This window comes from Somniosus microcephalus, chromosome 13 (genome assembly GCF_052327205.1).
Source record: "Somniosus microcephalus isolate GS21.2 chromosome 13, FLI_Smic_1.0, whole genome shotgun sequence".
NCBI classification, from domain to species: Eukaryota; Metazoa; Chordata; class Chondrichthyes; order Squaliformes; family Somniosidae; genus Somniosus; species Somniosus microcephalus.
Window position 1 is genome coordinate 138,938,689 of NC_140999.1, and position 144,179 is coordinate 139,082,867.

Here is a 144,179-nt window from a genome sequence, read left to right on the forward strand (position 1 = left end):
TGTCATTTATTACATTGATACAACTTTCACCTCCAACATACAGCAACTGTAGTTAGTTCCCATGACTATGTCATAGTTTATTTCAGTTTTAAAAATAATTTTTATGTCTTAATTTGCAGGATTACACTTAGCAAGTAACTGTAAGGATAAGTATGTTCAGTTTCATTTGGATAGATATAAATATGATGCACCACATTCTGCAAATGATTGTAATTTTTAAAATTAATTTTGGGATGTGGGTGCTGCCCATCCCTAATTGCCCTTGAGAAGGTGGTGGTGAGCTGCCTTCTTGAACCGCTGCAGTCCGTGCGGTGAAGGTACTCCCACGGTCCTGTTAGGGAGGGAGTTCCAGGATTTTGACCCAGCGACAATGTGGGAACAGCGATATATTTCCAAATCAGGATGGTTTCTGACTTGGAGGGGAACGTGGAGGTGGCGGTGTTCCCATGTGCCTGCTGCCCATGTCCTTCTAGGTGGTAGGGGTTGTGGGTTTGGGAGGTGCTGTCAAAACAAATCTATGTATTGATAAGTCTTGCGTATAAGCTTTTATGTGACACATTAAATGTATCTGTAGTATGAAAAAAAGTCAAACTTTTTTGATTAGCTTTAAACCTACTGGCCTAGAAATTGAGTTTTGGCTTAGCCAGGGCTTTAGCGCCGGAAGTTAGTGCCGGCGCTAAGTCCCCCTGCGCGCGCCAAAAATTCAGCAGGGCCACGCCCAAACGGCTGCCGGCGCTACTGAAGGGTCTTTGCGGCGGTAAATCGGCGCTAAGGGCACTCAATTTCTAGGCCACTATCTGTTGTTATAAATGCTGATTCGCTCGAATATAGATATATAAAGTTACCACTCCGAAATAAAGAACCTACACAAAACCAACCAATTTAATTACTCGATTTTGTTTCAAAATGGTTCAATCTGGTAGCAGAAGCTATAATACAACAAAAAATCACATTGCTCAATTTATTTTTTTCAAACTGGTTTCAACCAGATTTCTGATGCAGCTGAATAGATAGTTGTATAAATAACATTTATTACATGATAAATAAGCCAGGAAATAATTCTGAAAGAAATTTTAAGGTCAAGAATTTATAGTTGCGCAGTCCTAGCTTCTCTTCAGAGCTGGAGCTTGAGCTCCACTGCATTCACAGATTGCATTGTGTACCTTGGCATTCCCTGAAAGAAGAGGGCCAATCAAATAGCAGACTCCCAGAAAGCATGTTACTCTGGTGGACCACATCTCCCAGAATTTAGCTTAAATTTACAACTCCTTTTGAGGCTAATATTGAACAGGAACTGTGGGACTTACAGACAGGACAAGCTTCAGGACTAGAGCACATAGTATACCTGTTGCAGTGGTATTCGCAGAAGTTAAAGATCTCATTCAATGAAGAAGAGAGCTTTTGCGGTGTTCTAGTCAATATTCTTCCCTCCACCAACATCACAAAAGCATCTCATTTGTTGTTTGTGGGACTTTGCTGTATGCAAATTTGGTACCATGTCTGTCTACATAAAAGCAGTAATTGTAATTGATTGGTTGTGGATTTCTTTAGAATGTCCTGAGGATATGATAAGAAATAATATGAATCTTAACATTTCCATTTAGCTCAGAACATTGAAGTGACAAGGAATCTGTTCAGCAGGCTATTAATTGATGGGGATACATTACAGACAAGCCATAACATCCATACATGCATACTTTCTAGCAAGGCCATTGAATAGTGATCAGAACCAGAAACCATTACTGATTTTGCTCCTCTCTAGTTCAGGGGTACTGAGACCAACTGTAGTGCTCCTACAACTGCCAGGGATGTGATCAGTTAACATCATGTATACAAAATTAAACTAATCACACTTGTGCAATCCCTTCGTGCCTGTCTTCCTTGTACCTTTGCCTGTCCTAGTGCTCCTATGAGGTGCTTCCCCAGTGGCTGCAGCATGGGTGGTGGAAGGCTGCTGACCTTCAATTGAGGAGACTGCAGATGGCCTTGGAGGGTGACCTCGAGCAGCTCTGCCCTAGAGGGCCCGGCTTCAGACTGCACCATCTCAGCCTGGGCTGCAGCAGTCTGGGCTGGCTGACTGACAGGCAACAGCAAGGGCACTAAGGATGGGATCACAAATGATGTCATCCTGAGAGAGGACAGAAGGCTTGTGTTTCGTGGAGCCACTGTCACTCTCCTGGGGGCGGCGCCTCAGCAATCCTACTGATCTGTTGGAGAACAGATTGATGGACTACTGTGAACCCATGGAAGCCCCTTTAGACAATGGTTTCCAGAGCCACAATTGCAGCAGTCTGAGATTGTAAAGCAGTAGTCTGAGCTTCCCTTGCAGCACTCAGACCTTTGATGGAAGCTGTTTGTGCTACAGTGGAAGTTGTGACATTGGCCATCAGAAGCTGCATCATGGTGGACTCCACAGGTATGCTGATGGAGGTGGCCACCCGTTCCATGTTGGAAAGGATGGGCTCCAAGCTCTGCACAAAGCTCTGTACCAAGTTGGTGCTGGACTCCTCCATGCTCCTTAACATTGAGCACAGACTTTCTGGCAGGCTTTCCAGTGCACCAAGTGTACACCCATCAGCCTTCTTCTGTAGCCTGGTCCATCTAAATCGTCATCTGAGTCCTCTGCCGCAGAACTAGTGTGTGACCCCGCTCTCTGGTGAGCTGGCACCTGCGCTATACTTGCCCCCTGCCCTGGCTCCAGCGCACGTGAGCCCGGTTTCTCACCATGTGCAGATTCCTCTTCTATCCTAGCCGCTAAAATACACACAGTGTCAGTCTCTGAGCTGATGGCTGCGAGTGTAAGATCACATGACGGTGTCTCTTCATCTTCATTGTCTTCTTCCTCTTTCTCCTCTTACTGGAAAGGTTCCAGTTCTTGGGTATCTGAAATGAAAAAGGGACAAGGGTTGGGTTATGGTGAGGGGAGAGGCGGAATTAAGAATGCGTGCTTACACCATCTGCAGCTTGTGAGTCAGAAGAGATTGAGGGATGAGGGAGAAGTGGGATGAAAGAAAGAGGATTAGATATGCAGATACCCTCATCATTGATCCCTCCAGCCCTGCCAGTGGCCACAGCCTCATTGATGCCCCTCCCCCTGATGGCCAGCACTGTCTCCTCCATGGGGGGTTAAAACATGCAGACGCGCTTGTCCTCCTCCAGTTCTCTCCTGCTGCCACCTGTTATGCGCAAACTTCTCCTGCAAGAAAGAGGGTATTGTGTTAGTGAGTGTCCATGTTAGGGTGATGTTTGGGTCATGGTTGAATAGCTGCCCATGTGTGCGAGCTGTGAATTGTGGGAGCGAGGTTTGTAACAGTGCTAAGTGTGTGAGGGTGAGGTAAAGCCTATGAATTGAAGGGTTGAGTACGGATTGATAGAGATTATTGGTAGGTGGATGATGGGGGTGTAGTGAATTGAGCAGTGGATGAGGCTAGTGGTGCAGTTGGTAGGATATGCCATTTGAAGATTGAACACAGTCACCTTGACAACTCGTGTCAGATCGTTAAACTTCTTCCTGGACTGCATCCATGTTCTTGGAGTTACATTGCTGACATTGACTTCTGCTGTTATTTCTTCCCATTGCCTCCTGAGCATGTGTATGGAGGACCTCCTGCTCCTCTGTGGATACAGGGTGTCTCTCCTTCTCTCCACGTCTTGCACCAAGACCTCCAGTGCATTGTCTGAAAACCTTGGTGCTCACTCTCTCTTGCATGTTCAGACATTCCTCAAAGTATCACAGCAGATTCACTTTTCAAAGAACTTCCGCCACTTCTTGTAGCCACAATGCACCTTCCTTTTAAGAGGAGCTAACTGCCTTTAAGTAGCACTAGCCACTTGCGATATTGGGCCATCTGCTGATGCGTGCAGTCAATGAACAGCGCGGGTAGCGCTGGCTGCACAAAGCAATCATTCAAAACAGCAGGCAGCACAAATTTAACGTGCTGCCTGCATTGCAATGAACAGAGGTGGGTTAATCACATTTCGTGCTCCCCACACCCATTTACGGAGGTTATCCAATTTAAACCCCAATTTGGTTTAATTACACTTAATTAAAAAATCCCTAGAGTATACCTTGATTTGTAAAGTCGTTAATTCAGTGGCATATATTTACTAAATGAAAACAAAAATCTATATGACAGTTGTGTGCTTTCATCCTTTACCTGTGGCAAGTGGATTAACAGGTTTAGGAGACGTTCAATCAGGTCAAAATAGAGTCACCGAGTTCTTTCCAGTAAATTATACTATCAGAAAATCTCTTTGCCAAGAGAAGTTTGTGAAATTATTACCAGCGTCATTACCAAAGACATAATGAACCAGATTGCCCTCCACAGCCTAGACTTGTTTTATTTACTCACCAAATGCAATCAGCAGAATCTGATCTCTAGATTTGATCTACTGCCAGTGAGTTATAAATTCCTGACCTTAGTGCATTCACACACACACACACACAAGAGTTTCTGGGTCCACTGAGGATTATACCTGGTGAACTGGACTTGTACTTTATTCCTCTCTTCAGTGCAGTGGCACAAATATGATAAAGAATTGAAAGACTTGCGATATGGCAATGTATAAGATACATTCATTAAGGAAGATGATTCAATGGCCTCATTTAGTTTATGCAAATCACCCCACAAGGAAATGCCTACCAGTAACACAAGAATTACTAGGAAACTACAAGATACCTATAATGAACGCATAATTGCCCACAAAACTTACCCAACATTGATATAATGCTTTTTCATAATGGAATATTCCAAGGCATTATACAGGAGGGACAGCAAGTGTTTTAGAAGTTAGAGGAGCTGCCTGAAAATGTGTTCAAAGAGGTAAATTTTGAGGAAGATTTTGAAAGTTGAGACAGAGGTTGCAAGACAAAGAGGCTTAGGAAGAAAATTCCAGACTGCAGGTGGCTGAAATGTCTTTCACCAATGGTGGCGTGAAGGAAGGGGAAAGATGTAGTTATCCAGATTTGAAAGAGCAGAGTGGTGGGATGTCGGGCTAGAGAATTTTGCAGTATTAGGCTGGAGTCAGCCCATGCAGGGATTTGAAAAAAAGGAGAAAGATTTTGAAGTTGACACAATAGGGTACAAGAACTCAGTGTAGGCTAACGAGAATGGTGTGCTGCAGGACTTTGTACTGGATAGGATGAAATCTTAAGGTACTCAATAGGTCGTCGTCATACGTGTCTTTACACTGTTCCCTTTGGGGAACTGTATGAAGTGGTGGAAGGATTTCTGTCCGCGATTAACGCTCCTTCCGTGACCATAACCATCTTCGTACCAGCCATTAGGGTGGTTAGTCCTATGGCGGGAGAGTTTTACGGGCTCCACAACCCATACGAGGGGGGGGGGCCACCTGCACCCACGGACGCAAGTATCCCGCTGGATGTCAACCCAGAATTTAGAGCCGGAGCTCCGACTCCACTTGCCGGGACTGTCTGGAGCGGGGTTCGAAACCCTATGCCTTCTGGCCCAGCAGCGGGGATGCTACCTCTACGCCAAAGGCCCACTCCACTCAATAGGTGACCATGTGGTTTAAACAGGAAATTGTGAGAGAGGTGAACCCACCCTTGATCCCTCCATTCTCATACTACCACCCCACATCAAACCTCCCATTCCTCTCCAAGATCCTTGAACACATTGTCACCACCCAGCTCTGTGGTCACTTCTCCCACAATTACCCATTTGAATCCCTCCAGACCAGTTTCTGCCCTCCTTAAAGGACGGAGATTATCCTGGTCAAAGTTGCCAACTGTGACAGTAACCATGGACATTATCCATACTTGACCTCTCTGCAAATGATGATCATTCTATCCTTCTCCACTACCTCTCCTTCATGGTCCACCTTGGTGGGACTACCCATGCCTGGTTGCACTGATATCTATCCCAACATAGCTAGTAAATCTCCAGCAATGTCTACTCTTCCCATCTCCACATGGTCACGTCTGGAGTACACAAAAGTTCTATCTTGGCCCTACCTTCTCTTCATTTAAATTTCCTCTTAGCAATATTACTTATAGGCATGGATCCGTTTCCACACCAGCTCTACCTCTTCACCATCACCCAGAACTTCTTCCAACTGAACATTGGGAAGATGAAAACTATCCTTATTCAGCTCCTGCCAAAAACTCTGCACCCTTGCCCTAATACCATCTGCCTCCTCATTTGCTCACTCAGTTGAATCAGGCTTTTGTAACCTTGGTTCTATTTAACCCAGAGCTGAACTTCAAAGCCCACAACTGATCTTTCACCAAACAGGCCTACTTTCACCATCACAGCATTGACTGCCTCTTCCCTTACCCCATCCCACTGCCACTCAGCCCTTTATCCACTCTTTTGTTACCTCCAGACTCAAATTCTTTAAACTCCAATTGGTCCAAAACTCTATTGCCCACATTTTATCCTCCTCTTGCCCATATTCCAATGATTGCTGACCTCCATCGGCTACCTGTACCTGAATGCACCAAATCTAAATCTTCATCCTCATTTATAAGTGTATCCATGGTCTTGCCCCCTACATATCTCTTCAACCTGTTCCAGTCCTATGTCCCAGTCCATTCACTTCGGTACTCCAACTTTGGCCTCCACCCAATTCTCACTGTGCAGAGCCTATAGCCACCTCAGTTCCACTTTTTGCAACTTTCTTCCCCAATTGCCTCTGCCTTGCTACTTCTCTTTCTGCCTTAAAAGCCTCCTCAAAGCTTACTTTGTTAACCATTAATCCTAAGTCTTTTATTTTTGCTCAACATCCATTCCTCCCCTGTGAAATGCAATGAAGCATTTTCCAATATCAAACATAACATGTTTCGTAAAAGTAATTTGTTGAGACCTTGTTAAGGGATTCAAAAGAGTTCCATTATATTTCAGGGAGCAAAAATATGGCGATTTGGCATTAGGACTCACAACCTTAAAAAATGTGGAAGTAGCAAACTCTTTTTAATAACATTTTTCTGACATACATTTCTGGTCATAAACCAGATGGTCTGGCACGTTTCCTGCACTACAAAAGTGACTACACTTCAAAAGTACTTCATTGGCTGTAAAGCGCTGTGGGGCGTCCTGAGGTTGTGAAAGGCACTATATAAATGCAAGTCTTTTTCTTTTAAAAACTAAATGGATAACAACAACAACAACTTGTATTTATATAGCGCTTTTAATGTTGTAAAATATCCCAAGGTGCTTCACAGGAGTATTGTAAGACAAAAAATTTGACACCGAGCCACATAAGCAGAAATTAGGGCAGGTGACCAAAAGCTTGGCCAAGAGGTAGGTTTTAAGGAGCATCTTAAAGGAGGAGAGAGAGGTAGAGAGACGGAGAGGTTTAGACAGGGAATTCCAGAGCTTAGGACCTAGGCAACAGAAGGCACAGCCACCAATGGTTGAGCGATTATAATCAGGGATGATCAAGAGGGCAGAATTAGAGGAGCACAGATATCTCAGGGGGTTGTGGGGCTGAAGGAGATTACAGAGGTGGGAGGGGCGAGGCCATGGAGGGATTTGCAAACAAGGATGAGAATTTTGAAATCGAGGTGTTGCTTAACCGGGAGCCAATGAAGGTCAGCGAGCACAGGAGTGATGGATGAACGAGACTTGGTGCGAGTCAGGACATGGGCAGCTGAGTTTTGGATAACCTCAGGTATACGTAGGGTAGAAAGTGGGAGGCCAGCCAGGAGTGTGTTGGAATAGTCAAGTCTAGAGGTAACAAAGGCATGGATGAGGGTTTCAGCAGCGGATGAGCTGAGGCAAGGATGGAGACGGGTGATGTTACAGAGGTGGAAATAGGCGGTCTTAGTTATGCTGCGGATATGTGGTCAGAAGCTCATTTCAGGGTCAAATATGACACCAAGTTTGCCAACAGTGTGGCTCAGCCTCAGACAGATGTTAGGGAGGGGGATGGAGTCAGTGGCTAGAGAATGGAGTTTGTGACCGGCACCTAAAACAATTGCTTCAGTTTCCCAATATTTAATTGGAGAAAATTTCTACTCATCCAGAACTGGATATCGGACAGGCAGTCTGACAATTTAGAGACCGTGGAGGGGTCGAGAGAAGTGGTAGTGAGGTAGAGCTGGGTGTCATCGGCGTACATGTGGAAACTGACACTGTGTTTTCGAATGATGTCGCCAAGGGGCAGCATGTAGATGAGAAATAGGAGGGGGCCAAGGAAAGATCCTTGGGGGACATCAGAGGTAATGATGCAGGAGCGGGAAGAGAAGCCATTGCAGGTGACTCTCTGGCTACGATTAGATAGATAAGAATGGAACCAGGTGAGAGCAGTTCCACCCAGCTGGACGACGGTGGAGAGGTATTGGAGAAGGATGGAGCGGTCAACATTGTCAAAGGCTGCAGACAAGTCAAGAAGGATGAGGAGGGATAGTTTACCTTTGTCACAGTCACATGAGAGCCGTTTTGGTACTGTGGCAAGGGCGGAAACCTGATTGGAGGGATTCAAACATGGAATTGTGGGAAAGATGGGCACAGATTTGGGAGGTGACAACACGCTCAAGGACTTTGGAGAGGAAAGGGGGGTTGGAGATGGGACAGTAGTTTGCAAGGACGGAGGGGTCTAGGGTTGTTTTTTTGAGGAGAGGGGTGATGACGGCAGATTTGAGGGAGAGGGGGACAGTACCTGAGGAGAAAGAACTGTTAACAATGTCAGCTAACATGGGAGCCAGAAAAAGAAGTTGGGCGGTCTGCAGTTTGGTGGGAATAGAGTCAAGGGAGCAGGAAGTGGGTCTCATGGACAAGATGAGCGTGGAGAGGTCATGAGGGGAGATTGGAGAGAAACTGCAGAAAGATGTGAGTCCAAAGCTAGGGCCTGGGGGAACCTTAGAGGAAGTTTGGCCCAGTGGGTTGGGAAAGGAAGGGAAGTGGCAGAGGCAGCTGAATGGATGGTCTCAATCTTAGAGACAAAGAAGTCCATGAGCTTGTTGTCAGAGGTGAGGGTGGAGGAGACAGGGGAGAGGGATTTAAGAAGACGGTTAGCAGTGGAGAATAGAAGCCAGGGTTTATCTTTGCATTCCAGAATGATTCTGTAATAGTGAGCAATTTTTACAGACGCGAGCAGGACCCAATACTGCTTTATGTGGTCCAGCCAGATCTGGCGGTGAATGGCTAAACCAGTTGTCCGCCATATCCATTCAAGTCTGCATCCCTTGGACTTAAGGGAGTGAAGATGAGGGCCGTACCAGGGGGATCGGCCAGGGTGAGAGAGAGTAATTGTTTTAATAAGGTCGAGAGCATCAAAGGTGGTGGTAAGGGTGTGGTTGAGCAGATCGGTAGCTGCAAAATTGTCATGGTAAATGGAGGACCAAAGGCTGGACAGTTGGGATTTCATAAGTGCAGTTGTAAGAGAGTTGGGAGAGAGTTTTTTCTGGGGTGGACACAGAAGGAAGTAGGGTTGGCGGGGGCGGGGGTGCGGGTGGGGAGCGGTGGCGGGAGGTGGGTGTAAGGGGGGTGTGGGTGGAGAGCGATATGAGGAAGTGGTCAGAGATGGCCTTATCTGCAATTGACATGATGGGAGTAGCGAGGCCACGAGAGATGGCAAGGTCGAGGGGGTGGCCATGAATATGGGTTGGGGAGTTTACATGGAGGGAGAGATTAAGAGAGGATAGGAGGCTAGTGAACTCAGAGGAGAGACGTGATGAATTGAGATGCAGGTTGAAATCACCGAGGATGAGAAGTTGTTCGGTGCAGAGGCTGAGGGAGGAAAGCAGTAAAGATATCTCATAAGAACATAAGAAATAGGAGCAGGAGTAGGCCATTCGGCCCCTTGAGCCTGCCACGCCATTCAATAAGATCACGGCTGATCTGATCTTGGCCTCAACGCCACTTTCCCGCCCGCTACCCATAACCCTTGACTCCCCTGTAGCTCAAATATATGTCTATCTCGGCCTTGAATATATTCAATGACTCCGCCTCCACAGCTCTCTGGGGTAGAGAATTCCAAGGATTCGCGACCCTCTGAGAGAAGAAATTCATCCTCATCTCCATTTTAAATGGGCAACCCCTTATCCTGAAACTATGCCCCCTAGTTCTAGGTTCCCCCACGAGGGGCAACATCCTCCCTGCATCTACCTTGCCAAGCCTCCTCAGAATCTTATATGTTTCAATAAGATCACCTCTCATTCTCCTAAACAATGAGTATAGGCCCAACCATCTCAACCTTTCTTCATAAGACAACCCCTTCATCTCAGGAATTAACCTAGTGAACCTTCTCTGAACTGCCTCCAATGCAAGTATATCCCTCCTTAAATAAGGAGACCAAAACTCCACGCACTACTCCAGGTGTGGTCTCACCAGTGCCCTGTACAATTGTAGCAAGACTTCCCTGTGATAATAATAATAACTTCCGGGAAGTTATGTCATCACTTCCTGTGAACTGTGAACTATGAACTGTGTACATACCTCACTTCCTGTCATATGTCACTTCCTGTTGGACTGGTATAAATACTGGACTGTTAAGTATTGTAAGAGGCTTCTACCAGAGGCATGGTAAAGACCTCTCTTGTATATAGTGTGTTTGTAAGTTGCTTAAAGCTTACCTTAAAGTTACTTGATGTGTAAGACTCCTTTTCTTACATCAATTTAAGCAACTTAATATTTACACTCACAAATACTAGACCTTCGGACAAACTCAGAGTTAAGGATCCAGGGAACCACCCATTCATGGAGAGAATTCTTAGACCTATTCATCTGAACTTGGACCCGAATACACCAGCAGCTGGCAGGGTATGGAAGCATTGGTACCGTACTTTTGAGAATTTTCTGGATGAATGTGAAGCGGATGCTCCTACTAGATTGAGGATACTTATCAACTATGTGACCCCAAAAGTGTTCGAATATGTTGATGAATGGGATAATTACGATGAGGTGATTCGGGCACTTAAGAAACTGTATGCCAAGACTCCAAATGAGGTCTATGCTAGACATCTACTGGCCACAGCCCAACAAGGGCCAGGGGAATCGATTAACGAATTCCTGCAAGAACTTCGCAGGCTCAGCATAGATTGTAACTTTCAGGCAGCCTCAGCTGAGCTGTACCGCGAAGAAATGATTCGTGATGCTTTCATCTGCGGGATTGCCTCTCCATTTATACGCCAGCGTCTACTAGAAAGTAAAACACTTGAGCTACAAAAAGCTTTTGACCTAGCTTGTTCTCTGGATTTGGCAAAGAGAAATGCAGACCTCTATCAGCTGCCCAGATCTCGATCTGCTGCTGTAACTGCAACCAAACAATTCAAGCGGTCTCAGGTGAACCCTATCATGGGGGAATCTAATTCTGATAATTCTGATGAAGAAGAGGAGGATGACCCCACTTTAGCAGCCTCTTGGCAATCTAGGAGGGAATGCTTCTTTTGTGGAGATGCTTTTCACCCTAGGAAAACCTGCCCTGCTCGCAATGCAATCTGCAGTTATTGCAAAAAAAAAGGACACTTTGCTAAAGTTTGCCTATCAAGGGCCTCTACGAGGGCCAATCCAGCTAAGGCCTACTGAACTGCCCCAATTAGGGCCTATCAGGATGCTCCAGCTAGGACCTATCAAGCTTCCTCTCGAGCTCTCTCCCGAAGAAGCACACCGAGAGTTTTAGCCACTCTCTGTGCAACGACACCAATTACAGCTGCTTGCCCACAGAACCTGTCTCATGCAGCTACAAAAGTTTCAATTAAAGGGCATACCTTAGATGCCTTAATTGACTCAGGAAGTACTGATAGTTTCATTAAGGAACAGATTGTTGCGAAATTGAAACTACATGTCTTCCCATCGGACCAGGCAATTGCGATGGCTCAGTCATCACTGAATACCAGAATCTCCGGCTTTTGTATTGTTGATATGACACTTAATGGTCGCATGTATCCCTCCACCCGACTTTCGGTACTCAAGGACTTATGTAGTGATCTCCTCTTAGGGCTGGATTTCCAGAAACAGCATGAGAAACTCACTATTGAGTTCGGCGGATCCAAACCTGGTCTTACTATTTCTAATATACCGTCTAAATTACCGTTTTGTGCATTATCAGCAGCTTCACTGGATGAACCCTCATTATTTGCCAGTATTCCGCCTCGATGCAAACCAATAATAACGAAATCACGGCGCTTTAATCAGGAAGACCAATCTTTTATTGAGGCTGAAATCTCTCGACTTCTAGCAGAGGATATCATCGAACCATGTTCATCGCCCTGGCGGGCTCAAGTCGTCATTGTCAAGAACCCTCTAAAACCTCACAAACAGCGACTATGCATTGATTATTCGCAAACCATCAATCAATATACCGACTTGGACGCCTACCCATTGCCACGCATTGATGATATGGTTAATAAACTGGCCGAATACAAAGTGTTCTCAACTTACGACTTAAAAAGTGCCTATCATCAGGTACCCTTGAAGGTCTCAGATAAGCAGTACACGGCCTTTGAGGCTAATGGACGGCTGTACCAATTTCGTCGCCTCCCATTCGGGGTTACTAATGGAGTGGCTGCCTTCCAACGGGCAATGGATGGCCTGGTTAAACAGGAAAACCTAAGGGATACTTTTCCCTATCTTGATAACATTACCATTGCAGGTCACGATCAACAGGAACACGACGCCAACCTCCAAAAATTTCGGGATGCCCTCCATCGCCGTAATTTAACCCTGAATGAATCCAAATCTGTTGAGTCGCAACCGACCATCAACATCCTTGGCTACTGCGTAGGCAATGGTATCATTAAGCCAGACCCAGAAAGACTTCGCCCGCTCCAAGAGCTCCCGTCACCTATGAATTCGGCTTCTTTAAGTCGGGCTCTCGGTCTGTTTGCATACTACGCTAAATGGATTCCTCATTTTTCGGACAAAATCCAACCCTTGCTGCATGCTAGATCATTTCCACTGGGAACAGCAGCTGTTGCAGCCTTTAACCTTCTCAAAAAACAGTTGGAGAAAGCGGCTCTTCACTCCATCAATGAGAATCTCCCTTTCGTGGTTGAATGTGATGCCTCGGAGGTGGCGATCTCGGCTACTCTGAATCAGGAAGGTCGTCCTGTAGCATTTATGTCCAGGACCTTACAAGGTGCCGAGCTACATTATCCTCCGGTTGAGAAGGAAGCCACAGCCATCATAGAGGCAGTACGGAAGTGGAACCATTTTCTAGCTCGCCAGCACTTTACATTAATCATGGACCAACGATCAGTCGCCTTCATGCTCGATAATCGAAAACGAACCAAAATTAAGAATAATAAAATACAACTTTGGAGGATGGAACTAGCCTCTTTTGGTTATACCATTCTCTATCGGCCAGGCAAGGAGAATGTGGCCCCGGACACCCTCACACGGGCATTCTGCTCCACTATGTCGTCCTCGACTCTCATGGATGTCCACAATGGATTGTGTCATCCTGGCGTTACGCGCATGCTACATTTCGTACGATCACGGAATCTCCCTTTTTCCACTGGAGATGTAAAGAAAATATGCTCAGAATGCCGGCTTTGTGCGGAATTAAAACCTCAGTTCTTCTGCCCCTCAGATGGTATACTCATACATGCAACCCAACCGATGCAACGACTTAGCATCGATTTTAAGGGCCCAGTGCCCTCTTCAACTCGGAACACATATTTGCTCACCATGATCGACGAATATTCACGTTTTCCGTTTGCCTTCCCCTGCTCCAATATGTTGGCGTCCACAGTAATCTGCTGCCTTGAGCAGGTGTTTTCTCTCTGTGGCATGCCGGCTTATATTCACTCAGATCGGGGTCCATCCTTTATGTCAAGGGAACTCAAGGACTACCTCTCAGAACGGGGAATTGCTACAAGCAAAACAACACCATACCATCCCATCGGAAATGGGCAGGTAGAGAGGTATAACGGTATCATCTGGAATTCCATACGTCTCGCTTTAAGATCTCGGGGCCTACCAGACCAGCAATGGGAAACAGTGCTTCCGGATGCATTGCACTCTATACGGTCCCTGCTTTCTACAGCCACAAATACTACACCTCATGAGCGGTTCTTTGGATTCCAGCGTCGCTCATCTCATGGGACATCACTCCCGTCATGGCTAACTACTCCTGGACCTGTATTACTCCGAAGATACGTTCGGACGTCTAAAAATGACCCTCTCGTAGACGAGGTCGAACTAACCGATGCCAACCCCACCTATGCAAACATACGATATTCCGACGGCCGAGAATCTACCGTATCATTACGGGATCTGGCTCCCTGCCCACCAGGACCTAGTGGGACATCAGGTGATGGCATTTCACCAGGAAACTCTTGGGACCTATCGGGTACCCCTCTCCAGGATCCTGATCGGACACCAACTAGCTTGGTGCCGGTAGAACCCCGTACTCAAAGTTGCGACCCTCCCAGTACCGCGCATGAAAGTACTGATCCGCCACAGACCAGCTCTGCACCTCCCTCTGAACAGAGGCAGTCCGACTTTGAACCTATTGGGGCTCGTACACGGAGCCATGATCTCCCCGACCCTTCACAGGGTAATCCAGGCCACACAGACTCTGACCAATGGCCAACCGCATGTAAGCGGACCAGCGACCCTCTACGACGGGAACCCAAACGGGTGCGACTCTTCCTCGTTCGGCGGCTGCAGAACAAAAGGTAGACCACAGCCTCCTAATCCTGCAGGAGGGAAGAATGTGATAATAATAATAACTTCCGGGAAGTTATGTCATCACTTCCTGTGAACTGTGAACTATGAACTGTGTACATACCTCACTTCCTGTCATATGTCACTTCCTGTTGGACTGGTATAAATACTGGACTGTTCAGTATTGTAAGAGGCTTCTACCAGAGGCATGGTAAAGACCTCTCTTGTATATAGTGTGTTTGTAAGTTGCTTAAAGCTTACCTTAAAGTTACTTGATGTGTAAGACTCCTTTTCTTACATCATTCCCTACTTTTATACTCCATCCCCCTTGCAATAAAGGCCAACATTCCACTTGCCTTCCTAATTACTTGCTGTACCTGCATGCTAACTTTTTGTGTTTCATGTACGAGGACCCCCAGATCCCTCTGTATCACAGTATTATGTAGTCTTTCTCCATTTAAATAATAATTTGCTTTTTTATTTTTCCTGCCAAAGTGGATAACCTCACATTTTCCCACGTTATACTCCATCTGCCAAATTTTTGCCCACTCACTTAACCTATCTATATCCCTTTGCAGACTCTTTGTGTACTCCGCATAACTTGCTAACCCGCCTATCTTTGTATCATCAGCAAATTTGGCAACAGTACACACGGTTCCTTCATCCAGTCATTAATATAGATTGTAAATAGTTGAGGCCACAGCACTGATCCCTGTGGCACCCCACTAGTTACAGTTTGCCAACCTGAAAATGACCCATTAATTCCGACTCTGTTTTCTGTTAGTTAGTCAATCCTCTATCCAATCTAATATATAACCCGAACACTGTGAGCTCTTATCTTGTGTAGTAACCTTTTATGCGGCACCTTATCGAATGCCTTCTGGAAATCCAAATACACTACATCTACTGGTTCCCCTTTATCCACCCTGCTTGTTACATCCTCAAAGAACTCTAAAAGATTTGTCAAACACGATTTCCCTTTCATAAAACCATGTTGACTCTGCTTGATTGTATTATGATTTTCTAAATGTCCTGCTATTACTTCCTGAATAATGGATTCCAGCATTTTCCCAATGACAGATGTTAGGCTAACTAGCCTATAGTTTCCTGCTTTATGTCTCCCTCCTTTCTTGAGTAGGGGCATTACATTTGCGGTTTTATAATCCGCTGGGACCTCTCCAGAATCCAGGGAATTTTGGTAGATTACAACCAATGCATCCACTATCTCTGCAGCCACTTCTTTTAAAATCCTAGGATGAAAATCCTAGGATGCATGCCATCAGGTCCAGGGGACTTGTCAGCCTTTAGTCCCATTAGTTTGCCTAGTACTTTTTCTCTAGTCATTGTTTTAAGTTCCTCCCTCCCTATAGCCCCTTGATTATCAATTATTATTGGGATGCTTTTAGTGTCTTCTACCGTGAAGACCGATACAAAATATTTGTTCAAAGTCTCTGCCATTTCCCTGTTTCCCATTATTAATTCCCCAGTCTCATCCCCTAAGGGACCAATGTTTACTTTAGCTACTCTCTTCCTTGTTTTATGCCTGTAGAAGCTCTTACTGCCTGTTTTTATATTTTTTGCTAGTTTACTCTCATAATCTATCTTCTCCCTCTTTGTTTTTTCTTTAGTCATCCTTTGCTAGTTTCTAAAAATTTCCCAATGCTCTGGCCTACCACTAACCTCTGCAAAATTGTATGCCTTTTCCTTCAATTTGATGCCATCCTTAACTTCATTAGTTAGCCACGGATGGTTCCTCCTTCTCATAGAGTCTTTCTTTCTCACTGGAATAAACCTTTGCTGAGAGTTATGAAATATTTCCTTAAATGTCTGCCAGTTTATCTACTGTCTCGGCAATAAAAATTTTATGGTACTTGGGTGGGCGGTAGAGAACGAGAATTTTAACTGAGAGATGAGTGAGGTGGAATAAGGTGAGTTGCTCAAAGGAGGAGAAAGTGCCAGAGGAGTAGGGGGACAGAACAAGGTGTGATTTGGTGATGAGAGCCACACCACCACCATGGTGGTCTGAGCGGGGCAAGTGGTGGAACATATAGCCAGGCGAGGAGGCTTCATTTTAAGGGTCATGTGTGATAGCCTCAATGTTAGGAGCAGTCTGGATTGTGGAAATTTGAGAGCTCACGTTTGTTTTTACATTTACATCTGCATGCTGGGCAAATTGCAAATAATATAGTTCAAAGGATTACAATTGAGATATTTATGCAAGAAATGCATTAAAATATATTTTGGAGATGAATTTAACATAGGAATTGGGATAAAACCCAACAGAAGTAAAAGTTGTGGTGGCAGGGAAAATAGTCAAAGAACATGATGTCCCCATAATTTCTCAAGGGTTGAACAGAATGCCACCACTCTGCCCCTGGACTTTCTCAGCCTACACATTGGGGCTCAAGCTTCAAGCACAGGCCAGGCGGAAGTGCTGCGCAGCCGCTTCCGCCGCGCTGAGGTGGCGGCCCGGTCTCGTTATCAGCCGTTTGATTGTAAATAATATTTGTTTTTTGGGGGGAGGGGGTGTTGGGGTTGGGAGAGAGAGAGAGAGAGAGTAGCCGGGCCTCTGGCCCCGCCATGAACGTGGGCGGACAGAGCGACAGCTTCGCCCCGGTGCCGTGTGAGTATTCCGCTGTATAGTCTTTATGCAGGGGTCGGGGCGGCCGCAGCCGGTCCTGGAGGGCCTGGGGCCGAGAGCGGCGCTGCGGCATAAGCCGGCGGGGCAGCCCCGGAACCTGGGTAGGGAGCACCCGGGAAGCTGGCTATCCAGAAGGCGGGGAGACTCACTACTCAGGTTCCAGGGCTTGCCAGTGCGTTATGTGATATACAAAGTCAGGGGCTCCTCAGGATTCACCATGTGAATTGAGTAAGGAAAGGCTTTCCAGGTTTGTAAAATACAAGTTGCAGTTAAAAGTGAAGCCCTGGAATTAATGGTAACCTGTTAGTAATTTGCAGCTAATACACTGGAAGCACTTAAAATGTGAGGCATTAAAGTCTTCAGATTAAAGGGCACACATTTGGTATCACAATAATGCCACCTGCTCTTCAGACCAAATTTGTCCTGTTTGTCAATGTAAAATTAAGAATGTATGTATGTTGGAAAACAATAGGTTGTCAATTTACTTTAGCAGGTGACAATTCAGGGAAATCTTTAGAGCAGTTTTTTGGATGTTACATGATGAACTGTCATATGACAATGTACTCGTCATATTCAAAGAAACATTACTGCCCAGTGGGCAGGGTAGGTCAGTAATTTATAATCTCACAACAAGTGAACTAACCAATCTGACAGCTCAGAAAGAAGCTGTACTGCTGAGTGTGCTACTGCACCAACTGGGAAGGTCCCAGGTCCAATCCTATAGTCTCTGTTGAGTTGGCTGATAGTTTGAGCATTAGAATTAGCCCCAATGTCTTCAAACTTTGGATGGGAAACTTTAGCTTGGATTTTTCTCCTGCAAGAAGAAGAAAGAAAGACTTGCATTTATTTATGCAGCGCTGTTCATGATATCGGGATGTCCCAAAGCGCTTTACAGCCATATAAGTACTTTTGAGGTGCAGTCACTACTGTAATGTAAGAACTGAGGTAGCCAATTTGCACACAACAAGGTCCCACAAACAGCAATTAAATAAATGACCAGATAATATGTTTTCAGTGTTGGTTGAGGGGTAAATTATGGCTGGGACACCAGGAGTGCTCCCTTCAAATAGTGCTGTGGAAGCTTATACATCCACCTGAGAAGGCAGACGGGACCTTGGTTTAACGTCTCATCCGAAAGACGGCACCTCCGACAGTGCAGCACACTCTTGGTACTACACTGAAGTGTCAGCCTGGATTATGTGATCATGTCTCTGGAGTGGGACTTGAACCCATGACCTCCTGACTCAGAGTTAGAATGCCCCCCCCCCCCGAGCCAAGGCTAATCACTATCCAATATCTTGTTATAACATATTTACCATGTCTCAGAAAACGACAGTAAATCACCTCCCAAAAGTTCATGGTTAAATTGCTGAATTCTGCATTGTGTATTAAAGCTAGATGAACTGAAACAGTGAGGGTCAGTTGTCTCATCCCAAGCCCATTAAGCCAGGGTAGCCTCTGTTCATTTTGAGAATAGCAGGAGATGTGTTACTTATGTGCGCACTCCTGAATGTAAGATGCTTGGACCACTTATGGGAGTGAGCTGCACTGCTGTACCCAAGAGAATGTATTCAAAAAACTTGTAACACTTGCCCCCCACAAAACGGGAACGTTGCATAGTGGTTATGCTACTGGACTAGTAATCCAAAGGCCTGGACTAATGACCTGGAGACGTGAGTTCAAATCCCACCATGGCAGCTGGGGAATTTAAATTCAGTTAATTAAATAAATCTGGAATATAAAGCTAGTATCAGTAATGGTGACTATAAAACTACCGGATTGTCGTAAAAACCTATCTGGTTCACTAATGTCCTTTAGGGTAGGAAATCTGCCATCCTTACCTGGTCTGACCTATATATGACTCCAGACCCACAGCAACGTTGTTGACTCTTAACTGCCCTCTGAAATGGCCTAGCAAGCCACACAGTTATATCAAAACCGCTACAAAGAACTCATGGACTGCAGCAGTTCAAGAAGGTGGCTCACCACCACCTTCTCCAGGGCAATCAGGGATGAGCAATAGTTGCCGGCCTTGCCAGCGACGCCCACATCCTGTGAACGAATTTAAAAAAAATCATTAAGTAAGACATTGTCACCACCTTGAAATTTAAACCCTAATTCTGCAGTTCAGTATTTGAGATTAGTTTTGGTTTCAACTGATCTGTCAGATGCACATTGCATGAGATGTCCCATTGACTTTTGACTCTAAGATATGCGGCTGTGAAAGTGGTCCCATAAAGCCAGCTCTCAAGAACATCAGCTGTGGGGATTGTGTCTACTGCCCAAGCTTTCATTGGTTTCACTGGTTGTAATAATATCTGGCTTACTGGGTAGGTGAGCAGAAGAGAGTAATTGAGGTAAAATGTAATTCTCCATTTTTTGATAAACAATGACATTATTTCCACATTGATTGATTATTTTTAAAAGGACCATTTTAAGTGAGCAGAGATTCAAGCTATGCAATTACATAGTATTGAGAGTTGGGGTAGAGGTTAAACAAAATATTTATATTGGCTACGAACGTCTGTATTTCGTCTTGGGGCTAGACAACTCAGCTACTGCCTTCCTGCTGGTATATTCCTTTATTTTTGGCATAGAAACACCACCAAAACAATAATTATGTATGTAAAGAAAGGGACTTAACACCAGTAGTAGAAAATACCCACAACTGCTAATTTAACTATTTTTTGCCTTTGTTAAACTCTTCTTGCTCAATGGAAAATATCTTTAGCAGTTCACATATTGTACTTTTTCAATTAGCTGTCTTTTGTTTTAAATCTATAGCACAGAAATGACTAATGTGCTCCAGATATGCAAGTGGGCATAACTATGGCAGATTAAATTCAATTCAGGTAAGTACAAAGTGTCACACATTGGCAGACAAATGGGGAGACACGCTTGCTCAGTGAATGGTGTCGAACTAGTTGGGGAAAGGATGAGAGAGGTCTGGAAGTGTCATAGAAATAGAGAGTTCATGGGGTTCGTAGGAGATTAGAGGTAGGGAGGGTGAGTCCATGAAAGGATTTCATCCTGAGGGTGAGAATTTTAAATTTTAGGCACACCAGTAGAGCGTAAGTGTAAGGCAGTTATGCTGAAGCTATGTAGTGCTCTGGTCGGGCAACAGCTTGAGTACTGCGTTTGGGTCTGGTGGTCAAGACACGAGCAAAACATCCAAGACACAGACAGGCCATTAGGCTGATTGCTATTGTCTGAGGACCGAGTTATAAGGAAAAGTTAGAAAACTGCAGACTCTAAAGCTTTGAAAGGAGGCAAATGAGAGAAAACCTTTTAAAAGTAAACAAGATACGAAGTGAAATAGAAAAGGTGAATCTGAGAACTGTTTTAAGTTGACTGCAAGAGAAAGGGACATGAGTACAAACTGACAAAAACAAGTTTAGGATTCAAGTCAGGAAGTCAGCTCCAAAGTTTGAAGACATTGGGGCCAATTCTAATGCCCAAGGTATCAGCTAACTCAACATAGACCATAGGATTGGACCTGGGACCTTCCCAGTTGGTGCAGTAGCACATTCAGTTAGCTTCTCACTGAGCTATCAGGAGATTGGTTGTTGTGAGCTCATTATAATTACTGCCCTGCCCTGCCCACTGGGCAGTAATGTTTCTTTGAATATGATGAGTACATTGTCATATGACAGTTCCTCATGTAACATCCAAGAAACTGCTCTAAAGATTTCTCTGAATTGTTGACTTGTCGCCTGCCGAAGTAAACGGACAACCTATTGTTTTTAACATAAATTCTTAACTTTTCATTGAAAAACAAGACAAATTTGGTCTGAAGAGCAGGTGGCATTATTGTAACACCAACTGTGTACCTTTTAATTTGACATCTTTAAACTAACAAAAACAAGTTTAGAATGCAAGTCAGGAAGTCACTTCTTCACAAAAATAAGCTATTAATACATTGAATGGCCCACTGGATTGGATTGTGGAGTAAATTTTCTGGAATCGTTTAAGAGACACTTTGATGGTATGATGGGGCAACTGGAGGTTTTGATGGAAAGTCGAGTGAGATGGGTTAAATGGCCTCTCTTTCACCGGTACTTTGTGCTGATGAATTGCACTGATGGTATTGCATACCACATATAAACCACTTGGGCCACCATGCCTTTTGTCTTCCAAAAGACCATGTACAAATTGGGCTAGTATGGGCTGTTCTCAATATATCATCTCGTTAATCAGGTAAATCTACCTATCCAGCAAATAAATTCATCCTCAAAAAGAACACAAAATTAAAAATCCACCAAATCACTGGTAAAAGGAACAGTGAAAACATCAGACTATAGGAATCTCTGAGGTAGATTTTCAACTTGCCTCACATAAAACCGGCGTTGCAGATTGGCCACTCGTTATAGAAACTGCCTGACTTTCATTTCCAGTTCTATGCCTAGGCAGCAAATTGAAAATCTACCTCAGAGATTCCTATAGTCTGACGTATTCACTGTCCCTTTTTCCGGTGATTTAGTAGATGTGTAATTTTATGTTCTTTTGAGGATGAATTTATTTGCTGGATAGCACATTTTACTGTTTTTATAGGTAGATTTTCTGGCAGCATGTTTGAAATACACTGTAGATTGATCAGCATCTAAAAGAAAAAAAAGATGGGTTAAAGTCCTGCTAGAAAATAAAACTCATGCCTTCAGTGCTCACATCCTCCTTTTAGTCATTTCTAAATCCACCGCTGCTACAAATGCACATGTACATACTTCAGCTCGCGTGTCTAGAGATAAAAGTGATTAAATGGGTGTATATACTTGAAGCTAAAGTTATGCCAGTCCTGTGTCCTGTTGCATGAGCCTTCATGTCTCATAAGATCTACATTCAGTGCAATATTTGAGCTGTTAACTTTTGAAAAAAATGTTCATCCACATTTGCTAGTTTTCTGGGTTGGGATATATACAGTTGAGATGTTAAGCTGAGGTCCCATCTGCTGTGCTGGTGGTTTAGGTGTACATTAAAGACCCTGTGACATGCTTTAAATCAGAGCCACAATTTCTTTCGGTGGCCTTCCCCAAATTCTTCCCTTAATCAATACCACCAAAAAACAGGTCACTTGTCTCATAGCTGTTTATGGACTTCTTGGCATAGTATTTGTCCACATATAACTGCATTTAAGGGAAGTAATTTGTGTATGAAGAGTTTTGCAGTGCAGTACTTTGATATGAAAGAGCTCCAAATCCCTCTGTATTTTTCTTCACACATCCACACAATTGATCTTTCAATTCAGAAAGGGATGCCAGCACTCCGACTCTTAGAACCACGCTTGCAGCCCATGTTGCATGGAGATGTCTGAGGAAGATTAATGACTCCCTCTGGTGTTCAAACAGGTACTTGCACAATAATGGTGTGATGCCAGTGAAAAACCCATAGATAAATACAAGATGCCACATTTGATGCAGGGTGGAGTCCATTTCACATTTGCTGTGATAGCAAAGTGTCAGTTAGTGAATATATATTTTTTATTATTTTAGATCTCCACTAGTAACATGGTCACAGTAAAAAGTGCTTAAAGGATGAGAAATTGTCTGGACAGTGTGTAAGTTTAAAAAAAAATATTGTTCTTCCCTCCCTTCCTGAAGGCAGTGAAGTTTTTAGGGAAACGGCTCCACTGTGGCTGCCAGCCTTTCAGTACCTTAACCAAGTGGCCATTCTTCATGCCTGGGCCGAGACAGTGAGCATCAGCAGAGTATTTGACTGAGCAGCTGAGCACGATCTTGTTCATTCACTTTGCCTCCAATTTCCACCCTTCCCTCACCTTCACATGGTCCATCTCCGACTCTTCCCTTCCCTTCCTCGACTTCTCCGTCTCCATCTCTGGGGATAGGTTATTGACCAACATTCACTACAAGCCCACTGACTCCCACAGCTACCTGGACTACACTTCCTCCCATTCCGCCTCCTGTAAGGACTCTATTCCATTCTCCCAGTTTCTCCATCTCCGCCGCATCTGCTCCGACGATGCCACCTTCCACACCAGTGCTTCCGACATGTCTTCCTTTTTCCTCAACCGAGGATTCCCCTCGACCGTGTGTTGTGTATGTACCTTTAAGGGAATAACTGGTCTCAGACTGCAGTACCGGCAGTGACCACCCCTGTATAAAAGGCCCTAGCAGGCTTCTGTAGTTTCAGTTGCCAGGTTGTCTCCATTCAGTAAAGACTTGTTATAATCAACTCCTGCAGTCCGTGTCTCAATTATACACGGACATAATACTGGCGACGAGTAAGAAACGAACTTACCTGCAACTCGGCAGCACCTCAGACGACGTTATTGAAGGTCGAAGCCAGAAGAAAGAAAAAAAAAATAATCCAAAGAAACTCGAGAAACGGGCGTCGACCGTGGGCAACCGCCCTCCAAATCATCGAATTGAAAAGTGCAGGAGAGACTGTTGAGAGCCAGGCTTGGTTCTCCAGTCTGTGGTTTCCCAGCTAATCGGGCTGGTGGCAGGTAGTGCACTGATCCTTCCTGGGCTGCGGCGGGCTAGAGCTCGATCGGGTAGCTCTGCAACGGGGCCGGGCAGCGAGTCGGGAAGCAAAGAGAGAGAGAGAGAGGGTGGAGTACACAGGGCGCGGCCGGTGCTTCGATGCCGGGCAGCGTTCGGACCCAAGAAGAGGGAGGGAAGCGTCCCAGAGGGTCCGCTCCACGACGGGAACGGTTCTTCAATTAACGGAGCAAATATTGAAGCGCGATAGAAAAATAAAAATACCGCGGAGAGCGGCGTTGACAGCAGCGATCGGGGAGGCGCGAAGACCATAGGGCGTCGCCATTACAGGATAGTAAAATAAATATAATCGCTGGCAGCGGCGGGAAAGCGCGGGAGGCGCCATCTTAACTCGGCGGGGTAGAAGGAAAAGCGCGGGAGGCGCCATTTTGATCCATCGGGACGAAGGCAAAGCGCGGGAGGCGCCATTTTAGATTTTCAAGATGCCAAAGACTGGCGACATCACTGCCTTCGATAATGCAATAGAAGACTGGACCACGTATGTGGAAAGAGTCGAGGTATATTGCGAGGCAAACGAAATAGCCGATGAGAAAAAGGCATCAGTATTGCTAAATTTAATGGGTGCAAGAACGTACGGCCTATTGCGGGACCTGATTACTCCAGCCAAACCGAAGGCGAAGAGCTTTAACGAAATTGTTGCTATCCTACAGGAACACCTAAATCCTACACCGCTGCTGATAGCAGAAAGGTTTAAATTCCACAGGAGAAATCAGCATAAAAATGAGAGCAATGCTGTTTACCTTATGGAACTACGCAAGCTATCAAAGCACTGCCAGTTCGGAGCAGGACTGGCAGATACCTTACGGGACAAATTTGTCTGTGGACTCCTGAGTGATGGAACCCAGAAGAGGTTACTCTCAGAGAAAGAGCTGACGCTAGATAAGGCTTTCAGCGTGGCAGTATCGTACGAAGCAGCAGCAAGGGGAGCTGTGGAAATACAACAAAAGCCACAGGAATACGGCACCCACGAAATGACACGGGGATTTGCAAAATGTTATCGCTGCGGCAGAACAAACCATGACCAGAAGGACTGCTGGTCCAAGGACAAAATATGCAGGCAATGCGGAAAGATGGGACACATTGCTCAAGTTTGCAGGTCTGGGAAGAAGACCAACGACAACCAAAAGGCTACTAAGGTACCGTACCGGAAAGTACAAAAGATGACGGACAGTAGTTCCGAAGACCAGATGAGCGATAGTGAATCTGGGAACAAGAGACTAAGCTGTCTCAAACTTCACAATGTAATCGCAAAAGAGGATCACCGAACCATTTGGGTCACCCTCACGATAGCAGGGTCCCAAGTCAAAATGGAATTGGATACAGGATCAGCTCTAACCGTCATGAATCGACGAGACTACGAGCGGCTATTCTCACACATACCCTTGAGAGAGACATCCATTGTCTTGACGTATACGGGGCAAAAAGTATACCCCAGAGGAAAAAATAAGGGTGCCTGTCGAATACAACGGCAAGAAAATATGGAAATTGTATCTCTACATTCTGCAAGATGGTGGACCACCGTTATTGGGATGTGAATGGATCAGAAAGATAAGTTTAGACTGGCACTCCATTCAGGCACTGACGGTGGCTGGTAAAAAGGATGACAACGTCACCCCTGGACGATTGTCAACAATCTTAGCTGACGCCAAAGAGGTATTTCAACAAGAACTGGGCACTCTTAAAGGCGTAACCGCCTCAATAAAAATAGAGGAGAATGCAATTCCCAAGTTTTTCAAAGCAAGACTGGTACCATATGCAATTCGCCCAGCCGTCGAGGCAGAGCTGGAGAATCTGGAGAATGCAGGCGTGTTATCTAAGATAGACTGGAGCGAATGGGCGACACCCATCGTTCCTGTCATGAAGAAAACGTTAAACAATAAGTCTGAGGAGCCAAGGAAGGTTTGCATCTGTGGGGACTTCAAGGTGACGGTGAACCCAGTCCTTCACACAGTACAATATCCTCTTCCAAGGATAGAAGATATCTTCGCCTCACTATCTAGAGGGAAGCGTTTTACAAAAATTGACCTAGCACAAGCATATTTGCAGATGGAGGTTGAAGAATCCTCTAGGAAGTATCTCACGATAAACACTCACAAAGGTCTTTACCAGTATAATCGACTGGTATTCGGAGTAGCATCAGCTCCGGCGATATGGCAAAGAGCGATGGAACAAGTCCTGCAAGGGATTCCGGGGACTCAGTGTTACTTGGACGACATCCTAGTGACAGGTGAAGATGACAGTGAACACCTTGCCAACCTAGAGCAGGTACTCACTAGACTACGTGAACATGGGCTACGAGCCAATCGCCCCAAGTGCGAGTTTTTTAAGAAACAGATATCGTATTGTGGCCACGTGATTGATGAAGAGGGGTTGCATAAGTCCCCTGACAAAATTGAAGCGGTGGTTAAGGCTCCAGCGCCTGAAAATGTGTCGCAACTGAGGTCATTCCTCGGATTGGTGAATTACTAGCATAAGTTTTTGCCGAATTTGTCCACAATTCTCCATCCACTGAATGCCCTACTATGAACGGGAGTAGCTTGGAAATGGAGCGATGAATGTAAGCGGGCCTTTCAGAAGAGTAAGGACCTAATCACTTCAAGAGAAGTATTGGCTCACTACAACCCATCACTACCGATAAGACTGGCGTGTGATGCGTCTCCCTACGGCATTGGGGCGGTACTGTCACATAAATTCCTTGATGGTTCAGAGAGGCCGATAACTTTTGCGCCACGCTCGTTAACTTCAACCGAGCGTAACTACGCCCAGATTGACAGAGAGGCCCTCAGCCTGGTGTGGGGGGTGAAGAAGTTGAATCACTACCTGCACGGTCAGAAATTTACTCTACTAACTGATCATCAACCTCTCGTCTCCATTTGGTCCCTTTTCCTAGGGGCACACCAATATGACATCGAGTACAAAGGAACTAAACAGCATGGGAATGCTGATGGATTGTCGCGCCTACCGTTGCCGACAGTGGAAGAAGAACTGGCAGTGGATCCAGTGGAGTTATTCCACTCGACTATAGTCGAATGTCTCCCTGTGACGAATGCAAACATAGAAAAGGAAACACGAAATGACCCGACACACTCCTGGGTCTATGATTTAACGGTGAAGGGATGGCCAGCACATGGCGAACCACTGCTGCCAGCATTCTCGCCGAGAAGAGAACAGCTGTCAGTGTGCAGAGGAACCTTGATGTGTGGATCCAGAGTAGTAATTCCACCCAAATTGAAGGATAGAGTGCTCAATGAGCTTCATGAGGGTCATCTGGGAGGGGTAAAAATGAAGAACTTAGCCAGAGCGTTTGTGTGGTGGCCGGGAATCGATAGAGAAATCGAAGAGATGACCAAGAGCTGTACAGGATGCCAGAAGGTCCAAAACGCCCCACCACAAGCCCCTCTACATCCATGGGAGTGGCCCTCATCTCCATGACAAAGGGTGCACATTGATTTTGCTGGTCCCTTTATGGACTCGATGTTTTTAATTGCGGTGGATGCACATTCAAAGTGGCCAGAGGTAATAAAAATGTCCTCAACCACCACAGAAAAAACTATCACAGTCTTACGAACCATATTCGCCAGGAATGGGCTGCCTGAACAGATTTGCTCTGACAATGGACCACAGTTTGTGTCTGAAGAGTTCCGGAGGTTCTTAAAGAACAATGGTGTTAAGCATTACACATCCGCCCCATATCATCCAGCCACTAATGGATTGGCCGAGAGGTTTGTTCAAACATTCAAGAAGGCTATCAAGGCAATGTGTAATGAAGATATACCCCTACAACACAAGGTGGATAACTTCTTGTTTGCCTACCGAATGCGACACATGCGGTTACCAACCAAACTCCAGCCATGATGTTTTTCAATCGAAGAGTACGATGCCGCTTGGATTTGGTTAAGCCAAACGTCAGAAGAGATGTGGAGAACAGGCAGTTTCAGAATATGAATGAAAGGCCGACCAGGAGTTTTAAGATAGGTCGACCAGTTTTGGCCCGGGACTACCGCACAGAGAAATGGCAGCCAGGAACGATCTGTACACGGCAAGGACCTCTAATGTATACCGTGGACGTTGGAGAGAGCATTGTAAGACGCCATGCTGACCAGATTCTAGAGTCACTGGAAAACGGCAACTCCACACCACGATCTGATGCACCTGGCGATGAAACCGAAGTACCAATTGCATCTACCGCAGAATCGGTGATATTGGAAGCAGACGAACCAAACAACGACATTGATCCCGACTCAACCTTGCCAGAAGAACCTGATATCCCAAAGAGGCGTTATCCAGACAGAATCAGGAAGCCTCCTCAAAGACTGAACTTATAATTGCTTAACTTCAACCAATGTATCTAGCAACCGTAATTGTAATTGTAATTAGTTATTATTTAGTTGTTAAATGAATGTTATGTACTGTTTATCTAAAAGGGGAGGAATTGTTGTGTATGTACCTTTAAGGGAATAACTGGTCTCAGACTGCAGTACCGGCAGTGACCACCCCTGTATAAAATGCCCTAGCAGGCTTCTGTAGTTTCAGTTTCCAGGTTGTCTCCATTCAGTAAAGACTTGTTATAATCAACTCCTGTAGTCCGTGTCTCAATTATACACGGACATAATACTGTGGTTGACACAGCCCTCGACTGGGTCCGTTCTATCTCCCGCACTTCAGCCCTCACCCCTGCCCCTCCCTCCCGGAACCACGATAGGGTTCCCCTTGTCCTCGCCTTTCACCCTACCAGCCTCCACATTCAACGGATCATCTTCCGCCACCTCCGACGTGATCCCACCACCAAATGCATCTTCCCCTCCCCTTTCAGCATTCCGTAGGGACCGCTCCCTCCGCGACACCCTAGTCCACTCCTCTATCACCCCCCAGCACCCCCTCCCCTTTGCCCGGCACCTTCCCATGCAAGCGCAGGAGATGCAACACCTGCCCATATACCTCCCCCCTTCCCACTGTCCAGGGCCCTTCCAGGTGAAACAGTGATTTACTTGTACTTCTTGCAACCTAGTATACTGTATTCGCTGCTCACGATGTGGTCTCCTCTACATTGGGGAGACCAAACGCAGATTGGGTGACCGCTTTGCGGAACAGCTCCGTTCAGTCCGTAAGGGTGACCCCGAGCTTCCGGTCGCCTGTCATTTCAATTCACCGTTCCATTCCCACTCAGACCTCACCGTCTGCGGCCTCTTGCATTGTTCCACGGAAGCTCACCGTAAACTCGAGGAACAGCACCTCATCTTCCGATTAGGCACTTTACAGCCTTCCAGACTCGATATTGAGTTCAACAACTTCAGATTATAACCTCGGCCCCTATTATATTTTTATATTTTTTATCCACACTTTTGGTTTGTGACTTTTCCTTTTTTCTCTCTCTCTGTCCCACATGGCAGCTGTCTCTCACTCTGCCAGCGCATTTCACACTTCATCTAGAGCCATTGTCTGTTTCTTTACCTGTCCTATTACTATCTCGTCTCACCTTGAATATCTCTTAATGTCTCTTCTTTCATTCCCTCCCCCATTTCCCAGCCCCCCAAACTGCCTTTTGTTTCATTTCCTGCCTTTTCTCTCAGTTCTGTAGAAGGGTTTCGACCCGAAACATTGACTCTATTTCTCTCTCCATGGATGTTGCCTGGCCTGCTGAGTTTTTCCAGCATTTTCTGTTGTTATTACGATCTTGTTCTTCCCCAAAGTCCACCAACCCAGAAGGGTTGACCAGATAGCGATCAAGACCGGGAACCTTGGGTCATATCTCCCACCCCCCACTGCAGGAGTCCAGAGGCACTGAGCCCACTGAGTTGAGTCAGGATGGACTGCGAATCAAACTTGTGACTTCTGGCCTGTTTGGTTTAGTGCTGCACTGGGTAATAGCTACAAGGAGTTTTGTGTGCATACTTACTGTGAAACATTAGAGTTGTCTTGCTTCTGTATTATTGTTATATAAACTACACAACAAATGACAGAGCGGTGAAGCAATGACAAAATCAGCAATTTAAACACAATGGCTATTAATCATTACCATATTTTCTGAGAATATATGTGAGAATAGTGGTGAGAATGTCACAACTCATTCTTTTTCGATTTATTTTCAAATATAATTTTGCTACGTTCTACTGCATGGGTATCTAAACTGTGACATTTGGACCAAAAGCCACCCTGCACCCTGACAATCTAACCCTTGAAGCTCAAACAACTCAATCCTATTGTGGTTATACTTCTTATTTGAATATACTTGAATTTTGTGGAGCTGGAGGTTTGGAAAGGCTGTTAGAGCCTCACTGATGGACAAATCGTAACTCAGAACACTAAGATCTGTCAGTTTAACATCATCCTGGACTTATGAGAGGGGTCTTTTCTAACTAATTTACTTGGACCCATTCAAAGAAATAATGGACTGTGTTGACAGTGGGAATCCTGTGGATGTGATGTATTTGGATTTCAGCAAGACTTTTGATACTGAACCATTGTAGCATAATGGTTATGTTACTGGACTAATAATCTAGAGGCCTGGAATAATGAACTGGAGACATGAGTTCAAATCCCACCACGGCAGCTGGGGAATTTAAATTCAGTTAATTAAATAAATCTGGAATAAAAAGCTAGTATCAGTATTGGTGACCATGTAAACTGTCGGATTGCTGTAAAAACCCATCTGGTTCACTAATGTTCTTTTAGGGAAGGAAATCTGCCGTCCTTACCTGGTCTGGACTATATGTGACTCCAGACTCACAGCAATGTGGTTGACTCTTAATTGCCCTCTGAAATAGCCCAGCAAGCCACTCGGTTATACCAAACCGCTACAAAGAAGAATGGACTGCAGCAGTTCAAGGCGGCGGCTCACCACCACCTTCTCAAGGGCAATTAGGGATGGGCAATAAATGCTGACCATGCCAGTGTCACCCACTTACCATGAATGAATTTTAAAAAAACAAGCAATTAGTCCACAGGTGGAAAGGCATGAACAGGAGGCAAGCTTCTGAGATAGATTGATAATTGGCCAAACAGAAGAAAACGAAAGGGTGGTTATGAACGGAGCTGCGTCAATATGCTAGGGCCATTGTTGTTTACAGTGGATATCAATGTTTCCCACATTACGACAGTGACTACACTTCAAAAAAGCACTTAATTGGCTCACTGAAACCAACAGCGCAGTGTGCAGCTGCAGTAAGGAAAGCTAACTATAACTTGGGATGTATAGCCAGAGGTATAGAGCATAAATCCCAGAAGGGTAATAACAAATCCACACAAGGCACTGGTCTGGCCACACCTTCAGTACTGCATACATTTCTGATTGCCGTAAAGATATCCAGGCATTGGAGGCGGTGCAGAATATGTATAGTACTTGCATATTGTTAATTGAACACTAGGTGGTCCTCTGATGGGAGTAACCACATTGTAGCAAGTACAATCCACAGTCTGTCTTGTATTTCCTTTGTTATTTTTTAATGGAATATTATTACCACAACAATTTGAGTGTTTATTCGGACATAGCACAGAGAGGAGTAACCGAAGTGATACCTATCTTGGGGCGGTCTGAGCTATGAGGAGAGATTGAATGCTCTGGGATTGTTTACTGTAAAGAAGAGGAGGCTCAGGGGAGATATTATTCTATTGTACTCAAATGTTCAGGATCCTTAAGGGAATGTATAAATTGAATCCCAATAAGATGTCTGAGATTGCTGGGGACACAGGCTGAGGCTGAAGAGAGAAGTTGCACTTGCACAGACTATTCAGATTGAATTGCTTTACACAGAGTCTGAATTAACACTCAAGTTGGTGAATATAGGAGATGGACTGCCTGTGGAGACAGTTAGTGTGGAAGCATGACTGGGAGAACTGGATAAATATTTGAAGAAGTGGGTGTTAGGAAAGTATTTGTTTTCGGCACCAGCCAGATGGGCTACAGTTTATTCGGGTCCTGTGCTTGCCTACGTTCCCATGTAACTTGAGAGATATGCAAATTAATGGGATAATTGACTTAAATTTTTTACGTGGTCCCAAGTTTCCATGGTACGTACATATGCGATTCACAAAGAGGGCAAAAGTCTGGACACTACTTCCTCAGGGTTCAGATCGGGTGTATTTGGAGGAAGATTGGGGAGCTGAGGCTGTTCAGTAGCTCTTGAGTATCACAGACAGAAGATGGAGGGAAAAGGAGAAATACTGAAAGCCGTTATATCTGTACATTAAACTGAAGTTCAAGTGCAATATGCATACACGCAAGAGAGTTTGCTTGTGAAAAAATGGAAATAAAACGGTTGTGTTTTTTACGTGGAACTTAACTCCTATGTGAGAGAATTTCACTAGCATCTCTCAGGATGTTGCTCACCCTGAGTTGGAAGATACGGTTTTATAACAATGGGGGTGTTATCACAAAGTGTTGTGGAAAAAGTGTTACAAGAAGTAAGTTTGACACTTAAAAGAAGTACGCATCATACGTAAGATTTTTAATATATTAACAGTTTTAATCCTAAGGATTTAATTTAATTCTCGCAAATTGATTTTCAATGTTTTGCCAGTTCAAGGTTGAGAAAATTTGTTGGATTGAAATGTTGAAGCAACCTGCAGCTCTGATTTTAATTTCAATGGATCAATCACTGAAATAGCCAATACTTGGTATACTTGAGATCCTGCCTAAAATGATATATAGGCACTGGAGAAGGTGCAAAAAAGATTCACAGGGTGATACCAGAACTGAGAGGATATATTTATCAGGAAAGGGAGTACAGGCTGGGGCTCTTTTCTCTAGAAAAGCGAAGACTGAGGGGTGACCTGATGGAGGTCTTCAAGATTATGAAAGGACTTGATAGGGTAGACGTGGAGAAAATGTTTCCACTTGTGGGGAGTCCAAAACTAGAGGTCTTAAATATAAGATAGTCACTAATAAATCCAATAGGGAATTCAGGAAAAACTTCTTTACCCAGAGAGTGGTAAGAATGTGAAACTCGCTACCACAAGGAGTAGTTGAGGCGAATAGCATGGATGCATTTAAGGGGAAGCTAGATAAGCACTTGAGTGAGAAAGGAATAGAAGGATATGCTGATAGGGTTAGATAAAGAGGGGTGGGAGGAGGCTTGTGTGGAGCATAAAGGGTGGCAAATAACAGTTGGGTCGAATAGCCTGTTTCTGTGCTGTAGACTCTGGGGAAGGGGGAATTTTAACCCCAAAGACGGGTGGGCTGGGGTCGGATGTTTTCCAGGTTTAAACCTGGCCAGCCGAGTTTCCCAGGCCTCTGGAAACCAGGCGGCTGAAGGGAGGATAGGGCAACGTTGGGGAGAAGGTAAGTGCCCTTACAGCACTGCTAGTGGGCCAGGAGGAGCAGGAGTGCTTCCCCCACCCCCCCACCCCCTCCCCCGGCCCCCCAATCTTACCTTCTTTCCTTGGATTGAACCTCTCCCCGGGGTTGACCACCTCCCCCTCACCGGCACGGGATTGGGGCTTCGGCCCCCCACACTCCCAGTAGCAGCTGCAGGCTCCTCACCTGGGGCTGCGGCTTGTTCTGGAGTGCTCCTCGCGTGACTGGAAGCCAAGCTTGTCAATCAGGCTGACAGGGATCCTGTCGTTTAAAAAAAACCGTACGCTTTGGAGTTAAAACTCCACAGCATGCGGGGAAACCCGTCTGAAATTCTGCCTCCCCCCCCCCCCCCCCCAGGTACATCGGGGCCCATGCAACTCAATGTAATGTAACCCAGCGCTCTAATATGTGCAAGCTGCAGTTCCAAAATAATATACAAAACACTCCACTGAGCAGCTTTTTCCCTTTGAACTTCCTGTGATACGTTTGTAGCGGTAGTCCAGAAGTTTAAATCTATTTGACCTTAATGAGTTAGCACATTTTTTGTAAATTGCTGGGGACATCATTTTATCAAGTGTTTGTAGAGATGTACTATAACATGACTGCTGATGCAATGAAATAATTGTAATAATGAAAAAAGGACATTCTGAAGATTTATTTTAAAAGTTGATGCCTGAACTCACTCAATATACTAAATAAATGCACTACTCGGTTTGTACTTATTTATACAGCATGAAGATTCTAGGGTTAATCCCTGGTCTGTACTGATTGAGCTGGAGAGCCCAAAGCCATTGTCTTTGGTCACTGCTACAAATTCAGTACCCTCGCCACTGGCTTCACCCCCTTCCGTTGTTGCTGCCTGGAGCTGAACAAGAATGCTCGTAACCGTGGCATCCTGTTCAACCCCAGGCTGAGCTTCCATCCCCAAATTATCTGCATCACATAGATCCACCGCTAATGGCTCTGGTCTCTGCCTCTACCTTATTCCATCTGCCACTGAAACCCTCTTCCATACCTTTGTCACCTCCAGACCCAGTGGGGTGAATTTTAACCCCCCCCCCCCCCCCCCCCCCCAAGGACAGGTGGGTTCGGGGTGAGTGGGATGGTAATAATGTTTTAAAATTTCAAATCTGACTCCAACTCGCCCACTTCCGGTTTTAATGGAGGCAGGTCAGCGGGGTGGGTGACCAATCTGTTCTGAGGAGGCGGGTCGGTCACAGATCTTTTAAGGAGAAACATAGAAGATAGGAGCAGGAGTAGGCCATTTGGTCCCTCGAGCCTGCTCCACCATCCAAAGAGATCATGGCCGATCATCCAAATTCAGTACCCTGTCCCTGCCTTCTCCCCATATCCCTTGATCCCTTTAGCCTTAAGAAATATATCTAACTCCTTCTTGAATATATATAATGAATTGGCCTCAACTGCCTTCTGTGGTAAAGAATTCCATAGGTTCACCACTCTGGGTGAAGAAATTCCTCCTCATCTCTGTCCGAAATGGCTTACCCCTTATCTTTAGACTGTGACCCCTGGTTCTGGACTCCCCCGCCATCGGGAACATCCTTCCTGCATCTAGCCTGTCTAGTCCTGTTAGAATTTTATAAGTTTCAATGAGATCCCCTCTCATTCTTCTAAACTCCAGCGAATATAAGCCCAATCAATCCAATCTCTCTTCATACGTCATTCCTGCCATCCCAGGTATCAGTCTGGTGAATCTTCGCTGCACTCCCTCCATGGCAAGAACATCCTTCCTCAGATAAGGCGACCAAAACTGCACACAATACTCAAGGTGTGGTCTCACCAAGGCCCTGTACAACTGCAGCAAGACATCTTTGTTCCTGTACTCGAATCCTCTCGCTATGAAGGCCAACATACCATTTGCCTTAACCGCCTGCTGCACCTGCATGCTTACCTTCAGCGACTTGTGCACAAGGACACCCAGGTCTCGTTGCACTTCCCTTTCTCCCAATCTATTGCTGTTCAGATAATAATCTGCCTTCCTGTTTTTTCCACCAAAGTGGATAACCTCACATTTATCCACATTATATTGCATCTGCCATACATCTGCCCAATCACCCAACCTGTCCAAATCATACTGGAGTTTCTCCGCATCCTCCTCACAGCACACACGCCCACCCAGCTTTGTGTCGTCTGCAAACTTGGAGATATTACATCTAGTTCCCTCGTCTATATCATTTATATATATTGTGAATAGCTGGGATCCTAGCACCGATCCCTGCGGTACCCCACTAGTCACTGCCTGCCACTCGGAAAAAGACCCGTTTATTCCAACTCTTTGCTTCCTGTCTGCCAACCAGTTCTCTATCCAAGTAAGTACCTTGTCCCCAATCCCTTATGCTTTAACTTTACATGCTAATCTCTTATGCAGGACCTTACCGAAAGCCTTCTGAAAGTCCAAATACACGACATCCACTGGTTCTCCCTTATCTATTCTACCAGTTACATCCTCAAAAAATTCCAGTAGATTAGACAAGCACGATTTACCTTTTGTAAAACCATGTTGACTGTCCGATCCTGTCACTGTTTTCCAAGTGCTCTGGACTCTAGCATTTCCCCCACTACCGATGTCAGGCTTACTGGTCTATAATTCCCTGTTTTCTCTACCGCCTTTTTTGAATAGTGGGGTAACATCAGCTACCCTCCAATCCATGGGAACTGTTCCAGAGTCTATAGAATTTTGGAAGATGACCAACAATGCATCTACTATTTCTAGGGCCACTTCCTTAATTACCCTAGGATGTAGGTTATCAGGCCCTGGGGATTTATCGGCCTTCAACCCCGTTAATTTCCCTAACACCATTTCCCTACAAATACTGATTTCATTCAGTTCCTCCCTCTCATTAGACCCTATGGGCTGGATTTTCATTCAGCAGTCGGGAAGGAGGCGGGACTACAACTTTCGGGTTTTAGTCCCGTCTCCATCGACATCCGGCCAATCCACGTGAGTTTCCCTTGATTGACCTTGTTGAGCCCGCCCAGCGGGCTCAGCAGGCCAATTAAGAGCCACCCGGCAACAGGTGACGTCACAGATGGAAATTTCATCTGTCAAGAGGTGCTGACAGATGAAATATCAGTGTTTCACAGCTGTTTGAAGCTGTCAAACACTGACAGTCTGACTTCTAACCTGAGTCCTTCTACGCAGACTCAGTTAGAACTCTCATCGGCACTGAAAGCTGAAGGCTGTCACTTTTGACAGTTCGCGGCCATTCAGCTTTCAGTGCCGGCTGAGTGATGGACTCCCGACGCCTAGAGGAAGAAAGGCTGTTAAGGTAAGTACAGGTAATTTAAACTTCTTTACACACTTTAGACACACCAAGCACACTTCAAATCAAATCAACTTTTATTGTCATTGTTAGTGCACAAGTGCAGTACAACAAAATGTAGGCTTGCGGCTCCCGAGAGTGTACATTTAGATTAAGACATTTAAATATTCAACATACATTTGGCTTGTAATACATTAACATAAACATAACCATAATAAAGTGCATTGGCAGATGTGCAGGCTTTAGAGTTTATTTGTGGAGTTCAGTAGGATGACAGCCCTGGGAAAGAAGCTGTTCCGAAATCTGGTCGTACAGGTGCGAATGCATCTGTAGCGTCTCCCAGATGGCAGGAGGGCGAACAGACTGTGGCTGGGGTGGGTAGGGTCTTTGATGATGGACCGTGACCTCCGTAAACAGCGTTTCTGGTATATGTGCTCTATGGTCGGTAGCCATTGCACTCATGCACCCATCACTCACCTGAACACCGACATTATAAATTCCCCTGATTCTGACTGCAAGGGACCTACGCTTGACTTCACCAATCTTTTTCTCTTCACATATCTATAGAAGCTTTTACAGTCAGTTTTTATGTTCCCTGAAAGTTTACTCTCATACTCTATTTCCCCCCTCTTAATTAATCCCTTTGTCCTCCATTGCTGAATCCTAAACTGCTCCCAATCCTCAGGTTTGCTGCTTTTTCTGGCCAATTTATACTTCCTCTCCTTGGATCTTATGCTATCCCTAATTTCCCTTGTTAGCCATGGTTGAGTTACCTTTTTGTTTTATTTTTATGCCAAACAGGGATGAACAAATTCTGTAGTTCATCCATGCAATCTTTAAATGTTTGCCATTGCGTATCCACCGTCAACCCTTTAAGTAATGTTCCCCAATCCATCCTACCCAACTCGTGCCTCATACCATCGTAGTTGCCTTTATTTAAATTCAGGACCCTAGTCTCCGAGTCAAATACTTCACTCTCCATCTTAATGAAGAATTCGATCATATTATGATCGCTCCACCCCAAGGGGCCTCGCACAACAAGATTGCTAATTACTCCTTTCTCATTACATAATACCCAATCTAAGATGGCCTGATCTCTAGTTAGTTCCTCGACATATTGGTCCAGGAAACCATCCCGTATACACTCTAGGAATTCCTCCTCCACAGTATTGTTACTAATTTGGTTAGCCCAATCTATATGTAGATTAAAGTCACCCATGATAACTGCTGTGCCCTTATTGCACGCGTCTCTAATTTCCCGTTTAATGCTATCCCCAACCTTAGCATTACTGTTTGGGGGTCTGTATGCAACTCCCACCAACATTTTCTGCCCCTTGGTATTTCTCAGCTCCGCCCATACAGATTCCACATCATTAGAGCTAATATCCTTCCTTACTATTGTGTTAATCTCCTCTTTAACCAGCAATGCTACCCCACCTCCTTTTCCTTTTTGCCTGTCTTTCCTGAATATTGAATACCCCTGGATGTTGAGTTCCCAGCCTTGGTCACCCTGGAGCCATGTTTCCGTAATCCCAATCATATCATATCCGTTTACATCTATTTGCGAGGCTAATTCATCCACCTTATTACAAATGCTCCTCGCATTAAGACACAAAGCCTTCAGGCTTGTTTTTTTTAACACTCTTAGGCCTAGAAATTCGTTTGGTAGCGCCAGCGATTAGCGCCTAAAGAGCCAGAGAACTGGGGCGTTACCCAATTTTCGGGCAGGCGCAGTGAATATAGCGCCACCTCCCATATTGAGTATCCTTTTAGCGCCGGCGCTAACTCTTTGCGCGCGCCCGCGGGCGCAGGCTGATCATGACGTCATTTGAGTGCGCAACGCCTTTTTGGCGCCCGGACCGGATATTTGGTGGCGCCCGCAACCTTTCCGCCTGGCGCTATTAGTGACAGTTGGATGGAGCGTTCCCAGGCCCTTCTCGGACTCGGGGGGGCGCTATTTAAAGGGGACAGCACTAGTATAAAAGCTGCAACCATTTGGGCTGGCCATTCTGATCGTTGCTGGAGGGAGCTGCTGACCTTCTGTTGCACAGTACTTTTCTCATTGAGTCTTTGGAGGCACTGGCACTGGCAGCTTGAGGACCCGGCTCCCGAGCTGGTGATGCAGCATCTGAAAGCAGGGAGGTGGAAGAGTGGCTTTAGCAAAAGGATAGCTTGCCAGCAAGGGATGCCAGATTGCGGCAAGGCTATGACATGGGTCCACAGTGAGAAAGCATGCTGGCGGGGGGAACAAGTGGAAGGAGACAGTTGTAAAAGGTGAGAACCTTACCATCGCTGTCGACAATGTGGTCGGCAGCTGCAGTGGTTACAGGACCACTTAGACGTCCTCCAAGAATCTGGTGGACTCTCTCCTCGAGATCCGTGAGAGTGACCACTTGTGGAGGTCCTCCACCGGTGCGAAGCTGGTCTTTGCCAATCCTCGCCAGCTTGGACTGCAGGGGAAAGGAGGGGAAGTTATGTTACCTGATGCCCTGAGTGATCATCTCATGCCCCCCATGGTGCAAGAGCCCTTACATGACGCCTTGAGTCAAATGTGCATGTGTGTGCCCAGAAAGGGCCATGGGTGCTTGCTGGCAGATGGCCAATGGGGCACAGGCCACCCTGTAGCCATAAAGTCAGGTGCAAATGAAGGGATGCAGAAGTTTGCAGAAACAACACCCACCCTCACGACCCGAGTGAGGTCGTTGAATTTCTTTCTGCATTGGACAGGGCTCCTGGTCACCATGCTGCTGGAGTTGACCCTCTGGCATACATCCCTCCAAGCTCGTCGGTAGTCCTTATGATTCGGCCTCCTGCCATTGTCTGGGTAGAGAACATCTCGCCGGCGCTCCACTGCGGCCACCAATTGCTCCAGAGCCTCATTGGTGAAGCGCTCTGCTCTCTGTCTCACCTTCTCCATCTGGTCCAAGTTTTTAGCACCAGAGAAGGGCCTGCGCCGATTCTGAGGCCTGCAAGGCGCAGAGTGTGGATGCTGAAGCTGACTGACCCACCCCTTTAAGAGCTGGCCGGCGCCTGGAAGTCTCGAGGTCATCGGTAATTGAGAGCACCTGCGCTGCGCCCGTCCGCTCCGATATTGGGTTGCGCCGGAAGTTTAGCGCCTTAGGAGTCCCATGTAACGCCTGAATTCGCGTCTCAATCACCTTTAGGGGCGATGCAACCCAATATCGCGCCAGGTGGCGATAAGTTGCGTCTGGCTATAAACTTTGCGCTGCGCCAATTCTAACGCCCCAAGCGGGGCTATACCCAATTTCTAGGCCTTAGACCTTTAGCTGCGTGCCTCCATTTTAACAAGATTTTTATTTTGAGCTTGTGGAGGCCGAAACTCCCAGGCCTCCAGAATCCCAGCAGGTAAAAGGCTGCGATATCCGCCCCCCGCCCCACGATGTCTAACTTCTGTGTTGTGCCGTTCTCTAATATCTAATTTTTGTGTAGTTTCTCCAGGGGCCACGGTGTTGGTAGAAGTAAGTGCAGATATCCACATCTGCGGCATCTGCAAGCAACAGTACAACACTCTCGACACTTTTGTCGCCCACAAGCAAAATGGCTGCCACCTTGGGACAACTGCAGGCACCAGTTCTGTTCAGTTTGTGGCAGAAGCAGCGACTTCGGCTACCCAGACTCCGACTGCTACAAGTACCATTACCACACAGACACAGACAATCTCAGGTATGGGAGAGACTGGCAGACCTTTTAGTACATTTGTTTGATTTACAAGAAGAAATGTGATAGTATGGTGATTGTTACTAAAACAATATTAGCAGTGCTTGTCTGAAGTACAGTCATGGCTGTATGCTGAACTGGAATAACATAGCTGTGTGAACCTAAGAAGGGAATTAGTTAAGCTAATAAAGGTCAGCTTTTCATGTAAATTAAAATAAGGGTACAAGGTTAATACAGTATCTAGATTGTTTATTAATTGCTTAATCAACCTGTAAAATTGCTTAGTTACTTGACCTGGAAAATTTGGGAGATACAATTAATTCCTGAAAGGGAGGTTTTGGAAAGGAAAAATAAATTTTGAAATCCAAGATTTTCCCCAGAATATCTGGAATGACATCTAAAATATCTCCGCTCTGGAATTACTGTGTAACAAGAATTCTGATTTTACTGTTTCTAATGGTGTTTTTATTTTCTGATATATAATATAAAGCAGTTAATATTTGTTGCTTTAAGTTACTGCTCTGTAAAGTGACCGGGAGGTGCAGTTCCAGTGGTGGGCAAGAAGACCAGCACAGTTTCATGTTTTAGCAGCAATGATAGATTTTGCGTGCAACCTACAAGTATTTTGATGTGGCTCCGGTTGTTAAACACCATGTAATGAGGTGACAGGAAAGCGATATGTGATATGCCCCCTAAATCAATTGTGCAAGTTCCTGTTAAACAACAGATATAGAACAATAGATGTCTGGCTGTGAGTTTCAAAACAATAATTAATGTAAATGCTTTGATGTCCTAAACCACAGAGCAAAGCAGCACCCTGAGGCAACGTTACTACAGTCAACTCACTGGAAGCAGTTTGTTCTTCTCTATATATTATATTTCACTTTGTTACCCTAATAGGGAGAGAACGGTGATCATCAAAATAGTGATGTGATGTAGGTGAAAAAGTAAAGAAGGTTCTCTGATAACTTAGTGATTAAATGTACTGCATTATGGGTTACTAAAGCATATAGCCAAGAAGGTTTAATACCGACTCTTGGCTAATGTAGCAGTAGGGCTGCTATAATTGGCCTCCGCACTCCTAGGTTAGTGAGATTAAAAATTCAGCCAGGACTCCCATTCCTGATCAGTAGCCCCTGATGGAGTATGTGTTGATGCAGACAGGATTAACTCGGTAACTCACTGGACAGTGCATTTGCCTAGTCAGCCATTCTTCTTCTTAGGCAGTCCCTCAGAACCGAGGATGACTTGCTTCCACATTAAAAATGAGTCCAATGCGGGACCTACAGTCTCTGTCACAGGTGGGGCAGACGGTGGTTGAAGGGGCGGGTGGGTGGGGTGCTTGGGTTGACCTGTGCTACTTGCGCTTGGCTTCCACTTGCTCCTGGCGAAGAGACTCAAGGTGTTCGGCGCCTTCCCGGATGCTTCTCCTCCACTTAGTGCGGTCTTGGGCCAGGGATTCCCAGGTGTCAGTGGGGATGTTGCACTTTTTCAAGGAGGCTTTGAGGGTTTCCTTGAAGCGTTTCCTCTGCCCACCTGGAGCTCTCTTGCCGTGTCGGAGCTTAAGTAGAGACATGTTTCAGAACAAATACAAGATAAAGCACTCTGCCCTCTTAACATGCCTCTCTTAGAAGAGCACCCCACTCCACCAATGAGAATTTTTCAATCTCCCTCACCAATCATTGTTGTGCGCTCTGAGTGAGGGTACCAGTCATCAAACATCTTGTGTTCATTTTCTCAACGAGGGTTGCTGCTGATAGCTATCTCTGCAGAAGATTGGTATGTGGTCACTGTATCAGTAGCATTATGGAGAGGAGTGATCTGGGGCCAAGATATAAGCTTAAAGTACCACAGTTCCGGGTGACCTTTAACTTGAATAGTCACAGTACTGAGTTTTCACCAAATTATTAGAAAACAACAGACAATGAAACTTTATTACATAATATTAAATAATAGACATTTGAGACTATTTTAAAAACAGTAATCTAATCCAGGGAGTTAGATGATGTCAAAGTATAAGTGACAGTTGAGTGGTTGGAACCATCATTTTGCTGGTTTAGATTACAGCCTTGAAATCCCTTCCTGGTATCTGTTACCAACTATCATAGTTACTGTTCTCATTTTATGTGGAGGATTTATTATGCCTTTGCCCATTTTTTGTGCATTTAAACACCAAGTAAGTGGGTCTTGGTGGAATTTGCTTACAGTATCATTTCTATTGTTGCACATTTCATTTTACAAGTTTGACTATTGTCCCTACCTGTAATTTAAAATCAAGCAAAATGAAGACCTCATTCATATTCATTCATTTTATTCATCTTCTTCAGTTAAGATTTCTGCCACGTTACCTGACTCAAAATATAATTGTTTGCAGCAGAAATAAAATGCTGCCTAGGTGCTTAAGAGTGTATTTTCAATATTATGCATTGCTTGTTTGGCATCACTGCATAGCGAGGTGTTCCTTTGGGAGGCAGTATTGTACCACATTGTGCAATTTGCCCATACAACGACCCTGCATGTAATCAGTCAATTCATTTTAACTGAAAGTGATTAATTTATTATTATAAGCTGGAACTACTGCAATTGCCACTCTAAAATATGTAAATATACACTTAAACATAAAGACTAGATTTGATTGAATTAACATTGTTCCTAAATAGCATTAATGGCACAGTCCACAATACTAATGCAATGAAAGCCATATGCTGTGCATCCCTTCCCCCTCTACCATGGCAAGGATGGGGTTAATGAGGTGCCAGAGCTACAGCCAAAGTGGAGGCCCTTTTTTATACTGCGGTATTGGCACCAGGTTCCCCAATTGCAGGTTTTGTACAGCCAAATGTAAAACCACTGGGACTCACTAAGACCAACAGCTCAGAGGACCCACTGAAAACAGCTCTTTCTGGCAGCCAGTGTTAGTGAGTCCTAACAGTTGTACATTGGGCTTACTATTTGCAGCTCCCATCATAACGCTTTGCACATGGGAATCCCCCTCATGTTCATGTTAATTGGAGCAAAAAGAGAAAGATGAGCGAACATTTAAAGGTCGGAGGGGGGGGGGCAAGGCTACATTGCAGGAGGAAGGGTCCCCATAAGCCAGCAGAATTGTTTCATCCTGTTAGGACAGCAGCACATGCACCGTTTCAGATTCACCTGCTGCTGCCGCAGAGATGCCTCCAGCTTGCTGATATCACAAACCAAACCAGAGCCCAAAACGATAGAGAGAGATGGAGCCTGTTAAAAGTGGCATTGACTGGGGAACCTGACCGTACCTTGTGCAGTGCAGGGGGATTCTGGCTGTAGTTAGAGGGTGAATAGCAATGGGTTATAGGATCACTACTAGTTACAGGTAGGATATTGTGGCATTACACCTATTGCTACCAGTTACATATCTGCTATCAGTGAATTATGTATTACTGTTGGTTATGAGGAGTCATAGAGTCATAGAGTTTTACAGCACAGAAAGAGGCCCTTCGGCCCATCGTGTCTGCGCCGCCCATCCATCCCTGTCCAGTCTAATCCCATTTTCCAGCATTTGGTCCATAGCCTTGTATGCAATGGCATTTCAAGTGCTCATCCAAACGCTTCTTGAATGTTGTGAGGGTTCCTGCCTCCACCACCCTTTCAGGCATTGAGTTCCACATTCCAACCACCCTCTGGGTGAAAAAGTTCCTCCTCAAATCCCCTCTAAATCTCCTGCCCCTTACTCTGAATCTATACCCCCTTGTTATTGACCCCCCCACTAAGGGGAAAAGTTCCTCTTTATCTACCCTATCTATGCCCCTCATTATTTTGTACACCTCAATCAGGTCCCCCCTCAGCCTTCTCTGCTCCAAGGAAAACAACTCCAGCCTGTCCAGCCTCTCTTCATAGCTGAGGCGCTCCATCCCAGGTAACATCCTGGTGAATCTTCTCTGCACCCTCTCCAAAGCAATCACATCCTTCCTATAGTGAGGCGACCAGAACTGCACACAGTACTCCAGCTGTGGCCTCACCAGCGTTTTGTACAGCTCCATCATAACCTCCCTGCTCTTATATTCTATGCCTCGGCTAATGAAGGCAAGTATCCCATATGCCTTTTTAACCACCTTATCTACCTGCTCCGCTGCCTTCAGGGATCTATGTACATGTACACCAAGGTCCCTCTGACCCTCTGTACTTCCTAGGGTCCTACCACTCATTGTGTATTCCCTTGCCTTATTTGTCCGTCCAAAATGCATCACCTCGCACTTTTCAGGGTTAAATTCCATTTGCCACTTTTCCGCCCATCTGACCAACCCGTTTATATCGTCCTGTAGCCGGAGGCTTTCCTCCTCGCAATTTACCACCCCACCAATTTTCGTGTCATCTGCGAACTTACTGATCATACCTTTTACATTCTCATCCAAATCATTTATGTAGATCACAAACAATAAGGGACCCAGCACCGATCCCTGAGGTACCCCACTGGACACAGGCTTCCAGTCACAAAAGCAACCTTCGACCATCACCCTCTGCCTCCTGCCACTCAGCCAGTTTAGGATCCAACGCGCCAAGGCACCCTGGATCCCATGGGCTCTTACCTTCTTGACCAGTCTCCTATGCGGGACTTTGTCAAAAGCTTTACTGAAGTCCATGTACACCACATCCACAGCATTTCCCTCATCCACCCCACTAGTCACCCCCTCGAAAAATTCGATCAGATTTGTTAGACATGATTTACCCTTGACAAAGCCATGCTGACTATCCCCGATTAATCCTTGCCTCTCCAAGTGGAGATTAATTTTGTCCCTCAGAATTTTTTCCAATAATTTCCCCACCACAGATGTTAGACTCACTGGCCTGTAATTCCCTGGTTTATCCCTGCTACCCTTCTTGAATAATGGTACTACGTTAGCTGTTCTCCAGTCCTCTGGTACATCCCCTGTGGCCAGAGAGGTTCTGAAAATTAGTGTCAGAGCCCCTGCAATCTCCTCCCTTGCCTCCCACAGCAGCCTGGGATACATCTCGTCCGGGCCTGGGGATTTATCCACTTTTTGGCCCGCTAAAACCGCTACCACCTCCTCCCTCTCGATGCTAATATGTTCAAGTATGTCACAGTCCCCTTGCCCGATTTCTATGTCTGCATCGTCTTTCTCCATAGTGAACACAGATGCAAAAAATTCATTTAAAACCCCGCCTACATCCTCTGGCTCTACACACAGATTGCCACTTTGGTCCCTAATGGGCCCTACCCTTTCCCTGGTTATCCTCTTGCCCTTAATATACTTATAAAACATCTTAGGATTTTCCTTTATTTTGCTCGCCAGTGTTATTTCATGGCCCCTCCTCGCCCTCCTAATTTCTTTTTTAAGTATGCCCCTGCACTTTTTATACTCCTCTAGGGCTTCTTCTGTCTTTAGTCTTTTGTAACTGCCAAAAGCCCCCCTTTTATTTCTAATGCATTTTTGTATATCCCTTGTCATCCAAGGTTCCCTTTGCTTGCTGGTCCCACCCTTGACCTTTACAGGAACATGTTGGCGTTGTACTCTCTCTATTTCCCTTCTGAAAGTCTCCCACTGTTTTGATGTGGATTTTCCTATAAGCAGCTGCTCCCAGTCCACTTTGGCCAGATCCTGCCTTATCATATTAAAATCGGCCTTCCCCCAATTTAGAACCCTTATTTCCGGGCCGTCTTTGTCTTTTTCCATGACCACCTTAAATCTCACCGAATTATGGTCACTGTCGCCAAAATGCTCTCCTACTGACACTTCCACCACTTGCCCGGCTACATTCCCCAGAATTAGGTCCAGTACCGCCCCCTCTCTTGTAGGACTTTCTACATGTTGGCTCAAAAAGCTCTCCTGGATGCACTTTAAGAATTCTGCACCCTCTAAGCCTTTCACACTCTGACTGTCCCAATTTATATTGGGGAAGTTGAAATCCCCCACTATTATTACCCTATTATTTTCGCACTTCTCGGAGATTTGCCTACATATCTGTTCCTCTATCTCCCCCTGACTGTTTGGGGGCCTATAGTACAGTGTCTGAGTGTTACCAGTATTACTATTAGTTATTGGTGCAATTTCAGTGAGTTCTTATTAGTTACTAGTGGAATCAAAGCTCCCCTCACCTCTGGTTTCCCCCCAGTGAATCCCTCCCCCTCCCTCGATTTCCTTTTTTTGGCTTTGCTAGTTGGTGGCTTACTGGTTCTCTGATCTTCTCGCACAACAGCTGCTGGCGTAAAACCATGAGCAAAGATATTCACCTGAAGGGGACACAACCTTTATAAGATAAATGCAATAACATTTGCAGATGTCGTGTGATCAGACGTCATGTGATCCAACCTCCAGGAATACCTCAAACCAGAGTTGGCAACCCTAAGGGAAACATGGCAGCCAATTTGCATTTAGTAAGGTCTCACCGACTGGAATTAACTAAATGACTAGATAATCTGTTTTGGTGGTGTTGGTACCGGGCTAACTGTTAGCCAGGACACCAGGAGAACTTGCATGCACTTTGTCAAATAGTGCTGTGGCATCTTTTACACTCACCTGAGAGTGAGCTGGGGCCTTGGTTTAACGTCTCCTCTGAAAGTGCAGCACTCCCTCAATATGGCATTGAGGTATTCTCTTAAAACTGATCTTATGTGAGCTTCTCAGTGTTTCATTTTAGTGCCTTAATGTCTCAATTTTGCAATGTGATAGCATAACCAGGCTTATTAGATAATTGGTCATTAAAATTGTAATTGCAGTCAGCATAAGCCTGCATAGCTACAAAGCTATTTGAGCAACTGGAAGACATTTGAGACTTCAGATAGTGATAATGCCATGACAGCTCGTTTTCCACAGAGCTAGTTGCTTCCTTATCCAGTGCTTCACGTACATAACAGTTCCAGGTTACTCTGACCTCTTTTCAACCACAAAACATACTGAGACAATTATTGTAACTACAATGAGAAATTGGATAAAGACTGATATAATTCATTTCCGTTTTTTTCTAAATGATTCCCCCTCCGTGATTTTTCATTATTTTCTCCCCCTCTCTTTCACATATCGGGTTAAATTTTGTGAGGCTCCTCTCGTAGTATGGAGCCGCTCTGGCCGAGAATATGCATCATAAAATCAGATGTGAAAGAACATAACATAAGAAATAGGAGCAGGAATAGGCCATACGGCCCATCGACCCTGCTCCGCCGTTCAATAAGATCATGGTTGAACTTTTACATCAACTTCACTTTCCCGCTCTGTCCCCATATCCCTCGATTCCCTTAGTGCCAAAAAATCTGTCGATCTCAGCCTTGAATATACTCATCGACTGAGCATCCACAGCCCTCTGGGGTAGAAAATTCCAAAGATTCACAACCCTCTGAGTGAAGATATTTCTCCTCAACTCAGTCCTAAATGGCTGACCCCTTATCCTGAGACTACGACCCCTAGTTCTAGACTCTCCAGCCAGGGGAAACAGCCTCTCAGCATCTACCCTGTAAAGCCCTCTAAGAATTTTATACACTTCAATGGGATCACCTCTCATTCTTCTAAACTCCAGAGAATATAGGCCCATTTTGCTTACTCAATCTCTCTTCATAGGTCAGCCCTCTTATCCCAGAAATCAAACTGGTGAACCCTCTTTGCACCCCCTTTAGGGCAAGTATATCCTTCCTTTGGTACAGAGACCAAAACTGTACACTATACTCCAGGTGTGGTCTCACCAAAGCCCTATATAATTGCAGCAAGACTTCCTTACTCTTATACTCTAACCCCCTTGCAATAAAGACTAACATACCATTTGCCTTCCTAATTGTTTGCTGTACCTGCATGTTAACTTTCCATGATTCATAAGAACATAAGAAGTAGGAGCAGGAGTGGGCCATACGGCCCCTCGGGCCTGCTCCGCCATTCAATAGGATCATGGCTGATCTGAATCTAGACTCACGTCCACTTCCCCGCCCTCTCCCCGTAACCCCTAATTCCCTTATCTGCTAGGAAACTGTCTACATTTTAAATTTATTTAATGTTGCAGCTTCCGCAGCTCTCTGGGGTAGCAAATTCCATAGATTTACTACCCTCTGAGTGAAGAAGTTTCTCCTCATCTCAGTTTTGAAAGGGCAGCCCCTTATTCTTAGATTATGCCCCCTAGTTCTAGTCTCACCCATCAGTGGAAACATCCTCACCGCGTCCACCCGATCAAGCCCCCTCACAATCTTATATGTTTCGATAAGATCGCCTCTCATTCTTCTGAACTCCAATGAGTAGAGTCCCAACCTACTCAACCTTTCTTCATACGTCAACCCCCTCATCTCCAGAATCAACCGAGTGAACCTTCTCTGAACCGCTTCGAGAGCAAGTATATCTTTTCTTAAATATGGAAACCAAAACTGCACGCAGTATTCCAGGTGTGGCCTCACCAATACCCTGTATAACTGCAGCAAGACTTCCCTGTTTTTATACTCCATCCCCCTTGCAATAAAAGCCAAGATTCCATTGGCCTTACTGATCACCTGCTGCACCTGCATACTAACGTTTTGTGTTTCATGCACCAGGACCCCCAGATCCCTTTGTACTGTAGCACTTTGCAGTTTCTCTCCATTTAGATAATAACTTGCTCTTTGATTTTTTTCTGCCAAAGTGCATAACCTCACACTTTCCAACATTATATTGCATCTGCCAAATCTCTGCCCACTCACTTAGCCTGTCTATGTCCTTTTGCAGGTTTTTTATGTCCTCCTCACACTGCTTTCCCTCCCATCTTTGTATCGTCGGCAAACTTGGATATGTTGCACTCGGTCCCTTCCTCCAAATCGTTAATATAGATTGTAAAGAGTTGGGGTCCCAGCACTGACCCCTGCGGAACACCACTAGTTACTGATTGCCAGCCTGAGAACAAACCATTTATCCCAACTCTTTGTTTTCTGTTAGATAGCCAATCTTCCACCCATGCCAGTATATTACCCCCAATCCCGTGATTTCTTATCTTGAACGGTAATCTTTTGTGTGGAACCTTGTCAAATGCCTTTTGGAAGTCCAAATACACTACATCCACTGGTCCCCTTTATCCACCCTGTATGTTACATCCTCAAAGAATTCGAGCAAATTTGTCAAACATGACTTCCCCTTCATAAAACCATGCTGACTCTGTCCTATTAAATTATGTTTATCCAAATGCTCTGTTACTGTTTCCTTAATAATGGACTCCAACATTTTGCCAGCCACAGATGTTAGGCTAACTGGTCTATAGTTTCCAGCTTTTTGTTTACTTCCCTTCTTAAATAAGGGTGTTACATTAGCAGTTTTCCAATCTGCTGGGACCTTTCCTGAGTCCAGGGAGTTCTGGAAAATAATCACCAATGCATCCACAATCCCTACCGCCACTTCTCTCAAGACCCTAGGATGTAGGCCATCAAGTCCGGGGGATTTATCTGCCTTAAGTCCCATTATTTTACTGAGTACCATCTCCTTGGAGATTTTAATCGTGTTTAGCTCCTCCCCCCCCCCCCATTGCCCCCTGTTTGTCCAGTGTTGGGATATTTTTAGTGTCCTCTACTGTAAAGACTGATACAAAATATTTGTTCAGCGTCTTTGCCATCTCCATGTTCCCCACCACTAGTTTCCCGGTCCCATTCTCTAAGGGACCAACGTTCACTTTAGCCACCCTTTTTCTTTTTATATAGCTGTAGAAACTCTTGCTATCTGTTTTTATATTTTTTGCTAGTTTACTTTCATAATCTATCTTCCCTTTCTTAATTAATCTTTTAGTTATTGTTTGCTGGCTTTTAAATGCTTCCCAATCTTCTATCCTCCCACTAGATTTGGCTACTTTATATGCCCTTGTTTTCAGTCGGATACTATCCTTCATTACTTTACTAAGCCACGGATGGCTGTCTTTTCTTTTATTCCACTTTTTCCTCAGTGGAATATATTTATCTTGAAAGATGTGAAATATCTCCTTGAATGTAGACCACTGCTCTTGTACCGTCTTACACTTTAATCTGTTTTCCCAGTCCACTTTAGTCAATTCTACTCTCATACCTTCATAGTCTCCTTTATTTAAGCTCAGTACGCTGGTTTGAGATCCAACTTTCTCATCCTCAAACTGAATTTGGAATTCAACCATATTATGGTCACTCATTCCAAGGGGATCCTTTACTAGGATATTTTTTATTAATCCTGTCTCATTACACAGGACCAGATCTAAGATTGCCTGCCCCCTGGTTGGTTCAGTTACATACTGCTCAAGGAACCCATCCCTAATACACTCTATGAACTCTTCCTCAAGGCTGCCATGCCCAATTTGATTAGTCCAGTCAATATGAAAGTTAAAATCCCCCATGATTATAGCTGTTCCCTTATTACAAGCCCCAACTATTTCCTGATTTATACTCCGACCAACAGAGTTGCAACTGTTAGGAGGCCTATAGACTACGCCCACTAGTGACTTTTTCCCCTTATTATTCCTTATCTCCACCCAAACTATTTCACTATCCTGATCCTTTGACCCAATATCATTTCTGACTATTGCAGTGATTCCATCCTTGATTAACATAGCAACCCCACCTCCTTTTCCTTCCTGTCTGTCCTTCCTAATTGTCAAATACCCTTGTATGTTTAGTTCCCAGTCATGATTATCTTGCAGCCATTTTTCCATAATGGCCACCAGATCATACTCATGTGTAGTTATTTGTACCGTCAACTCGTCAATTTTGTTACGAATGCTGCGTGCATTCAGATAAAGAACTTTCAAATATGTTTTCTGACAATTTATTCCTGCTTTTACCCCTTTTACTACTTTACCTTTATCATTATACATTCTGTCCCTTCCTGACACGCTCTGGTTTTTAATTCCCCCACTGCTACCTTGCTCTATTGCCTTCTCCGCTGTCATTTTTATTTTTCGCTCTCTTAAAACCTCCCCCCCACTAATTAGTTTAAAGCCTTCTCTACAGCCCTAGTTATTCGATTCGCCAGGACTCTAGTCCCAGCACTGGCCAAGAGAAGTCCGTCCCAACGGAACAGCTCTCTCCTGTCCCAGTACTGATGCCAGTGTCCCAGGAAGCAAAACCCATTTCTCCCACACCAGTCTTTGAGCCACGCATTTAACTCTCTAATTTTATTTACCCTAGCCAAATTTGCACGTGGCTCGGGTAGTAATCCAGAGATTATTACCCTTGTGGTTCTGCTTTTTAATTTGGCCCCTAGCTGCTCAAACTCCCTCAGCAGAACCTGCTTCCTTGTCCTATCTATGTCGTTGGTACCAACATGGACCACGACAACTGGGTCCTCCCCCTCCCACTCCAAGTTTCTCTCCAGCCCAGAGGAGATGTCCTTAACCCTGGCACCGGGCAGGCAACACAGCTTTCGGGACTCTCGCTCTCGGCTGCAAAGAACTCTATCTATCCCCCTAATGATACTATCCCCTACCACTACAACATTTCTTTTATCTCCCCCCACTTGAATGGCCCCCCGCTCCACGGTGCTGTGGCCGGGTTGCTCATCCTCCCCGCAGTCCCCGTTCCCATCCTCACAGGGAGTAAGAGCCTCAAACCTGTTGGACAAGAGCAAGGGCTGCGGCTCCTCCAACACTACCTCCTGGATCCCCGTACCTGCTTCACTTCTAGTCACACCATCCTGACCCTGGCCACGGACTACATCTGAATTAATTAATCTAATTGGTGTGACTACCTCCTGATACACAGAGTCCAGGTAACTCTCCCCCTCCCTGATGTGTCTCAGTGTTTGAAGCTCGGACTCCAGCTCTTCAACACGGAGCCATAATTCCTCGAGCAGCCAACACTTACTGCAAATGTGATCACTGTGAGCATCAATGGTGTCCACCAGCTCCCACATATTGCAGCAGCAACACATCACCTGATCTCCCATTCTAATTAATTAAATTTATTAATATTATTCTTAAATACCCTCTGCCCCGATTCTAGATGATGAATATTGCACCTTAGAAACTATAAACCACAAGAGTTTAAGCTTAAAAAAGAGAGAAATACTCACCAACCAATCACTTACCCGCTTTCTGGTGACGTCACACTTGGATTACTTTTTACCTCTCTCCTTCCCTCTGAGGTCCGAGACTGGAGATTGGTACGCCTTACCTGGGCTCTGGAGCCTTTATACAGCCGCTCAGCCCGCGATTCCCGCCGATTCTCGCACTGAGGCCTTACCTGGGTCTCTGGAGCCTTTATACAGCCGCTCAGCCCGCGATTCCCGCCGATTCTCGCACTGAGGCCTTACCTGGGTCTCTGGAGCCTTTGTACAGCCGCTCAGCCCGCGATTCCCGCCGATTCTCGCACTGAGGCCTTACCTGGGTCTCGGGAACCTTTATACAGCCGCTCAGCCCGCGATTCCCGCCGATTCTCGTGTACAAGGACCCCCAAATCCCTCTGAATCCAACATTAACTAGTCTCTCACCTTATTAAAAAATATTCTGCTTTTCTCTTCTTCCTACCAAAGTGGATAATTTCCCACTTTCCCACATTATTCTCCATCTGCCCCCTTCTTGCCCAATCACTTAACCGGTCTACATCCCTTTGCAGCCTCTTTGTGTCCTCTTCACAGCTTGCTTTCCCATCCACCTTGTATCGTCAACAAACATAGATACATTACACTCGATCCTCTCATCTAATAGATTGTAAATAGCTGCGGCCCAAGCACTGATCCTTGTGGCATTCCACTAGTTACACCCTGCCATCCTGAAAATGACCCGTTTATTCCTACTCTCTGTTTTCTGCCCGTTAACCAATCCTCAATCCATGCTAATATATTACCTCCAATTCCACGAGCCCATATCTTGTGTAACAACCTCTTGTGTGGCACCTTATCGAATGCCTTCTGAAAATCCAAATATACTACATCCACTGATTTCCCCCCCCCCCCCTTATCTGCCCTGCGAGTTACACTCTCAAAAAACTCTAATAGATTTGTCAAACACGATTTCCCTTTCATAAAACCGTGTTGACGCTGCCTAATCGTATTGTGATTTTCTAAGTGCCCTGTTACCACATCCTTAAAATAGAAAGCCCATTTTTTATGGCTGTGCTAATGACCCAGTGTGAGGATCACTGTATCTTTGAAAATTATGATAATGATACATATGCTGGACCTAATGTTTTCCTTGCCTTCCCCCGCCCCACCCACCCCCTCCCCCCTCCCCCCCCCCCCCCCCCCCCCCAAGCAAAGTTCGCCCATGTAAAATGAGCATATCAGTGTTTTACTTGCATGGCCTGGCGAAGTAGGCCTTTTTAATCTGTGTTGCAATCTTCAGTGTTAGTTATAAAGTTTTTTTTTACTTACTACTGTAGTTGGTTTCATTTGCAATTTCCTTTGTGCACTCATTTCTGTTGCTGTATACACCACATTTATTTTTACATTATAAGACTAACTTACCACCCATTCTTCTGCAACAATCTTGTTTGCAGCTGCAATGGCAGTGCTCCACAATCTTCGATAACCCATGCAAGGCATTCTGTGCATTCTCAAACACCTAATAAAGGGCTTTTGCTCATCCACCAACTCCTGTCTGCAGGCAGGCCCAGTACCTATTCCTGGCCCTTGCCTATGGTCAGCTGCTTCCTGTTCCTCAACTGCCACCTCCACTTGCTCTTCCTCTCTTGTACTGTGTGCTTTACCTGGTGTGTCCTCATCAAACTCTCTCTCTAAATGCTCAGGGTGCTCATATCTTTCATGTTGACTGTGCCAGGTGGCGTGCATGATGAGCACCCTGTGAAGTGCTAAGTTTGTTGGAGCAATTGAAGCTGCCATCTCATCTTTGGAAGCCGTTATAGAAGGAGAACAGTGAAAGTACACTTCTGTTTTACTGCATATGAATTTAGGCCTTTTTTAAAATTTGTTTTTATGGGATGTGGGCGTCGCTGGCAAGGTCAGCATTTATTGCCCATCCCTAATTGCCCTTGAGAAAGTAGTGGTGAGCCGCCTTCCTGAACCGCTGCAGTCCGTGTGGTGAAGGTACTCCCACAGTGCTGTTAGGTAGGGAGTTCCAGGATTTTGACCCAGCAATGATGAAGGATCAGCAATACTCTTCTAAGTCAGGATGGTGTGTGACGGAGGGGAACTTGGAGGTGGTGGTGTTCCCATGTGCCTGCTGCCCTTGTCCTAGGTGGAAGAGGTCGTGGGTTTGGGAGGTGCTGCTGAAGAAGCCTTGGTGAGTTGCTGTAGTGCATCTTGTAGATGGTACACACTGCAGCCACGGTACGCCACTGGTGGAGGGAGTGAATGTTTAAGGTGGTGGATGGGGTGCCAATCAAGCGGGCTGCTTTGTCCTGTATGGCGTCGAGCTTCTTGAGTGTTGTTGGAGCTGTACTCATCCAGGCAAGTGGAGAGAATTCCATCACACTCCTTACTTGTGCCTTGTAGATGGTAGAAAGGTTTTGAAGAGTCAGGAGGTGAGACACTTGCCGCAGAATATCTAGCCTCTGACCCTGCTCTTGTTGCCACAGATATCTTCCCAGGTTCAATGACGTCAGTCGCTCCCTTAAGTGGTCTGAGTGTCTTACTTTTATGGGAGTTGACTTGCACTGCCCTTTATCCACGTTACAATAGCATAACCAAAGGATGTAACAATAACATCTTTTGTGATCTGGACTTGTGTCTTTTGTGCATTTATTTCTTCAGTTTCTTCAAAGGTGGACTAAACGAACACTTGGTGAGATGAGAGTTGCTATGAATCACTAAGTTGCTTTATTTCCCATTAGACAAACAACAGTTACAATTGGATTGACCTATTTCCATCACTACAAATAGTTTTTGTGTAATATAAAAATAGTGAAGATACTACACTACCCCATTTCAGTGGGTCATCTTGCTTGACTTAAAGATCATTTTCTAACTTCCTTTCCCCTGCATTCCATCCTTCTTGCAACTTTTTGTTGCCTGACTGCCTGCAAAGCACCCCGTTTCCCCCCAGAAGCCAGCCTAGATTTGTTGGTGTCTTTGTGTCTCTTTATTTCAGGCAAGACACAGCCAGAAAAGACACTGTTATACCAAGCCACAAGGAGCAAGGACCCCAAGTTTGATTTGGTTGCTTTGCGCCTCCCGTTAGTGCCCTAAGAGTGCGCTAATGGGGCGCAAAGCAACTAGCGCCCGGGCGCGGCGATGTTTGCGCCGCTCGCAAAATTGACCAGACGTAGATCGTGACGTCAGTCGAGCATGCAGCACCCCGGACCAGATATTGAGTGGCGCCCCCTGCCTTTCCGCCTGCCACTAGCAACGGCCGGTTGAGGGGAACGTTTTACAGTCGGGAAGGGACTGGGTGAGCACTATTTAAAGACGACCGCTTCCTGCCTTTTTTTGTCGGCATCATTTTTGCACCACGCATTCTGAGAGAGACTTCTAGAGCGATTCAACGCTGTGTGAAGGAGTTTTGGGTACTGAGCAGCACTTTGCAGGTTCATTTTGATTTGACCTTGCATCGATTTAGAAGAGACTATAGGGGCTGTACTCTGAGCTCTTTCCCTGGGCCTTTCCAGCAGAATTGATGTACAGGTCTCTCCAGGCCGAGATTCAAGGCTGCAATGAGCAGGGTGTGGATGGAGAGCGAGATCGACCCTCCCCTTTAAGAACTGGCCGGCGCCAGTCTGTCTGTGTTCCATTGCTGACTGACATCACCTGAGCTTCGCCAGCGCTCTGAGGTAGCGCCTCGCTCCTCGGCGTTAGTGCCTTTAAGAGAGGTGTGTAGCGGCTGATTTAGCGCTCCAATCACCTCCAGGAGCTACAGAAGCCAAGTTTGCAGTCAGAGGTGATAATTAGCGGCAAGCGCTAAACTTTGCGCCCGGCCGACAATTGTGCCCCAAATGGGGCGATACCGAATTTCTCCCCCTTAGTCTATGCTGAGTTAGCTGGTCTCAACAGTATCAGCAGTTTGGGTGCTATATTTGGCCTCATCTCCCTGGGGCTAGGCAAGAGGAAAATGTCAGCCATGCTTCCAACTCTGAATTATTACTCAGTGACTCCTGCCAGGCAGTGCGGGTGTGTGGGCATTGGGTGAGAACCAGAATCAAATTGGGCTCAACTGTGATATCCCCCACAAACAAGTAGCCTGCTATTATCTTTAGGCATTATTAGGTACTCATTATCTATTCTCACACATGAAGAATGGCCACTTGAGTGAGTTATCTTTGGAACTGTACCCGTGTAAGAATTAATTGCTTTCAGGAGAAACCAGGAGAAAACTGAACTCCAACGCCTCTCCACCGTTGTCCAGCTGGGTGGGAGTGCACTCGCCTGGTTCCATTCTTATCTCTCCAGTCATAGCCAGAGAATCACCTGCAATGGCTTCTCTTCCCACTCTCGCACCGTTACCTCTGGAGTCCCCCAAGGATCTAACTTAGGCCCCCTCCGATTTCTCAGCTACATGCTGCCCCTTGGTGACATCATCCGAAAACACAGTGTCAGTTTCCACATGTATGCTGACGGCACTCAGCTGAACCTCATCACCACCCCTCTCTCGATTCCCCCACTGTCTCTAAATTGTCACACTGCTTGTCCAACATCCAGTACTGGATGAGCAGAAATTTCCTCCAACTAAATATTGGGAAGCCATTGTCTTTGGTCCCCGCCGGGAACTCTCTTCCCTCGTCACCGGCTCCATCCCTCTCCCTGGCAGCTATCTGAGGCCGAACTAGACTGTTCACATATTGGTGTCGTATTTGACCCCAAGATGAGCTTCTAACCACATATCCGCAACATAACTAAGACCATCTATTTCCACCTCTAACATCGCCCGACTCCGCCCCGCCTCACCTCATCCGCTGCTGAAACCCTCATCCTGTATTTGTTACCTCTAGACTTGACTATTCAAATGCATTCCTGGCTGGCCTCCCACTTTCTACCCTCCGTAAGCTTGAGGTCACCCAAAACTCTGCTGCCCATGTCGTAACTTGCACCAAGTCCTGTTCGCCCATCACCCCTGTGCTCGCTGACCTACATTTGCTCCCGGTTAAGCAATGCCTCGTTTTTAAAATTCCTATCCTTGTTTTCAAATCCCTCCAATGCCTTGCTCCTCCCGCCCTACAATCCTCTGAGATATCTGCACTCCTCCATTTCTGGCCTCTTGAGCATCCCCAATTTTAATCGCTTCACCATTGGTGGCCATGCCTACAGCTGCCAAGGCCCTAAGCTTTGGCATTCTCTCCATAAACCTCTCCACCTGTCTACCTCTCTTTTCTCCTTTAAGATACTCCTTAAAACCTACCTCTTTGACCATATCTGCTCTAATAGCTCCTTATGTGACTCGGTGTCAAATTATGTTTGGTAACACTCCAGTGAAGCACCTTGGGACATTTTACTACGTTAAAGTGATAAAACAACAGGGGAAAGTCTAACCATAACAATTGTGATATCATCATGCAAGAGTATAAAATAAAGCGACTCTTAACATTGACAATGTCTTGCATTTCTGTAGCAGTCCTTGTTCAGCTTTACAGGGCAGGAGGTAAAAGAGTGGAGACCAAGCAGTTCGAAGAAGTGGAAAAAGATGTGATGCACTGAAAGCATGCTCAAAGAGAATGCTTTTGGAGCCAGGGAGTGAGGTGGGAGGCAGAGAATACTTAGGAGGGAGTTCTAGAGCAGAAAGGCATAGTGCCGAAGGAGTGACTATGGATGGTGGAATGGGCAAGGATGTTTAATAAAGCAGTTCTGTTCCATTCTTTAACCAAAAGAGGTGACTGTGCTCTCAGTCTCGGATTTGGTTCCTTGTTTGCTGGCTGAATTATTACTATTGCAGTACATTCTAATCCTGGTATTGATCTTTATTTTTGTTGTCAGTGATCCAAAACAAGATAGTTTCTTTTTTGCTGGCAAATTTATTGCTTGTTTCCTGGTTTTAATGTTTACAAAAACAGTTCATATTAATCACAAAGTTAACATTGGGGTTCAGAAGAACTTTCCTTCCATTGGTGTTAGTACCTGCATATGACATTCAACAGACAATAGTGGGATAGTGAATTTACCTCAGGAGTGACTTCATCCTTCATGAGTTTTGACTAACCTTATCCTTCTTCTGTCATAACTTTATGCCAAAAATTGGGGAAATATTGTGAAAACTACTGTAGAGTTCTACTCCATCTTTTGTGATCATACATTCTAATCACTTTCCTCTTTTAAAATTATATTACTTCTGATAGTTTTGTGATATTTGATTAAATGTGCATTTACATTTTATACATACATGATTCTTAATTGTATATCAAAATGAAATGCTGTGATAATGAAATAAATGAAGGGGTTATGAGCGACAATTTTACAAACTAAAACATGGTACACCATTTCAGTAAAACACTTTCTTCCTATCACATGAGTGGACCACTGATTTATTTTCACAGTTAACCTCAGTATCCCTCCAGGGAGGGGACAAACCAGCCAGGGTTCCTGCTCCTGGTCAGGAAGCAGGAACTATCCAGCAAGGCTGTTAATGGTATTTGAGGATAGGATCAGGCTTAACTGTGAGGTGACACTCACAGCCTAGGCCCACATATAAGGAATGGCCTTCTAGGTGAGGGCTGCTGGCACCTAAAGAACAATAACCTAATGTGAGTTATCACTTTCAGGAGCGGAGGGAAAAAAATAAAGGTTGTGGGGGTGGGAACCACTTAAATAGGAAGGATCGGATTTAAGAGGACAAAATATATATATATATAGGAACTGACTAAGTATGTTCAAGGGATAACAACAGAAAATGCTGGAAAAACTCAGCAGGCCAGGCAACATCCGTGGAGAGAGAAATAGAGTCAACGTTTCAGGCCGAAACCCTTCTTCAGAATTGAAACATTAACTCTGTTTCTCTCTCCACGGATATTGCCTGGCCTGCTGAGTTTTTTCAGCATTTTCTGTTGCTATTTCGGATTTCCAGCATCCGCAGTATTTTGCTATCGTATGTTCAAGGGTTCAGTGTACTTTGAGGATTTGTATAATTTGTACAAATGATTGATTTCAATCTCCTAGCCTTCCAAATTCCCCTTTTGACACATTTTCAGCCACCTACAAATGCAATTTCTCTCTGTAGTGACTAGATTTGTCCTGGAAAACACATAAGAGAAAGGCTTCTGTTCTAGTCTCCTTGAATGCTGTACTCAGTATGGTACTCAGCCATTTAACCTAGAAGGTCTGTGCAAAGTTATCCGATCTTAAGTTAGTCAGGGCAGCACTTGGGATGCTACAGTTGTGCGCCTGAACAAGAGAGGGGAAATATCAGTCAAGCTTCCATCTCCTGATTGTTGTCCAGTGATCACTGCTGGAAAATATGTGCACTTTTGTGTGTGGGTCTGCACATCAACTGAGGACAGGATTGGGTGTGATCACCCATCAGGATTAAATAGCTTGTTCATGCTCACTGTCTAGGCTAATACATCACAAATGACCATTTGGGTGAGGTTATCATCATCTGTCGCACCAAACCCAAGCATGTTTCATAGTTTTTGGGAAGGGAGAGAAAGTTAAAAGAAAAGTGGGGAGCGGGGGGGGAGAAAAAGTATCACTTGATGACACGTCGCGTACCTGCGAGAGGAGAAGTGGGAGAGGCTGATTTAAACCGAGCTCCGAGAGCGGGAGATGCAGACCTGCGAGAGGAGAGAGAGAAGTAAAAAGTAATCGAAGTGTGACATCACCAGAAAGCAGGTAAGTGATTGGTTGGTGAGTATTTCTCTCTTTCTCGCTTTTTTCCAAACTTAAATTTTGTGGTTTATAGCTTCTAAGGTCTCTGTTGTGTAGCGGGGACTGCTGGTAAACAAGGGCCCTTGAGTATATCATTTAATTATAGTGTAATTGGTGGGATTGATTTGATTTAATTTAATTTGAATTAACTAAAGGGTAAGTCATGGCAGTACAGCTCGGTGCCGTGGTATGCTCCTCCTGCACTATGTGGGAAATCAGGGACACTTCCTGTGTCCTTGACGACCATGTGTGCGGGAAGTGTATCCAACTGCAGCTCCTGGCAGACCACATTGTGGTGCTGGAGCTGCGAATGGATACCTACTGGAGCATTCGCGATGCTGAGGACATCGTTAAAAGCACGTTTAATGAGTTGGTCACACCGCAGGTAAAGGCTGCACAGGCAGGAAGGGAATGGGTGACCGCCAGGCAGAGTAGAAGGCGCAGGCAGGTAGTGCAGGGGTACCCTGTGACCATCCCCCTCTCAAACAGATATACCGCTTTGGATATTGTTGGGGAGGATGGCTTATCGGGGGAAGGCAGCAGCAGCTAACTTCCTGGCACCATGGGTGGTTCTGCTGCACAGGACGGGAGTAAAAAGAGGGGTAGAGCTATAGTAATAGGGGATTCTATTGTAAGGGGAATAGATAGGCGTTTCTGCGGCCGCAAACGAGACTCCAGGATGGTATGTTGCCTCCCTGGTGCAAGGGTCAAGGATGTCTCAGAGCGGCTGCAGAGCATTTTGGAAGGGGAGGGTGAACAGCCAGTTGTCATGGTGTGTATATAGGTACCAACGATATAGGTAAAAAACAGGATGAGGTCCTAAAAGCTGAATATAGGGAGTTAGGAGGTAAATTTAAAAATAGGACCTCAAAGGTAGTAATCTCAGGATTGCTACCAGTGCCACGTGCTAGTCAGAGTAGAAATAGAAGGATATTTCAGATGAATATGTGGCTAGAGGAATGGTGCAAGGGGGAGGGATTCAAATTCCTGGGACATTGGAACCGGTTCTGGGGGAAGTGGGACCAGTACAAACTGGACGGTTTGCACCTGGGCAGGACTGGGACCGATGTCCTAGGGGGAGTGTTTGCTAGTGCTCTGGGGGAGGGTTTAAACTAAAATGGCAGGGGGTTGGGAACCTGAGCAGGGAGACAGAGGAAAGGGAAACAAGGATAGAAGCAAAAGACAGGAAGGAGAAAAGCAAAGGTGGCAGTCAGAGAAATCAACGGTTTAAATCAAACATGGCCACAGTAAATAATAATTCTAAAAGGTCTAAGAGTGTTAAAAAAACAAGCCTGAAGGCTTTGTGTCTTAATGCGAGGAGCATTCGTAATAAGGTGGATGAATTAGGTGCGCAAATAGAGGTAAACGGATATGATATGATTGGGATTATGGAAACATGGCTCCAGGGTGACCAAGGCTTGGAACTCAACATCCAGGGGTATTCAATATTCAGGAAAGACAGGCAAAAAGGAAAAGGAGGTGGGGTAGCATTGCTGGTTAAAGAGGGGATTAACACAATTGTAAGGAAGGATATTAGCTTTGATGATGTGGAATCTGTATGGGTAGAACTAAGAAATACCAAGGGGCAGAAAACGTTAGTGGGAGTGGTATACAGACCCCCAAACAGTAATGCGGAGGTTGGGGATGGCATTAAACGGGAAATTAGAGACGCGTGCAATAAGGGCACAGCAGTTATCATGGGTGACTTTAATCTACATATAGATTGGGCTAACCAAATTAGTAACAATACTGTGGAGCAGGAATTCCTGGAGTGTATACGGGATGGTTTCCTGGACCAATATGTCGAGGAACCAACTGGAGACCGGGCCATCTTAGACTGGGTATTATGTAATGAGAAAGGATTAATTAGCAATCTTGTTGTGCGAGGCCCCTTGGGGCGGAGTGATCATAATATGATCGAATTCTTCATTAAGATGGAGAGTGAAGTATTTGACTCAGAGACTAGGGTCCTGAATTTAAATAAAGGAAACTACGATGGTATGAGGCGCGAGTTGGGTAGGATTGATTGGGGAATGTTACTCAAAGGGTTGACGGTGGACAGGCAATGGCAAACATTCAAAGACCGCATGGATGAACTACAGAATTTGTTCATCCCTGTTTGGCATAAAAATAAAACAACAAAGGTGACTCAACCGTGGCTAACTAGGGAAATTAGGGATAGCATAAGATCCAAGGAGAGGACATATAAATTGGCCAGAAAAAGCAGGAAACCTGAGGATTGGGAGCTGTTTAGCATTCAGCAAAGGAGGACAAAGGGATTAATTAAGAAGGGGAAAATAGAATATAAGAGTAAGCTTACAGGGAACATAAAAACTGACTGTAAAAGCTTTTATAGATATGTGAAGAGAAAAAGATTGGGGAAGTCAAGCGTAGGTCCCTTGCAGTCAGAATCAGGGGAATTTATAATGGGGAGCAAAGAAATGGCAGACCAATTGAATACATACTTTGGTTCTGTCTTCACAAAGGAGGACACAAATAACCTCCCAGAGATGTCGGGAACATAGGGTCTAATGAGAGGGAGGAACTGAATGAAATCAGTATTTGTAGGGAAATGGTGTTAGGGAAATTGACGGGATTGAAGGCCAATAAATCCCCAGGGCCTGATAATCTACATCTTAGGGTACTTAAGGAAGTGGCCCTAGAAATAGTAGATGCATTGCTGGTCATCTTCCAAAATTCTATAGACTCTGGAACAGTTCCCATGGATTGGAGGGTAGCTAATGTTACCCCACTGTTCAAAATGGTGGTAGAGAGAAAACTGGGAATTATAGACCGGTAAGCCTGACATCGGTAGTGGGGAAAATGCTAGAGTCCATTATAAAAGATGTAATAGCAGAGCACTTGGAAAACAGTGACAGGATCGGACAAAGTCAACATGGATTTACAAAAGGTAAATCGTGCTTGTCTAATCGACTGGAATTTTTTGAGGATGTAACTGGTAGAATAGATAAGGGAGAACCAGTGGATGTGGCGTATTTGGACTTTCAGAAGGCTTTCGATAAGGTCCCGCATAAGAGATTAGCGTGTAAAGTTAAGGCACATGGGATTGGGGGCAAGGTACTGACTTGGATAGAGAACTGGTTGGCAGACAGGAAGCAAAGAGTTGGAATAAACGGGTCTTTTTCCAAGTGGCAGGCAGTGACTAGTGGGGGTACCGCAGGGATCGGTCCTAGGACCCCAGCTATTCGCAATATATATTAATGATCTGGACGAGGGAACTAGATGTAATATCTCCAAGTTTGCAGACGACACAAAGCTGGGTGGGCGTGTGTGCTGTGAGGAGGATGCCGAGAAACTCCAGTATGATTTGGACAGGTTGGGTGATTGGGCAGATGCATGGCAGATGCAGTATAATGTGGATAAATGTGAGGTTATCCACTTTGGTGGCAAAAACAGGAAGGCAGATTATTATCTGAACAGCAATAGATTGGGAGAAGGGGAAGTGCAACGACACCTGGTTGTCCTTGTGCACCAGTCGCTGAAGGTAAGCATGCAGGTGCAGCAGGCGGTTAAGAAGGCAAATGGTATGTTGGCAATCGTAGCGAGAGGATTCGAGTACAGGAACAAGGATGTCTTGCTGCAGTTGTGCAGGGCCTTGGTGAGACCACATCTTGAGTATTGTGTGCAGCTTTGGTCGCCTTATCTGAGGAAGGATGTTTTGCCATGGAGGGAGTGCAGCGAAGATTCACCAGACTGATACCTGGGATGGCAGGAATGACGTATGAGGAGAGATTGGGTCAATTGGGCTTATTCTCGCTGGAGTTTAGAAGAATGAGAGGGGATCTCATTGAAACTTATAAAATTCTAACAGGACTAGACAGACTAGATGCAGGAAGGATGTTCCCGATGGCGGGGGAGTCCAGAACCAGGGGTCACAGTCTAAAGATAAGGGGTAAGCCATTTAGGACAGAGATGAGGAGGAATTTCTTCACCCAGAGAGTGGTGAACCTGTGGAATTCTCTACTACAGAAGGCAGTGGAGGCCAATTCATTAAATATATTCAAGAAGGAGTTAGATATATTTCTTAAGGCTAAAGAGATTAAGGGATATGGGGAGAAGGCAGGGACAGGGTACTGAGTTGGATGATCAGCCATGATCTCATTGAATGGCGGAGCAGGCTCGAGGCGCCGAATGGCCTACTCCTGCTCCTGTCTTCTATGTTTCTATGTACAGCTTTGTCGTTGATAACAATACACTTGCATTGAGTTCATATTTTAGATAATCTTATCCAGGTCTATTATACGAATAATTAATTACACAATGGTGTGTGTTTGATGAAAGATTCCTCTATAAATTAATGTTTTGATTGGAGAAAATCTAGAGAGCCCTTGATGAACCTGCCATTTGTTCCTTTAATTGTAAACCACAAATAACTGCCTCTTGACGTCATTCAGTTTGATTTTACTTGGGAGGGACTGTGTAAACAAGGTAAGGTATTGATATTCTCCATCTGATAGCTTTGTATTTAATAATGTACTACGCTCCATTATCATGCTAATCAACGAAAATAGATCTGAGGTTTAGAAACAGGCCCATTGTCTAAAACATTATTCTAACCAGAGTTCAGTTACATTCTGATAAGAATGCCTTTGTTTTGCAGAATATACGGTTGATCTTGAGAGATCTGATCTCAGCAGAGATATGAGGGTTGTCAGCAGAATCTAGGGGCTGCTTCAACTGGCAGCAACAAGACAGTACCAGGAGTCTGGACACAGCTGCTTGCTAAAATTATATACTATAGGATGTGTTGTGTTTTGGTACTGCTGGAAAAGAAATCAGTTGTAATTTATGGTGCACATTATGTATAGACAATTTGTATTTTTTAGCATTTGTAAATGGCGTTTTAGCCTGCATGTGCTCTTGGGAATGAGGGGGGGCAAAGGAGATGTGAGTTTGAGCACTCTGTCCAGTTTGTACCGTCTGGAATGCTCTATATTCAGGTGACTTTTTTTGTCAAATGATCGTAAAATTCAATTTTAAAGAGAATCCTTGCAACAACCCCTAGAGCGTAGACAGCGTGTAATCTTCAGTGCAGATAAACGCATGGTATTGCACACAGTCCAACACCGCATTCAGTGTGCCAGTGCAGCCTTCGGTCGCCTGAGGAAGAAAGTGTTTGAAGACCAGGACCTCAAACCCGCCACTAATCTCATGGTCTACAGAGCAGCAGTGATACCCACCCTGCTGTATGCCTCAGAGACATGGACCATGTACAGCAGGCACCTCAAAGCATCGGAGAGGTACCACCAACGCTGCCTCCACAAGTCCTGCAAATCCATTGGCAGGATAGGCGCACCAACGTCCGTGTTCTTGCTCAGGTCAACATCCCCAGCATCGAAGCTTTGACCACGCTCGATCAGCTCCGATGGACGGGTCACATTGTCCGCATGCCCGATACGAGACTCCCAAAACAAGCGCTCTACTCGGAGCTCCGACACGGCAAGAGAGCCCCAGGTGGGCAGAGGAAATGCTTCAAGGACACCCTCAAAGCCTCCTTGAAAAAGTGTCACATCCCCACCGACACCTGGGAATCCCTGGCCCAAGACCGCACAAAGTGGAGGAGAAGCATCCGGGAAGGCGCCGAACACCTCGAGTCTCTTCGCCAGGAGCAAGCGGAAGCCAAGCGCAGGCGGCGGAAGGAGTGCATGTCAACCCAAGCACCCCACCCACCGTCTGCCCCACTTGTGACAGAGACTGTAGGTCCCGCATTGGACTCCTCAGTCACCTGAGAACTCATTTTTAATGTGGAAGCAAGTCATCCTCGGTTCCGAGGGACTGCCTAAGAACTGCACATTGATAGGAAAAATAAATGTCATAATATACTATGGATGGCTAACGACGGATTTGGGTGTGATAGTAGATTTGATGCTTAATGGAATGGGTAATGGGGTCCCAGCACTTGGTATCTGATGCATTGAAAGTGCCAAAGGGTTTGGGGGCTCAAATGTTGGGTGCTGGCTGCCCAAAAGGTGCTGTCCTTTTTATTCCCTGAAAGAAATAGTTGGACACAGACACCTCTTTTAAAGTTTTGGTCGCTGGAGACCAAGGGCATAAGCGTGGGTGGCCCTATTGCAAGGGGAGGGTCATACAAGATGAAAATGTACATTTTTATATATAGGCTTCCTATCACCGTAAATTGCCGCTGAGCATCTGCAGTGGTACTCCTGACGAGGACGCCTCATTTAAAAAAACTGTCCTCAACAAGTCTTGTGCAATGTTAGCGCGCAGGCTGCTTGCACACTTGGCATTTTCTGGCTGCTTTGCAGTAAACTAAGAGTACCTGGTACAGACTAGGCTTCAGGCTTCCATTCTTGATAATATGGGGCCCAGGCACAGTGAACTTCGAATGCCTGATATTGCATTATCACCCCCACGATGCTAAATGACTATGGATCAGCAATAAACAAAGTGAATATAATGCTTAATTATATTGTAAGCTCAGTCAAGTGTAAGTCAGGAAATGTCATACTGAAACTGTATGGTGCCCTGGTCAAATTTCACCTTGAGTACTGTTTTCAGTTAAGGTCACTAAGATATAAAGGAAACATTCAAGCCATTAAGGTGATGCAGAGGGGAGCCACATGGTTGATTACTGGCATCAAAGGATTGAGTTAGAGGAAAGACTGGAGTAACTGAGCCTATTTAGTCTTGAAGGAGGCAACTGAGAGGGGATCATATAGAAGTGTAGATAACAAGTGTAGATAAGGTTAATCCAAAATCCTATTTCATGATCTGTTAGGATACTGGAACAACGGTTAAAACTGGTGAAAGGAAAGTTTAGGATGGATGTTGGCAAGAACTTCGCACAAAGCGTGATCAGTCCTTCAAATGGTCTTCTGGTTAGGATATTGAAAGCTAAGGTTTTGTACTCATTCAGAAGATAGTTAAAGGAAGAAGAAAAACTTGCATTGATATAGTGCCTTTTCTGACCTCTGGGCATCCCAAAGCACTGTACAGCCAATGAAGTACTTTTTTGAAATGTAGTCACTGTTGTAATGTTGAAAAATGTGGCGGCCAATTTCACACAGCAAAAACCCACAACCAGCAATGAGATAACTGACCAGATAATAGAAAGTGACTTTGTTGTCCTTGACAATTCTGATCTTTGACAATCGTTACTCAATGATCTCACCCCTCACTATCTCTGTAACCTCTCCAGCTCTGCAAATTACCCCTTCACATACACTGCATTTCCACTGTTTCACCCCATCACAGGCAGCCAAGCCTTCAACTGCCAAGATGCCACTTAGGAATTCCCCCTTAAACACCTCCATTGTCTAATGTGCTCTCCTCCTTTAAGAACTTGCAAAAGCCCCACTTCTTTCAACAAACTCTTGGTCATCCCTCCTACACTCTCCTTTGACTTAGATATATGTTTTCTTCATGCCTTTGTGAAGCATATTGAGAAGTTTTTCTCCATTAAAGGTTATTTAAAAGCAAGTTGTTGTTGTTTATCCAATGAGTAGGTGACGCTCAGCCCTGTAAGAACCCAGCTTCTTTTCTTGGATTGTGCTGACTTAGTTAATCTCAGCCAGGACATTACAATTAGCATCTATAGCCCTGAGTTGTGGAGGGGAAAAGTAGCCACGGCTCTTGCTACACCTCACTATCTGGTGGAACTGGTTGCAATGGACGTCGAAGCAGTCTCATTTGTGACGCCCTTATACAATATTGTCGACGCTCATGTGTGAATTAATAATGGTTGCTTGGGTGAGTGAGGTAGTGGAGTTTAGCCAGTGTCTGTGAAACTGTATCCTAGCAAGCACTCGAGCAAGGAGAGGAGGCAGGGAGGGGAAAAGAATTTCTGAGGAAACCAGAAAGAGAAAATCTTTCAACTTCAACTCCAGCAGCTGTTTTCCTTTCATCTATGTGCTGCAGGAGATTTTGCTCCCAACAAATGTTCCCTTAGCAACCAGACTACCAACAATAAAGATATAACTTGAAATTAAAGCAGTCCCACAGTTACATCCATGACAACAGATAGAAAAGGAATATCTTTTTGCTGCTTTGAGGTAGTCATGCTTCTTAATATGTCATTAAGAGTCACGTCATTGTAATCAGTAATTTTGTCTCGCCTTTTGAATGTTTTCTGACTCTATAAGCTACTAATTTAGAAAGTGTAAGCATGGCTCAGCTGGTCGCACTTTCGCCTTTGAGAGGAAGTGCTGCATTGCTGGAGGTGCTGTCCTTCAGATCAGATATTAAACCGCGGTCTCATATACCTCATAGAGATCCCGTAGCACTATTCAAAGACGAACAGGGAGTTCTTCATGTGTCCTGGCCAACATTCCTCCCTCAACTAACACCACAAAAATAAATTAGTCATTGATTTGCTATTTGTGTAATCTTGCTGTGCACAAATTGGCTGTTGCATTTGCCAACATAATGGCCCAGATTTTGCTGCACTAATCATGGTGAGGCTGTCAGCGCTTGCCGTTATTACTGGGTAAAACTGACAGCAACTTCTGGCGTCCGCATATGTGCAGTTAAATGCGGAAATCGGAAGTTTCTACCAGTGATGCCCTGCTCCTCCACAGGCTGTGCTATTGCAGTCTTCGCCGATGGAATCTGCACAGAGATCACTGTCATGGCATGAACTTGGACTGAGTTTTTAACTGCGTAGTAAGTGATAATTACTGCTGAACAACCTCTCTGGCCCTGAAAAATTAATTTAACAAGTGTGGAGTCTCATTCCTTCAGAAGAAATTAATGTTGCAGATTTAAAAACTTTTTTTATATATATAGGCCTAGAAATTCAGTGCCCTTAGCGCCGATTTTGCGGCGCTAGAGGGCCTAGCGCTGCAATTGGCGCCGGCGCCTAAATTGCCTGGGGCCCTTCCGCCGCGGTAGACCGGTAGCGCTGCGCCGGCACCGATGACGTCATCGGTGTGCGCAGCGTCCCGGTTGCCATGCCGACGGGCCCCAGCGCCGAAATTCAGTTGCGGCCGCCTCGCCCGTGGCAGCCGCAACTAAGACTCTGGCAACAGAGTCCAACATGTTTTTGCGCCGGCGCATTAAAGGCCCCGCGGCGGCCGGCCGCCTGGCCGCAGCTCCCTCCCCGGACTTCCCCCCCCCCCCCCCCCCCGGAACAGAAGCAAGCCCGGCACTTGTCCGAGGTGCCGGGCTCATTTTTAAAAAGATTTTCGCGGGCCGCGGCCAGGTGCAGGCAGCTCCTCCTTAAGGGAAGGAGGAGGCCTGCACTTCCCGAACCTGCCGCACCGCAGCGGGCGCCGCAGCGCCGGAATAGCGCCGAAATTCAGCGCGTTGCGCCAGTTTTCAGGCGCAAACAGCTCTCAGCAGCGCCGGCAGCCGTTTGGCCGCAGAACTATTGAATTTTGGGCCCGACCAGCGCGACTTAGCTCCGGCACTAACTTCCGGCGCTAAAGCCCTGGCTGCGCCAGAACTCAATTTCTAGGCCATAGTTTTCCTGTTTTGCACTTTTATGTATTTCTCTTAATCCCATGTGCATGTCCCAATCTTTATTTTGCTTCTTGTGCAATGATTTAAATGTACTTTATATTTCCTGTTTTTTACTTCCTGCTTTGCTGTCGGCGTGTCTCAGTGAGGATTCTTCAATCTGATTGGTAGAACAGTTTCCTGCTGCTTGCCCTGCTGCCAAATGTCACAGATCCCCTGTGGAGCGCGCCGAATTCAAACTGACGCCGGAAGAGAGGAAGTCTCCGTTGAAAAGTCCGCTAAAGTCTGTGGGCAATTGTACGCAAGCTGAACAGCAAAAGCTATTCCTTTGCTGCTCACAGCAAAATCCGGGCCATTAACAGTGACTGCACTTCAGAAGTAATCCATTGGTTGTAAATTGCTTTGGGATGTTCTAAGGACATGTAAATAAACACATAGGCCCGTATTTTCTGATCCCTACGGGTGTATATGAGCTTTGTACACACCCGTAGGGACCTCGCAAGTGCCGGTTTCAGGCATGCAAAGCGCATGTGCTGAAAACCGGCCCTTCCAATCTGTCAAGAATCCTCTTGACAGATCGGATGCCTGCCCTGGAGAAGGGCCTCTGCAGGTGGAGAGTTCCGCTTTCTGCTGCACCTCCGCCTGCTGAAATCCCTTAAAAATCTTACACCTGGTAAAAGCAGGCGTAAGGCCTGCTTTTACCAGCATAACAGTTTTTTAAAAAAAGTGAAAAAAAGTTTTTTTCCCACTCATTTATAATTTAATAATACTTTAAAAGGTAAGTTTATTTTTAGCCCCATAAAAAACTTTAATTATTTTTCCAAAAATTAAATTTTTGTTTAAAATATTTAATTTAATGTAATTTTAACTAATTTTAAAAATGTGATTTTTATTAAAAAATTTATTTAATGTTTTAATGTGTTTTTGGAGTGATTTCCATTCATACTTTTGACAGGTCTAAGCTGTCAAATGTATGAAGGGAGATTCCCTTCTTTCATTGGTTTCCCCATGGCCCACGTGATCCCAGGGACACTTGTGAACCACATGTGCCCCTGTGATACCTGGGCCCTGCGCATTTCGTAGAGCAGAGGCCCAGGAGCGGAAATGGCCGGACCTCTGGAGCCCTCAGGTAAGGGCGTAGATTTTTTTTCCAGATTGGAGGCCTCTGCACGCAGGAAGCCTCCGATCGGAAAATACAGGCCATAGTTTTATTTCAGATTATACACAAGATATGATGAGAAAATTCATCTGGTTCTATTAGACATGATATTAATTAGTCAAAATGCACCCAGGACTTGGACAGTACTGCATGGGATCCCTGATATATATTCTGTGTTCATTCTGAACATAATGCCTACTGTACCAGACTTAAGATGCGGTTGATATTGATATTGGGTGTAAAAGTGGAAAACTGCTGCATTCTGAGCACAAGTATCTCTGATCTAGAATTGTAGAATCTACAGCACAGAAGGAGGCCCTTTGGCTCCTTAAGGCTGTGCCATTGCTAGTTCTTCGTGGATACAGATAGTGGACTCCTCAGAGTTGCTGGCAGATTTTACAGGCATACTCCAGTGACAGCAAGAGAAGTTGGTGTTCAGATAAAACCCTTCTATTAAATGCAGGCTCTGTGAGGTCCACATTCCTGTGCTCTGCAGCTAATGAAAGATGTGAGCTGTCTGTCTGGTCCTCGGATTGCTGCTCTTGCACTGCTGCCACCACCACCTGCTCCTACTTACTTGTGCTCTGTATATCACCCAATGAACCCTCCTCAAACTGACTATCTAAATCCACTCCCCCTGCCCCCTGGATGGATACACCACTGCTGTTGCTTGCTGTGGGAGGAAGGAGTGATGCAGGGTGTGGTGAGATGCTGGCTTCTGGGATGCCATTAGAACCTACAGCTGGTTCTTGGGATTTGCCTGTAGAAACAGGAGAGGGACTGATGTTGGATTGCTGGCTGCCAGACACCCCTTCAAACAGAGCTCGCATAGCTAATGTGCGGTGGTGTGCTGGAATGTTTGCATGTGAGTAAGGGAAGGAAGACTGCTGGGCCTGTAGAGCAGTAAGATGTGTGCATGTGGGCAGCAAGATGTGTGTACCTGTGATTCTCCACACACCAAATTTCTGATCGGTGTCGGGCTATTAGGAGGAGGTACTTGCAACTGGAAGAAAAGACAGAGGGAAAATTAATCTGCGCTGCTCTTGAGCAACTTCTAGTGATCTCTTGCAGGTCTGGGAGCAGGTATGTACAAGAAGCCATACAAAAAAGGGACAGAAAGTCCAAAAAGGGAGGATTCATATTTGCTGATATCTTGAATGTTAGCATTCATACAACTTGTAAAATAAGTCTTTTTTCTTTTACAAACAGTAGTTTTAAAGAAATGCAGAACAGTTATTTGTATAACAAATTAATGGCAATATTGTTTATCTTTGTACAGTTTCCAACCGGTTGTCAGAGTTTGGTTTTGAACAAGGTTATCAGACTTATCTACCCAGTACCAGCAGTGCGGGTCAAGTTTCCAGCTTATCCCTGGGACGCACCAGACCAACTCCAAAAAAATCAAAATCAAATTCAACATCACAAAAGAAGCTAACATGCTGCTACCCAGGTATGTATAGGGCTCCTTAAATGATTAATCATCTTCAAGAGCTCTTGCAATACTCGGGGCTAGATTTTCATCTTGTAGAATTCCAGTTCTGATCATTCTGTACACTTTTATAATTATGGGAATTAACAGAAAACTCAGCTTTGGTGCTGGCAGTTTGGCTAAAACCTTCGACCTCTGTTGAATTAAACGTCTCTACACAGCACAGTGTGACTTTCCAGCATGTTCAGCACAGACACCCAACATAACAGTTAAGAAATAGAAACTGTGCAGTGGTTGTTGGTGGAAAATAATTCTGCCCAAATATACTTGATCTGCAGAGATTTCCAAGATGAGTGAGTTGCAGGTGGAATGTGTCTTTTTTAATTTAATTTTTGTACCTACAGTTCTGTCTTGATGAATTTTTTTAAACCTTTGATTTTTATTTAGAGGTTGATGTGCAAACATACAAAGGCATATCATAGTAGACAAGCACGGTATAACGTATCATTGATCTTGGCCAGCTTTATAGATTAATGCAGGAATCAATAGGGCCCCAAACTTGGATTCATGTTCTTGTTTGAACAGCTTGTGCCTCTGCTTGAGGCGCCACATAGGAGGGAGAGGAAATGAGCCTTTATTCCATTTCAGTCCCTATTGGGGCAGGGAGTTTACAGTATGATATGAGGCCTTTGACCTCGACAGGATTAAAAAGCCTCTCCACAGCACACTGTGTCTTTCCAGCTTGTTCAACACAGACACCCAGCATGATGGTTAAGAAATTGAAGCTGTACAGCAGTAGCTGATGGAAAATATCCTGCCCAGTCAGATACTTGTCCAACTCTCCTTTACATTAATTGCTGAGATTAGAGTATGTCCCACATTGTGCTAAATATGTTAATTTGTAAACATAATTCTTCATACAGTGGATGTATTATTTTGACACCAGTAGTAACTGTACCACTTAATCAAAATTATTTTGCCTTTATTGGATCTGTCAGATGGTGGCTAGAAAATGGGCTTGAATCCAGTTCTACCAGAATTCCACCCTATATAAAGCACCCAATGACATTTCGATAGGGGGAAAGAAGGCAACTCTTCCAGTCATTCCCCATCCACATCAAGGGGGCATAATGAGAAGAATTTGAAGTGTAATTCCAGCCATGCCTTCAGTGAAAGTCTCGTCAACTGAGAGCTGGAGTGAGTTCTGTTGAGGACCTTTCTATGGCCCCAAGGCTGCATTAAGGCGAGATTACCATAAACTAGAAGCCTGTTTGCTCCAGGAAGAGCAGAAGAAATTAGATTAACATTTGATAAGCGCTTCCCAGTCTTCTGCCTTTGGAGTGGCATGGCACCAGTCTGAGTTTCCCTCCCAATGAATTGGGGTGGGTGCCATTGATCTGCTCAAACAAGTGCAGATCACTTGCTCCAAGTATGCGAATAACCCTGCCCCATAATTTGGGACAGAGTCTGGGGCTCTTCACTTTGGTGGACTTGGAGTCCACTCCACTAAACATCACCAGTGAAGCGGCCCTATCGGAATTTCTTAAACTCTAGCTTTTTTACTTTGGTGCTTTTGTTTATCTGCAGAAGAACTATGGATTTTACTATATACAATAGCAAAGACCCAAATAATTTATTAACATTTTTTCTGGTCCCTGTATAATTACCCATGTGCCGAATAACAGCTGCTGCAGAGGTAGTTAAAGACGCCAATTCATTCTTCTGCTGAAGTTCACAACATGTTCAGCTTGGATTACAACCAGCTTTCTGTCGCCAGTGCTGAAAATTTAAACAGCTCCTGTCATGCTCAGAACACAGAGGAAGCGGGCACATCCCAAAAATCTCCAGACTACTACTGAGCAGTCTGCCTTTTCCCTGCCCTTAGTCCTGATGTCTCTGGATCGTATATGGAAGGTTGCCCAATGGGACAACAACAACTTGTATTTATATAGTGCCTTTAACGTAGTAAAATGTCCCAAGCAAAGAGTCTTGCTGGAAATACCTCCTACTTCCACAATTTAATTTTTTTAGGTCCTGTAAAGATTGGTGAAATGTTTATTTTTTGTATGCACACTGTTCAATAACCACCTGTAATAAATTACAGGTATGAGGCTCAAGCCTGATTACAGCCACAGAGTTCAGTACCTACTGTACATTTGTCAAAGGTAGTGACGATACGGCACATACAATCAAACTTCATTGTATAAAAATACTCTTGGTGACTGTCAAATTCAATCCATCTATTTGCTCTTAACATGAAATTCAATATGATCATTTAATAAAAGGTCTGTAACACTGGGAATTTGTTATCAAGAGCAGCATTTAATACTGGAGATCGTGATAGTGAAAGGTCTTGCAGTCTGTTACAGTAAGAACTTTAACATGTTGTATGTTACAGAAAGCTCTGTAACATACAGTCTATTCCAGCAATAGGTCCATAGGGGGAAAAATTCGGTTGATTAGCGTCTCCCATTTGCGCCCTAAGAGGGCGCTAACGGGGCGCAAAGCAGCTAACGCCCGGGTGTGGCGATGTTTGCACTGCTCGCAAAATTGACCAGACATTTTGCAGCGGCGCTAAACACTACCACCACGATCTCCTGCGCCCGCAGATCGTGACGTCAGTTGAGCGTGCAACGCCCCGGTAGCGCCCCAGACCGGATATTGAGTGGCGACCCTGCCTTTCCGCCTGTCGCTAGCAACGACAAGTAGAGGGGAACGCTTTGCAGTCGGGAAGGGTCTGGGGAGCGCTATTTAAAGGCAGCCGCTTCCTGCCTTTTTTTTTGTCGCCGACATTTTTGCACCACGCATTCTGAGAGGGGGAGAGAGAGAGAGAGAGATTCAATGCTGTGTGAAAGAGTTTTGGTTACTGAGCAGCACTTTGCAGATTAATTTGGATTTGACCTTCCTTGCATCGATTTAGAAGAGACTATGGGGGCTGCACTCTGAGCTCTTTCCCTGGGCCCCTCCATTGTTCTTTCCAGCAGAATTGATTTACAGGTCTCTCCAGGCCAAGATTCAAGGCTGCAATGAGCAGGGTGTGGCTGGAGAGCAAGATCGACTCTCCCCTCTAAGAACTGGCCGGCGCCAGTCTGTCTGGGTTCCATTGCTAACTGACATCACCTGAGCTTAGGTAGCGCCTCGCTCCTCGGCGTTAGTGCCTTAAGAGAGGTGTGTAGCACCTGATTTAGTGCTCAAACCACCTCCAAGGGCGATCGAGGCCAAGTTTGCAGTCGGAGGCGATAATTAGTGGTAGGCGCTAAACTTTGCACCCGGCCGATAATTGCGCCCCAAACGGGGCAATAGCGAATTTCGCCCCCATAGTATTTAATGTGTGACAATGAGAGTGCTCTAATATACAATGGCCCAGTAATTCCGGTCCCAACGCGTGAGTACGGACGGGGTACTCGCGCGTGGGCCCGTTGGAAGTGCCGGATTTCAGCATGCACAGCGCATGCGCGGGAAACCGGCATTTCCTCCAAGGGGTTCAGAGGTCCAACGCGTGCGCGCAGGACTCGAACTTCCTTCTTTTTGACAGGTTTGCCCGTGTGTAAGGGCCTCAACTTTTTAGAAATGTAAAAAGGAGACGTAAGGACTTGATTCTTTAAGGTAAGTGGTCTATTATTTAAAATTATAACATTTTTTCCACAGCTTTATTGTTTTTAAGGACTTTACAGTAAGGTAAGTTTATTTTTAGACCCGATTTCTTAAAAAAATTATTTTTTTCAAAAATTTGATTAATTGTTTAAAATAGTTTTTTTAAAGTTATTTATAGTTCATTTAATTAGTGGGATGTTTTTTTAAATTTTATTTAAAGTTTAAGTAGTGTTTTGGGCGCCCGTAGTTTTCATGAGCTTGACAGTTCTTACTATCAAACTCATGAATGAAGTTTTCCCTCCCCTGATTGGCTGCCCAGTGCTCACCTGATCCCAGCCGGCACATTGAACTAACTACGCCGCTGGATCAGGCAAGCACAGTGCGCCGACAGCTGAACCGGGCCAGTGACAGGAATTCCAAGCAGTCCCAGGCTTCAGCTGTCGGCGCGCCGGGTAAGTGCACATCGGGGGCTTGCACGCGCAGCAAGCCCCCAAACCTAATTTCTGGGCCATTATGTTACAGTGGGAGCTCTGTAACACTATTGTGTTAAAGCGAGAGCTGTGTTCAATTGCAGTGTTACAGTGAGAGCTCTAAAACACTAGAGTTTTTTTTATCGTGCAAGTTCTGTAACAACAGATTCTTGTCATTGGAATTTGATGTAATGTGGTTGAGTATACATCAGTGTTTAAATAAAGCAGACCTGTTTGTGTAAATTGTGGCCACTGGTGTAATTTGAGGAGCACCACTGCCTCAAGAAAATTGAGGAAATCATATTTTCCATTTCCTTTTCACTGTGAGAATTTACAGAGGCTGACAGCTTCTGCCACTGAATGAGTTTCTGCAATAATCCGCACGGCTTCCGAATCACATTTGGCTTTCTGGTGCGATCATCAATACTCGAGGCATAATTTGCAAAGAGCTTTTTTTTTGTTTGCATTTTCACCTCTTCTGAAGGCACGGCTTCTTGTTGAGGTACACTTCCACAGGCATCAGTAGCCACCAGCCTCCCCATGTGGTCGCTCATCTTATGTGAGCCTAGACAATGAGTGTCAGCATGTTATTTTACTGTAGGGGCATCACAGCCAATTCTGAGTATATGCTCGATTGTTGTTCACATGTGCTCTGTCTGGGGGGGTGGCAGGGCGGGGACACACTGGGCAGTGATCAAAATTGAGAACATCAGCTAACTTTTTTATTCCACCCTCTGCAGCCTCGGGACACTGAGGCCAGTTGTATCATCCCTGCTGCTGCCCTGGGCTGAAATCGGCTGACTCATGGTTGAAATCAACTGGAAATCATCCATGCCTTTGTTACCTCTAGACTTGACTATTCCAACGCACTCCTGGCTGGCCTCCCTAGTTCTACCCTGCTTAAACTTGAGGTCATCCAAAACTCTGCTGCCCTTGTCTTAACTTGCACCAAGTCCCGCTCACCTGTCTCCCCTGTGCTTGCTGACCTACATTGGCTCCCAGTTAAGCAACGCCTTGGTTTAAAATTCTCATCCCTGTTTTCAAATCCCTTGATGGCCTCCCCGCTCCCTATCTCTGTAATCTCCTCCAGCCCTATAATCCCTGGGATCTCTACCCTCCGCCAATTCTGGCCTCTTGAACATCCCTGATTTTAATTGCTCCACCATTGGCGGCCGTGCCTTCTGTTGCTTAGGCCCTAGCTCTGGAATTCCCTCCCTAAACCTCTCTGCCTTTCTGCTTCTTTTTCCTCCTTTTAGACGCTCCTTAAAACCTAACTCTTTTTGACCAAGCTTTTGGGCATCTGCCCTAACATCTCCTTATTTGGCTCGGCATCAAATTTTTTTTTTTTGGGAACACTTCTGTGAAGCCCCTTAGGATGTTTTATTATGTTAAAGGTGCTATTTAAATTTAAGTTGTTGTTGACTCAACCTGATCACAAATGAAACACAAGGGCCTAGATTTTCAGTGTGCCTTTAGGCGGGTGGGGGGGCAAAAATCCCGAATTCGGGGGTCCCGACACCATCCCGCCCAAAACCCGCCTCCACGTAAGTTTCAGAGGAGGCGGGTACCCGTCCCACACTGGGACCCGCCGACCCGAGGCAGGAAGGGATTAGTGCCAATTAACTGCCTGTTAACAGGCAGTTTTTAGCCTAATCCCTATTTTGAGGGGTGTCGTGTGGGATTCCAGACGGCTCCAAACCACGCCAGGTTAGAGCAGGCAGGCCGCCGGGTTGAAGGACTTGGAGGGGTCGCGAGTTGGTGTTCCGGTGAGTGATGGGTGCATGAGTGCAAAGGTAAGTGTGTTTGGTGTGTCTAAAATGTGTAAAGAAGTTTAAATGACCTGTACTTACTTAACAGCCTTTCTTCCTGTAGGCTTCGGGAGTCCATCACTCAGCCGGCACTGAAAGCTGAATGGCTGCGAACTGTCAAAAGTGACAGCCTTCAGCTTTTAGTGCCAGTGAGAGTTCTAACTGAGTCTGTGTAGAAGGACTCAGGTTAGAAGTAAGACTGTCAGTGTTTGACAGCTTCAAGCAGCTGTGAAACACTGATATTTCATCTGTCAAGACCTCTTGACAGATGAAATTTCAGTCTGTGACATCACCTGTTGCCGGGTGGCCCTTAATTGGCCTGCTGAGCCCGCCCAGTGGGCTCAACAAGGTCAATCAAGGGAAAATCACATGGATTGGCCGGACGTCGATGTAGGCGGGACTAAAATCGAAAGTTGTAGTCCCGCCTCCTTCCCGACAACTTAATGAAAATTGACCCCAAGGTATTTCTGTTCTACAGAGCTCAGAATCACACCAAACAACACTTAGCTGTTGAATCACCGGGAGAGCCACAGAATTATTTCATGTAATTTAGAAAAGATGTACGCCCTACAAAAGTACTATTTATTTTATTTTTTTGCCCCTAGGTTGTGCATTTAAAACATCCCATGGAAATAAAGATTTAGATCGACATTTAAGAACTCACACGGGTAAGACAAGTTTGTAGTAGTAATACTGTCTAAATGCTGACATAAATAAGTTTTGTGATTTTCTTTTCAGACTTAAATCCAACTGGTAAGTGAACAAAACCTGCAGTTTTATTTTAAATCTTATAACTTGAGGCTGTAGATGTAGGAAAAGTGACACCTGCTTCAAAGTTCTCTGTTGGTTCTGTCAATACTTGCCTTTGCTAATAAAAATTAGAAACTTTGCTTTGTCAGCTACAATACCTGCATTTCCAAACACTCGAGCAGTACTTTTTGGCTTCACTCATGTCCTCTCCTGCAGATGCTGACTCATGTTGGGATACAGGGAACTATAGATCGGTTAGCCTAACATCAGTAGTAGGGAAAATGCTAGAGGCTGTTATAAAGGATGTGATAACAGGACACTTAGAAATTATCAATGGGATTAGACAGAGTCAACATGGATTTATGAAAGGGAAATTGTGTTTGACAAACCTACTGGAGTTTTTTGAGGATGTAACTGGTAGAATAGATAAGGGAGTACCAGTGGATGTGGTGTATTTGGATTTTCAGAAGGCCTTTGATAAAGTCCAACATAAGAGGTTAGTGTGCAAAATTAAAGCACATGGGATTGGAGGTAATATACTGGCATAGATTGAAAATTGGTTCACAGACAGGAAACAGAGAGTAGGAAAAATTGGGTCTTTTTCGGGGTGGCAGGCGGTGACTAGTGGGGTACCGCATAATCAGTGCTTGGGCCCCAGCTATTCACAATATATATCAATGATTTGGATGAGGGAACCAAATGTAATATTTCCAAGTTTGCTGATGACACGAAACTAGGTGGGATTGTGAGTTGTGAGAAGGCTTCAAGGCGATTTAAACACGTTGAGTGAGTGGGCAAATACATGGCAGATGCAGTATAACGTGGATAAATGTGAAGTTATCCACTTCGTTAGGAAAAACAGAAAGGCAGAGTATTATTTAAATGGTGATAGATTGGGAAATGTTGATGTACAGAGGGACCTGGGTGACCTTGTACACCAGTCACTGAAAGCAAACATGCAGGTGCAGCAAGCAGTTAGGAAGGCAAATGGTATGTTAGCCTTCATTGCAAGGGGATTTGAGTACAGGAGCAAGGATGCCTTACTATAGTTAAACAGGGCCTTGGTGAGACCACACCTGGAGTACTGTGTGCAGTTTTGTTCTCCTTACCTAAGAAAGGATATACTTGCCATAGAGGGAGTGCAGTGAAGGTTCACCAGACTGATTCCTGGGATGGCAGGACTGTCATATGAGGAGAGATTGGGTCAACTAGGCCTGTATTCACTAGAGTTTAGAAAAATGAGAGGGGAGCTCATTGAAACGTATAAAATTCTGACAGGGCTAGATGGACTGGATGCTGGGAGGATGTTCCCTCTGGCTGGGGGTTCTAGAACGAGGGGTCACAGTCTCAGAATACGGGGTAGGACATTTAGGACTGAGATTAGGAGAAATTTCTTCACTCAGGGTGATGAACCTGTGGAATTCTCTACCACAGAAGGCCAAGTCACTTAATATATTTAAGAAGGAGATAGATAGATTTCTAGACACAAAAGGCGTCAAGGGGTATGGGGAGAGAGCGGGAATATGGTATTGAGATAGAGGATCAGCCATGATCATATTGAATGGTGGAGCAGGCTTGAAGGGCCGAATGGCGTACTCCTGCTCCTATTTTTTTTCTATACCATCTCATAAGCTCTGCCAACCCTCTCTGCCTATTGTTCATGTTTGACCTTAGACAGTGATTGTTGGGAGGCTATTCAACTCCTGGGGGGCATCAGGGCTGAGCCCAGTTCTGTCCTCACTTGACATTTACCTATTTGCACTTTTGAGAACGTGTCACTAAACAGCTGTCACGATCAGGAACCCTTGCTGATTGTTATCTCCTTAGCTCAGGAGCACTGAAGTCCATTGTAGGACCCCTACTGCCACACCAAATAGAATCAGCTAACTAAACCCCAGCCAGGAATTGAACCTGGGATGTTCGGGTTTATGTGACCCAGTAACATGTTGGCTTTACCAACTGTGACCTCTGGAGCCAAAATTCATGGTTTTATTAGAAGGTTTTTTTGGGTGTGGAGATAGAATTTTTAAATGCCATTATGTGCCTTACTCCTTTATGTTGTTTTCTGCTGGGTGTCCATGAGTGGGAGCAGCTTACCACTAGTGTGGTGGTTTTACAATGATGTGCATTCCTGATTTTCCAGGTTAACTTTTGATAAAGCTGCCCCCACACTGCCCAGGAATGTTCTCTCCCTTCAAGTGGCTGTATACTTGCCCTTAGGGGAAGCAGGTCTATATCTATGTGAATTTGCAGTAATAGGGGGGAATTTGAACATGTTTGGTTTGTACTGGCAGCAGCTCTACTCTGCCCTGATGGAGTGGCCATTTAACTATTCTGTGCCTGGGAGGAGAGAGTGGATGATGCGCCCATTTTCCTCTTGATTTTGCTGAACTGTTCCTTCGAGCCTGTTGCAGCTTATTCTCTAATACTTACAATGACTGTCAGTGAGTCCTTGCTATGCACATTTTCTGAATCAGAAATCAGCTGCAGCCAAGGTGAAATAATCTTGAGAAATATCCCACCCCTTTCAACCAGTGCCCTGAAGCTTCCATTGTACATTGTCTCAAGCTATGTGCTAAGCCTGAATAGTTAATTAGCGGTCATGAATATCATCACTTCAGACTTGATTCTGATAGTTAATTGATTGTGTTTACCCCACCTCAAATAAAATTACTTTGCTGCAATTCAAGTAGCACACATTTATATAGGAACATACAGGATGAGAAAAGACCATTGCAGTCCATCTGGACAGGCCCATATTTTTTTCCAGGGTGTTTTTGTTTAAACTGCGCTGTTTTGTAGGTGAAAAACCCTTCAAATGTGACATTTGCAACAAGAGGTTCAGTCGTCTGGATAAGCTGAAGATGCACAATCGTTCACACACTGGAGAGAAGCCACACAAGTGCCAGCACTGTAACTATGCAGCAGCAGACAGCAGCAGCCTGAAGAAGCACCTCAGGATCCATTCTGATGAGCGTCCATTTAAATGCCAGATATGTCCTTATGCCAGCCACAGCTCTAGCCAGCTCATTATTCATCTCCGTTCTCACACTGGTAAGTCTGCTTGCTCAGGGTGCCAGTCATACTGAAATGGCATGCATAAAGAGGTTGTTATGAACTGAGTGAAGAAATAGTAAATCAGGTTGTTACAGGAACTTCGTTGCACAGCGATTTAAACATGCACTTTGAACCTCGTCACACTCCAGAATATTCATCAAATACATGCAATGAGTTTTATTATTTCCTGTCTGGTTATTAGGAAAGGCACTACGCCTTGAGAGAAAAAGATGCTCTAACAACCAATTTTTATTGGTTTCATTTAGATGCAGATGGGACAAAAAGGTTATACCCGAAGCAACTCTCTCAGTCTGATTCATCAGAGGTTTAGATGGGTCTCCTTCAGATGGTTCAGAGCCGAGGTGTCAAGTTCATTTTATATGGTGGGCCTGATACAATATCCTGGCATTTGGCATGGGCCACATTCAGCTAAAGTTCTTAAAATAGAAATAGATAAAGATAAACCATATTGTTATTTGTTTACATTTAGATTTTATTTACTGTTACTGCTATTCCCCGATACCTTCCACTTCTTAACTTGAACCATTGCATCAACATTTGGAGAAATTGTCTAGCCTGAGGATATCTTGAGTATCCAACTTTTTCTATACCCTTAACCTTTTAAACTTCTATAGATCACCTCTGAAAAGCCCAAGTTTCTCCAGTCTTTTCTCAGACACCTAACAGTGGCGATCAACCTCTTTTCTGCATTGCCTCCAGTATTCCTTGGCAACCAGAACTGGGTGCATATATTCAAGGTGCAGTCTGACTAGAGCACAATAAAGTTTGATCTTTACCTCCTTTGACTTATATTCTACCATTTTGGCTATATAGTTCATCATCCTATTGACTTTGTTAATTGTGGCTCTGCATTTGGTTGATCATGTTTAGCGTCGGGTTTGTCAAGACTCCTAGATCTCGTTTAGCTTCATCGTTAACTATTTCAACACTATTCATCAATGTTGCCTCTAATTTTTTGGGGGGGATGTGCAGCCCCTTTAATGGGCTGCACAGACCTATTCAAATTTCCTCGCACGTGTGGTTTTTCCATTGTAAAGCCATTGAGCGGCCTGTGCGGGACCTCCAGACTGCGGCGGTGCAGCTTAACAGGAACATTGCTATTCATGGAGTATTAGGTGTCACCTAGTATTCCTTCTTATGTGTAGCACTTTACATCTGTCTGCATTAAATTTAATCCGCCATTGTTGTGTTCCCTTACATATCTTGTCCAACTCATTCTGTAATTTCTGAGCTGCCTTTTCTGATACCACAGTCCCTAGTTTGGTATCTTCTGTAACTCTAACAAACTCTCTTCCCTAGCCACTGACTCCATCCCCCTCCCTAACATCTGTCTGAGGCTGAACCACACTGTTCACAACCTTGGTGTCATAATTGACCCCGAAATGAGCTTTCGACCACATATCCGCGGCATATCTAAGACTGCCTATTTCCACCTCCATAACATCGCCCGCCTTCGCCCTTGCCTCAGCTCATCCGCTGCTGAAACCCTCATCCATGCCTTTGTTACCTCTAGACTTGACTATTCCAACACACTCCTGGCTGGCCTCCCACGTTCTACCCTACATAAACTTGAGGTCATTCAAAACTTGGCTGTCCGTGTCCTAACTTGCACCAAGTCCTGTTCACCCATCACCCCTGTGCTTGCTGACCTACATTGGCTCCCAGTTAAGCAACGCATTGATTTCAAAATTCTCATCCTTTTTTTCAAATCCCGCCATGGCTTCGCCCCTCCCTATCTCTGTAATCTCCTTCAGCCCCACAACCCCCCTGAGATATCTGCGCTTCTCTAATTCTGCCCTCTTGAGCATCGCTAATTATAATCGCTCAACCACTGGTGGCCGTGCTTTCTGTTGCCTAGGCCCTAAGCTCTGGAATTCCCTGACTAAACCTCTCCACTTCTCTACCTCTTTTTTTCCTCCTTTATGACGCTCCTTAAAACCTACCTCTTTGACCAAGCTTTTGGTCACCTGCCCTAATTTCTCCTTGTGTGGCTCGGTGTCATTTTTTTGACTTCTAATACTCCTGTGAAGTGCCTTGGGGTGTTTTACTACGTTAAATCCGCTATATAAATACAAGTTGTTGTTGTTGAGTTTCTGATTCAAGATGGTTTACATAAATTAGAAACAGCAGTGGTTGCAGTACTGAGCGCCGAGGCACCCCACCCGTTACTTCCCCCCACTCTGACATAACTCCTGTAGCACATATTCATCGTTTGCTCAGCTTCAGCCAGTCCCTTAGCCATTCCCAGGGTATACCCTGAGTGGCCCTCGATTTAACCGGCTAGCGTTCCTGTCAGAAACGGGCAGGATCCTCATAATTCAATGCTAATCAGTGTCTTACGATGTCATTTTGGTGCAGTCAACCAAGGAGTTCACTGAGTGCTGGAACCGCCCACTACACAGCGCAAAACGTCCCGAGCCAGTATCCCTGAAAGGGATTGCTGGCAGCAGCTCTGAAATCAATAAAAAATCATTTAGTTGGCATTTTTTGGACAGTAGGATGATTATAATTGCTCTCTCTGCACCTCGTTGCTAATCTTTCTCTTTTCAATAATACTCTTTACTTTCTCAAATAATTTCTGTCCCTCTTTTTTCATAATACTGCTTTCTTCAATTTTGCTTACTGGTAATGTAACCCTCTGCAGACATGAGAGAAAAATGTCAGTCGGTTGCATAAAATGCAGTGCTGTGGTTGCAGCAGGAATTATCATCTTCAGCACATTGCTGTCAGGAGTGGTGTATCTACAAAGATTTGAAACTCACTCCGACTACCATTGTATCTAAATATGGTAATTGGAATTATATCCAATTGAAACTGGTATGTTTAATTCCCTAAGTTTGTTTTGTATTTTGGTGTCAAGTAGTTGATGTCTCATAGGATTGATCTTGGGGACAATTTAAAAAACTTATCTCCCTGTAACTGTAATTTCAAACCAAATTAGATTACGAACAGCTCAGTAACAATGGTTTTAATTCAAGTGTGATGCCAGTTTATGGGATTTCATTGAGCTATTCTTTCTTCAGTACTCTCTGCACCCCCTGTAAACAGGCCTCGTGTCCCCTACAATCCATCAGCTGCAACCTCTTGGATTTCTGGCCCCTATATAGATCTCACACCCTTAGGATTCACAGCAGTCCTTGGTCGCCAGTGTCTTCTGCATCTTCACTTCACTCCCAAGTTGTTCCAGAAGATGAAAGTATCAATACATTAATTCTTTCAGTTCATTTCAGTCTCCAAATTGGGTTACTAGCTTTATTTACACTGATTCTAACAATTAAAATACGTACAAAACCGCACAAATCTTACACATGGCTGTGCTAAGCTGTCTAAACTTTTGAAGCTAGACCCTGCTCGTTCAGCAATAAAAGGTCTCTTCCATAACAGATCTTTTTCTCGGCTGTAACTATTTGTAACACCAGATTTCTGATTGGCCCCTTGGAGGACAAGACCAGATTTCTGATTGGTCCCCTTCGAGGTAAAGACGCACTCAGCAGTTTGTCTGGAATGTGTAATTAGATCCTGCCTTTCTAAGTAATCAAGTACTTGGCAATTTGTAATTTGATCCATTCATTCTGACTGCCAGGCTCCAGACACAGCACTGCTTTCAGAGAACAAACGGGGCTCACCCTCACGGGTTAGGACCTTCTCCACCCTCCCCCCCCCACCACCCCCCAAACAAATTCCTGACTCCCCGCCCCCGTCAGGTTCCTGACCTTCTCCCCCTGCCCAAGTTCTTGACCTCTTTTCCCCCCCCCGCCACAAACCCCCTGAGTTCCTGACCTCCCCCTTCCGCCCCCGCCACCCCCATCCCAACCCCATAGATGGGGCATTGTGTGCAGGTCATGGATTGTTAACAGGTTTACTGGGTATGAAGTGAATAGTGACAGTGTCATGATTTCCGGATTTCATCCGGCCCAGTGATGTCACTTGCCGCACACGTGCCGGGCTTTCCGAGAAATCAACCATGTCTAGGGGGAGGAGAGGGACAGCGTGGTGCGGGTGTGAAGGGAATGGGGGTATGGTTGGAAGAACGTGATCCATGTCTAATAGAGTGGGGAGAATGTGATCTGTCTTCCTATCTGGATCATGTTCTCGCTCTTATTCCCCTCCACCACCCCCCCCCGCCCCCCCGCCTTTAGACCTGGATCACATTCTTCCCCCATCCCCACTGTACTCTCCATGCTCTCCACCCCCCACCCCCCACCCGCAGAGTTCCTGACCTTCTCTCCCTCCGAGCGCCAGATCTCCTCTTCACCCCTCTGAGCACCTCTCCTCTCCCCCCGCTTCGATTCTCTCTCTCCCCCTTTGATTCTCCCTCTCCCCCGTCTGAGCTCCTCTGCTCCTCCCACTTCGATCCTCTCTCTCTCCCCGTCGATCCTCTCCCTCTCTCCCCGTCGATCCTCTCTCTCTCTCTCCCCGTCGATCCTCCCTCTCTCTCCCCGTCGATCCTCCCTCTCTCTCCCCGTCGATCCTCCCTCTCTCTCCCCGTCGATCCTCTCTCTCTCCCCGTCGATCCTCTCTCTCTCCCCTTCGATCCTCCCTCTCTCTCCCCGTCGATCCTCCCTCTCTCTCCCCGTCGATCCTCCCTCTCTCTCCCTGTCGATCATCTCTCTCTCTCCCCGTCGATCATCTCTCTCTCTCCCCGTCGATCCTCCCTCTCTCTCCCCGTCGATCCTCCCTCTCTCCCCGTCGATCCTCTCTCTCTCTCCCCGTCGATCCTCCCTCTCTCTCCCCGTCGATCCTCCCTCTCTCTCCCCGTCGATCCTCCCTCTCTCTCCCCGTCGATCCTCCCTCTCTCTCCCCGTCGATCCTCCCTCTCTCTCCCCGTCGATCCTCCCTCTCTCTCCCCGTCGATCCTCCCTCTCTCTCCCCGTCGATCCTCCCTCTCTCTCCCCGTCGATCCTCCCTCTCTCTCCCCGTCGATCCTCCCTCTCTCTCCCCGTCGATCCTCCCTCTCTCTCCCCGTCGATCCTCCCTCTCTCTCCCCGTCGATCCTCCCTCTCTCTCCCCGTCGATCCTCCCTCTCTCTCCCCGTCGATCCTCCCTCTCTCTCCCCGTCGATCCTCCCTCTCTCTCCCCGTCGATCCTCCCTCTCTCTCCCCGTCGATCCTCCCTCTCTCTCCCCGTCGATCCTCCCTCTCTCTCCCCGTCGATCCTCCCTCTCTCTCCCCGTCGATCCTCCCTCTCTCTCCCCGTCGATCCTCCCTCTCTCTCCCCGTCGATCCTCCCTCTCTCTCCCCGTCGATCCTCCCTCTCTCTCCCCGTCGATCCTCCCTCTCTCTCCCCGTCGATCCTCCCTCTCTCTCCCCGTCGATCCTCCCTCTCTCTCCCCGTCGATCCTCCCTCTCTCTCTCTCCCAATCCATCCTACATAGAAACATAGAAGATAGGAGCAGGAGTAGGCCATTCGGCCCCTCGAGCCTGCTCCGCCATTCAGTGCGATCATGGCTGATCATCCAAGTTCAGTACCCGGTCCCAGCCTTCTCCCCATATCCCTTGATCCCTTTAGCCTTAAGAAATATATCTAACTCCTTCTTGAATATATTTAATGAATTGGCCTCCACTGCCTTCTGTGGTAGAGAATTCCACAGGTTCACCACTCTCTGGGTGAAGAAATTCCTCCTCATTTCTGTCCTAAATGGCTTACCCCTTATCCTTAGACTGTGACCCCTGGTTCTGGACTCCCCGACCATCGGGAACATCCTTCCTGCATCTAGTCTGTCCAGTCCTGTCAGAATTTTATAAGTTTTAATGAGATCCCCTCTCATTCTTCTAAACTCCAGCGAGTATAAGCCCAATCGACCCAATCTCTCCTCATACGTCATTCCTGCCATCCCAGGTATCAGCCTGGTGAATCTTCGCTGAACTCCTTCCATGGCAAGAACATCCTTCCTCAGATAAGGCGACCACATCTTGAGTATTGTGTGCAGTTTTGGTCTCACCAAGGCCCTGTACAACTGCAGCAAGACATCCTTGTTCCTGTACTCAAACCCTCTCGCTACGCAGGCCAACATACCATTTGCCTTCTTAACCGCCTGCTGCACCTGCATACTTACCTTCAGCGACTTGTGCACAAGGACACCCAGGTCTCGTTGCACTTCCCCTTCTCCCAATCTATTGCCATCCTCTCTCCCCTTCGATCCTCTCTCTCTCTCTCTCTCTCTCTCTCTTTCCCCTTCGATCCTCTTTCTCTCTCCCCTTCGATCCTCTCTCTCTCTCTCCCTTTCGATCCTCTCTCTCTCTCCCCCCTTCCATCCTCTCTCTCTCCCCCCTTCCATCCTCTCTCTCTCTCCCCTTCCATCCTCTCTCTCTCTCTCTCTCCCCCTTCGATCCTCTCTCCTCCCCGTCCTCCGATCCTGTCTCTCCCCATCCTCCAGTCCTCTGTCTCTCCCCGTCCTCCGGTGGTCTCTCCCTCCTGCCCTGCAATCCCCTCACCCACTCCACCCAGAGATCCCCTGACCTTCATTGCATGGTGCTGAGGAAAGCACGGCTGTACAGGCTGCAGTTGCTGCACTGTTGGCAAATAATCAAGTGTGATTTCTCACCACCGCCCCCACTCCCCGCAACTTCCTCATGGTTCATGCTCTTTCAGTACCCCTGTCAGGGGGCTTAAAATCCTATTTTGTCTTTTATTCGCCTGGAGTTCATACTGAATTTAATGCAACCATTAAATACACATTTGGTCTACACTATCTTGATTACTTAATTGTCTCATTAACAATCACTGTTCCAAATTGAATGATGTACAGAATGTTGGTGTTCACACCCCTGAATTGAGGTCTTTTTGATTCAATTAGCACATCAAACTATCCTGAATGTCAAGAACAAAGCGCATCTTGGATAACCAGATCAACTGTTGTTGGTTAGTCATTGAACGTGGTTAGCTTTTAATTTATACAGGAACATAATACATACATATATGCAAAGCTAGTCCTATTTCTATCTACAGTACCTTGAGGCAGTGCTATGACCACTGAAACTGTCACACTATCCCAATGCTCTCCTGGCCAGTCTCTCACCTACCTCCCCCCATAAACAACAGATCATCCAAAGTTCTAACTCCTAACGCATACCAAGTCCCGTTCACCCATTGCCCTTATATTCGCTGACCTACGTTGGCTCCAGGTCCAGCAATGCCTCAAATTTAAAATTCTCATCCTAGTGTTTAAGTCCCTCCATCGCCTCACCCCTCTCTATCTGTGTAACCTCCTCTAGCCCTACAACACATCTCCTGTGCTCCTCCAATTCTGGCCTCTTGCACCTCCCTGATTTCTATGACCCCACCATTGGTGGCTGTGCCTTCAGCTGCCTAGGCCCCAAGTTCTGGAATTCCCTCCCTAAACCTTTCTGCCTCTCTACCTCTTTCCTCCTTTAAGACGCGCCTTGAAGTTTTTGGTCATCTGTCCTAATATCTCTTTGTGGCTCAGTGTCAAATTTTGTTTGAGAATGCTCTGTGAAGCACCTTGGAACGTATTACAGGTCGACTATCCTTTATCCGAAAACCTCGGGACCAGCCGAGTTTCGGTTTTCGGAGAATTTTGGATTTCGGAAGGTGGGGCGGGGGGGGTCGGCGGGGGTTGGGGCCGGCGGGGGTCCGCGGGGGGGGGTCGGCGGTTGTCGGGGTCTGCGGGGGGGTCGGCGGGGGTCGGGGTCGGCGGGGGGTCGTGCGCACGACTTACCCTTTATCCGAACTTCCGAAACCGGAACCCTCTAAAAACCAAAGGTTTTTTCGTTCAGCGTAAGTCGTACGCACGACTTACGCTGAACGAAGGGTTTCGGTTTTCGGAAGTCCGGATAAAGGGTAGTCTACCTGTACTATGTTCAAGGCACTAAATAAATGCAGGTGGTTGTTGTTTACTTTTATGAACATTAATGGTTCATCTATGCCATAGCTCACCCTAAATCAGATGGTAAACTGATATAATGATAGGAGCATTATACCATGTAATGCACAATATATTGGGCCAGATTTTGCTAACAGTGAGGCTAATGGCACTCACCATTATTTATGCGCAAATGGTACAGCAACTGTAGGTGAGGAGCAAATGCCAATATACAGAAGTTGCTGTCAGAGTTATCCCACTCTGCCGTTAGCTTCGCAGAAACAGTATTTCACTGTCTGCCTCATCATTGACATACATTGAATGTCATGAAGTTGCTGTATTTGTAGATACGAACTAAACACGCCACAGAAAGTTAAGTCTTGTCAAGCGCAAGTACCCTTTTAACGACGTGATAATTATTCATTACTGCCAGTCAACTTCTCTGGCACTGAAAATTAACACTTACAAGTGTGGAGTCTTATTCCTTCATGCATTAATTTTTGGAGATTTTACAAATGTCAAATTTAAAATTAAAAAAAAAAATTTTTTTACTTTGCCCTTTTGTCTTTTTTTTTCTCTCTCTTAATCCAGTCTTTCTTTCCTGTTCTTTATTTCTCTTTCTATACCTGATTCTACATTGAATTCACCAACTCGAATTTACACAATCTTCTCAGTTCTTGTACTGTTAATTTCACTGTCATGAAATCTGATTGGTTAAGGAGATACACCGTTGTTTGCCCTGTTCACTCAGGTCCCAGATGTCCTTTTTACCTCTGCGCTGTCATCAGCTCGCACGTTCAGCGACTGTGGGGGGAAAAAATGTTTTGAGCTGAAGGGTGCAGGGGCAAGTCTAAATTGGTAGATGCTGTTAGATGCCCGGCTACAACAAAATCTGGCTATTATTCTGTTGTTGAGATGGCGCTATGTTTTAAGTAGCTCTATCCCTTTAAAGCTAAAAAGTCTAAGGCCTAGAAATTCGGTGGGCTGCGCCACCAGTTAGCGCCTAAAGAGGGCACTCAGTGGCTTTAGCGCCACTGGCCACGCCTCTCGCGATATTTAGCTGGGGCACTAATGGCGGCGTTCGCCTGTAGCGCTGTGCCGCCACCAATGACGTCATCGGTGTGCACAGCGCCCCGCTACTGCCCCGATCGCGATATTTGGTAGCGCCCGCCTCTGTAATGCCGTTCGCAAATCGCGCCCGGTTCACGGGGCCTACTTGTGGCGGTAGTGGCGCAAATTAAGGTGGAGATGCGGGGCGGCCATTTTTTCGGTGGCCGCCTGCCAGCACCTCCGTCCCCGGCCTCCTGATTCCCCCCCCTCCCCCGGGCAGTGCCGGCTGTGTCCTGAGAGCCCGGCACTTCTCCTTGGTGCCGGGCTCTTTTGCCGGCACTCGCGATCGGTCATCGCGCTGGTGCAGGCCCCACCCCCTTAAGAAGGGGAGGAAGGCCTGCAGTACTGCAGCGCGCCATGCCGCGGCGCCCGCGGCACGTTGCACTGCGATATTCAGTTTCAGCGCCCCAAGAGGGACGCGGGGCGCCTCAAGCTGAATTTCCGGCGGGCGCAACGGCTCCGATTGCAGCGGTAATTCTGGCACCCCGTTTGGGCCTCCACCGAATTTCTAGGCCTAAATGTCTTAAGTAAACACAGCATAAAATCAATCAGAGTTTGTTTGTTTGATGAGAGAAGTTTGTAGCTTGAAAGGTGCTTTTAAATTTCTGGCTTCAGTTTTTAAAAATGTGGAAATTACTGCTTTTTTTTTACATAGTTTTAACACTTTGAAGTGTGATGCATGAAGGACAGTCTCAAAATTGTTATATAGATGCACAGATATGAATAATGGCAATTCCACAAAGATGTGAGTTACAAATCCTGTGTCAAAAACTGGAACAAAACCAGTATAAAGTGACTCCTAGTGGCTTAGCAAATTTATCCAGTAAGTGTTTGAGCTTGGGACATACTCGAGACATCCCAGATTTAATCCCCGGCCTGTACTGTGTAAGCTGATCGCAGCCAAAGCAGTGAATGGGGTACAACTGACTTCAGGACTCACAGACCTGAAACGTTAACTGTTTCTCTCTCCACGGATGCTGCCTGACCTGCTGAGTATTTCCAGCATTTTCTGTTGGGGCTTCAGGACTCCTGGGTTAGGGTTCCAGTTCCTGATTTCTATCCAGTGACAACTGCAGAAAGTGCACATTTTTGTTAGATGAGGGTGGAATCAGGCTTGGCTCTGAGGCCCCACAGTCACGTGGTCTGCCAACACTTGCTGCCAAAGTTCACACATGAATAAATAGCCGCTTGGGTGAGGTATTGGAGGGTATTGAGGCGTCAGTGCCTCCAGGAGGTGAAGGCAAGGAAAAATGGAAAAGTATAAGAACTTCCTGGGTGTTAAATTTGCCCTGTACATTAGACATAATGCGCACAATCTGAGCATTGAAGGGATTGAAATTTTGTGATTTGCCATTAATTGAGTGAGTGTTAACTGGCAAAAGAGCCCGGCACTCGGAGTGCCCAAAAACACCGGCCATCCAGAACCTGCCCTTTAATTTGCGCCGGCCACAAAAACGCCACCCTAACCCTGTCGGACATAGTGTCCGGTGGTAGGTCAAGGGGCGCGAGCCAAGTTTGTGGCCGGGGCGCGAGCGAGGCGCTGCGCACGCCGATGACATTATCGCCAGAGGCACAGCGCTGCGGGGCGCTACCAGCTACCACCGCCGCCGCTAACCTCCCACTGAATTTTGCGGGAGGCGTTGGCGGCGCTGCGCCTGGGCACTAGAGGATTTGCGCCCCGTTAGCGTCCCCTCGGTGCGCTAACGGGAGGCGCAAAGCAACCAAATTTTTCCCCCAAGCTTTTTTTTGCTTTTTAAACAACAATTAATGAGAAACTTATAAATTCACTCAGAATCCACTTCATTCCCATATCATTTTAATTTCTCACATTGCAAACTGGTAGTTTCATTCAAGAATGCCAGTGGTGAGTATACAGGTGATTTTGCTTAAAGGAGGAGCCTGTCAGTGAACTTGGGCGTCACATAAGTCTGTCAATACTCAAAACTTAGGAGGAGCAGCAGCGGCAGTAACAGGATGCGATAATGATCTGAGAGGCTCAAGGACCTAGACTTACAAAATCTCCCTACTAGATGATGTAGCATGAGTACTTCCAATGTTTCACCTACCTGGGCCTTGTAGTGTCCGAGGATCAATAATACTCAGACTGCAGGAGAACAATAAAACGGGTATTTACTGAACAGGGAGTAATTCAAGACTGAAATACAGAAGCCTGCTATGGCTTTATATACAGGGGTGGTCACTGCCGGTACTGCAGTATAGAATCAGTTCTTCTCTTAAAGGCACATACACAACAATTCCTCCCCTTTTAGATAAACAGTACATAACATTCATTTAACAACTAAATAATAACTAATTACAATTTTCTCTGTACTATATACATCAACTGAAATAATCATTTATAAGTTCAGTCTTTGAGGAGGCTTCCTGATCCTGACTGGATAGCGCCTTTCTCGAGTATCCTGTTCTTGCGGCGGAGTTGATTCTGGCTCATTGTCATTGGTTGGTTCGTCAGCTTCCAATACCACTGCTTCTGAGGTAGACGCAATCTGTACTTCGGGTTGATTACCAGGTGCACCTGCTCGTGGTATGGGTTTGGCTTGTTCCTGTGACTCTAGAATCTGGTCAGCATGGCATCTCACGATGCTCTCTCCAACGTCCACTGTGTACATTAGTGGTCCCTGCTGTGTGCATATCGTTCCTGGCTGCCATTTTTCTGTTCGGTAGTCGCAGGCCAAGACTGGTTGCCCTATCTTGAAGCTCCTGGTTGGCTTCTCATTTATGTGCTGGAATTGCTTATCCTCAACATCTCGTCTTATGTTTGGTTTGAGCAAATCCAGGCGACATCTTGGCCTTCGGTTGAAGAACATTATGGCTGGAGCTTGGTTGGTGACTGCATGTGTCGCATTCCGGTAAGCAAACAAGAAATTATCCACCTTGTGTTGTAGTGGTATGTCGTCATTATGCATTGCTTTATGGCCTTTTTAAAGGTCTGAACAAACCTCTCAGCCAATCCATTTGTGGCTGGATGATATGGGGCAGATGTGTAATGCTTCACCCCATTATTCCTCAGAAACCTCCGGAAATCCTCTGACACAAACTGTGGCCCATTGTCGGAGCAAATCTGTTCTGGCAAGCCATTCCTGGCGAAGATGGTCCGTAGGACTGCAATAGTTTTCTCCGTGGTGGTGGAGGACATTTTGATGACCTTTGGCCATTTCGAATGGGCGTCCACAGCGATTAGGAACATTGAGTCCATAAATGGACCAGCAAAATCAATGTGTACCTGTTGCCATGGAGATGAGGGCCACTCCCATGGATGTAGCGGGGCCTGTGGTGGAGCGTTTTGGACCTTCTGGCATCCTGTGCATCTCTTGGTCATATCCTCGATTTCTTTATCGATTCCCGGCCACCACACAAACGCCCTGGCTAGGCTCTTCATTTTTACCCCTCCCAGATGACCCTCATGAAGCTCATTGAGCACTCTATCTCTCAACTTGGGTGGAATTACCACTCGGGATCCACACATCAAGGTCCCCCGGCACACTGACAGATGTTCTCTCCTTGGCGAGAATGCTGGCAACAGTGAGTCGCCATGTGCTGGCCATCCCTTCACCATCAAATCATAGACCCGAGAGAGTGTCGGGTCATTTTGGGTTTCCTTCTCTATACTTGAGTTTGTAACAGGTAGACATTCGACTATGGTCGCATGGAATATCTCAACAGGGTCCACTGCAGGTGCTTCCTCTACCGTAGGCAACGGTAGGCGCGACAGCCCATCAGCGTTTCCATGTTGTTTCGTACCCTTGTACTCTATGTTGTACTGATGTGCCCCGAGAAAAAGTGACCATCTTTGCAGCCGTTGCGCCATCATCACCGGAACGCCCTTCTTTGGGTTAAAAATGGAGACCAGGGGCTGATGATCAGTCAGTACGGTGAATTTCTGCCCGTGCAGATAGTGATTGAACTTCTTCACCCCCCACACCAGGCTGAGGGCCTCCCTGTCAATCTGGGCGTAGTTACGCTCGGCTGAGGTTAACGAGCGCGACGCAAAGGCTATTGGCCTCTCTGAACCGTCAGGGAATTTGTGTGACAGCACCGCTCCGATGCCATAACCGAATCGGTAGTGTTGGATTGTAGTGGGCCAATACTTCTTTTGAAGTGATTAGGCATTTACATTTCTGAAAGGCACGCTTACACTCATCACTCCATTTCCATGTTACTCCAGTTTGCAGTTGGGTGTTCAGTGGGTGCAGAATTGTAGATAAATTCGGCAAGAACTTATGGTAGTAGTTCACCAACCCGAGGAACGACCTCAGTTGCCACACATTTTCTGGTGCTAGAGCCTTGACTACAGCCTCAATCTTGTCCGGCGACTTATGCAACCCTTCCTCGTCAATCATGTGGCCACAATACGAGATTTGTCTCCTGAAGAACTCGCATTTGGGGCGGTTGGCTCGTAGCCCATATTCCTGTAATCTCATGAGCACCTGCTCCAGGTTGGCAAGGTGTTCACTGTCATTTTCGCCCGTAACCAGGATGTCGTCCAAATAACACTGGGTCCCCAGAATCCCTTGCAGGACTTGTTCCATCGCCCTCTGCCAAATAGCTGGGGCTGATGCTACCCCGAATACCAGTTGATTGTACTGGTAAAGGCCTTTGTGAGTGTTTATCGTGAGGTATTTCCTAGACGCTACTTCCACCTCCATTTGTAGATACGCTTGGGCCAGATCAATCTTTGTAAAGCGTTTCCCTCCAGATAGTGAGGCGAAAATATCTTCTATCCGTGGAAGTGGATATTGTACTGTGTGCAGGACTGGGTTCACAGTTACCTTGAATTCCCCACAGATGCGAACCTTCTTCGGTTCCCCAGGCGTGCTGCTCAATGATTTCTTCATTACAGGAATGATGGGTGTGGCCCACTCGCTCCAGTCCACCTTGGACAGCACACCCGAACGCTCCAGATTCTCCAGCTCTGCTTCAACGGCTGGGCGAATCTGGCCTTAAAAAAATTTTGGGTTTGCGTTATCTTCGCTTTTTATCGTTGCCGTTACTCCTTTTAGAGTCCCAAGTCCTTGTTGGAACACCTCTTTCGTGTCAGTTAGAATTTTTGACAGTTGTCCAGGTGTGACATCATCATCCTTTTTATCAGTCACAGTTAGCGCCTGAATGGAATGCCAATCCAATTGTATTTTTCGGATCCATTCACGTCCCAATAATGGTGGTCCTCCATCTGGTAGTATATATAGATACAGTTTCTGTGTTTCCTTGCCGTTGTATTCAACTGGCACCCTTATTTTTCCTCTGGGGTAGACTTTTTGCCCCGTGTATGTCTTCAATACAATGGACGTGTCCTTCAAGGGTATGTGTGAGAATAGCCACTCATAGTCTCGTCGATTCATGACAGTTAGGGCTGATCCTGTGTCCAATTCCATCTTTACTGGGGACCCTGCTATCATGAGGGTGACCCAAATGGTTCGGTGATCCTCCTTTGCGATCACGTTGTGTAACTTTAGACAACTTAGTCTCCTGCTCCCGGAGTCCTTATCACTCTCCTGATCTTCCGAACTACTGTCTGTCAATTTCTTTACTTTCTTGTACTTTTCCTTAGTAGTTCTTGTAGTGTTGGTTTTCTTTCCCGACCTGCAGACTCTTGCTATGTGTCCCATTTTCCCACATTGCCTGTATACTTTGTCCTTAACCCAGCAGTCCTTCTGATCATGGGTTGTTCTGCCGCAGCGATAGCACTTTTCTGCTCCATACGCCATTTCGTTAGCGCTGTATTCCTGTGGTTTCTGTTGTATTGCCACAGCTCCCCGTGCTGCTGCTTCGTAGGATACTGCCACGCTGAAAGCCTGTTCTAGCGTCAGGTCCTTTTCCGAAAGTAGTCGTTTCTGGGTTCCTTCACTCTGGAGCCCGCAGACAAACTTATCCCGCAAGGTGTCTGCCAGTCCTGCTCCGAACTGGCAGTGCTTCGATAACTTGCGTAGTTCCGTAAGATAGTCAGCATTGCTCTCATCTTTGTGCTGGTTTCTTTTATGGAACTTGAATCTTTCTGCTATCAGCAGCGGTGTAGGGTTTAGGTGTTCCTGTAAGATATTAACAATCTCCTCAAAACTTTTCTCCATTGGTTTAGCTGGGGTAATTAAATTCCGCAATAGGCCGTACGCTCTCGCGCCCATCAAATTTAATAATACCGATGCCTTCTTTCCATCGGCCACCTCATTTGCCTCGCAGTACACTTCAATTCTTTCCACATACGTGGTCCAGTCCTCTCCCTCGTTGTCGAAAGCAGTGATGCTGCCAATTTTCGGCATCTTGGGTGATTTAAAATGGCGCCTCCCGCGCTTTTTCTTCTTCACCAATGAATTAAAATGGCGCCTCCCGCGCTTTTCCTTCTTCCCCAATGGAATAAAATGGCGCCTCCCGCGCTTTTCCTTCTTCCCCTTGCTGCCACGCTGCTCCTAGCGTTCTACAGGGTAATGGCGGCGACCCGCGGCTTCGGCGCATCTCACTTTTCCTTCCCCGCGTTCTATCCTCTCCACGCTGCCCTGTTCTTGAGCACCAACCACGCCCTGTGCGCTCCACCCTCTCTCTCTTTCCTCCCGACGACGCTGCACGGCCCCTTTGCAGAGCCACTCGATCAAGCCCGCCGCAGTCCGGAAGGGTCAGCGCACTACCTGCTACCAGCACGACTTGCTGGAACACCTCGACTGGGGAGCCAGACCCAGCTCTCCACAGCCTCGCCCAGCTCTCCACAGCCTCCCCTGCAACTCTCCAATGGATCCCTGGGCGGTTGCTCGCGGTCGACGCCCGCCGTTCTGACTTCGACCTCCAAGAAGCTTCTCTTCAGGGAAAAGATCCCCGTGAGGTGATGCAGTACTGCAGGTGAGTTCAAACCTGCCCGTCGCCAGTGTAGTGTCCGAGGATCAATAATACTCAGACTGCAGGAGAACAATAAAACAGGTATTTACTGAACAGAGAGTAATTCAAGACTGAAATACAGAAGCCTGCTATGGCTTTATATACAGGGGTGGTCACTGCCGGTACTGCAGTATAGAATCAGTTCTTCTCTTAAAGGCACATACACAACAGGCCTGACCATGGAACAATGTAAAGGAGCTGCACTTTGTCAGACATGTGTCAGCTCCTTGAAGTAGCCCTACAGCTGAGCAATAACCAGAGGGTAATGTCAGTGGAAGTGAAAATAGCTATCACTCTGCACTTCTACTCACAACTGGTCAACTTCTGATCATCAGTAGGATAAATCAGACAATTTACAGTTTGCCAGTGCATCACTGAAGGTGTCCTTTCCTGTCACGTATCAGATTCAATAGTGGCATGTCACACCAGTTAAAGACCAGATTTGGCTAGTTGTGTTGCATTCTCCACGTACAAGATGCCATGTGTGGAGATGCAGACAGTATCCTGCCTTTTCTCAACAGAAGGGGTTGTTTCTTCCTCAATGCTTCAGACGGTATGCAACCATCAATAAAAAATCATGCAAGCTGAAGCTTGTTTTCCAAGGCTTGTTTATAGACGCACACCTCCAGAGGGAATCAAAGGTTCTACAATTATTTGAGGTGGGGGGAAAACCAAATGTAAGGAAGGTTCCTGGAAGATATGGGCTACTCACTCCAAAATGTGGCTGATTACACCTTTGCTGAGCCCCCACCCCCTACAAGAAAGGGCCTATGACATCACATTTGGAAGAAACAAATGTAATAGAAGATCTTTGTCTTGCTAAAATGTTCCCAGTGTTTTGACCATTCTGGTTGTGCCTTGTAGCATTACCTGGAGAGAGCTGTCAGAAAGCGTTGCACAGTGTTGTCATTGAAAGGCATACACATACTTGATGCAAACAAGCTGCAGCAAAGTTCCCCACTTCTTGTGCCTGCATGAAGCCCCTGCACCATGCCAGCCAGTGACCTTAGCAGCACAAGTTGCAACTGATCAATCATTTTTCTTCTTGAGACCTGCACATGGCCTTTGCCCTGCATTTTTTTGCACACAAGACTAAGTATATTTTCTGCATTATTATGTACAGAATAATTTGTTTATTACATTAACAAATACTGCTGCAAACTTTAGTTTTCAATATATGCTTGTATTACTGTAAGAGTGCATTTGTGCAGCATGTTTTTTGCGATGCACCCTTGTGTTTTGTGAATGAATGATTAGTGTTTTTTAATGTGATTCTCCATGTCATGACCTATTCAAAGTAGTAGATGTGAACGTTTCCTGTGCAATGTCCTGACGACCTGATTACAATTTCACTGCACCCCCCCCCACGTGTTGCAGACCTCTGTCTGCATGCCAAGATTAGCTTATCCTGTTCCGGCTGTAGGGAGCTTGCATTCTTTGGAGTGCTTCTCTTGTCAATTGCACTAGCTGGCAAATGACTGGCAGTGACTTGAGAGCCACATACCACTTTCTATGTGTCAGCTGTGGCTCAGTTGGTAGCACTCTTGCCTCTTGAGTCAGAAGGTTGTGGGTTCAAGTCCCACTCCAGAGACTTGAGCACATAAAGCTCGGCTGACACTCCAGTGCAGTGCTGCGGAAGTGCTGCACTGTGGGAGGAGCCGTCTTTCAGATAAGATGTTAAACCGAGGCCCCATCTGCTCGCTCAGGTGGACATAAAAGATCCCATGTCACTATTTCAAAGAAGAGCAGGGGAGTTATCTCCGGTGTCCTGGCTAATATTTATCCCTCAATCAACATCACTGAAACAGATCATCTGGTCATTGTGGGAGCTTGCTATGTGCAAATTGGCTGCCGTGTTTCTTACATTACAACAATAACTATAGTTTTTTTTTAAGTACTTCATTGGCTGTAAAGTGCTTTGGGACATCCTGAGGTCGTGAAAGGGGCTATATAACTGCAAGTCTTTTTTTACTTCTGCTACTGGAGGCTGAGTCCAAACTCGGGCCAATGATCTATCTGTGCAGAGACTGTTGCTGCAAGACCTCTGAACTCATCCTTCGTGCCTGTCTGTCGTGTGTTTCCATGCTGGCCTATTTCATTTTTTGGACTGGGGATCTCGGTGCCCCAACATCAGCTTGAGAAATGTTGCAACTGTGTTTACTGCCTGTGTACCTGACTGCTCTTCTGCAGATGCCACTGTTACTGTATGCTGCTCATTAGCATCCTTCAGTTCAGGCAACCTTTGCTAACCGATATTGCCTGATTGGATGGTAGGTCTCAGTTCAATACAGACCAGCATGTGTCACCTTGTGTCAGTGAGACAGGTTCCTTCATTTCACTGGTGACCTTGTAAAGTCCGAATCACGAAGCAATTTAACAGGGCCCATGACTATGCTGTAAAGGCCCATCTGTTCTTATATCATCCGTGAATCACACCCTGTGTTGTTTCATCAAACACACTAATACCTTCCAAAGTGTGTGTCTGAGCTGCCCCTACTTCGAGTGATGTATGTGGCAGAATGCTGAGTTGAGAGTGATAGCCCTGTAGTGCCAGGTTCCTCCTCCTGGGTTTATTGTCTTTCCGTTTAAAAAAATAAATGAGACGGGATGATTAAAGGGACATTGTTATCCATATTGTTATTGCAGTGACAGTATTGCTGTGTTTAGAACTTTTAAAATACTGCAGTTAGATTGAAGGGGAGAATAGACTGAGCTTTTGGTGATCAGCTATTTACATTCCTGGTCAGCGCTGCTTAGCTGTTCAACCATCTTCCTCACTGGAACTTTGCTCAGAGTGCGTACTCTATTTTTAAATGCACTATCGATCCAGCTACTTGGAATTAGCACAACTAGTTGTAGTTGTAAGTTATTTCCGCCCCCCCTCCCCCCCTCCCAATTTTCTCCCTTTCTCTTTGCTGACCTTTGCAGGGTTACCTTTTTCAAGTGGCCATCCCTCATGTCTGAACATAGAGAAGCTATTTGACTGTGGATGGCATCCCAGCCAAATGCAATCCTGTCCTCCGCATCCACACGTTCACACTTTCCAGCAGGAGTCACTCGGTAGTGATTGCCGTAGCTGATTTGACCTCGCCACAGGTTGGGGAGCTGAAGCCAGCTGGAGCACCCCCACTGCTACTCGGCTGAGATCCGCTATCTTGGTACAGACCAGGTTGTGAATCTGGACCTCCTGATCTTTATGACTCAGTACCACACTGGGTGGTGTATTTACCCAGTAAGGCATTGGAGGGCTTTAATTGTAACTTATTCTGTGCTGGTAAAGGAAGAACTCAGTTAGGATGTCAGTTGCATTGTGATGATACGCTGCAATTCTGAAAAGCCACACAGGAAGCAGACAATTGTACTGTAGATCTGAGATGATGCTGTGACAAAGCAGCCGACTATGTGCAAACAACTGCCATGTCACAGGAGTAACATATGCTGAAGGCACTTTGAGTGAAATGTCAGGGCATATGCTTACAGTTGTTAATAATACATGTAAAATATTTTAGACAGGGCACCAGATTGTTTATGTGCATAGCCACAGCTGGAGTTTGTCAGCTGCTGTGGAATGTGAATGCTGCCACTGTGTCATAATGAGGACCTGTGTGCCCAAATCTCAAGCACGCTTGCAAATTATATTGCAGATATCTTCTAATGAGGCAATTAGTTTAGTCGCACATCACAATCATAATATAATAGAATCCATTAACTGACTAAATATATGTGAATATCACCAACAGTTTCTATTGTGTGCATAAAATGTTCTTTCAGGATTAGCAGGAATTCATTTGGAAAAATTAATGTAAGGATTCATAAAATTTAGTATGAAACAATGATGAGCAAAAGCTGCTTAAAACGTCCAGCACTCCAGTAACTAACACTTTTGTTTTTATATGTTCACATTTTTAAGAGAAATGTGAATACGCTCAACATTTGCTGCACAAGCTCTTTATAGGCGCAACAAAAGAAGTTGGTGCACAAACATAGGATTATGTTTGCTCAGATGTAAATATATTTTTAAAACCGTAAAACTGAGCTTTTTGTAGCTATTGTTCTACAAGATTGTTATCTGTTAATTCTAGAAGTATCAATCTACTGATCTATTCATTTGCATTAAAATTGTGGTGTTCTTCGCTAGCCCCTCCTGTTCTTGCTGTTGTGTACTCTCACATTTCACATCTTTGATTTTTATTTCTTGTTCTGATTCCTTGTTTATGTACTGATATATCCCACCTCTGTGCCCTTAACGGAAAAGAGTGCACATACCGCCATCCCTGTCTGTTTCATTCCCAGTTGAATCAGTGCCAATCCAACCTAATTTTCAAGGCTTAAGATATAGTGTTCATCATCTACTGACTCTTGTGGAGACCTGTGCTGATTTTCTGCTCAGGGTATTTGGTCTTTGCTTGTGGAGCATATGATTTGATGTCATAAGGACTGCTAACATTTGAGACACAACATGCAGTGGGGGGCACATTCCTTGGTTTTGAAAGATATTATTAGTCCAGAATAACCAATTGTATGGTTCCATCCATTCTTTATTAATGAGCTCTGAGTAGAATCTAAAATTGGGAAAATGGGCCAAATAAATCGAAGCAAAACATCTCTCACAGAAAGACCGTCATTAGCCCTGTATAATGAAATTATTTATCCTGCCAGTGCTGAGTATTGCACTTGAAAGCAACAAATCTGGAGGTCTTTAGAACTATTACTTAATTTGCACAGTTAACTCTAATAGTAAAATTACCAATTTTAATCTTGGCTATACAATTTTGCTCTCCTACTCAGGTGATGCTCCTTTCCAATGTCAGTTGTGTGATGCCAAATTTAAAATCAACTCAGACCTAAAGAGACACATGCGCATCCACTCTGGTGAAAAACCCTACCAGTGCGACTTTTGTGATTACTGCTGCGCTATGAAAGGCAATCTCCGATCTCACATCCGTGTAAAGCACAGCATGGCGAACACTTTCAAGTGCCCACAGTGCGACTTCCAATGTGGGAACAAATCCACGCTGCGGCAGCACACAAGGACCCATCAACCAGATAAGCCGATAAAATGTTTGCAGTGCAGCTACTCCTGTTCCAGTAAAGGATCTTTGAAGGTACATGAAAGAATTCATTCTGAAGATCGACCTTTCGGGTGCAAATTTTGCTCCTTTGATTCAAAGCAACGTAGCAACCTTCTTATGCACCTAAAGAAACATCATAGAGGTAAGGATAAGCTGAGTGCAGGGAAGAAAGATGTTGATGGGCAAAAGCAAGGCAGTTCAAGGTTAGTGGTCAAACTGGATGCCAAAAAGCCTTTCAGATGTGATATGTGTGAAGCCAGTTTTGTCAGAGAAGATTCACTACGCAGCCATAAGAATCAACACCGTGATTTGTCCCACACCAATGAAAACAGTGCACTAGCAGTTCTACAACTACAGATGCATCATGAGAACCAAACCAATGCTTCTGTGTCTAATCATCTTCAACCAAGATCAGTCACATCCTTTAGCAAAGGAGAGGTGAAGATTATAGTTAGCCACCAGCTGAATCCAACCAGCAGTATTGTTCAAGCAGCAGTAAATGAACATCATACAATAAGAAATACTGTGGTGTCTGATTCCAGTCATCAGAACAGGGATGATGTGACCTCTAGCAACCAGTTGCAACTGTTACAGCAGGTCAGTTTGATTGCTCCAACCCAACAAACCATATCCCAGAATGAAGCTGAAACAAACTCATCTTTAGAGCAGGAAGCCACTTTACTTAGCCCTATTGATTCAAGTGCTACTGACAGTCTCCATCAGGCTCTAATGCAAACCACAGCAGTTGCTAACCATGGATCTTCAAACAGCCAGTCATTCATCACTGGTTCTACAATCAACTGCTCAGACCTGGATGGGCTAAATGCCCTCATTCAAGAGGAGAGTAGGGAGGTCACTGTAGTTAGTGATGCTAACCAGACTGCTGCAACCTCCTCCTCATCATCATCCTCAGCATCACCCATCTTCTCTTCCCCATCTCCTCAGATGCAGGGACCTAAACAAACCTATTCTATTGTTCCAGCAGGGGGTCCATCCAGTGTTACCTGCTCAGTATTACAGATTCCATCTCACAATTCTTCAGCTACAGGATTCTCCTCACAGTCTGAGGAAACAAACAGTCTTTTGGTATCCAGTATTGGCATCAGCACTTCAGGAGTGATTATACAGAGTCTTCCAATAGTTGTTTCAACAGCACAGCAACAGCAAAGTGATGAGCAGCTCTCTGAGCGGGCTTTCTACTCTGATTCCAATGCTCCATCAGCCTTAGTGCTACACGATACTTCACAGCTTTCTGATAGACAATCAATGCACCTTGCCTCTGGTGGGGACAGCACACAACCTACCTGTTCTGTATCCGAAACCCAAGGGTGGACAATGTAGAGTTTGTGGCCCAGAATTTGCGGTCCTGATGACGGCTTTCAACGTCATTTCACCTTTGAAACTGACCACAACTTCAGAATTTAGCGCATGTGCAGCCTAATGCAGAAATCTTAAAGTTGCAGTCTGTCATTCACAACGCCTCCGCATGCTGCGCTGTGACCCCCCCCCCCCCCCCCCCCACAGAGCCGGCAATCAGTGAAATCTCTCAAATCATGGAAACTGATGTAAACTTTGGCTCTTCTACAGTAATTACACTGTTGAATTCCCCACCAAAAGTTAGACCCAAAGGGATTAGGTGTAACTGGGGTTTTAACAGTGTATTGACTGCTAAACAAAGGTTATGGCCCTGAAAAACTAATTTTAATTTTTTGCAGTATCAAATTTATCCATTTTAATTTTTTAAAAAATAACATTTTTAAGAAACTTTTTTTAATTATTTTTTTTTCAAAGTTTGTTCATCTTTATTTCAGATTTGCTTTTTCCCCATTTGAGAGCCCCAATCTTTGTTTTGCTCTCCCTAACATTTTTTAAAAAGTTAGAATTTTAAGAGCTTACCCACTTCCTTGTTCGCTGTCTGTGAGAATTCTGCCTTTTGATTGGCTGCTTAGACAGCTTGTTGACATCACAGCAGCTCGCACTAGGGGATCCCCACTATAGTATGTTGATTTAAATTACATGTCGGAAAACCGGAACTTCTCAACACAAAGATCACAAGATCTTTGTGCAAAACTGACTTCAGGGCCAGCGGCGAACGCCTTTGCTTCGCCGCTGACCGCAAATTCCGGGCCAGTATTATATTGTTGATTTGGATTCCTGAATGTGATTGACTAAAATGCAATGATGAATCGGAATCCAATGCTTGTTGAGTTCTGTAGACAGCTATAGTCCTCCAATTTAGGCGTGATTGTTTTGCACAGTAGACCATAAGATGAAACCATTGCAAAAATAAATGATTTCATTAATAGTCATCTGAGATCCTGAACTAGCTCTGGTGATGGTTGACAGAGGTCCTATTCAAGCCTTAACCTTAATTGATATTTGAAAATGTTATCCACTGTGGTCTTGGGTTGGTCCCTATCCTAAGTACCTCATGGTAAGTGTACACTGCAAAATAGGAGGAGAAGCAAAATCGTCAGTGAATCATATCTTGTCCTATGAAGAGTCTCTCTTGATTTCACCGCGATTGAATAGCTCATTGTTGAACCAAACCATTCCGATCGGGTGGGGTGGGGGGTTCCAGTTTTGATCCCTGGTCTGTGTGGAGTTATCTGGCCTTAATTGAATCAGCAACGGAGGTGCTACAACTGATATTCAACAACTGTGGACTCTGGAAGAGTTCCCATCCTGATTGCTATCTTCTGCAGGTAAGTGTATGTATGGCTGTCATGATGTTACTGTCTAGGTTCACAGCTGAGGAATGGACACTTGTGCAAAGTACTGTAAATTGGTCTTTATCCATGTAACTGTCTCCAGCATGAATTAGCTGCTTCAGGAGAGAAGAGAAGTTTGAGAAAGAAGAACAGTGGCTTTTGTCAGACCTTAATAAGCGACATTGACTGACTGTAGCAAAGTAAGCAATGTGGACTGTACCACCTGGAGGGAGGCAACATTGAAGTAGGAAGGGGAACAGGGTGTAAAGTTTCCTCTATATGATGTATTTCAATCTTTAATTGAATCTAATAATGCAGTTGGTCACAATCATTTTCTAGTGGATTTAATTCTAAGCTAAAATTATTTAAACCAGTAAATTATAGCAACCAAATATTTGACTGTCCTTGAGACAAGAGATGAAATGTTCAATCGATTAATAAGCTGGACTCTGATAAAATACAGTAAGCATGTACAAATAATATTGTACTTTAATTGAGGAACATCTTGTATATTTTTGAGATGTTACTATTTTGTATAATTTCTATGAATAAATCAGTAAAACACCACAGACAATAAAAGATAACTGATACAAGAAGTATAATCTTGTGGGTTTTGTCTTATCAGTTAAGCATTCTTCTGAAATTCAAGAGTTTACCATGGTCATTATAAAGTGTTTTATCAAAGACCAACAGAGATCGAAAGGAAACAAACCCCAATGACCAGCTGGGATTGATCACTAAATAGGAACATTGACCTAGAGTTTCCTTCGCATCTACGGCTAGATACACATGTAGTCTGGGCATAAACCAATTACTTGGCTTAAAAGATTGTGGAATTTTGGGCGTATGTAAGCTACCTGTGTAACTACAAGACGCCTAAAACTCCTTGATTGTTTACTTCTGTCCATCAAACCCTACCTCAAAAGGAATCTCCGCTCACAAATCTGGCCATGCCCCAATTCTCAAATGTGAGTATTCTCCAATTGTGCTTGTTCGGGGGGTGGGGGGGTCTCTCATCATTGCATCCAAATTTTCAGGCACAGCAGGAAACAGACATTTTTCTGGTCCTTTAATTGCAAATTTTTGAGCATTTAAAAATTTTCTGCCGTAAATATACGTCCCATTAAAAATTGAATCACTTCCCTGATTGCTATGCCTGGTGTGCATGAATGATGGTAAATGAGTTGAAACTTAAATTTTGAGACTCAAAGAAGAAATATGCTAGTGTGGGTTCAGTGTTTCCTTGGGCCCCAATTGTTTACGCTGATTTATGCCCACTTTAAGTTTGGGTGTATTCTAATGAGATTGGGAGGATACTTTGGTGTAACTTGACATCGGCAAAATGAGGCCAACATTGGGTGCATTTTCAGTTCTAACTTCCGAGTTGTGCCCAAGGAGGAGCCTCCAGGCCATGGACACCAGTCTTAAGGAGCAAATGTGCTGTGAAGGCTTCCACTTTGCCTGTAGCATCACTGCTTCCATTCCACTATCTATTCCTAAATTTGATGAATGTAAGCCTTTCACTGCAGTGGTGCCACATGATTGTGCACTAACTGACTGCACCAGCAAAACAGATCAAGGCTACTTTGAGAAACTGCAGCTCATTTAAAGTCCTAAGACTAAAATGTAGATAACATTTATTTTCTATCCTTAAGTTTTTCATAATAAACGATGTCTTTCTGTGTTTATGTTGGCTGTCTCATCTTACTGAACTGTCGTTTTGCTCTGTTTCAGGAGAGTGATGGGGACTTCTCAGAGGAGATTTGCTTTTTAGGTGATTATGCCAGATCATGTATAATAGGGGTACTTTGCAGTTTGTAGTCCAGAGGAGGCTTTGTTTGCAGGACCTACTGACCCTAGTCATTGTCATTCCCCTTCATTATCATGTTGGATGCAGTGAAAGGTCTGACAATAGATATCATTGATAAACAAGATTGTAGTTATTTTACTTGGTCCAGGATGGGTTGACTGACTATTCACATATACTGTGCTGGGCATATTCTTAATAGAACATATTCTCAAACCAGGCTCCACTTTTTAAAATGTGAGTTCACATATTGCAGTACTGCGTGTCCATTTCACCAATTTGTTGATCTCCAGTGCAGCCAATGGTCATAACATTTAAGGCATATTTACATGGAAGAACAGCATCAAGAAGCAACCTGCAGGTCAGGCAGCATCGAGGAGAGAGAAACAGAGTCAACATTTTGAGTCAGGGACCCTTCGTCCGTTCTGATGCTGCCTGACCTGCTGAATGTTTCCAGCATTTTCTGTTAGTTCAGATTTCCAGCATCCGCAATATTTTGCTGTAGCATCAAGAAGCAGTTCCGCAATGGTGCCTGAGGGTCTCGAAACCAAGGTTTTATATTGTAGGATGAATTCCACAGTAGCAGAACAACAAAAGTTTGTTTTAAAGACACAGTTCATGATTTTTGCTTCTAGGCAAAATGGCTGGGATGGTCCATATAGGCCAAAAAATGAAAGCCAGTGGCCAAAAAGAGGAAGGTTTCTGCCTTAGGTAATTATGTTTTTATTGTCTCCAGCGATGTGTACCAATGAACACTACTCACAGTACCGAGGCAAATTCCAAATATTTATGGGATAGTAAAAAGTTAAGTTAACTATTCTGCGAAATAATGGAGAGATCAATTTCAGGTGAATACATTCAAACCAGCCGGAGAGCTGTCCCTGGGAAACCACATTGCAGGCTGTGAAATCTAGTAACTATGGAACAGGTTACAAGCCTGTTTGAAGTTGTGCCTCCACCATTTCCTTGGATGGCTTGAGAGAGCAGTCAACATAATAGAATAGACTTCCAGGAAGAGTAGTGGGGATGAGAATCCTGGAATCTTTTCAGAAACAATTGGATGCTGAAATGGAGGGACTTTAAGATCTCTCTGTAGATGAATGAAGAGGAGCCTTATTCATCCGTAACTAGGTTGTACTCTTGTGACCTGTGCTGAGATTCATCACTAGTGGTTTCAAAATATTTATTTCCTTATTAAAAGATTGAATATTTTGGACATAAAGGATTCCATTAGACTTTCCTTCCCCTTTAAGTTAGCTTGCATCATGTTTAAGTTTTTTTTGCAAATGCTGAAGCATTCCCTATGCAAAATTTTTTTCCTACATTTTTGCTCCTTTTCCATCAATTTAGTCCCCACCTTAAGATGTTAACTCCTTGCTGAGGAATGAGATCAGGAATGCCAGTCATCCTCTAGTAGTTTGTCCAAATGGCCATTATTCAAGTATAAGCCTAGACAGTGAGCGCCAGGAGACTATTCCACCGTGACGGGCATTGCAGCAGAGCCCAATACTAACCTTCCTCAACGATCACATATACACTTGCAGCAGAGGTCACTTGTTCCTGCAGGAACTTGGACTGATTTTTCTCCCCTCTAACCTGGGGCACTGAGATCATTTGTAGCACCCCTACAGCCACTCTGGCTGATGTAGTCCAACTCAGCACAAGCCTGAAACCGTTCTGAGTTGTATGGATTGCTATTCACTACCTGACCCAGCTGAATGGTTGGTGAGTTTCACTATTGAATATAATTTATAGATACATTATGGTGCATCATCAAGAAATTAAAGAATGCACCTAATGAATCTTATTATTTCAGAAGTACAGCAGATGAAATATACATTGAGAACTTTAACATTACCAACATCTCTATTATTAGTTATGAAAAATTGCCAGGCCATTTTCTTGCCACCTACCACATAAATATATTGGGAAGCAGGCCTCCCCCACACAACCAGAAGAAGACTTTAACCTTGGAAGAACAGCCACCTTTCTCCAAGGCCCCATGTTATAAACAACCTCAAAAAATGATAACAGCCTTGGAGGAGGAAAAGCAAAGAGACTGGACACAGAAGTGAAAAAGGAGTATCTTTCCTGAAGCAGCAATAAATAGTATAGGTAAATGCATTCTGGCCCTGAATTTGTGTTTGGCGACGTAGGTAAGGAGTACACCGCCAACATCCAAACAAAATCTGCACTAACCTCGAGCGGAGCCCCCCTTCGAAAAGTTTCTTTGAAAGTCTGCAGAGTTGTGCGCAGCGTAGTGGCCCACGGATGCCAGGGGCGCAGGTGTGTGTCAGTGTACCTGGGATCACGTGGGGCGGTGCTCCTTTCATTTCCTGACTCCTGGCCAATCAGGAAACATAGAAATGTCTGATGGGACAGCATTAAGCTTTGCAGAAAGTCCATCTAAGCAGCTGACCTTGTTTTATTTTTACTGTTCCCACGGCACTTTCCAAAAAATTGCTGAAGCGTCTTTGATTTGCAATCGTTTTGATAAATGATTTGATGTCAGGCTTCGGTTTTTAAATTGCTGACTATTTAAAAAATTCATTTAAATAAAAAGGACTGGTAAGATGAACAAGTCTGAAGTTTTAACCTAACACAGTTAATTGTTATTTTGATTTGCACAGTTTAACCTAAATGCATAGATATTAAAGTAATTGCTAATGGCACAGAAATTCGGGTCGGGGGCTTCCCGCGGGTGCAAGCCCCCGACCCGCACTTACCTTGCGCGCCGGCTGTTGAGCTGTGGGCCCCCGTGGAATTCCGATCCGGGGCCTGGTCCAGCTGCCGGCGCGCAGTGCTTGCGTATCCCAGGGGCGCAGTTAGTTCGATGCGTCCCCTGGGATCACGTGGGCCATGGGGAGCCAATGGTAGCAGGGAATGCTCCATTCATAAGTCTGACAGGAATTGCTGTCAAACTTAGAAATATTACGGGCTCCAAAACATCACTAAATCTTCAAATAAATTTTTTAAAAACATCACTTTTTAAAATAAACTATAAATTACATGAAATAACTTTTAAACAACAATTTAAATTTTTGAAAAAAATGATTTTATTTTCTAACGGGGCTAAAAATAAACTTACCTTTAAAGTATTTAAAAATAATAAACCTGTGGAAAAAATGTTTAATTTTAATTAATTCACCACTTACCTTGTAAAAAGCAGGCCTTACGCCTGCTTTTTACATTTCTAACTTCTGCAGACTTACCTTCCCGGGAAAACCTGTTTTTAAAAACAAAAAAAAAACAAAAAAAAAACCAACCTAAGTTCGATGCGCACGCGCAGCCTCTCCCGCGCACGCGTTCGACCTCTGAACCCCTGCTTTCAGGGGAACGGAAGTGCCGGTTTCCCGTGCATGCAGGAAACCGGCACTTCCATTGGGCCTATGGGTGAGTACCCCGTGCGTACTCACCCATGGAGACCCGAATTTCTGGGTCATTATTTTAGCAGATAGTTCTGGCCTCTGGATAGGAACCATAAAACTCGATTAGGATGCTTTTTATGGGTTGTAGCATAAACTTAGCTCAAAATTAATACAATTTTCTCATCTACCCCCCCCATGCTGTGCAACAGACTCCTATGCCTGTTTGCACTAGCTGTAACAAATTTCAGGGTTATTAATGCGCAGTATGTGGGAAATTAGCTCAACTTTTTGCCAGCTTTTTTTGATTTCAGTGGGTAGGTGAAACGTGCAGCAAAGCCGATGCGGAGTCAGAGCTTGACAGCGCAAGTTCGGGAATTAGCCCATGTGCAAGTGCACGCGGAAATTCCGAACCTGCGGTCAATCTTAAAGGTGGTATGACGGAGTACACCATCATACCGACCACGAATTCAGGGCCGCAACTTTTTATTTTCATACATAGCAACATATATAATTAATACTACATATTATCACATTTTGATCATCCATTCTTGGTAGATCTCAATCCTACTACCTGCCTACTTTCTCAACATATCTCTAAATCCTATTGCTTTCCAGAAACACATCTAATGACTTCTTGAACCTACCTATGAAATGCACTTCAATGGCCTTCCACATTAATTTATTCCACACGTCTATTACCCTTTGTGAAAACATTCCATCTGACTTTCCTTGTTGCTCCTAACTTACTCATTTTTAACTTGGTGCAAGGGATTTCAACCTTTCATTATAGTGAACAATTTGCCAGGGTCAACTTTGTTAACTCCCTTAATGTTCAACTTCAATTCGCTCACTTTGAAGTTACCTCTTGCCCAAAAAGAACAAGTCGAACCTCCTTTACTTATATTCATAACTGATAACAGGAATCATTTTTGCGACTCAGCTCTGTACCCTCTGATGGGCAATAATATCCAGATGGAAGTCTGGTCCATGCCTTTTATAGCAACAATATAACCTCAATGAATTTGTACTCTAGTTTTCACTGCAACCAAGCACTTTTCTGATGATTTTATAGATTTACCTACAGTAACTATCTTGATCAGTATATTCTAGGCTGTTTCATTTAACACATACTGGGCTAGAAATTCATTATAGCCAAGGAATGGGTGGTGTTAGGACAAAAGATGGTGAATTAGCACTAGGTGAAAATGCTTTAGACTGCATGCAAAATTCATCCTCACTGCTCAATGAAATGATTGGAGTCTTAAATCAAGTCTAAAAACCCAAGCTCATTTGCGTTAAACTTAAAGGCTGGACCAATATAGGGTGCAGTCTAATCGCAACTTCTCATTGCCACAGGCTTTTTTCACTACTTAAAGGGGAGGTTCATTGATGCTGCAGCACCTCATTCTCAGCATTGCTGCCTGTGCAGCTGCCTCAGCAAGCAGAACAAGGAGAAAAGCTGGAGGACTGAACCAGGTGTGCTCATGGCAGGTCCATCCCCCAGGGAAAGAGCCCGCAGATTCTCTGATGAAGCATTGGAGGCATTGGTTTTCGCTGTGGAGAGTTGGAGGGCAGTGCTCTCCCCAGCAAGCGGCAGGAGGCCCTTGCCACAAGTCTTCCACACCATGTGGAGGGAGGTAGCACAGCACATCTCGGGCAGCACTGTGGTCCCCAGGACCTACACACAGTTCAGGAAGCAATTTAACAACATCACTCGGGTGGTCAGGGTGAGTGAATGCTTCAACAAATGCTACATACCACCATCTGTACCACAATCGTCACACACTGCCCAAAGTACCACACCCCCACACTCACCCACCAACAATCTCTACCTAGCAACACTCACACCTGCACACACTGACAACTATTCAACTATGACAGGCACAAGGGCCATTAGTTATTAGAATTCATGTGATATGTGTGATATGTTTATAGATAAATTTATTAATGGTCTTTGGAATATTTGTGGTGTGTCTCTCATTTCACTTTTGCACCCAGGAGGATGCTGAGAAACACCATGAGACAGGGATTGTATGATGTGGATGTGGTGAGCTATGGAGGTCTGGGGTTTCATTCATGTGAATTGGAGTCTGATGAGCCGGTCCCGGACATCCGGTCCACAAGGCTAATTGTCTCGCTGTCTCTTCCCACCTTCCTGTTCCTCCTCCTCATCCTCCTCTGCCTTGTCCTCCTCCTGAGGTGGTCCCACAATCCCTGCTGGCAAGGGCTGCACCCTCATGATGGCCAAGTTGTGGAGCATGCAGCAGACCACCACAAAATGGGACACCCACTCTGGCAAGTACTGAAGGGCTCCTCCTGAGTGGTCAAAGCAGCGGAACCGTTGCTTCAATAAGCCGATGGTCTGCTCGATGACGTTCCTGGTGGCAATATGGCTCTCATTATAGGAGTGCTGGGCACAAGTGTTGGGGTTGCGGAGGGGAGTCATGAGCCAGGTGGAGAGCGGATAGCCCTTGTCTCCAAGCAGCCATCCTCGAGCTTGATGTGGTGGCTGGAAGAGTGCTGGCACACTGGTCTGGCACAGGATGCAGGCATCGTGCTTGCTGCCAGGATAGCGGGTGTTGACATTAACTGTCTGTGGTCGCACACCAACTGCACATTAAGTGAGTGGTAGCCTTTACGGTTACAGAAGATCTCAGGATTATTATGATGTGCCCACAAAGTCATGTGGGTGCAGTCGATGGCTCCTTGCTCCATGGGGAAGTCTGCTATCCTGGCAAAGCCACATGCACACTCATCCTGTTGCTCTCTGGTGATCGAGAAGCCAATGTAGTCACTTCTCCTGCTGTAGAGAGCCATAGTGACCTCCCGGATGCAGCGATGGATGGCGAACTGGGAGATGTTAGCTATGTCTCCTGTTACAGACTGGAAGGATCCACTGGTGAAGAAATTGAGGGCCACAGTGACCTTGACTGCCATTGGGAGAGCTGTGGTCGCCCTGCTCTGAGGCTGGAGGTCTGGTTACAAGACGTGGTAGAGTTCTGTAACGACCTCCTTAGCGAAAGGAAACCTAATACACAGCTCCTCGCTTAATTGAAGGTAGGAGCCCTTGGAATACTCTCTGAGAGTAAGGCCTCCTGCTGAGAACCCTGATGGCCCTCCACCTCCCTCTGCGCACATGTTCCCGTATTTCTCGCTGCCTACACTCCCTCCGCTGTAAGTCCTGGAGGGTGAGGTGGCATGCCAGTACAGCCCCCATTAATGTTACCAAGTGTAGCAGTTTGAATCTTTGAAGAATAAATGTAGCTCCTTTTCAGTTGCCAGAAGACTCCTGATATAAAAGAACCTTGAAATTACTGAATGAAACTGTTGCAGTGGGTGAAACTAAAAAAAACCCCACAAACTGCACTAACCTGACAGCTGTGAGTGATTACTGATGATCCCTTTAAATAACGTCCCTGGAGCCAGCTTCCTGGTGCTGCACGCTAGCTCTCCCTGTCTGTGTTCACTCCAGGTGGTGAGGTAAGTGGCGAGAATCAATTTTGCAAATTTGGCGGTCTACATTCCCGGCGATACAATGGGCGGGGAGCCGAATTTGGCATGTGGCACTAGATTCGCCTCGCTCTGGCGATACTGGTCTAGCACTCCATTAGCGCCATCTACTGGCGCGGGGATGAATTTTTCTCCCACTGTCTCTTGGTTTCTTGCTCCAAGATAAATATTTTACACATATTAAACTACATCTGCTGCCCACTGGCTAAAAAGATCTAAGGCTAGAAATTTGGCTCCTTTGTGCCTGCTATTAGCACCTCCAGGGAGCGCTGATGGGGCACAAATGGCTTATTGACCGGGGGAGGGGCAAAAAAAGCTCCTTCCGAGAAATTCAGCCGGGTATTGCTGAGGTGCTACCCGGTAGCGCCGTGCCCCTGCCGGTAGCGCCCCGGGCTGCTACACCTCCACCGATGACATCATGTGACCCCTTACCGCCCCGCGGCAGAAATTTGGCTGCGCCCCACGAGGCTGCCGTGGTGGGTGTCAGCGCCAGTCTCGCGGGTCGCAAACCGGGCCGACCTCCGCTTGCAGGACAGTATTTAAAGGAGAGGTGCGGCCATGACCAGCGCCGCCATTTTCATTTTTTAGCCGACCTCCAGGAGCTTGGCAGCCTGGCATGTAGACCAGATCGCAGCACGGACCCCGCGTTCAAAGATGCAATGGGCCGCGACAAGTCGGACAATTTTTTTTCCCTGCTCGCCACCTCCCCTTGACTTAGCGCCTTGCGAGCTTCCTGCAGCTCTGTTCCCACCCCGTGAATTGGTCGCTGTCACCGCCCGGCACAGATTCAGGGGGCATGGGCCAATTTTACAGGTGGGGTGAAAACGTGGCGCTGTGCATGGTGACGACGTCATCATCGCCTGCGATGCGGGGCGCTACCGGTTACCGCCACTGCTAAACTACCGCTGAATTTAGCGGGAGCCATTAGTGGCGCCGTGCCTGGGCAAAAAGGTGTTTGCGCCCCGGAGGTGCTAACTGGAGACGCCATCGTTCGCAGCAAATTACCCAGCTTTCAGGAGAACAGCGACCACGACACCACACAACCCTGCCACAGCAACCTCTGCAAGACATGCCAGATCATCAACACAGATACCATCATCACACGTGAGGACACCACCCACCAGGTACATGGTACATATTCATGTGACTCGGCCAACGTTATCTACCTCATACGTTGCAGGAAAGGATGGTACATTGGCGAGACCATGCAGACACTGCGACAACGGATGAACGGACACCGCGCAACAATCGCCAGGCAGGAGTGTTCCCTCCCAGTCGGGGAACACTTCAGCAGTCAAGGACATTCAGCCTCCGATCTTCGGGTAAGCATTCTCCAAGGCGGTCTTCGAGACACACAACAACGCAAAATCATCGAGCAGAAACTGATAGCCAAGTTCCGCACCCATGAGGACGGCCTGAACCGGGATCTTGGATTCATGTCACGCTACATGTAACCCCACCTGACGTAGGGTCATCCAGACTCGAGTCGTCATTGGCTTGTTCTCTCCACACAGATGCGGCCGGACCTGCTGTGATTTCCAGCAAAAAAAAATGTTTTTTGTCTTTTTTTGTTTTTCATACAGACCCCAGCATCTGCAACATTTGACCCCTTGTGACCCCACCTCATTGTTCTTTGATGTAATGTTTTCCTGACTGACCTGTTTGGACACCATTTACACCTTTGATTGCTGTGATTATCTCTCTGCCGAGGTATGATAAATGGCAGTTAGAGAGATTCCCTGTAAACATCTGACATTATTCTCTGACTATATAAGCTGTGTTTTTATGCATCTCTCCACTTCACCTGATGAAGGAGCAGTGCTCCGAAAGCTTGTGATTTCAAATAAAGCTGTTGGACTATAACCTGGTGTTGTGTGATTTCTTACATTGGAGACGCTAAGGTACCCAATTGGCTAATATTTCACCTCTAGTTCCATAGGGTAACCCGGTTACCTGTGGACCCAAAATCTTATGGATAGCTGCTTTTAGGAATCCTTCAGTATGTGCATTTATAAAGTCTGCCTTTTTTTAATTATAGTGATCTCTTAGCTGGACCCTGAGGTGCTGGAGCAGTCTTATCTGTGAACGGGCCTATATTCTCTGGATTTTAGAAGAATGAGAGATGATCTCATTGAAACATGTAACATTTTTAGAGTAATTGACAGGGTAGATGCTGAGAGGCTGTTTCCCCTGGCTGGAGGGATCAGAGTCTCAGGATAAGGGGTCAGCCATTTAGGACTGAGATGAGAAATTTCTTCACTCAGAGGGTTATGAATCTTTGGAATTCTCTACCCCAGAGGGTTGTGGATGCGCAGTCATTGAGTATATTCAAGGCGGAGATCGATAGATTTTTGGGCACTAAGGGAATCAAGGGAAATGGGGATAGGGCGGGGTAGTGGAGTTGATGTAGCAGATCAGCCATGATCTTATTGAATGGCGGAGCAGTCTCGAGGGGATGTATGGCCCACTCCTCCTATTTTTTATGTTCTTAAGACATGAGGAACAATTTATATTACATATTTTGTACATGTGGGGCAGACTAGATGGATCAGCTGGTCTTTTCTTGCCCGTCATTTTCATATGTTTCGAATTATTAGGCATTGATTGTATGGATCTGATGAAGTAAAACTGTTGTAAAAGACAAAACAAAAATACTTAAATTATTCACTGGTAGTACAAAAACAGGACATTATTATCAAAGGTTTGACAAGGTGTTACATATAGCTGGCATCCATATAATAGTAGACTTTGTGAGTTTTACAGTGATATGTATTTATGATTGCAAAGTATATGCCAATTATGGTATGACACAGACAAAAGAGGCAGCATCATGTCCCACAATAGTGGTGACTCTTCAGAAGCTGATAGATGGTAACAAACTCTAACAAAATGGTGTCAGAGTTTCAAAGAACCTGAATAAGTTCTTGTAGTATAGTGCTATTTGGTTGCAGCTTTGTTATTTCCATGCTTTGTCAAACATTTGTGAGGTAATCTTTGATGCTGGACTAGTATTATTTCCAGTTTTCTATAGTGATCCAGTCTTTTTTTAACTTGTTTGGGTAGAAATAAGGATAGACACTTACAATACAATCTTATTCATTCAGGATTTATGAGGCTTCTAATTTGACTTATGATAGTTTTGAAATATGAGGCATGAAATGAAGTTGATGAGATACTGCACCTTAAACTCTTTCCAGACTATTTCCCAGAATAAAACTTCACCAGGGGTGGGCAGGCAGCCATGTCCAGTTCCAGTAAGTCAGCTTTATGGGTCATTTAACTGACTCATACTTTTTGAGATTTATACAACTCTGACTGACAGGCATAACTGGAGGTTAAAAGCTTTACAGTCAGGTTAGCCTAACCTGCATAATATTAACCATTTAGAGACAACAGTAGCATTTTCCCACCAGTATTAATAAATAATATAATTACTATTCTGATGCAATAAAGGGCTGAAACCATCAGCAAAAAATGTTAACAAACCCTTTTACAATAGAATGTTGCAATTTCCCTTGTGATAATGTTGAATCATAGAAGTTTACAGCACAGAAGAACGCCATGCAGCCCATTGTGTCTGTGTTGGCTGTTTGCTAGAACAATCCAAAACTAATCCCACTTCCATGTTCTCTCTGGAGAGCTCTGCATCAAATGTCACAGAATCATAGAATCTTACAGCACAGAAAGAGGCCATTCAACCCATCGTGCCTGTGCCGGCTCTATGAAAGAGAAATATTTATCCACTTTTCCTTTAAAGAGTCCAGTGGTTTCTGCACTTCTTTTCAGAGAGAGCTGTTGACCTCTGGAATAGGTTGCCTGTGCATATAGTGAGTGTGGATTCCCTGCAGACCTTCAAAGGAGATCTGGGTGAGTGGAAGACATCTTGAATTATAGAAGGTAGGTGGGTCAACTGATACTAGTGACATCAGTGACCACGATCTCCTGAAGTTCACTTTACTTCCAATTTCCACCCTTCCCTCACCTTCACATGGTCCATCTCCGACTCTTCCCTTCCTTGACTTCTCCGTCTCCATTTCTGGTGATCGGCTTTCAACAAACATCCACTACAAGCCCACCAACTCCCACAGCTACCTGGACTACACTTCCTCCCACCCCACTTCCTGTATGGACTCTATTCCATTCTCCCAGTTTCTCCGTCTCCGCCACGTCTGTTCTGACGATGCCACCTTCCATACTAGTGCTTCCGACATGTCTTCCTTTTTCCTCAACCGAGGATTCCCCTCTACCATGGTTGACACGGCCCTTGACCGTGTCCGTTCCATTTCCCGCACTTCTGCTCTCACCCTTTCCCCTCCCTCCCAGAACCATGATAGGGTTCCCCTTGTCCTCACCTTTTACCCCACCAGCCTCCACATTCAACGGATCATCCTCCGCCATTTCCGCTACCTCCAACGTGATCCCACCACCAAACACATCTTCCCCTCACCTCCCCTTTCAGCATTCCGAAGGGACCGCTCCCTCCGCGACACCCTGGTCCACTCCTCAATCACCCCCAACAGCCCTTCTCCTTCACCTGGCACCTTCCCGTGCAAGCGCAGGAGATGCAACACATGCCCTTTTACTTCCTCCCTTCCCACTGTCCAGGGCCCCAAACACCCCTTCCAGGTGAAACAGCAATTTACTTGTACTTCTTGCAATTTAATATACTGTATTCACTGCTCATGATGTGGTCTCCTCTACATTGGGGAGACCAAACGCAGATTGGGCGACCGCTTTGTGGAACACCTCCGTTCAGTCCGTAAGGGTGATCCTGAGCTTCCGGTCGCCTGTCACTTTAATTCACCACTTCACTCCCACTCAGATCTCTCTGTCCTCGGGCTATTGCATTGTTCCAATGAAGCTCAACGTAAGCTCGAGGAACAGCACCTCATCTTTCGATTGGGCACTTTGCAGCCTGCCGGACTCAACATTGAGTTCAACAATTTCAGATAATTATCCCTGCCCCCATTTTTCATGCAGTATGATTTTTGCCATTCCCATTTGCAACATTTTATCTTTCCTGCCTCTTACAAAAGTACAGGGTATTCTTTCTATTCCTTCCTCCCCTCCTAAACCCCCCCCCCCCCCATCTCTGCACCTGCTTAATATCTGTTACAGCTCCAGCTTTCTCCAGTTCTGATGAAGGGTCCCAGACCTGAAACGTTAACTCTGTTTCTCTCTCCACAGATGCTGCCTGGCCTGCTGAGTATTTCCAGCATTTTCTGTTGTTATTTCAGATTTCCAGCATCCGCAGTATTTTGCTATTATATCTCCTGAAGTTTGATTGATTGCCTTCAGGGTTGGGGGTGGACAACAGAAGTCCATCAACCTGCCCCATCCCCAACCACCCCCAACCCCAGTCACACATTCTCCTGGAATAGACAAAAAAAAGGAGAAAAACTTTAGGCGAATTTAGGACAAAACTTTGAGATGTTCCTGGGTGGGGCAGGTTGATGGACTTCTCCTGTCCTCTTCTTTTGAATGTTTGTATATTCGTGTGTTTAACTAATCCCTGTGGCAAAGCATTTCGTGTTCCAACATTCTGCATAGAAAAAATTCTTCTTACCTCTTCCTTCATTCTCAGTCATAATTTTAGGTTGATGTACCCCCTTCACTGACTCCCAGTGTAACTGCCAAAATCATGTCCAGTAGGAATTTTCAGGCTATTATATGCTCTCTATGGCCTTAATGTCCTTTCTATAATGTGGCGCTCAAAACTGCACACCGTATTCTAACTTCGACTTAACCATTGTTTTGTATAAATTGATCATAACATTTTTTGTTCTCGAACTCTTGTAGTTAATATTACATAAGTCATTGCATTGCAAAAATGCTGTCTGCTTGCTTAATTTAAAAAAGTGCCCTGTCTTGAGTCATACAGAGCAAGAAGGTTCCAGGTTCAATGTTTCGTCTGTGCGGAGTAGGTGATTGAGGTGCTGATCTCAGCTGAAGTGGCGATACGGGTGCTACAGTTGGATTCAGCACCCCTGGGTTAGGGAGCAGAAAGCTGGCCAGCTAGCTAAGAAGCAGCTCCTGCTGAAAGTTGGGAGGATGGACGTTGAGTGTGGACTCGATCAGATTTTGTTATGATGCCTCTCGCTGTTGATAAGCTTGTTGACACTCACTGTGAAACCTCATATTTGAATAATGGCTACTCGGGCATGGTGCCATATATACCTATGGGACTATACCCGATAAGGGAGTCAATACCTTCAGGACTGGAAGGCAGAGAAAAAGGGGAAGAAGAAAATGTCCTATGCCTTTTCTAGGTTCTCCCTCTTTAGAAAGATCATGGCCCAGAAATTCGGGTCGGGGGCTTCCCGCGGGTGTAACTAGCGCGCCGGCCGTTGTGCTGTGGGCCCGCGTGAAATTCCGATCTGGGGCCTGGTCCAGCTGCCGGCATGCAGTGCTTGCGTATCCCAGGGGCGCAGTTAGTTCGATGTGTCCCCTGGGATCATGTGGGCCATGGGGAGCCAATCGGAGCAGGGAATGCTCCATTCATAAGTTTGACAGGAAGAGCTGTCAAATCTTATAAATACTACGGCCCCAAAACAGCACTAAATCTTCAAATAATTTTTTTTTTAAATCACATTTTTAAAACGATAAATTACATGAAATAACTATTTTAAACAATAATTTAAATTTTTGAAAAAATAATGTTATTTTCTAACGGGGCTAAAAAACCTGGAAAAAAAAATGAAGTTCGATGCGCACGCGCAGCCTCTCCTACGCACGCTTTCGAACTCTGAACCCCTTCGTTCAGGGGAACAGAAGTGCCAGTTTCCCGCGCATGCGCAGTGCATGCAGGAAACCGGCACTTCCATTGGGCCTACGGGTGAGTACACCGTGCGTACTCACCCGTGGAGACCCGAATTTCTGGGCATTTGATTCCCTTTCAACCTGTGTGGTTTGTTGAAATTATTGGTAAGGAAAATCAGGCGGTTTCTTTAACGGGTGCCTGATCCGTAATGATCGGTTTTATGCTCTGCGGTATCTTGAAAATTACATTCAATATGTGTATTTTAAAAGTCTACCAGGAGGCTTCAAAATTAGCTGAAGCAACAGACGTCAAATGAGACTCTCAGAAGTCTACGAAGCCTGTTCTAAGATTGCAGAGGGTTGTTGTTTTTATTGCTGGTGCGGGTTCCTGCCAATTCGCCTGGTGCAGCTACTTCAATGGTAGTAATGGTGCTGGCTCTGCAAAATAAATATTTGGATTATTTGGGGGGAAAAAAGCAATGATTTTATGGATCAAACCTGTGCAGAGAAAAAAACATCATGGCACAGACATGAAAATAGTGAATCTGTTCGTCAATCTGACAGAGCCAGTGAAAAGTACAACCTAAATAACCATATCTAAATGTCATACAAACTGTTTTTGAATCTTTTATTACTGGAGATGCCATGTGAAATATCTTCGATTTCAATCCCTTTGCTACAACATTTTTTAGGAACAAATAGTCCTCCATTTGCAACTTTGTATTATCTGTATTTGCAATGGAGATCATGGGCCCAGAAATTCGGGTCGGGGGCTTCCCGCGGGTACAAGCCCCCGACCTGCACTTACCTTGCACGCCGGCCGTTGAACTGTGGGCCCCCGTGGAATTCCGATCCTGGGCCTGCTCCAGCTGCCAGCGCGCAGTGCTTGCGTATCCCAGGGGCGCAGTTAATTCGATGCGTCCCCATGGATCACGTGGACCATGGGGAGCCAATCGGAGCTGGGAAATGCCCATTCATAAAATTGACAGGAAGAGCTGTCAAAACTTATAAATTCTACGGCCCCAAAACATCACTAAATCTTAATTAAAAAAAATTTAAATCAGATTTTTAAAATAAACTATAAATTACATGAAATATCTATTTTAAACAATAATTTAAATTTTTGAAAAAAATAATTTTATTTTCTAATAGGGCTAAAAATAAACTTACCTTGCTTTAAAGTGTTTAAAAATAATAAACCTGTGGAAAAATGTTTTAATTTTAATTAATTCACCACTTACCTTGTAAAAAGCAGGCCTTACGCCTGCTTTTTAAATGTGTAACTTCTGCAGACTTACCCTCCCGGGAAAACCTGCAAAAGAAACCAAAGTTTGATGCGCAGCCTCTCCTGCGCACGCGTTCGAACTCTGAACCCCATCTTTCAGGGGAATGGAAGTGCCGGCTTCCCGCGCATGCGCAGTGCATGCAGGAAACCGACACTTCCATTGGGCCTACGGGTGAGTACCCCATGCGTACTCACCCGTGGAGACCCGAATTTCTGGGCCCCGTTGCTACTGCTTTGCTAATTGCCATTTTATTGCTATATAAATGCTGCAAGTACTATCCTATCTGATGGCTCAGTGGGTAAAGACACTGCATACTGTGGTACAGAGCCAAGCAGACCAGGGAGGAACCCTGATTTGCATTTTTAACCAGTTGCACTGGGTCTCCACAACTAACCTTGGTGTCCCTGGGCTAGAGAGAGATAAAAATAGCTGCAGTTCTTGTTCTTATTCTTGCTCTTCATCTCAGTCCAGTGACCCTTGCTGGAAAATGTGCACGTGGATGTTGCATGGGGACAGGATTAGGCTTGGTTGTAATACTCTCTATGATGGAATAGCCCATCAATACTCACCGTCTGGATTTACACATGAAGAATGTCACATGGGTAATGTACCGGAGGACTGCTGATCAGAATGGATTAGTAACCTAGCATGAGTCACTGGCTTCAGGAAGGAGAGAAAATATAAATAATTCATGCAGCACATAAATGCTGATTGATTGTAGTTGTGATACAGAGATTCTACAGGACCTGTTTCAGCCAACTCATGATAGACATTTTAATCATTCAAAAGAGCCAACCAATCAGAGCTGCACAAAAAGAATCAAATGACCCACTCTAAAGCTCCTTGAGTTACATATCAGTTCAATAATTTTGTACTGGCATTACTCCAGTAGTTAAAGTCGTCATCTTCTTAGGCAGTCCCTCGGAACCAAGGATGACTTGCTTCCACATTAAAAATGAGTTCGCAGGTGACTGATGAGTCCAATGCGAGACCTAGTCTCTGTCACAGGTGGGGCAGATGGTTTGTGGGTGGGGTGCTTGGGTTGACATGCGCTCCTGCGCTTGGCTTCCGCCTGCTCCCGGCGAAGAGACTCGAGGTGTTTGGCGCCTTCCCGGATGCTTCTCCTCCACTTTGTGCGGTCTTGGGCCAGGGATTCCTAGGTGTCGGTGGGGATGTTACACTTTTTCAAGGAGGCTTTGAGGGTGTCCTTGAAGCGTTTCCTCTGCCCACCTGGGGCTCTCTTACCATGCCGGAGCTCCGAGTAGAGCGCTTGTATTGGGAATCTCGTATCGGGCATGCGGACAATGTGACCCGTCCATCGGACATGATTGAGCGTGGTCAAAGCTTTGATGCTGGGGATGTTGGCCTGAGCAAGAACACTGACGTTGGTGTGCCTATCCTGCCAATGGATTTGCAGGATCTTGCAGAGGCAGCATTGGTGGTACCTCTCCCAGTGCTTTGAGGTGCCTGCTGTACATGGTCCATGTCTCTGATGCATACAGCAGGGCAGGTATCACTGCTGCTCTGTAGACCATGAGCTTAGTGCCAGGTTTGAGGTCCTGGTTGTAATGATCAGTAACATGTCATCCTAGAATGGTACACTAGGTGGAGCTGTATGTATATAAGAGTGGGCTACCCACAAGGCAGTAGTCAAGATGGAGGCCTGCACACTAGTCCACATGGCTGAATAAATGACTAGCTCCAAGCTAGCTGTTCATAATAAGAATGTCTATTTATTTATGAACATAACATGGTACTTGAAACACTCTCTTCCTCAGGCGACCGAAGGCTGCACTGGCACACTGAAGGCAGTGTTGGACTTCGTCGTCGATGTCTGCCCTTGTTGACAGTAGGCTCCAGAGGTATGGAAAGTGGTCCACATTGTCCAAGGCCTTGTCGTGGATTTTGATAATCGGGGAGCAGTACTGTGTGGCGGGGGTAGGTTGGTAGAGGACCTTTGTCTTACGGATGTTTAGCGTAAGGCCCATGCTCTCGTACGCTTCGGTGAAGGTGTTGACGATGGTTTGGAGTTCGACTTCCGAATGAGCTCAGAAGCAAGCGTCGTCTGCATACTGTAATTCAACGACAGAGGATGGGACGACCTTGAATCTGGACTGGAGGTGACGGAGGTTGAACAGTTTCCCGTTTGTTCTATAAATTAGCTCCACTCCAGTGGGGAGCTTACTGAGGGTGAGATGGAACATTGCAGCAAGGAAGATCGAGAAGAGCGTTGGTGTGATGACACAGCCTTGCTTGACCCCGGTTCGTACGTTACTCCAGTAGTTAAGGTAACGAGCAGTTAAGCATACAGGCTCAGTGCCCAGGCTGTTAGCTGGTCTCAGAATGGAGGGCAGGAAGGAAGATGTGGGGAGGGAGGGGGGAAGAGGAGAGGAGTGGAGGGAGGAGGAGGATGGAGAGAGGAGAAGGGGGAAGAGAGGAGTAGGAGGGTGGAGGAGGAGTTAAAGGAGGGTTACCTTACTGGCCCTATGCTAGGGGAGCAGAAAAGCAGCTCCTGTTCCTGTGGAGAAATGTGAAGTTATCCACTTTGGTAGGAAAAATTAGAAAAGCAGAGTATTTTTTAAATGGTGAGAGATTGGGAAATGTTGGTGTTCAGGGGGACCTAGGTGTCATTGTACACAAATCACTGAAAGTTAACATGCAGGTACAGCAAGAAATTAGGAAAGCAAATGGTATGTTGGCCTTTATTACAAGAGGATTTGACTATAAGAGTAAAGACGTCTTACTGCAATTATATAGGGCCATGGTGAGACCATACGTGGAGTATTGTGTACAGTTTTGGTCTCCTTGCCATGGAGGGAGTGCAACGAAAGTTCACCAGACTGGTTCCTGGGATGGGGGGATTGGCCTATGAGGAGAGATTGAGTAGACTAGGCCTATATTCTCTAGAGTTTAGAAGAATGAGAGGTGATCTCATTGAAACGTACAAAATTCTTACAGGGTTTGACAGGGTAGATGCAGGGAGGATGTTTCCCCTGGCTGGGGAGTCTAGAACCAGGGGTCACAGTCTCAGAATAAGGGGTCGGCCATTTAGGACTGAGACGAGGAGAAATTTCCTCATTCAGAGGGTGGTGAATCTTTTGAATTATCTACCCCAGAGAGCTGTGGAGGCTCAGTCGTTGAGTATATTCAAGACAGAGATCGATAGAATTTTGAATATTAAGGGAATCAAGGGATATGGGCATAGTGCAGGAAAGTGGCGATGGAGTAGAAGATCAGCCATGATCTTATTGAATGGCAGAGCAGGCTCCAAGGGCCAAATGGCCTACTCCTTCTCCTATTTCTTATGTAGTATACTTACAAATCTGCGCCCAGATCTGTAATTACGTAAATCCCAGAATCTTTCAGCACAGAAGGATGCCATTCAACCCATCGTACCTGTGCTGGCTCTTTGAAAGAAAAGAGAAAAAAGACTTGCATTTTATAGCGCCTTTCACGACCTCAGGACATCCCAAAGCGGGTTACAGCCTATGAAGTACTTCTGAAGTGTAGATACTGTTGTAATGTAGGAAAAGTCCCACTCCCCTGCTCTTTTCCAAGTATATATCCAATAAGTAAATAAATGATCCATGGAATTTGAGTGCTATTGACACATTACTATTTTGACGAGATTTGCCCCAGTTAACCATTTAAAATACACAAATACATGAAAACCACCCTCAATATCCTCTGAGCAACCTGGAATCGTAAATGTGAGGAATTATCACCCTCATACATTACAAGTTCCAAGCCATGCTACATTGCTACAATTTAGTTTGCAAATTCCAATCCCAACTGCAAGATATAGTAAAATCTGAGTCCGCTGGGTGGTGCCAATGAACAGCTTCAAACTTCAGGTAGTGAATAGCAGCTGAGAACTTACACTGAAAATGATGGAAATTCCTCAACACTCAGATTAGGAAATAATAGCGCACAACTTTGCATTCATTGTATGAGAACTAATTTGGCGAGTTTGATGTGGTTATATTTTGTCTGCTACAATTGATTTAATACTTTGATCTCAGTTTAAGAGACATAAACAGCATGGTCAATGTACTGGCCGCGCTAGACGTGCTCCTATCTAGCTATCCAGCAAGTTAAACACTCATTCATAATAATTCTTCCTGAAGCGGTTGCTGTTTTGAAGCTTTTACTTGAACAAATTTGTGAAACTGTAAACAAAGACAAAGTATGTTTTGTACATAAACTGAGTACTACACATTCGATATTACACAAGATATAAACATATTTACAACAGTAGAATAGACTAATTGTATAACTAACTAACATTTGAACTAACTTCTGTAACTATTAAATATTAACCTTTTACAAACATAGTATTATCAAAATATTACTCTGACAACATTGCTATTATGCTAAGAACTAAAGATACTCACAGATATTGCGTTTGGCCTTACATATGAAGTCAGATTACACTGGATTGAAAATCCCTCATGGAATTCTCCATTACTTAAGTCAGGTTCTTCCTGGTAAAACTGCTTCCTGGGGTCAACAGGAAGAAAGGTAAGAAGGTCAAATGACCTCTCACAGGAAGAAAGGTAAGAAGGTCAAATGACCTCTCACAGGAAGAAAGGAACAGATGACCTTTCCAGCTTACAAACTGTTAACACAATAACCGCCACCAGAGGGTGCTATTGCATGTAAAAACATCCAGGATGTCACAATGTCCATCAGTCCAGAACACTCCCCGTCTGGGGTCATTAACGACCCCACATAGTCCGAACTCTACTTGTCACTGGAGTCCTCTGGCGACAAAAGAAGAACCACCTCGGAGACAGTCCGTCGGTGTTGATGATAGGATGCAGCTTCATTAGACTGCTGTGAGGGGGTAGGTTGCGTTCTGCTACGCACAGTTCCAATGTGGGTATGGTGAGGTCTGGCTGGTGCGCCAACTTGCCTCTATCGAAGATGAAGCCGATTTTGCTTTGTCCCTCTTGAGTGGTGACCTTCAGATAAGCCACACTTGCAATGGCCTTAGCGGATGCATCTGCAAAGACACAAAGCTCTTTGAATTGGGCATTTAAGGGAGAGAAAGACGAATAGCAGCGAGGTATTCGGCTCTCCTGTAAGTCTTGGAGTGAGTCTCTCCATCTGTCCCACTCTGCTTCCATCTCTTCAGGGAGAGGTGAATCCCACTCTTCAGCGCGTGTGGAGAGTTCCCTGAGGAGCAGCCTGCCTTGTATGGTGACAGGGGCTAAGAAGCCGAGAGGGTCGTATAGGCTGTTGACTGTAGAGAGCACTCCTCTACGTGTAAAGGGTTTCTTGGCGTCTAGGACTTGGAACGTGAACGTGTCTGTTGCTATGTTCCACGACACCCCTAGGCTACGCTGTAGGGGGAGGTCATCAGTGAAGAGGTCTAGGTCCTTGACGTCCTTAGCATGATCTTCAGGGGGGAATGCTTCCATCACTGCTGGTCTGTTAGAGGCTATCTTATGTAGCCTGAGGTTGGATAGTGCAAGTAGTTCCTGGGCTCGTCCGAGGGTACTGATGGCCTCTGCTTCGGTTGGGAATGACTTCAGTGCGTCGTCGACGTAGAACTCTCGTTCGATGAACCCTCTCACATCACTGCCAAAGTCGTCGTCGTCTTCCTTGGCAGCCCTCCTTAGTCCGTATATGGCGACAGCAGGGGATGGGCTATTCCCAAAGACATGGACATGCATTCTGTAGTCCACAATGTCTCTATTAGGGTCATTGTCCCGATACCACAGGAAGCGGAGGAAGTCTCTGTGGTCTTCTCTCACCACGAAGCAATGAAACATGTGCTGGATATCAGCAGTGATGGCGACGGGCTCTTTCCTGAATCTCATGAGCACTCCCAAGAGGCTGTTGTTAAGATCAGGCCCTGTGAGGAGTATGTCGTTGAGAGAGACGCCCTGATATGGTGCACTGGAGTCAAACACCACGCAGATCTGTCCACTGCATGGGGTAAGGTAGCTTGGACGACCATTCTCCAAGATGGAAGTCTTGAGCGTGCTCACCCGAGATGGCTTGTGAGCGCCCTCGAGGCACACATCTCCAACAATGACCCAGCCGAGGTCTAGCCTTTGGGCAAAAGGGGCGTCATGTGGACCGTTGATCTGCTCCCTTATCTTATGTACCCTCAGGATGTCTCTTCCCAACAACAGAAGTATGCTTGCATCTGGGTCAAGAGGTGGGATCTCATCTGCAATGCGTCTCAGATGACGGTGATGACGAGCTGCATTCGGAGTGGGAATCTCAGAACGGTTGACGGGGACTTGATTACATTCGATGAGTGTAGGAAGGGGGAGACTAATCTTCTCGCTGACTGACTCAACAACGTAACCGCAGGCCCTCCTGCCGGCTGTCTCTGAAAGTCCAGCACACGTCTTCAGCGTGTAAGGCGACGGACTTCCTTTGATCTTGAAGATGTTGAAGAACTCGGATCTTGCTAGAGAACGATTGCTTTGTTCATTTAGTATGGCATACATCTTTTCAGATTCCTGGCGACATCCTGCAGGGTACACATTAACGAGGCATATCTTGGAGCATGCTCTTGTGCTCATTCCTTCTCCACACACCTCGGTGCACCTGGATGTAATCTCCGTACCAGCAGCTCCCTCTCTCTCCCCGCCGTGCTCTGATGCGGGAGGAGGCGTTTCTGACTTCCAAGGAGCTGGGCCTGGGTGTAGTGCTGAAACGTGCCGATCACTTTCACATTCAGTGCATTTTGCATCCACCTTGCAGTTCTTGGCGAGATGGCTCGTGGACGAGCAGCACCTGAAACATATAGAGTTCTCTTTAAGATATTGTTTCCGATCTTCCAGGGACATCTCCCTGAAGCCTCTGCACTTCTTTAAAGGATGGGGCTTGTTGTGGATAGGGCATTGTTTGCTCATATCCTCAGGTTTCTTCTGAATCTTTGTGTGCTCAGTTGAGGACACTTGCATTCTGTGGACAGATATTGGTGTCTTTCCATGTCTGTCGAACTTTTCTCTTCTGGCAAGTGCTGTTTGGGAGGAGAAGAAGTTGAAGCTGGGGTCGTTCCTGGCTTTGGCTTCTTTACGGATGAATTTAACGAACGCAGAGAATGGTGGGAACGCCACGTTGTGCTTTAGCTTGAACTTTGATCCAAACGTTATCCACTTCTGCAGGTTAAATGGAAGCTTCTCAATGATGGGACTTACCCCTCTGGAAGTGTCTAAGTACGATAGACCGGGTAGGTAGCCATCTTGCTTTGCGGCTTCGAGTTCTGACAGCAGATCTCCAAGGTTGTGGAGCTTCTGGGGTTCCTTACTCGTCAACCTCGGAAAGTTCGCCAACCTGTCAAAGAGAGCCCTTTCAATGGCTTCGGGCGAGCCGTAGCTTTCTTCCAGCCTCACCCAAGCCGCCTTCAACCCCTCTGGCAGCTGCCCCACATTGGCCGCTTTTATCCTGCAGGCCTGTCCGGCGGACTCTGGGCCGAGCCACTTGATAAGGAGGCCGAGCTCTTGTCCTGCCGACAGGTCTAAGCCCGATATGGCATCGTGGAAGCAGGACTTCCAAGCCCGATAATTCTCTGGCCTGTCATCAAACTTGATTAACCCCGAAGTCACCAGCTGGGTGCGTGCAAGGTATTTGGCGAGGTCGTAGGTGCTGGGACCTGGGCCAGGGTTGCCTTGGCTGGGGGCTCTGTTGGGGGTCTCAAGGGACCGAGAGGGGATTTGCCTCCGACTTTCTCTATTCGGCGTCCTATTCCTTTGCACTGTGTCTTCAGTTCTGCTAGCGGAGACTCTGCGGCTTGAGGCACGCCGTCTGCTTTGACCTTGGTTGGCAACTTGTGGCATGTTATACGAAGTGTTTGTGTCTGTAGAGATGTGCGGGCTTCCATCCCTTTCTCCTGTAAACTGTATGTCGGCATGGTCGCTCACGTAATCTATGGTGCGCTGTTGTGGACTCTGCCACGGAACGGGAATTAAAGGTTTGTAAGCTGTCTCGGGATCAGCTCCCTCCAAAATTGCCTCGAATACTTGTGTCTCGGCTAATGCAGCATCTATCTCTTTTTGTTGCTGCAGAGCCTCTAATGTGGCTTGGAGACGGGCCTGTTCAGCCTGGCGTTCCACTTGGTGACAGGCCTGTTCTGCTTGGTGTCGGGCCTGTTCCACTTGGTGTCGGGCCTGTTCCGCTTGGAATTCAGCTTGGAGACAGGCCTGACTTACTTTTATTTCTATTTCACTGTCCGTATGCGCAGCTCTGGCTTGAGCTGCTACTAGTTTAGCCTGTGCTCTGGCGAGGGCTATGCTTACTCTAGAACCACCCGATGACCGTGAGCCAACTTGCGACCTGTAGTAACCGGTGCTTATAGACCAATTGTCACGTTCTACAGTTTCGTCTGCCCGTTTAAGGTCTTCTACTTGCTGCAAAGCATTTTCGCTATTATCTTCTGACATGTTGATGTGAGGTAGATGTGCTCTACGAGGTTAAGGCTTACTCTGGGTTCCTCCTGCTCCGCTCTTCACAGCTAGCTGTATTGCTATCTTTTCACTGATATCTTTTCACTGATATCTTTTCACTGTACTGGCCGCGCTAGACGTGCTCCTATCTAGCTATCCAGCAAGTTAAACACTCATTCATAATAATTCTTCCTGAAGCGGTTGCTGTTTTGAAGCTTTTACTTGAACAAATTTGTGAAACTGTAAACAAAGACAAAGTATGTTTTGTACATAAACTGAGTACTACACATTCGATATTACACAAGATATAAACATATTTACAACAGTAGAATAGACTAATTGTATAACTAACTAACATTTGAACTAACTTCTGTAACTATTAAATATTAACCTTTTACAAACATAGTATTATCAAAATATTACTCTGACAACATTGCTATTATGCTAAGAACTAAAGATACTCACAGATATTGCGTTTGGCCTTACATATGAAGTCAGATTACACTGGATTGAAAATCCCTCATGGAATTCTCCATTACTTAAGTCAGGTTCTTCCTGGTAAAACTGCTTCCTGGGGTCAACAGGAAGAAAGGTAAGAAGGTCAAATGACCTCTCACAGGAAGAAAGGTAAGAAGGTCAAATGACCTCTCACAGGAAGAAAGGAACAGATGACCTTTCCAGCTTACAAACTGTTAACACAATAACCGCCACCAGAGGGTGCTATTGCATGTAAAAACATCCAGGATGTCACAATGTCCATCAGTCCAGAACACTCCCCGTCTGGGGTCATTAACGACCCCACATAGTCCGAACTCTACTTGTCACTGGAGTCCTCTGGCGACAAAAGAAGAACCACCTCGGAGACAGTCCGTCGGTGTTGATGATAGGATGCAGCTTCATTAGACTGCTGTGAGGGGGTAGGTTGCGTTCTGCTACGCACAGTTCCAATGTGGGTATGGTGAGGTCTGGCTGGTGCGCCAACTTGCCTCTATCGAAGACGAAGACGATTTTGCTTTGTCCCTCTTGAGTGGTGACCTTCAGATAAGCCACACTTGCAATGGCCTTAGCGGATGCATCTGCAAAGACACAAAGCTCTTTGAATTGGGCATTTAAGGGAGAGAAAGACGAATAGCAGCGAGGTATTCGGCTCTCCTGTAAGTCTTGGAGTGAGTCTCTCCATCTGTCCCACTCTGCTTCCATCTCTTCAGGGAGAGGTGAATCCCACTCTTCAGCGCGTGTGGAGAGTTCCCTGAGGAGCAGCCTGCCTTGTATGGTGACAGGGGCTAAGAAGCCGAGAGGGTCGTATAGGCTGTTGACTGTAGAGAGCACTCCTCTACGTGTAAAGGGTTTCTTGGCGTCTAGGACTTGGAACGTGAACGTGTCTGTTGCTATGTTCCACGACACCCCTAGGCTACGCTGTAGGGGGAGGTCATCAGTGAAGAGGTCTAGGTCCTTGACGTCCTTAGCATGATCTTCAGGGGGGAATGCTTCCATCACTGCTGGTCTGTTAGAGGCTATCTTATGTAGCCTGAGGTTGGATAGTGCAAGTAGTTCCTGGGCTCGTCCGAGGGTACTGATGGCCTCTGCTTCGGTTGGGAATGACTTCAGTGCGTCGTCGACGTAGAACTCTCGTTCGATGAACCCTCTCACATCACTGCCAAAGTCGTCGTCGTCTTCCTTGGCAGCCCTCCTTAGTCCGTATATGGCGACAGCAGGGGATGGGCTATTCCCAAAGACATGGACATGCATTCTGTAGTCCACAATGTCTCTATTAGGGTCATTGTCCCGATACCACAGGAAGCGGAGGAAGTCTCTGTGGTCTTCTCTCACCACGAAGCAATGAAACATGTGCTGGATATCAGCAGTGATGGCGACGGGCTCTTTCCTGAATCTCATGAGCACTCCCAAGAGGCTGTTGTTAAGATCAGGCCCTGTGAGGAGTATGTCGTTGAGAGAGACGCCCTGATATGGTGCACTGGAGTCAAACACCACGCAGATCTGTCCACTGCATGGGGTAAGGTAGCTTGGACGACCATTCTCCAAGATGGAAGTCTTGAGCGTGCTCACCCGAGATGGCTTGTGAGCGCCCTCGAGGCACACATCTCCAACAATGACCCAGCCGAGGTCTAGCCTTTGGGCAAAAGGGGCGTCATGTGGACCGTTGATCTGCTCCCTTATCTTATGTACCCTCAGGATGTCTCTTCCCAACAACAGAAGTATGCTTGCATCTGGGTCAAGAGGTGGGATCTCATCTGCAATGCGTCTCAGATGACGGTGATGACGAGCTGCATTCGGAGTGGGAATCTCAGAACGGTTGACGGGGACTTGATTACATTCGATGAGTGTAGGAAGGGGGAGACTAATCTTCTCGCTGACTGACTCAACAACGTAACCGCAGGCCCTCCTGCCGGCTGTCTCTGAAAGTCCAGCACACGTCTTCAGCGTGTAAGGCGACGGACTTCCTTTGATCTTGAAGATGTTGAAGAACTCGGATCTTGCTAGAGAACGATTGCTTTGTTCATTTAGTATGGCATACATCTTTTCAGATTCCTGGCGACATCCTGCAGGGTACACATTAACGAGGCATATCTTGGAGCATGCTCTTGTGCTCATTCCTTCTCCACACACCTCGGTGCACCTGGATGTAATCTCCGTACCAGCAGCTCCCTCTCTCTCCCCGCCGTGCTCTGATGCGGGAGGAGGCGTTTCTGACTTCCAAGGAGCTGGGCCTGGGTGTAGTGCTGAAACGTGCCGATCACTTTCACATTCAGTGCATTTTGCATCCACCTTGCAGTTCTTGGCGAGATGGCTCGTGGACGAGCAGCACCTGAAACATATAGAGTTCTCTTTAAGATATTGTTTCCGATCTTCCAGGGACATCTCCCTGAAGCCTCTGCACTTCTTTAAAGGATGGGGCTTGTTGTGGATAGGGCATTGTTTGCTCATATCCTCAGGTTTCTTCTGAATCTTTGTGTGCTCAGTTGAGGACACTTGCATTCTGTGGACAGATATTGGTGTCTTTCCATGTCTGTCGAACTTTTCTCTTCTGGCAAGTGCTGTTTGGGAGGAGAAGAAGTTGAAGCTGGGGTCGTTCCTGGCTTTGGCTTCTTTACGGATGAATTTAACGAACGCAGAGAATGGTGGGAACGCCACGTTGTGCTTTAGCTTGAACTTTGATCCAAACGTTATCCACTTCTGCAGGTTAAATGGAAGCTTCTCAATGATGGGACTTACCCCTCTGGAAGTGTCTAAGTACGATAGACCGGGTAGGTAGCCATCTTGCTTTGCGGCTTCGAGTTCTGACAGCAGATCTCCAAGGTTGTGGAGCTTCTGGGGTTCCTTACTCGTCAACCTCGGAAAGTTCGCCAACCTGTCAAAGAGAGCCCTTTCAATGGCTTCGGGCGAGCCGTAGCTTTCTTCCAGCCTCACCCAAGCCGCCTTCAACCCCTCTGGCAGCTGCCCCACATTGGCCGCTTTTATCCTGCAGGCCTGTCCGGCGGACTCTGGGCCGAGCCACTTGATAAGGAGGCCGAGCTCTTGTCCTGCCGACAGGTCTAAGCCCGATATGGCATCGTGGAAGCAGGACTTCCAAGCCCGATAATTCTCTGGCCTGTCATCAAACTTGATTAACCCCGAAGTCACCAGCTGGGTGCGTGCAAGGTATTTGGCGAGGTCGTAGGTGCTGGGACCTGGGCCAGGGTTGCCTTGGCTGGGGGCTCTGTTGGGGGTCTCAAGGGACCGAGAGGGGATTTGCCTCCGACTTTCTCTATTCGGCGTCCTATTCCTTTGCACTGTGTCTTCAGTTCTGCTAGCGGAGACTCTGCGGCTTGAGGCACGCCGTCTGCTTTGACCTTGGTTGGCAACTTGTGGCATGTTATACGAAGTGTTTGTGTCTGTAGAGATGTGCGGGCTTCCATCCCTTTCTCCTGTAAACTGTATGTCGGCATGGTCGCTCACGTAATCTATGGTGCGCTGTTGTGGACTCTGCCACGGAACGGGAATTAAAGGTTTGTAAGCTGTCTCGGGATCAGCTCCCTCCAAAATTGCCTCGAATACTTGTGTCTCGGCTAATGCAGCATCTATCTCTTTTTGTTGCTGCAGAGCCTCTAATGTGGCTTGGAGACGGGCCTGTTCAGCCTGGCGTTCCACTTGGTGACAGGCCTGTTCTGCTTGGTGTCGGGCCTGTTCCACTTGGTGTCGGGCCTGTTCCGCTTGGAATTCAGCTTGGAGACAGGCCTGACTTACTTTTATTTCTATTTCACTGTCCGTATGCGCAGCTCTGGCTTGAGCTGCTACTAGTTTAGCCTGTGCTCTGGCGAGGGCTATGCTTACTCTAGAACCACCCGATGACCGTGAGCCAACTTGCGACCTGTAGTAACCGGTGCTTATAGACCAATTGTCACGTTCTACAGTTTCGTCTGCCCGTTTAAGGTCTTCTACTTGCTGCAAAGCATTTTCGCTATTATCTTCTGACATGTTGATGTGAGGTAGATGTGCTCTACGAGGTTAAGGCTTACTCTGGGTTCCTCCTGCTCCGCTCTTCACAGCTAGCTGTATTGCTATCTTTTCACTGATATCTTTTCACTGATATCTTTTCACTGTACTGGCCGCGCTAGACGTGCTCCTATCTAGCTATCCAGCAAGTTAAACACTCATTCATAATAATTCTTCCTGAAGCGGTTGCTGTTTTGAAGCTTTTACTTGAACAAATTTGTGAAACTGTAAACAAAGACAAAGTATGTTTTGTACATAAACTGAGTACTACACATTCGATATTACACAAGATATAAACATATTTACAACAGTAGAATAGACTAATTGTATAACTAACTAACATTTGAACTAACTTCTGTAACTATTAAATATTAACCTTTTACAAACATAGTATTATCAAAATATTACTCTGACAACATTGCTATTATGCTAAGAACTAAAGATACTCACAGATATTGCGTTTGGCCTTACATATGAAGTCAGATTACACTGGATTGAAAATCCCTCATGGAATTCTCCATTACTTAAGTCAGGTTCTTCCTGGTAAAACTGCTTCCTGGGGTCAACAGGAAGAAAGGTAAGAAGGTCAAATGACCTCACACAGGAAGAAAGGAACAGATGACCTTTCCAGCTTACAAACTGTTAACACAATAACCGCCACCAGAGGGTGCTATTGCATGTAAAAACATCCAGGATGTCACAATGTCCATCGGTCCAGAACAGTCAATGTTATGTTACTTTGTCGTGCATTAGATGGTTGGATGCGGATTCCACTTGGGCTTCCCCAGATGGCAGATTCCTGATATATGCCGAATTATCTTGCTGTTTCTCTAGCAGAAAGCAGGGAAAAACACGAGGGACAGCTCATCCCCTGGCTGGAGTGCCTAGAACTAGGGGGCATAGTCTCAGGATAAGGGGTAGGCCATTTATGACTGAGATGAGGAAGAATTTCTTCACTCAGAAGGTTGGGAATCTTTGGAATTCTCTGCCCCAGAGGGCTGTGAATGCTGAGTCTTTGAGTATATTCAAGGCTGAGATAGATAGATTCTTGGACTCTAGAGGAATCAAGGGATATGGAGATCGGGCGGGAAAGTGGAGTTGAGGTTGATGATCAGCCATGATCTTATTGAATGACGGAGCAGGCTCGAGGGGCCGTATGGCCTACTCCTGCTCTTACTACTTATGTTCTTATCCCGATTACTCTGGCACACCTTCAGTGGCGAATTACAGAGCAACTTTGGTGGAGTTAGTCCTGGGAACTCACCAAATGACTAGCGATAGTGTTTGATGTAGATGGTGGGGACGGGGGGGGAGACTCAAAGAGGAATGAAAATAAATTTAAAGAAATATAATAAATATAATTATTAAATTGTGTACTTTATACAGATAATACAATCTACACAGGATTTTTTGTCTAGTTGAAAAATCCTTGCAGTAGTTTCAGGCAGTGTGGAAAATTGGACTTTGTTCTGTTGCAAATTACAGAACACTAATTCAGGTTATGAATCCACACACCATTCATGTTGTACATGCTGCCACAAACAATACTGAGTGCGTTGGATAAGCAGCATATACTGGTAACTTAAAGGAGCGTTTTTTTTTCAAATTTCTCCCCTTCACTCTTGCAGGCTGTGGCTCATGCTGAATGCCAGCAGTCTTCTGGTACTTTGCCCAAGTAGTTATTTTCATGAAATAACAACAGAAAACGCTGGAAAAACTCAGCAGGTCAGGCAACATCCGTGGAGAGAGAAACAGAGTTAACATTTCAGTTCGAAACCCTTCTTAGGATTTTGGATTTCCAGCATCCACAGTATTTTGCTATCGTATTAGTTATTTTCATGTGTGAACCCAGACTTTGAGTGTCGTAAGTTATTCTAGCTTGGAGGCAGTGGCATCACAGATTCCAACTATTCCATCGGATCTGCACATAGTACACTTTCCACACGTGAGTCACTAGATAGTGATCAGGGGCTGCAACATTGGTCAAATTTCCCCCACTCTCACCAGGAATGCTGAAGCCAGTTGTGGAATCCCTTCTATTGCATCAGTTGAGATAGGCTAACTCAACATAGGTCAGGAATGTTGCTAGTCCATATGGCTCATTATGGCAGTACATATACACACTGAGCCATTTGGGGCATTCCACACTAATATTTGTTAACGGAGAGTTCTTTCCTGGTTCTACATATCAAGACTAGCAGATGCAATGTGACACTCCCACCTGCCCAACTGGTTGAAGACCTTAAATAAAGACTGAAACCCTTTTAAATTGTAAAAAAAATAATTTAGTGCATAAGTAAATATTGAACCTAGCATTATCAAACTTTTCCGGGTACATTTTCAAACAGGAAGTGGTAGCAGTGATTCAAGCGCAATCAGCCCCGATGGCATCACACAAGTTGCCCCACATTCTGTAACACTTTGCTGAGGTGAGGAAAAGACCGATATTGTTGCGGCTGCCGCGGAACACGAATGGAGGCCGAACCGATCTGAGGAACACATGGCTTTTATTACATTCTCTTGAGAGATGGCTGCCCCAGCTCCTCTCTCTGCTGAACCCAAAAACAGACTGAGGGCGACACCCGCGCTTTTGAGTACACACTGAGGGCGACGCCTGCTCCTTTGTCATGCCTTAAAGGCAGCATGCTTCTTAAAGGCAAGGTGCCCGATTTATTGTCCACGGACGGAAAAGTGGATTGCGCCCGTTTAGGTGGCGATCCGCCACACAGCTCCCCCCAGAATCCGCTTAGGAGGTGTGGACGAGACGGTGCGGCGGTCTGATGGGCCGGCCGGAGCGGCTCTTGTAGGACGCCGGTGGACGTGGAACGGCCGGGCGTGGAGCAGCCGGGTGTACTGGCTTGAGGGCAGGTCGGCCGCGTGGCAGTGGACGAGCTACCGGGACCTGCTCACCGGGCTCCGAGTGTGCTGGCTTGAGTCGGTCAACCGACACTTTTTCAGTCCTGTCGCCCACTTGTAGGTCGAAAAATTTGTCCCCAGCCTGTAGCACTTTGTAGGGCCCGTCGTACGGGGGTTGAAGGGGTCCGCGGTGGGCATCGTGCCGGACAAAAATGAACCGTGCCTGGTGCAGGCTTAGCGGGACGTGTGAGGTGGATTCGCCGTGCCGGGCAATGGGCACCGGGGCGAACTGTAGCGCCAGTGAGGCGAAGTCGTGGCGTTGCTGGTCGGCTGACCAGGGTGTCGTGGCGGTGGGCAGGAACTCGCCGGGTACGCACAGCGGCTGGCCGTACACGAGCTCTGCTGCCGATGCGTGGAGTTCTTCTTTAACCGCGGAGCGCAGGCCGAGGAGGACCCACGGGAGTCGGTCGGTCCAGGCGCCGTCCTGGAGGCTGGCTCGAAGAGATGCCTTCAAGGATCTGTGGAACCGCTCACACAGTCCGTTGGCTTGGGGGTGGTACGCTGTGGTGCGGTGAATGGTCACCCCGAGATTGCGTGCGATGGCGGTCCAGAGTTCAGAGGTAAATTGCGGACCTCTGTCCGACGTCATGTCGGAGGGGACGCCGAACCGTGCGACCCAGGTGCTGACGAAGGCTCTGGCGATGTCGGCGGTGGTGGTAGAGGTCAGTGGAATTGCCTCGGGCCAGCGCGTGGTGCGGTCGACGATCGTCAGCAAGTGCGTGTGGCCTTGCGACGGCGGCAGGGGCCCGACGATGTCCACGTGGATGTGGTCGAATCTACGTGAAGGGACGGTGAACTCCTCGAGGGGTGCTTTCGTGTGTTGCTGCACCTTGGCCCATTGGCAGGCTAGGCAGGAGTTGGCCCAAGTACGCACATCCTTGCGAAGGCCGCGCCAGACAAAGCGGTTGGCTACCAATTTGATGGATGCGCGGGCGCCGGGGTGGGAGAGGTTGTGGAGAATCTCGAATACCCGGCGGCGCCAGGGCGCTGGGACGACGGGCCGAGGTTGAGATAGGGATATGTCGCACTTGACCGTGACTGCGGTCGGGCCGCAGGCGACGTCGGCCAGGCGTAGCCCTGGTAGGTTGGTAGGTGCAGAGAGCAGATCAGGGTCCGTGAGCTGGTCTGCTGCGAGTTGAGCGTAGTCGACTGCCAGGTGTGCGGCGTGGATGGTGGGGCGGGAGAGGCAGTCGGCTACCACGTTATCTCGGCCGGAGACGTGTTGGATGTCCGTGGTGAACTCGGACACTGCCGTGAGCTGGCGCTGCTGCCTGGCGGACCAGGGGTCGGTTGTCTTTGCCATTGCGAATGTCAGGGGTTTGTGGTCGACAAGCGCAGTGAAGGGGTGGCCCTCCAGCAAAAACCGAAAATGGCGGACCGCCAGGTACAGCGCGAGGAGCTCGCGGTCGAAGGTGCTGTACTTGACCTCCGGGGGGCGTAGTTGGCGGCTGAAGAAGGCAAGTGGTTGCCAGGCGCCGTCGACCCACTGCTCGTACACGGCGCCGACCGTGTGGTCGGAGGCGTCCGTGGTGAGCGCTACTCTGGCATTGGGCCGTGGGTGCGCGAGCAGGGTGGCGTCGGCGAGCGCGGTCTTGGTGGAGTTGAAGGCAGCTGATACGTCTGCCGTCCATTCGACCGCCATCTTGCCGCTCCTGCCCCAGAGGGCTTCATACAGGGGCCTCATGAGCGACGCCGCTTTGGGGATGAAGCGGTTGTAGAAATTCACCATCCCGAGGAACTCCTGGAGTCCTTTGATGGTGGTGGGGCGGGGAAATTGCTGGACGGCCTGCACCTTGGTGGGCAGGGGAATGGCCCCAGCATGGGTGATGTGGTGGCCGAGGAAGTCGATCTTGTCCAGGCCGAACTGGCACTTGGCTGGGCTGAGGATGAGCCCGTGGTCGCTGAGGCGCCCGAACAGGATGCGAAGGTGTTCGAGATGTTCCTGCTTGGAGGAACTGGCTACCAGGATGTCGTCCAGGTAGACGAACAGGAACTTCAGGTCCCGAAGGACCGAGTCCATGAGCCGTTGGAATGCCTGGGCCGCATTTTTGAGGCCGAAGGGCATCCGCAGGAACTCGAAAAGCCCGAAGGGGGTGATTACGGCCGTCTTGGGGACGTCTGCGGGGTGGACGGGGACTTGGTGGTAGCCGCGCACCAGGTCGACTTTGGAAAAGACTGAGCGGCCGGCCAGTCTAGCCGAGAAGTCCTGAATGTGCGGCACGGGGTACCGATCAGGGGTGGTGGCATCGTTGAGGCGGCGGTAATCCCCGCAGGGGCGCCAACCCCTGCCTGGTTTGGGGGCGATGTGGAGTGGGGAGGCCCAGGGACTGTTGGAGCGGCGGATGATGCCGAGCTGTTCCATAGTGGCAAACTCGGTCCGCGCGATCTCCAGTTTGGCCGGGTCCAGCCTGCGGGCGTGGGCGTACACTGGGGGGCCTGTGGTGGGGATGAAGTGTTCCACCCCGTGTTTGGCGACCTCCGCGGAGAAGGTCGGGTTGGTGAGGGCCGGGAATTCGGCCAGGAGTGCCGAGTAGTCATCCGTGGCCCGGGCGTGGCACTGTGACGCCATGTCGGCGGGTTGACGAGGGGCCATGGCACCCAGGATGGGGGACATGGTGTTCATGTCCACGAGGCGGTGTCGAGGGATGTCTACCAGTAGGCCGTGGGCGCACAGGAAGTCTGCGCCGATGAGAGGGGAGAGTACCTTGGCAGTGATGAACTCCCATCGGTAGCGGCGACCAGCGAGGTCGAGGGTGACTGTGCAGGTGCCGTACGTCCGGATGTCCGAGCCGTTAGCGGCAGCCAGCGCCTGTCCTCGTTCGCCCTTTTGGATGTCGAGGGCGGAGGCCGGGATGATGCTGTGCTGAGCTCCAGTGTCGCACAGGAACCGGCGGCCGGTTTTGTCATCCGTGACGTACAGCAGGGAGCCCGCGTGGCCCACGGCCATCGCGGGGGCTGGTACGGGGGCGGACTTGAAGGAGCAGGGAGGTGTGCACCGTTGTGCCCTGGCGCCGAACCGTGCATGGTAGTAACAGTAGCCCGGGTTTGTGGGGCGCGAAGGCCCCGTGGCTGGGCCTTGTGGCCGCGTGGTGGCCGGTGAGGGGCGCGACCAGGCTGTGGCTGCCAGGTCCGGAGCGACGTCGCGGCTAGAGTGAGCGGACAGCCGCTTGTCGGCCTCGGCCAGGGCTTCTAGGTCCGTGAGGCCAGACGCCACGATCGCTGGGCGGATGCTGGGAGGTAGCTGGCGGATGAACAGCGTGCGGAAGAGGGACCCAGGTGGGCTCTCGTCGGTGAGTGAGAGCATATGGGAGAGGAGGTCTGACGGTGAGGCGTCACCGAGGCCTGGAAGGTCGAGGAGGCGGCAGTTTCGCTGGTATGTCGAGGTCGTAAATTTTTTAAGGAGCGCGGCCTTAAGATGTGCATACTTGCCCTCCTCTGGTGAGTTCTGCAGCGCTATCCAGACCTTCGTGACTGTGGAGCTACCGAGTGATGCGACGAGGTAGTCATACTTCGTCCCATCTGTGGTGATGTGTCGCAGCCGGAATCGGGACTCAGCTTGGAGGAACCAGGCTTCGGGCTGGTTTTCCCAAAACTCCGGCAGTTTCACGGAAACTGCGTTCGTGTCCGCCATTGCAGTGCTCGGAATACGTTCTGAGCGTCGGGGTCACCAATGTTGCGGCTGCCGCGGAACACGAATGGAGGCCGAACCGATCTGAGGAACACATGGCTTTTATTACATTCTCTTGAGAGATGGCTGCCCCAGCTCCTCTCTCTGCTGAACCCAAAAACAGACTGAGGGCGACACCCGCGCTTTTGAGTACACACTGAGGGCGACGCCCGCTCCTTTGTCATGCCTTAAAGGCAGCATGCTTCTTAAAGGCAGCATGCTTCTTAAAGGCAAGGTGCCCGATTTATTGTCCACGGACGGAAAAGTGGATTGCGCCCGTTTAGGTGGCGATCCGCCACACAATCACTTTAGTTTACAAATAGTCAAATACAGCGGTGTTCACAGTGACAGCAACACTTCTGAATTGTGCATGGGATTCATGCTCAAGTGACAATGATAGTAAACCTAGTGCTCAGGAGATTATGATGGAGTGTTAATATCAAAAGTGTTGGCACTTTATAAAGTGATACTTGGTAAAGGCAGTATATAATTGACCAATACAGAGTAGAAGTCCCAGGTTCAAACCTAGGCTGTGTTAACTGATCTCAGTAGTTGGGATGTTACAATTGGTCTCGGTATCACTAGGCTAGCGCAGGTAGAAATGTAATCCTGACTGTTATATAGGGCATGGGTATGGACATCAGGTTTGGCTGTCACCGCTCACTGTCGAGGCTCACCCATGAAGAATGGCCACTTGTGTAAAGATATAAAATTAAATGCAAGAGAGTTAGGACCGAGAAGAGGAGAAACTTTTTTACACGGTGGGTTGTGAGGTTGTGGAATACAATACCGGAGTTGGTGATTGAAACAGAAACCATGGCCAGGAGTTTCTTCAGAGCTGCTTGTGCTCCACCACCATAACTTCACTGGAAATGTGGCAGAAACCCTGTTTAAGTGTATACGGGCTTTCCGGGGCACTTCCAGCGAAGTTACAACAGCGGAGCACGAGCAGCTTCAAAGAAGTTCCTAGCCCATGTCAATACTTAAGAATAGACTAGACGATGGTTGAAGGAAAGGGGAATAAAGGGATAATGGGACAGGGTGGGCACATGGGATTTGGACTCTATTTATGTGGTGGATAAACACCAACACAGACTGGTTGGACTGAAATGGGTGTATCTGTGTTGTAATTTCTAAGCAATTCTATGGAAATACCAGAGGGTTATCACCACCCATGGAACTGTATCCCAGTGAGACCAAGCAGCTTCAGGAGAGGAAGGAGGAAACTGGGGAAAGAAACAAATAAAGCAGGAACACAAAATGGTTGAAGTATTTAATTTTTTGAAAAATTGTCTGCAATAAATTATATTTCAACAATGAAAAAGTGAGCTTTCTGCTGTTCACACTGTTCTTGTAAAATGATGTACAGGTTTTGTTTGAAATAGGAAACTAGAACAAGAAATGTCAATATTAATCGTAGTAATATAAATATACATTGAGCTCAAGGCACTATAGAGATGTCAGTTGTGATGCTCCGGCAAGATAAGGCTGTGGCTAGAACATAAAGACAGGAGGTAGGATACACAAGGTGGAGGCATCCTACCTGGTGGGCCTACTGACTTCAATCAAAGAAGATTAACGTTCCCAGGTAATCACAGCTGTTAAAAGGATCTCGCAGCAGAATTACTGCCTGAAGATTTTGTTTGCTTTTTCAATCATGACGGTTCCTAACTCACTCCCTGAAAAAAAATGTAAAACCAAATAGCCACTTCCTTTCCAATAACAGCCATTTGGTCAGTGATTGCAAAGTGCGAAATTCGGAGTCAGCAAACTACCTTCCAGCAGATGAATTCATGCACGTTCTCTGTGTTTTATAATTACCACACCCCCACACACTCATTTTAGCATGAAAGCTTTGACCTGGAGAAAATAAAAACATCCTAAACCACACTTAGCCATCTAAGGAATTATATTTAATCAGAAATGTTGTATCTTGGTATGTTTTTCTAAAAGTTGTATGTGCTTCCTGTTTAACCTTTCAAAGACTGGGTTCCCCATAACTCACTGAGTTTATCTAATGAGTAATTCAGCCACACAGGCAGGAAGGTCCCAGGCTTAAGCCCTGACTTGTGTTGGGTTAGTTGAGTTCAGCTGGGGGAGGTTCGTCTGCTATAATTGGCCTCAGTACCTCAGGGAAGATTCCAAGGGGGAAAAATTCGGTATCGCCCCATTTGAGGCGCCGTTGTTGGCCGTGCGTAATGTTCAGCGCCTGGCGCTAATTATCGCCTCCGACAGCAAACTTGGCTTTTATCGCCCCTGGAGGTGATTGGAGCGCTAAATCAGGCGCTTCACACCTGTCTTAAGGCGCAAACGCAGAGGAGTGAGGCGCTACCTCAGAGTGCTGGCGAAGCAAGGAAGGGCAAATCAAAATAAACCTGCAAAGTGCTGCTCAGTACTCAAAACTCCTTCACACAGCGTTGAATCTCTCCAGAGGTCTCTCTCTCTCTCAGACTGTGTGGTGCAAAAATGTCACCGACATAAAAAGGCAGGAAGCGGTCGCCTTTAAATAGCGCTCCCCTAGTCCCTTTCTGACAGCATAACGCTCCCCTCAACCTGTCGTTGCTAGCGGCAGGCAGTAAGACAGGGGTCGCCACTCAATATCCGGTCTGGGGCGCTAACAGGGCGTTGTGCACTCGAATTACATCACAATCTGCTGGCGCAGGACATCGTGGCGGAAGTGTTTAGCACCGCCGCAAAATGTCTAGTTAATTTCGCGAGCGGCACAAACATCGCCGCGCACGGCCTCCAGTTGCTTTGCGCCCCAATTGGCGCCCTCTTAAGGCGCTAACAGGAGGCGCAAACAACTGAACTTTTCCCCCCAACTTCTGATCAATCTCCAATGACCCCCCCGCTGGAAAGTGTGTATGTGTGGACATCGGATGAGGATAGGATTGGGCTGGGCTGTGTTGTCCCCATGGTCGAACAGCCTACTGTGACTTACTGGCTAGGTTCTTGCACATGAAGAACGGCCACTTGGATGAGGCAGAGGAGCCACATCCAAACAACGAGTTTACGATTTGTAGGGGGAAG

The 144,179-nt window shown here is 46.1% G+C and overlaps 1 protein-coding gene across 1 annotated transcript; it reads left to right on the forward strand.

Annotated features, from left to right (window-relative positions):
• Nucleotides 1-17,115: 17,115 nt before the first annotated feature.
• On the forward strand, nt 17,116-105,709 carry zfp64 (zinc finger protein 64 homolog (mouse)). Its single transcript, XM_086005299.1, has 6 exons — nt 17,116-17,196; nt 39,753-39,986; nt 71,488-71,658; nt 78,115-78,177; nt 81,062-81,313; nt 101,940-105,709. The coding sequence occupies exons 1-6, from the start codon at nt 17,154-17,156 to the stop codon at nt 103,562-103,564; spliced, it is 2,388 nt and encodes a 795-aa protein (XP_085861425.1). The 5' UTR covers nt 17,116-17,153; the 3' UTR covers nt 103,565-105,709.
• Nucleotides 105,710-144,179: the final 38,470 nt, after the last annotated feature.

Bases quoted from the DNA above. Each gene is read 5' to 3' on its own strand.
- zfp64 (XM_086005299.1), top strand. From the start codon at position 17,154: ATGAACGTGGGCGGACAGAGCGACAGCTTCGCCCCGGTGCCGT. The intron at 71,659-78,114 runs GTATGTATAGGG...TTTTGCCCCTAG, and splicing joins GCTAACATGCTGCTACCCAG to GTTGTGCATTTAAAACATCC. The intron at 81,314-101,939 runs GTAAGTCTGCTT...TCTCCTACTCAG, and splicing joins TCATCTCCGTTCTCACACTG to GTGATGCTCCTTTCCAATGT.